The sequence below is a fragment of the Vulpes lagopus genome, chromosome 8 (genome assembly GCF_018345385.1).
Source record: "Vulpes lagopus strain Blue_001 chromosome 8, ASM1834538v1, whole genome shotgun sequence".
NCBI lineage: Eukaryota > Metazoa > Chordata > Mammalia > Carnivora > Canidae > Vulpes > Vulpes lagopus.
The window spans coordinates 123,833,829-123,973,589 of NC_054831.1; the positions used below are offsets into that span (position 1 = coordinate 123,833,829).

The 139,761-nt window shown below is 54.4% G+C and overlaps 1 protein-coding gene across 1 annotated transcript; it reads left to right on the forward strand.

Moving 5' to 3' along the window:
- The first annotated feature begins 59,417 nt into the window (after nt 1–59,417).
- RUNX3 (RUNX family transcription factor 3) lies at nt 59,418–119,016 on the forward strand. Its single transcript, XM_041768322.1, has 6 exons — nt 59,418–59,522; nt 90,049–90,317; nt 92,067–92,223; nt 100,247–100,351; nt 111,303–111,461; nt 116,082–119,016. The coding sequence occupies exons 1-6, from the start codon at nt 59,465–59,467 to the stop codon at nt 116,606–116,608; spliced, it is 1,275 nt and encodes a 424-aa protein (XP_041624256.1). The 5' UTR covers nt 59,418–59,464; the 3' UTR covers nt 116,609–119,016.
- Nucleotides 119,017–139,761: the final 20,745 nt, after the last annotated feature.

Sequence of the window (139,761 nt, forward strand, 5' to 3'; positions counted from 1 at the left end):
CTTTCTTTCTTTCTTTCTTTCTTTCTTTCTTTCTTTTTCTTTCTTTCTCCCTTTCTCTTCCTTTTTTCTTCTTTTCCTATCTCCTTCTCCTCCCCCCCTTCCTCCCTCCCTCCCTTCCTGCCTTCCTGCCTCCTTTCCTTCCTCCTCTCTTTCCTTCTTATAGCAAATTTGGAGAATACGGATACACACAGAAGACAAAACGAAAAGTCCTTCCTTATCCTCTCTACTAGAATATTAACATTTGGTATATTTTATTCCAGTCCTATTTCATCCACTTGTGACCCCGGTTTGTTTTTACAAAAGCAGGATTGTGTGTCAACAGACATTTCCTGAGCAGGGGCTGCGCCTGGGCCTCCTGGTCCACAGGGTCCTCTTCTTGGCGCCTCACCAGGTGCTGCCCGGCCATGCGGTGCTCCTGAGGCACTGCAGGTGTGGAATGAGGTAGGCACCAGGAGCATGGGGGTGTAGGGCCTGGCAATTCAGAAACTGTGTCACTTGACATCTCCAAGCCTCGGCTCCCGCATCTGGTAAGTGAGAATCCCACCTGTCATGGGACAGGTTTGAGAACTAAATGGGCAAACGCATGGAAAGTGTTTGGCACAGAGTCAGTGCTTGACAAATGTTCTGTTGTGCTCTCTGTAGGTGACGGGGCCTCTGTGTTGAGGGTTTCTCTCTTCCTGGTGTTCTTAGGTTGTAAAGCCAGATCCAGGTCATGGGAGACACCGAAAGACCGTTCAGTGATTAAAATCTTGCCTGTTTGGCTTGAGGTTAGGGCCTGGAAAACCTTTCACCGCCCTGTGGTGTTTCCAGAAAACACAGAATCTGGCCCCAATCACCTTCCTTCCCGCAGGTTGCGAGTGTGGGTGTGATTCTCAACCGAAAAACCAAAGCCGACTTCACAGCTGAAGACCACCAGCCAGTCTCCCTCTTGGTGACAACCGCGACCCCTCTGAGTTCCACCCCAGCTTCCCCACCCCCTGGACCCATGAGGGTGAGATGGGAGAGTCGAGAGAGGGGGAAGAGCAGGGGACACACATGGGCCATGCTCACCTGGGTGACATGCCAACATCAGGTGGGCTCACGGGTGCCAACAGCCAGCGGGTAGGTGCTCAAAAAATAACTGGTGCCTCAACGAGCAAATGGACACGTAAACGAGCCAGCCGAGGGAGCGGGTAATGGGAAGAATCTGGGAAAAAAACCTTCCTTGTCTCTGTCGAAATTTCAAACCCCAGCACTCGCCATAGAGCTGAGGGATACCTAAAGCACCCAGCAGATAGGTGAGGTGCAAACCCACCTGGCTGGTGGCTGCACTCATCCTCAGGCCCCCCTCTGCACCCTGCCCTGGACTCTGCCTCATTCCCCACACCCACTTAAGGATCTAGCCCATCCCCAGATGTACTTGACCCCAGAGGATGGCCGGCTAATGCTGGACTTTCTGGCACCGAGGGTAGATGTCCCAGAGAATCTGGGGTGCAGAATCTCGTATGCAACCAACGGCTCCACTTGCAAACAAAGCCCATCTCAGGTGTCAAAGCAGTGAGTCTCCCCAGCAGTCCCCAGTACCCCCAACTACCCAGTATTGGGAGGCAGCCCATGTGTAGTAGGAATGGGGTTGGGGGCTCCTCATGCTGAGAGCCACCATGGGGTCTGGGGCAGGTGGCCTGTCCTCCAACAGGCCCTCCCGGCCCCCCCACCCCCCAGCGAGGGGCATGGCCCCAGGGGCTGGAGGGCGGAGAGGCCAGGGGGACTTCCCTAGACCCAGGGCGGGTGGGCACTCCACAGAGAAGCAATGGAAGGTCACCTGATCTTAGGAAGTGGGGCCAGCATGTACCAGGGAGAGCGGAGCGAGATGAAGAACAGTAATAATTATCCGACAGTAACTTCCAGTGCTAAGCACAGTGAGCGAGGAACTTTGCTCCGAAGATCTCATTTAATCTTCACGATGGCCCCTCTTGTACAGCAGGTGCTAAGGACCATGCATTTGGAGTCAGGCCGTCGGGGTTCAGATCCCAGGCCACCAAGATTCATTCAATCCCTCGTCTCCCACAGGGGGTAGTTGGAGCCCCTACCCCACCGGTGGTTGGGCGTGTCTTGTGAGGAATCGCTTGGAGCAGTGGCAGAGAGGAAGGGGTTAAATCATGTGATTATTAGTGTGACTAGTACAGAGATGGGGGTTCGGAGAGGCCAAGTCACTTGCCCAAGGCCACACAGCAAGTAACTGGCAGAGCCAGAATTTGATCTCAGATCTTATGGCTCAAAGCCCCACTCCTTCTCAACTCCTGCAGCCTCAGTTTCCCTTGTGTCCCTTCTACTCCCTTAGGAGAGTATTCAAGATGCCCTGACAAGAAGAGCCGTGAGGCAACATTCTTTCTAGAGGAGTAGACGGGAGAGGAATTTGCTGGAAGTCACACAGTGAGTCCATGGTCCCACCAGGGTGGACCCTCGATGGGTAGACTCTTGTGCCAATGCCCCTCCCCCTGCACTCATGTCTCCGTGAGCCCGACAGTGGGGTCACCCTCTTTTCTAGTCTTTTGCCTGACCCTCACCTCCCCTGGGGCCCAGGAAGTGATGGCCATGGTCCATTCCAAACCACAGTGGAAATTTTTTTGTCTGGGCTGGACTAGAATCCGGCCAGGGCCCCAGGTCAGACGTTTCCAGTCATGTGCAAAGGGCAGGGGGTATGTAAGTGGGGTGAGGAGGGGGGCCCTTCATTTCCACAACTGTCTGGGCTTTAGGATTTCCCTCACATGGTGGGGGCGCTGTGAAGCGGGTGGCTTCCAAGCTGTGGAGGGGGGCTCCCTGCCTTGCCTGCCCAGACCACGCTGGGAGCATGCACGAGCCCGGCCTCGCTCAGCTCAGCTGTCTGATGAGAGCCAGGTGCTGGGGCGGGGCTGGCAGACGGACTTCCCCTGCCAGCTCTGCCCAAACTCACTGTGTGACCCTGGTGGGGTGTCTCATCCCCTGACCCCCAGCTCCCCACTGCCTCAGAATCCTTTGCAAACTTCCCTTCTGGGATTCACAGGGAACTTTCTCAGAAGCGTTTCTGCCTCTAAGGGACCCAGCCTCCTGAACTCAGCACCAAAGAGGAAAAGAGCTGAGGATGAGAGTGGGGTTTTAGCCAAGCAGGTACCCCCGGCTTCCCATCTGTCCATGGGCTGGTGTGAGGCAGGGAGCTCGGGGAGGAGAAATCCTGGCTCTGCAAACTGTCAAGGGCTGGGTAAACTGCAGAGGACTCCTCCTTAGGTTGATCCCGCTAAGGCCTAGCAGAGCTTTGGTGCTCAGCTCGGGCCTGTCCTCTCCAGGGCTCTCCTGGACGCTGCTTGGGTGGCAGGGCAGCAGGTAGGACCTGGGACCTGGGGCTGGCAGGGCTGAGCTCAAAGGCGAGGCTGGGGTTGCCACAGGAATCAGACCTGGCTGGGCACATATCTGGGCAGTCCCTGACAGACCAGGATTAATTTCTGGGGCCCTTGATAAATCTTTAGTTTCGGTGGTGGTGGTTGGGGGACACAGGGCAGGAACCACCAGTTAGGACACTGAGGGTCTGGACCCTGCTCTGACATGGCCTCCTGGGGGGCCTCAGACAAGTCCTTTGCTCTTGCTGGCCTCAGCCTCCCCCTCCGTATAATGGGGAGACGCCTATAACTCCGAGGCCAGCACAGGGAGTTGGAAATGGGCAGAGCAGGGTCTGGGTTTTCAGTGAATCTGTGGCTTTCCGAGTGAGGTAGGCAGCTGCGGCCAGGGTGAAGACTGCTCTTCCTGTGTCGGGGCGTTTCGGCAAGAGGAGAGGCTGGGGTGGCGGGGGCGGGGGGGGGGGGCTCAATTGCACAGCTTTTGTTCATCTCCACGTGCCTGAACCCCCAGGACTTGTTCCCCCCACCCCCGCCCCTGGTCAAGTGACGTTCCCCTCCCCTGCCCTCCTGAGTTGCTGTGCGACCTTGGCCAAGTCGCTCTACATCTCTGGCCGCCGTCTTTGGGGTAGTGGGGGTGCAAAGGTCCCAGCGAGGAGCAGCCTGCCCTGGCCACCCACTCCCCTTCCTTCGGCCACATGCCATCCCCCCTGTTGTAGAGCCGCCAGCCGGGAGAGCCCTTGGGGATGGCAAGGCCGAGTGGTTTTCCAGATGGCAGGCACTGAGACCCCCAGAGAGGAGAGGTCTGCTCAGGGCCCCCGTCTCCAACTCCTCGTGCTCTGCTTCTCTTTGCAGCCGTCCTTCTTGCTGTCCATGCTCCCTTCTTCCTTCCTCTTCCAGGAGCTTCTGAGCGATGAAGTGGATCTCACCCATGTGACAGGCCGGCGGCTGGGGCTTCGGGGTCCTGGCTCCCCAACTTTCAAATTTGCCGACTTGCCAAGCCCGTGTGTTCTCATCTGTGCATCAGGGGGTGTTTCGGGCAGGGGGAGGACCCAAGGCAGGAGGGACTGCAAGAAGCACTTGGGGGGCTGGGAAGGACCCCGCCAACACCTGAGCCTCCCCCTACCCCAGGGCCTGACCTGTGGTCTGGGCCTCTCTGCTGCCACCTCCAGGGTCCTGCCCACAGTTTCCCCTCGTGTCCACCGTCCTCAGCTCCACGGGCCTGCACTGCCTCTTGCAGGGCCTGCAAGGCAGCCAGGGCCCCAGGAAGGAGGGAACGGCCGTGGCCAAAGCCCCCGATCTGCTCACAACACCGAGCCTTTGGTGTCAAAGGGGAACATCTGCTTCTGCGGTCGGCTGTGCTACTCTTGCTCATGTGGCTACTCGGTCCTCTGCAGGGCTCCCACTTGCAGGGCCGCTGGTGCGGCTGCGGCCCCTGACCGCCGCATTGCCCCCGTCAGTGTGGCTGCTGTGGCTACGGCCCCTTCTGTGGCCAGAAAGGGTGGCCCCTTCGCTGGCACAGCTGCTCCCGTGGCAGGCAGGCTGCCCCCTGCCCGACTCGTACAGCTACTGTGCAGCCTGTACCCCCATCCACGTGTAGGGCCACAACTTTCTGTATTCCTGGCACTTCTTGAGGCACCCACCAGACATCCCCAGACAGTAGCTACTGCTCCTGCCGGCGGGGCCACCCAGCCTCACTCCCACCCCCATCACTCAGGGCGTCCGGCTCCCCTCAGACCCTGGAGACCCAAAGCTGTGTGCTCACCTCTTCCCTGCAACTTTTCTCTGACCCCAAGCCTACCCTGTGGTGAGTACCCAACTGGCCTGACCCTGGTGACCTCTGAACCCCCAAGGACAGAGCTGAGCGCTCCTTGGGGTGGCAGAGAGTGGTGGGGGCGCAGGACACGCTCCCTCCATCTTACTCCCACGATGTTCCAGGGCCATAAGCCTCTGGGGGGATGCCCACGTCTGTGGAGGGGTGGCTACCTGCTGTCCTGAAAAACCGGGTTTTCTGCAAAACCCTCTGGGACCGTCCTGTCTCCCCTAAAACCAGGCCTAAGGGCTTGCTTCTCCCAAAGGTTACCAAAGGGATTTCTGTATTATGAGAGAGAAATTCCTGGAAAACTTTCCTGGTGAATGCTTCTCCGTGCTTTGCTCAGTCACTGGACACCCTGGGGGCACTTACTCAGTCCACAACCTTGAGAACCCATCGTGTGGCAGGAAGTGTGCTTGCCCCGGGGATGCGGCAATGAGGGGCCAGACCCACCCCTGCACTGAGGACACTCACAGCCTGGGTAGGAACCCAGCAGACAACTGCACTGGTCATGATCCAAAGGCAATTAGAGTAAGTAGGCAGAGAGGGGCCTTGTGCCGTGAGGGCACCTAACCGGCAATCTTGGAAGGTTCCAGGAGTAAGTGACCTTTCAGTTGAGGTCTCAAGCTTGAGGAGGATATGGTCAGGCAAGCGGAATGGAGTCAGTCTCCAAGCAGAGGGAACAGCATGTACAAGGCTCTGGGCAGAAGGAGCACGCTCTTCATGGCTCTCAGAATCCAAACTTTTCTCAGCTACCGTGTGCCAAGCTCCTGGGACACGCTGGCACAGTGGTTAATGGCTCAGGCTCTGCAGCCTCATCGCCTGGGTTTGAATCTTGCTTTGCACTTACTAGTTACGAGACAACACATACGTTACTTGCCTCCCTGTGCCTCAGTTTCCTCATCTGTAAAATGGGAGTGCTACTAACAAGCACTTCCTAGAGCTGTTAGAAGCCAATGGGATCATTCATGCAAAGGGTTTGACACAAAATAAGTGCTCAAGAAATGCTGGCAACTCTCATTGGTGAGAAGCCACACCCACTGGGCACCTACTGTGTGTCAGACACCATGGGGACATTCCTGTCAGTTCGGACTCACTGCCCCCCTCTACAGATGAGAAGACTAAGGGCAGAGGACCGAGTTGCTCAGGTGGAGATGAATTGAGGTTCTGGAAGAATCGGGGGCACCCTCTTGAAGAAGATGGTGGCTGTGGCAAGGTTTGAAGATGGGCCCCCTCCCAGCAGAGCGTTTCAACCCCTGGCCTCCCCGGGTCTGGTGACAGGACCAAGGGGCCGCTCCGGGCGCTTCCAAGGCCTTCCAGGAGTCCCAGCGAGGGAAGGCCCCATCAGGCCAGGTTCTCAGACCACAGAGCCTCGAGCGAGCGTCAAGCAACAAAAAGGCTTTTCTCACTCTGGATGAGTCACCAGACCGAGAGAGAGCAGACGCCTAGTCCCTGTGCTGAAGAAGACGAAACCACACATCTGAAGAAGTTTCCCACGGCCACCACTTGCTTTAAATAGCTGCAGAGAAGTGGAGGAGGGAGAGAGAGGGAGGGCTGGGGGAGGCAGGGCTCTCCTCACCAGGCCCTGGCTGGGGTCTACACCCCGCCCCACGCAGGACTCTGACCCGAAGGCCCCTGGAGGCTGGCAGCCGATGGGAACCCAGGCCTCACAGGCACCAGGGGGACCCAGCAGAGGTCCTGAGCCTATGGTGGACCAGAGGCCAGAGGCCAGACAGACAGACAGCTGAAGAGACATCCAGTCGGGCAGCTGGGTGTAGGGGCACAAGCCCAGGAAGGGGGAAGTTGACCTCACTCTGCACCCCGGCACAGCCTCCAGGCCCCCAGCCAAGCTTCCTCGCAGGTCACCTGACTCCCCTCAATGCTCTGGCTCCCCCCCTGCCCGCCTGGGTTCGTGACTGAGCCCTGGGCGGCGTTTCCGGAGGCAGGCGGGACTCGGGGCTGCTGACGCACTTGCTGCCCCCCGAGGAGGGCCAGGTGAGAAGAGCGAGCCCCCATCCCCCTTTCCCGTAAATGAGCTCACCCACCCAGGCCTCACAGGGATTCTAAGAAGTAGAAGCCCAAGCACCTGCTCTTCGCCCACCAACTCGGCCTCCCCACAGTGGGGTGAGGCCCGGAGGGGGGCTGGGGAAGGGGTGGGGGGTCCTCACTTCTCTCAAGTTCAGACCTCCCGCCCAGGCTGGGGTTCAGGGACTGGCCAAGGTTGCTTCCCCTTAGGTGTGGAATAACATCCTCTATATCCAGGCTGTGCCCAGTTTAGTTCGGGGTGACTCGATGTCCTGGGCCCATTTTTCAGAGGGTAACCTGGGGAACCCCCAGAGACACCTCGGAAAGCAGTCTATTTCCTTCCCAGGCTGGGACTAAGCAGCCTTTAGGGGCCAGCAGCGGCTCACTGTCAGCCCTTAGAAACTGAGCCAAGGCCCAGAGAGGGCAGTGGCTCGCCCACGGTCACACAGCAGGCCAATGGCAATCCAGCACCTCTCTGCTGCACAACCCTGGCCAGCCCACCAGTATCTCTAGTAAACATTTCTTGAGCATCTACTAGATCCTTTGAGGAGTGGCCCAGCATTAAACAAGCCTAACAATTTTGACTAAGAAGTCAGGAGACTGTAGTCAGTCAGGGCCCTGGGCCAGGGGCCCTTGGTGCTGGCTTCTCCAAGTCTCTAGATCTCTGGGCTTTGAAAAAATACAGATTCTGAGACTCCAGCCCTGAGACCACAATTCAGGAGATTGGAAAGGGGCCCAGGAATGTGCATTTTATAAAGCACCTCATTTTGCCCAGGTGACAAAGCTTTGGGACAGACTGTGAGTGGTTTGTGAGCCGGTGCTGCCCCCAGGAGAGGGTGATTGCCAAGACACTCCCCAGAAATGATGAGCACTTAGGGAAGGGTGGAATGAGTGAGGCCCCCCACGCCTCCCGGCTGCAGGGAAAGTGGGAGCAGTGCCTGCAGCACCAAATGTTTGTTCCCTCTTGCCCTGGCACTCACAGAACATGGTTCCCTTAGCCTGCAGTGCTTGGTGGTGACTCTCCGGGTAACCTGGGAAGCAATGTGGAGCCCGCAGGCTGGGCCGGCTGGATTTTAGGGGTTGATCCTGGAGCAAATGGGGCTGGCCCCTGGGACAGGCTGAGCTCTGCCACTTAACCTGGCCTTGTGCCCAGCACGGTGTCCAGCTGAAACCAGGGTCAGGGAGACCTTGACTGATTGATCGGGGGCGGGGGTGGGGGTGCTGGAGCCGGGTCTCTCTGACCCTACGGCCGAGGAGGCCCTTGGTCCTGCATGTGGTGTCCACTTCATAAGGCCACCAGTCCTCTCAGAGACGCTGTGTCCTCCTCTGTATGATGGACGGAATGATTTCTTCCAGTAGATGCGACCACGTGGAAGGACAGTGGCTGGTCTAGAGTCACAGGTGAGCTCACGGCAGCACCCGACCCCTCTGCAGGCCCAGACCAGCCTCCAGGTCGGGTACGTCCCCAGAGCCTCTCTGGCCTGCGTGGTGGTCGCTGCAGGGAAGCAAAGTCCTGTCCCAATGGCTCTGAGTGGGGCCGCCGCCTGTCGGCTCTGGGGCCCCCATTTCCAGGGCCCCGTTTCCTAGTCTGTCACACAGATACCCCGAACTCCAGAAGGTCCTTGTGAGGATTAAAGGAACAAAATCATGTGATTATGTGAAAAAGAAGAATGATGTCAACAAGCTATATCGATTTTTATTTCTCACTAGAACGTTCAGTTCCAGGAGTGGGAACTGTGTCTGTTTTGTGTCCGGGGCCTGACACAGGGCCTGATGACACTTGGGAGGGGCCGTTTGTGTTCGTGGAGAGGAGAAGGAGAAGAAAGGCTGTCCTCTCCGAGCCCGTGCTGTCGGAGGCCGCCTACTCTTGCTGTACACGAGTGTGTTTCCACGCATGCACACTCCCGTAGCGGGGTCTGACCCCGTGTGGAAACGTGGCTCTGGGCATGGGCCTGTCTGGATCTGTATTTTGCATATGAGTCTAGTGTGTGTGAATTTGCATGTGTGTCTCAGTTTGTGTGCCTGGACGCAGGGACTTATGTGTATGAGTGTGCTCACCCCACAGGTGTCCAGGCCTTCTGTAGACATATGCCTGGGGGCAGGTGGTTGACTCTTTGGGGGGGGTGGGGGGGTGAGGTTGCCCCTGCTCTCCTGACCTCACCCTTCCCCAGGGGCTCCAAGTTATGGGCACACCTGGGGGTGCTAGACTATGCAAAGCAGACACCAGGCCTGGGGAAGCCCCTGGAGAGCCCTCCCTGAGGATTGGCCAGGGCTCCTCCCCCCTCCCCCCACTCGCCCCACCCCCAGCTCCCTCTACCTCCACTCCCTGCAGTAGGGCAGCCTGACCCCTTCGGGGCCCTGTGGTCCTCCACTCCAGGGCTCTCATGTGTCCACATGCCCCTGCCCCTCCTGCTCTCCATCTTCCCTCCTGGTACTGTGCCTGGCACCTCCCTCCTTCCTCTCCAAGACCCTCCTCACTTCTGCATCTTCCTAAAAGCTGCTCGTGTGAGCCGCACTGTGTGCAGCAAGTGTTTAGTGCTTCAGCTACTTCATGCTGACCATCTGCCCACATCCTCTCCCCACGGCCCCAAGAGAGAGGTCTGGCAAGAGCTTCCCATTTTACCGAGGAGGAAACTGAAGCTCGAAGAAGTTAAGGAATTTGCCCAGACACACAGCAAGTGAGAGTCAGAGGCAAACCAGGGACTGCGTTGCTGCCAGGCCTCAAGTCACCTGAATGGCCAAGCCTTGTGGGCTGACCTTATGAACCCATCCACCCCTAGATGGAGCTCAGAGGTCTGGGCACCATCCCATGTGCCCCTGGCTTATGAGATGGAGACCCTAGGCTCAGGAAAGGGGCTCTTGCCCGAGCCATGGAGGAATCGTGGCCCATCCTCTGCTCCTGGCCTGAGTCACATTAGGGCCTAGGAACTTCTGAGCCCACAGCCGTCAAGCCAACTCAAAGCCACCCAAATCTTCCCAATGCCTGGTGATCCCCACAAAGAGATCAGAGTCCCCTCCAACAGGGTCGTTATTTTTCCCCCAGAACACACTTCCATTTGGCAAGGGTGTGTGTGTGTGTTGGGGGAACCATGTGGCTTTGATTTAAATTTCACCCTGGAAAAACAATGGTTTGGATTAAGGGAAGAAACAGTTGGTGAAAAGTCATGAAAAGAAAGGAGGGGAGAAGAGGGGACCGTTGTAGCAAAAACGGGCCCCAAACTTTCAGACCCACATTCCAGAGGTTTCTCAAGGCCTGCCATCCAGCCATAACCTCCTACCCCGGCACGCTCCTGTCCTCTTCAGTAGCCGAGCCAGAGAAGCTCTGGGAGCTGGAGGGGGAGGTCCCACTGGTCCCACACTCTTCTCTCACAGGGAAGGACACTGAGTCTCAGAGAGGGGCAGCAACCTGCTCAGGGCTGCGACAGCTTCCATGGTGTGCAGAGGAAGAGGGGTAGGGGCCGGGCCATGGGACCTGCTGGTCCCACTCTGTCAGCACAGAGCTTGACCTCTCTAGAACTCAGATTCCCCACTGAGAAAGGGAAGGAAAAGGTGTTATGGCATCTTAAATCACCACTGGAGCCGCATAAAGCCCAGGAACCTCACGCAAGGGTGGTATGTTCGGCTCTGACATATTGATCCTTTGCTCATGCCAGGCTCTGTGCCAAAAGTCTGCATCTTTTGGTCTCATCACCTGCATGAGACTTCCCAATGTTTAAAATCCCCACTTCACAGATGAGCAGACTGAGGCTCTGAGAGGCTAAGAAGCCTGCTGAGATCCACCCTGGGTCTTGAGGCCAGGTCTCTGTGGTGCCAAGAACTGTTTCTAACCACTGGGTTGTGAGCCTGAGGCCAGGAGAGCAGAGTGGAGGGGATTCAGACGAGGGAAGTCAGAGCCAGGAAAAGTCTGGAAACACGCTCACAAGAGCATTGCACGTCTCCTGAATCACCAACACTCAGAACTGGTAAGGTCCTCAAAGGTCATCCATTCATCCTTCAGAGGCCAGAAGGGGTACTGAAGCCAAAGAGGGTGGGACGTGTCAAGGTCACAAGGGGGTGGTGCAGGGCCCGTGTCTCCCAAGGGTCAGCCAAGGGTTTGTAGTGGATGTTCCAGATTGTCCAGATAGGGCTGTGCGGATGGCTTTCCCATTTGGGGGTGATACCGTTGGCCCAGCAGGCCAGCCTCAGGGAGTGCAAGGCCTGGGCTCTTCCAGAAGCCATATCTACATCTCTGACATGGCTGCTTAAGGTCAGGACACCGTGGCTATTGTTATGGGTCCATGTCAGAGCAGGGTCAGGGCTCAGTGCGGCCAGGGCAATGTTCCAGGATGAATCAGGACTTGGTCTGTGGCTGGGGTCAAGGCCAGGGACTCCGAGGCAATGATCGGACTATGGAGGACCAAAGAGACTTCAAGCCTTGAGACTGGGGTTGCAGTGGTGTGGCTGTGGGAGCTCGGGCAGGCTAGGACAGGGGTAGGGCTGCAAGTCTCCAGAACGGGGCTCTGGAGTCTCTGGAGGCAGGAGATGGGGGTTCTCCACACCATGCAGCCCTCCTTCACCCCCCAAGGCCTGGCTCTAGTGTGGCTGGACAGTGGCCACCCCCGGCTAGCCTCCCCTTCCCCCAGGACGACCATACCCCTCTCCTCTGGGGAGAAGCAGCTGGCAGCCAGGCCCTGCCTCTCCCTGACTTGCCTCTTGTGGGACCAGAAGAGCCATCTGCCCCCTGGTTCTAGGTCCACCTGTGCTCAGAGCCCAATCTTGCCCCACATGAGTAGGAGAGGAACCATCTGGAGGCCAGGAGAAAGGCCGTTCTGCAGGGCTGGGTATGAGGGTGCCGAGCAATGGTCTGTCATGGGCATCATTTCAACTCAGGGCACTCTTTGAAATGCTAAACCCATCCCTGCGCCCCATCCGGAACTATTCCTATTACTGAGCACTTACCCCGAGCCAGGCCATAAGAGGTTGAGGCCAATTCCCGCACTTTATGAGAGAGGAAATGGAAGCTCAGACCAGCACCTTCATGTGCTCCAGGTCACCAGCCAGTGGGGATTGGGTTCACCCCAGGCTCGCCAGCCTGAGACTGGAGCCATACCCACACCTTGCACGGCCTCTATCCCAGGGGACTTTACACGGGCTGACCGCCACAGGGTAGGCGAGAAAATCCAGCCGTGGGAAACATCAGAATTGTGGGAGAAATGGTTTCCCTGCAGTGGGGAGAGAACCTTGGCTGCCACCACGTGACCTGCTGACCCACCAGCCCCCCGGCGTGTGCACGGGGTGGCCCACCCTAACTCAATGATACCAATGATGGCAAACCGTCCTCAAGTGCCTACTATGTACCAGATTCTGTTCAAAGCAATTTCCATGCATTTCCTCAACTTACCCTTCCAACTACCCTATGCGGGACTCATTATTCCCTTTTAAAATTAAAAAAAAAAAAAGATAGCACAGAGTTCTCATACACCCCACACATACCCAGGTTCCCCTATTATTAATATCTGACCTTTGTATGGAGTATTTGTTATAATTGATGAGTTGAGGTTAACTAACATCCATACCTTATTCAAATGTCTGTAGTTTTTACCTGATGTCCTTTTTCTGGTCCAGGATCCCACCCAGGATACCACACTGCACTTAGCTGTCATGTCTCCTTAGGCTCCTCTTGGCTCTGACAGATTCTTTGACTTTTCTTTTTTTTTAAATGACCTTGACAGTTTGGGGAAGTGCTGGTCAAATGTGTGGAGAATCTCCTTCTGTTGGAATTTCTCTAGTGTTTTCCCCATGATATTCCCCCTGGTGTTATAGGATTTAAGGAGGAAGATCACAGAGGTAAAGTGCCTTTTCATCACGTCATGTAAAAGACACATACTATCCCCATGGCCCATCATTGTTGACCCTGACCTAGACCACTAGCTGACAGTAGCATTTGTCGGGTCTCTCAACTGTCAAGCGGAGTTCCCCGCTCTCCGACTCCTCCCTTTCTACACTGTTCTCCTTGGAAGGAAGTCAGTAACTTATTTTACAGGTGTAAAATCTGAGGCACAGAGAGGTTAAGTAATTTGCTCCAGGTCACACAGCAAAGGATCCAGGATTTGAATGATGGCAGTTTGGCTTCTGGGGCCATGCTTCTAACCAAATGCCATAAACCCCTAGGAGCATAACAAGACAATTATAAAAAGTGGCATTAGGGGCACTTGGGTGGCTCAGTTAGTTGTCTGCTTTAGGCTCAGGTCATGATCCCAGAGTCCCAGGATCAAGACCCACACTGGGCTCCCTGCTTAGTGGGGAGCCTGCTGCTCCCTCTGTGCCTCTCCTCACGTATGCTCTCTCTCTCTCACTTTCTCTCTCTCTCTCTCTCACACTCTCTCAAATAAAGAAATAAATAAAATCTTAAAAAATAAAAGGAAAAAATAGCATTAGCACTATTTTAGCAAAAAAGGGCAGTGTAGGACAAAGCTCAGAAACTCAGAGCCTGGGCAGCCCAGGTGGCTCAGCGGTTTAGCACCACCTTCAGCGCAGGGCCTGATCCTGGAGACCTGGGATTGAGTCCTGCGTTCGGCTCCCTGCATGGAGCCTGCTTCTCTCTGTGCCTCTCTCTTTCTCTCTCTATCTCATGAATAAATAAATAAAAATCTTTAAAAAAAAAAAAAAAGAAAGAAAGAAAGAAACTCAGAGCCACACAGGCCTCATTGTCAGGCTCATTCTTGCCACCGAGACTTTGAGCAAGTCACATCACATCACAGGGCCTGACACATAGCAAGCGGTCAACAAACAGGAACTTCAGAAGGTGTGGACAAATGGTAGGTCTTTAGAACCACACTCCAGGCCAAGAAGACACTGCACAGCTGGGGCAGGAGAACCAACCTGGGCCTCCGGGTTCTGTCCTAAGGGACAGTGCCCCCTCCAGCCCATCCTGCTTGGAGGATAGTCAGCACTGCCTGCCTTGACTCTACTGAAAGGATCAGGGTCAGATGCAGGTGTTGCGCTTGACCTTGTCCTCTCCAAATGTGTGACTACCACATGCTCTGAAAGCAGTAAAAACTCAACTCTGAACAGCTGGGCAGGAAGGGACCCCAGAAATCACCCTCCTCCTATTTTACAGAAGAGACAACTGAAGCTTCCGGGTAAGAAGGGACTTAGCCAGGGCCGGACAGTGAGGTACAAGCTCATGCCCGGCCTCAGGAGGGGTGCCTTGTGATAGCAACAGGCGCTATGCTTGCCTGTGGGAAGCCTCCGACTCGTCTAATCTCATCTCTCATCTAATCTTGCCAGGGCCATGCAACAACTGGCCCCATCTTGCTGAGGGGTGTCCCCTTGGGGGCAGTTAAGGCTATATTCACCTATCAGCAAATGGAAGGGGTGAGAGGAGCCTGGCTCCTGGGCACTGAGCCGTGGGTCCTCACTGCGCTGTCTGCCTCACTTACAGTAGCGCAGCTCAAGGGGACCCCCTGAGTGGTCCCCCTCATGTCCAGCCCCGTAACCCCAGCATCTTTGCAGAAGTATGGCCCCTCTTCATTCCACAAGGAACACTGCTCTGTTTGCCTTCAAGCCCATCTCATAAGAGGTAAGAGGAAGACAAACCCACAGACACAGGCAAAAGGACCCCCATGCCTGCCACTGTTTCCCCTGGTGGATTTTCCCTCTGCTTCTAAATGCAGAGGGGCCAGCCAATCTGGAGTAGAAATCAGGCTGGGGGGCTGGGCAGCCATGGCCAGGGGTGGGTATGGACAGGGTGGAGGGGGGGTGGGCAGTATGTTGACCAACCAAATGCAATTATTTAGCATCAACCTTGAAAAGCGTCAGAGTCCTGCTGGGTTGAGGGGCCCCAAGACCCAGTTCTAGCATTGCTATGTGACCCTGCACAAGTGACTTGGCCCCTCTGGGCCTTTGTTGCCTCAATGAGGGGCTTGGGGCCATCAGTGATTCCTCACTCTGGCTACCCTGGGGATCTTTTTAAACCCATAGTTAAGGTCTGGGGTGGGCAGGTGATTCAGCTGAGCAGCCAGATGAAGGTCCCTGAACAGAAGCTGTGTCAGGGGCTTTCTGGCTCTAACATCTTACCAGAGCGGAGGGACGGTGGCCGGCTCTGCCACTTACTGCCCGGTGCGCTCTGCGCCGCCGTCCGTGGCCAGTCCCAGCCTTCCCTGCAGGAGGTGACTGGGAGGATTAACTAACCTGGTTGCGTGAGGTTCCGCCACACCCAGAGGAAGGACTGGAAGAGCTGGCGTGGAGGAAGTGGGGTCGACAGGCCCGGGAAGGGGCCTCGGTGGGTCACATGGCCCCGAGTAGGGAGGAGGCCGCAGTGAGCTTTGTCCCCGGCCTGCCCTCCTCCGAGTGTGCTCCCCAGAGCCAGGCAGCCGGCTCCCCACGGTGGGGGTGCAAGCCGAGGCCGGTGGACGGCTGGGCAGACGGGGCAAGCTGCTTCGGCCAGACACGGGGCCCGACATCCCGAGACTGTGCTGCTCTCGTGCCAGACCCGGCTCTCGGCCTCTCCCTCTGGCAGCTGCAGCCTCTGGCCGCCCCCCTCGTGTCCACCGCCCCCCCAGCCTGTGCCCGTGGGCCAGCGATGTGACAGCTGCGGCCGGGCGCCACGGGAGCAGGAGGGCCGGGTGCAGGGGAGGCTGCTGGTGCCCCGGCGCCCGCTGGTCGCGTCAGGGCCCACGGAGCTCATTTACACCCAGAAGTGTGGCTCCGGACAAGCCGCTGCCTCCCTCACCTGCGGCCGCTCAGGTCTAACTGTGACGCAGCAGAGATGAGCCGTGATGTCACGCCCATGACGGCCGCCTCCCAGGGCAGGAGGTGCGCTTGCGTCATGTCATCATTTGGTCATTTCTGCCTCTGCTCTCCAGGCCCTCTCTGGGCGCCTGCTCTGTGCCCACCTCGAGGCCGAGTGGCCAAGCCGCTGGCGCACAGCGCAGTGCCAGGGGAGAGACTTGAACTCAGGACCGGCAGGCTCCCAGGGCTCCCAGGGCTCCCGGCTGGCAGCGGGTGGCACACCGTGGCAGGCAGCTGTTGTGTGGCTCGGTAACGTCTGCTAGAATTCAGAAAGCCCGGGCTCCGGCGTCATTGCGGGCCCTGGATGAGGCTCGCTGCTGGGGAGCGAGGAGTGTGCATCCCAGGGCCCGGAGGACAGCTCGCCCCTGGTGTGGGGACGGTGACACCTGCAGCATAGCCTGAGCACCGTACTGCTGCCTGGCCAGGTGGGCTCCGGCTGCTTTCCATCCACGCCAGTCGCCAGCATCCAAGAGTGGAACTGCCCTGCTCTCTGTTTCACGGATCAAGAAGCTGAGGCACCGAGACGTTTAGTAAGTGGCCCGAGGTCACAGAGCTGGGAAGAAGCGGTCCTCCCGGGCTCCATCCTTGAACAACTGTGCTCTGAGATGTTAAGCGTAGACAGCTGCATAAAAGAGGTCTCTAAATGAAGCATCTGGACGCGCCAGACTGTTCCCTGGAAGCCCCTCCCAGCTCTGCCCCTTACTGGCTTTGTGACTTTGGGCAACTTGTTCAATCTCTCTGCACATTTCAGTTTCTCCATCAATGAAATGGGAATGAAAATCAAGTATCCACCTCCTGGGCTCTCATGATGCTTCATCTGTAAAGTAGCCTGGCTGAGACCAAGCCCCCGTGTAAAAGTCAGCTGTGATCATTGCTATGGTTATTTTACAGTGTCGATGGTACAGTGGTTACTTCTGGGAGTGCGATGGCAGGAGGCCTTCCACTTTGTTCTCACCACACTTGGGTAGCATTTTGCATTTTTTTCAATGAGCATTTACCTCTATTGTGATATACTTTTTTTTTTTTTTTTAAATAAAGAAAACCCTCTGGCTGAGCTGAGAGGTGTGAGTAGGCGTCAAGAGGTCTCTTGCGGCTAGTAAGCTGCTGTCTTTAGAGAAAAAAAAGAGGGTGCATTTGATTGTACTTCATACAGCCTGAGTCACAGCTTGTGGGTATGTGAAAGGCCAAGGCGTTTCCATCCAGTTTAATGAGAAACGAATTTGCCGCTGCTGCACATGTGGCCACAGAGGGAGCACTGAACCTCGAGCCCAGCAAGTTGGCTGCTAGCCTCCCGTTCTGCCAGTTCTTGCCATGAAACCTTCATTTATTTGCTCAGCAAACTCAGCCGGATGCCTCTTCACTGCTAGGCCCTGCACCCCCCGGGCTCTGAGTATCCACTGCTCACCAGGCCCAGTGTGAGCCTTGGGGGACAGGACAGGACAGAGGTGGCTCCCATCCTTCTATGACCTGTAGTCCAGCAGCGCAGATTAGCACTATCAAATCATTCACAAAGAAATATTAAATTGCCACCTAATGAGTGCGGGGGGGGAGGGCAGGGTACAGGTGCTCTGAGTCTCTATAAAGGCAGGAAGTGGTCAAGGCGAGGATGCATCACAGGGAGAGAGGACAGCATGAGCAAAGGCCAGGTGGTGCAAGGGATCATAGTGAGCCTAAGTGAGTGAAAGTGTGCCTGGAATGAAGGGGGCAAGAGGGGAGCCTGGCATGAGACGAGGGAAAATTGGGTTCAGGGGTGGGCCATACAGAGAGGGTTGTGGTGGAGATCTGGCCTTCATCCCCAAAGCCACAAGGCCAGAAAGGAAGCCAGTGAGATCTTACCTAGTGAGATCTCTCCAAAGCCTAGAGAGATTAGGTAGAGGGTCCGAGTGGACCCCTGCCAGTCTCCAGTCCCTTGAACTGCACAGGCCTGGGCACAGAGAAGCATCAATAAATAGCTCTTTCCCACCCCCACCCCCCACCATATCCATTCTCCATCCACTCACAGACACAAAATTTAGATAGCATTCCTTTTTGTTTGTTTAATAACTTATTTTTCTGGTTACAAACCGTGTACGCTATAGTGAAAAGCTCTTGATGCTGGGATGTAAGCCTGGGAAAGGCTTTTTGCAGAAAGCTGACTGGCCCTGTGGAAGCCTCTTCGTTTCTCCGCAGCCAGTAATAGTGCTCTGAGTGATGAGTTGATGCCATGGGAATTAGGGATTCAGCTTACTTCCTGAGGTTCTCCTTCAGTGAAGAACAAGAGCTAGAGGGTGTAGCTAGAAGGATAAGGAAGAGCTCCTAAGCCTATTCTAGGAGTCGTCCTAAGACTCCTAGGGTCCTCAATAGGTAGTGAGTTCCCCAGTCCCAGAGGTATGTAGGCTGTCAAAGTATATCCAGATATATTTACATATTTTAAAGTATGACTCCCACTCAAATATAGATTGAACAAATGTTTAAAAATTTGTTTAATTCACGAATGAGAGCAGTGTAAGATGGCAATGCTGTTTCAAAGGAGACTAGAGGAACCGTTACAAAATACTAGAGAAAGAATGTTAGAATAAAATGGCTCAGTTACATACAAAACTGTTAATGTCTTTTTTTTTTTTAATTTATGATAGTCACACACACAGAGAGAGAGAGAGAGAGAGAGAGAGAGAGAGAGAGAGAGAGAGGCAGAGGCACAGGCAGAGGGAGAAGCAGGCTCCATGCAGGGAGCCCGACGTGGGATTTGATCCCAGGTCTTCAGGATCGCACCCTGGGCCAAAGGCAGGCGCCAAGCCGCTGCGCCACCCAGGGATCCCCAAAACTGTTAATGTCTTAAAGGGCCAACAATCCATAACCTTTTGGGGTTTTCTATTAGACAGAAATCTATAAGTGAACATATACCTTCTGAAGTCAGGCCTTTTTGGGGCACCTGCGTAGCTCAGTCGATTGAGCACAAGATTCTTAGTTTCGGCTCAGGTCACGATCTCAGGGTCCTGGGATCGAGCCCTGTATCAGACTCCACGCTCAAGGCAGAGTCTGCTTGTCCCTCTCCCTCCTACTCTGTTCCTACCCCCATTTGCATGTGTACACGTGCTCTCTCTCTCTCTCTCTTTCTCCCCTCCTCCAATAAATAAATGAAATCTTTTAAAAAAATAAAGTCAGGCCTTTTAACAGCATACACTAAGCCAAAGGTACATCCGTCCAGATAATTAAGTACCGGTGGCAGTCCTCTTAAACAGTGCTCCAATATGACAGCGAAGAGACACGTCACCTCTTCGTCTATTTCCAAGTGTTAGATGATTTTCTTAGCAAAGCCAGGCAAACAGCTGCAGTGAGAAACTGCAGGAAGCTCTGCTGACAGAGGGCTGGGCTCATACATTATCTTTTGCTGTGTAAAAGACTATCCCCAAATTTAATAGCTTAAAACAATAAACATTTATTATGTTGCAATTTCCGTGGGTCAGGAATTGGGGAGCACTTGAGTGCCTCCTTCTGGCTCAGGCTCTTTCATGAGGCTGCACTCATGCAGCCTCCCTGGAGCTCAGTCCCATCTGTGGGAGCAGCCACGGCACCATGAAGGTGGAACCAGCTCCGGGAGCTTCCATCAGGGGTTTGGCCGGGTGTGGGGGACAGACGGACCGCCTCCCCCTCCCTCCTTGCTTCCCAGACCTGTCCTCACTCAAAGAGGTGAGCAACCAGGATGGTGGGCAATGACCTCCGGGGACCCCACGCCCAACTGATGCCCAGGATCCAATCTGGGAGGACAATTTCAGGGGGAAGCGTGGGGCAAATCCAGCTGAGAGGGAGTCTGCCAGTTTAGGGGGTAATTATTTTGCAAAGCTTTACAAAGTTTCGGAAAATCTTGTTTCTCCCTCCACTGAAACCATTGTTTTTCAAGGGAAATTGAATTAGAAGGTGGTGGCTGGAGGACCCAGAGAGGGAAGAGTAAGCCACATGTTTTTCTAACTAACTGTGCGTCTGTCCTGTGCCAGCAAAACCAGGAGCTCCTCGCGCTCTGTGTTTAGGACCACCAGGGCTGTGGCCAGGGATGGGAGAGAGCCCCTAGCAGCCCTGGGGACAGTGGCAAGGCCGGAGGTAACCCCTAAGTCAGTCCCCTTTGTCCCAACTGGGAGGACAGTGGGATTTAGCTGAAAGGTGGAGTCAGGCCCTTGGTGCTCAGATGTAAGCCTTTTGCTGAAAGGTTTTGTTGGACCTTTCTATCTCTCTGCAGCCCTGAGTGGTGAGTGGATCAGAAGGCAAGATGGGACAAAAGCCCTTCTGTAAGGTGAGAAGTATTGCTGTCTTCATTGCAATTAGATCACCAACATCACCTTTTTGAGAAATGGCCAATCAGCACCCTCCACCAGGCTGGTTCCATGTGATGGTAGACACTGGCTGGGTGCTGTGCAGCTGAAACAGAGCTGGGTGGGAGAAAGTGCAGGGATCGACTAGTGATGCCTGCTGTGGATGCTGGGGAAGCAGTGACACGTATGCCAGGCACTCACCAGCTCTGATCTAGTCCAATTCCCTCAGCCTGCTGGTAAAGAAGCTGAGCCCTGAAGAAGTAAAGGGGCATTAAACTTTCAAAAGGTGATTCTTCTTGCTTCACATGCTTGTTGACATGTCCTCCCTTGAAACCCTTCAAGGGCCCCTGCTGCCTAAAAGAATAAAGTCCAAAATCTTTTTCCCTGGCTTTTCGAGAACCACCCTGACCTGGTTTCAAGCACACTTTCCAAATGTTATTTCCCTCCCGAGGACTGCATTCACCCTGCATTCCCCACCCCCAAGCTTTTGTCCATGCTATGCCTATGCCTGGGATGCCCTTCCCTCCCATGCCCTCATCAGCTTTCTCTCCCACCACTTCTAGCCCAGACCTCACAGCCCACCCTTTCTATTTTCCCTCCTGCTCCCCACCAAACTGTACAGCATTAACAATATTCCCCTGTATTCTCTCCCCTGCTGAACAGTGAGCTCCTGGGACTAACCGAGTCAGCTGCATTTTCCCCCCTCTCCCCTCTTCCAGCACAGAGCCAGGTGTATGGATCCTTAGCAAATACTCACTGAGTAAATTAAATGGAGGTGGGCACCTGAAGATACTCTGATGATCCTTTATCCCTAAGTATGAATGAGCCCAGTGCAGAGGAAAGAGCCCTGCCCTGGGGGTCTGTCACATGGTCTGACTGCATGACCTTGGACAAGTCTGATATCCTGCCTGGACCTCACCTGCACAGGAAATGAAGGGACCCCTCCAGTTCTAGCAGGTGATGCTCACTCGTGCCTCCCAGGTGAGAAGGAGGCCTAGAACTGTCTCATGAGGGTGGAGAAGGGGCCCCACCACTCTGTGCCCTGAAGGCCTGGCCTCTTGGCCCAGCACTCGAGCCCCCTCCTCCTGGGCCATGTTTTCTCAGGCTGCCAGGGAGACTGTTTCTCATAAACCCAACTGTCATGAAACCCTTCCTGGGCCAAAGTGATCTGTGAGCTGGAAACCAGAAGATGGCTCCATCTTCTCTATACACTTGGCAAACTGAAATACCTTTAAGGGGGGCCAGCTTTGATTAAGGACATTTACCTTGTAAAAAAAAAATTATATGCAGACACATACGTGTGTATGTATTTAGACTCATTTAAAAAAAAAAAAAGCACATTCCTGCAAAGAAAGAGAGGCTCTGGTTGAAAGAAAGAGAAAGAGAGACGGGGAGGAGATGGAGAGAGGAGAAGTGAACTCTAATGATTTGGGCATCTCCGTAAACGACACAACTGTGTGCAGATGTCCTGAGTGGGCTTTCAAAGCCTGCTCCACCAGCTACTTGTCTTCGCCTTCCCCATGCTCCCGGAAGCAGATTCCAGCCTCTAAGCCTTTGCTCCTGCACTTTCCCCACCTGCTATGATCCTGTCGGCTCAGCCTTACTGTGCGTCAGGGAGACAGGACAGATGATGGATTCGGGGTGTGGGCTTGGAAAGGCATGGGTTCCAGCCCTAACTCTGCTTCTTTCTTGCAAGTTACCTCATCTCTCTGAGCTTCCAAATTCCATCTGAAGAAAGAGATAGTAGGAATATCACTCAGTATCACTATTGGCTTCAAATAGATGTAAATATTCTAAAATGCTTAGAATGCTGTGTGGTATATATTAAGTGCATAAGTTTAAATAATGCTAAGGTCCATAAATGCTCCAGCATGCCTTTGCTGACAACTCAGCCCGCGACGCTCCTGTCTCCTTCCCACCTCACTTCCCACAAGACCCTCCATATGGCACTAGGATGCAAGAGCCATGGGGACAGGAACAGGTCTCTCAGCCACGGGACACACAGTGCCCGGCCAGTGTCTGTAAATGAATGAATGAATGAATGAATGAATGAATGAATGAGTATGCAACATAGCCTGCCCTAGGGGTGGGCGGGGGGATGGTTTGTTGCAAGAAACATTGACTGAGGGCAGCCTGGGTGGCTCAGCGGTTTAGCACCGCCTTCAGCCCAGGGTGTGATCCTGGAGACCCAGGATGGAGTCCCACGTCGGGCTCCCTGCATGGAGCCTGCTTCTCCCTCTGCCTGTGTCTCTGCCTCTCTCTGTGTGTCTCATGAATAAATAAATAAATCTTAAAAAAAAAAAAAAAGAAAGAAAGAAAGAAACATTGACTGAGATTTGGTAGCTTCATCTGTGTCCCCTCCTTCAAATTAGGCCTCCCCTCCCCACCTCCACGATGCCTCCATCCTACTCCATAGGATGCACGCCTACTATTGCCCATGAGGCATGGCATGCAGTAGGCACTCGGCAAACGTTTGTTGCTGCTAAGGCTGTGAATGAAGAGCCCCCAGCATCCTATCAACTCAGTCTCCAGGGAGGCCAGCTGATCCCAACCTCTTGGACTGTTTGATTTTCAAACAACACAAATGTGTCACTAATTGTTCCAGTTGCTACTGCTGCATAACAAATTACCCTAAAATGCAACAGCTTAAAAGAATTGTTTGATTTTCTTTGCGATGCTGCGGTCAGGAATTTAGGAGGGGCTTGGTGAGGTGCTTCTTGTTCGGTGCCTTATATGCAGGTGCATTCATCTGAAGGCTTGATGGAGCCGGACATCCAAGCTGGCTCACCCCAAAGCAGCTGATGCCAGCTGGCAGCTGGGAGCTCAGCGGGGCTGACGGCTGGAGTGCTGACACGTGGCTCTCTAGCCCAGTGGCCTCGGGGTCGTCAGAGGTCTCATGTGAAAGCTGGCTTCTCAAGCACAGGTGTCCCAAGAGAACCCAGCAGAAGCTGCATGGTCTTTGATGACCTAACACGAAAGTCACATCCTGTCACTTGCGTCTTACTCTATTGGTGGAAGCAGACACAGTCCCCCCAGCTCTAGATTCAAGGAGAGGGGACATAATATGCCTTTGGACAGTATGTATGTCAAGGGATTTTAATTTGCCACAGTGATTTTAAAAATCGAATTAATTTTTTTTTTAATTTAAGGAAACCTTATATCTCCACCCTAAATAGAAAACAAATATCAAGTAACTGCAAAAGTAAATGTAAGAAAAGCAAAAACCCAGGATTGCTTTCCTATCGCTGCATAACAAATTTATCAGCTTAAATCAACATAAATATATTAACTCACGGCCCCCATAGGTCAGGAGTCCTGGCACGGGTTAGCTGGGTCCTCTGCTCGGTGCCTCACCAGGCTGGAATCAAGGTTTTGGCAGAGCTGAAACCTCCCTGGGGCTGAGGCTCCTCTTCCAAGTTCCCTGGCGCTAACAGAATTCAGCCCGTGGTAGCTGTGTGGCAGCATCTGTTTTCTTGCTAGCTGTCCGCCAGGGACCACCCTCACCTCCCAGCACTCCGAACTGCCCACAGTTCCTTCCTATGTGGACGCCCACAGGCAGTTCACAGGGTGGCTGTTTGGTGTCTTCCAGGCCAGCAGGAATGCGCGTCTTGACACTTCATCTTCTTGTAAAGGCTCCTCTGATTAGTCCAGGCCCACCCAGGATAAACTGCCTTTGATTAACTAAGTCACATTCCCCAGGCTGTGTCCTCACTCAAGAGGACAGATGTGTCCACCAGGGTTGGCAATCCTGGGGCCATCTTAGGATGCCGCCTACTGCAACCGTTCCGAAGCCCCAGCTAGAGACTCTTCTCCTAAATCCTGTGGCTCTGAGACGCTATGTCTGGGTGGGAGGCCAGCAAGTATAGGAGTGGCGTCAGAGACCCTCCAGCACCCAACTGAGGCTCCTGCCCTGGTGGTCACTGAAGCAGGAGAGAAAGGGAAGTGCAGTCTGTCGTTGCTCTGTGAGTCAATGCCCCTTTGACGGCCGCTCGAGCTGCTTCACTGACCGACCTCTGGGAAGTACCAGACCAGACACACTTAGGGCTCTCCAGCAGTAACAGTCTGGGACTTTGACCATCACTCTCAGCTCCATCCTCTCTGATCACGTGACCTTAGGCTGCTCACAGTGAGCCTAGGATTTGGGACTGGGCTCTGCAAACTGTGGAGTGCTGTGCCAGTATATTAGGGTTATTATTATCAGGCCTGCCTCCTGAGCTGAGCCAAGCTGGACTTCAGAACTCCTCCGGCTGCGCCTAGCAGCTGGGCAGAAGGGAGCTCGGCTCCCGTGCAGCTCTCGAGACATTAAATAGCTTCCTGTGTTCTTGTCGCTGGACGTGGCTCAGAGGGCACCAGGCTGTGTCGTCTCAGGGCTCTGAGAAGTGGGCCTGGGGCTCCTCCACAGGAGCAACCTCCTCATTGCACCCCCAATGGCCACGCTCTAGATGGTCCATGGACCAGCAGTTGCTAGTTTCATGGTTATTTTCTGGTTTTTTTTTGGGGGGGGGTGGATCTCTAGTGAATCAAAGCTACGATGCCAGACGTAAGATTTCTGAGGGTGAGGCTAAGTTTATGTAAATGAAAAGAACTCATATGTATAAAATGTGTATTAAATAAGGAATATTCGTGTGATGTGAATTTAGAGCGAGAGAAATTGTGAGGTTGTTACTGGAATGACTGAAGTTTGGGGGGGAAGCGTCTCTGGGAGGCCAGTTCACCACAGAGTGGCCTGCCGCCCAACACTGTGGGGTGTGGCTGGGTTTCTTCCTGAGTCATCAAGCCCAAAGTCAGGGAGTTTAAGACGGGTCCCTGCCTCACCCCCTCTCCGCCCGCCAAGTTCGGGGGGCTCTCCTTCAACAATGGGCAGGGGCAGAGAAGCAGAAAGCGTCTCTGTGGACCCGGGTGCGGGGCTGGACCTGGCAGGACAGCGGCCCTGCGCTGTTCTGGAGCCACCGTGTGGAGTCTGCGGCCGTCGCAGCCGGGCCCGAGGGCGACCTGGCCCGAGCCCACTGCCCGCAGGGCCCAGCTTCCTGCTCAGGGGGACCTGAGGGGACCCGGAGGCTCGTGGGCCTCACTTCCAGTGGCCAGGCCGGGGACTGGAGGGAGAGCTTGTGGCAAGGGCGGAGGGGGCGCGGGTGGGGCGGCTGGAAGACTTGTCCCCCCAGCACCTGGCAGGGAACACCCAGGCAGGAAACATGGGCAACCAGCAAGCCTCACCTCAGGGACAGAAAACCCAGCATCGGCGAAGAGTAAATAAATCCGCCCTTCCCAGCCTGCGCCCTGTCTGTGGTGGGCAGGGTGGGCAGCGGCCGCAGGGCCCTGTGCGGGAGGGGCCGCCTGGGGCAACCAGGGCCGAGGGCTGGGGGTTCCGTGCGGCCTCCCCGAGGTGCCGGCCACCAGCCCGCAGCCCCCCGGCCTGTGCCGGGGCCCGCGGGTGCGCAGAGCTGGGTCTCTGCTGGGACGAGGCTGCGGGAGCTTTGCTGTCTTTGTTGTTGGGGGGGGGGGGGGGTCCTGGGATAAGGGAGCCGGAGGGCAGGACGAGGGGCAGGATGGAAAGGAAAACAGGGGAGTCAGGGCCTCTGAGCATCTCCTCGGGGTTGTAATGACCAGAGCGGTGGCATCGCTGAGACCTCTGCGAGGCGCTCACCGGGCCCTCTCAACTCCCCTGGAAGGGAGGCCCTAACATAATCCCTAGGTTACAGCTCTGGAAACTGAGGCCCAGAGAAGTTAAAAACAAAACAAAACAAAAACTGCCCCAGCTTCCACAGCAGGATAGCGCCCAGGCCCTGCCCATGTCTAGGTGTCACTCTGCCCTCAAGGGTCAAAGTGCATTTTTACTTCCAGAAAATAATGTCCTTTGTATGCATGTAACTTACCGGGATGCGCTCACGCCCACATCCCTATCTATGACCAGCTTTTCACTCTGTGCTCTGTGAGCCTCACACCAGCTCACTGACTTCAAGCCTGACACTAATTGAGGCTGCTGAGACCCAGGTCTGGGCTGAGGCCCGGCTGTGTGCCCTGTCCTGCGACAGGCATGCTGGGGGGGCGGTGGGGGATGGCTGGCAGAGAAGATAGGGTCTCTAGGACTTGCAGACGGCAGCACTGGCACCTGGTGAGGGCTTAGGATGTTGATCCAGTGGATGTTTGCTCTTGTCTCCTCTGTGCCAGGCCCCTGGCTAGGCACTAGGGCACAGACACCTGGCATGGCACCTGCCGCTGGGGAGCTCTCAGTTAAGCTGGGGCATGAACAGGGAGTCAGGTAACTCCAGGACAGTGAGTTGAACTACCTGGAAGAAGAAAGAACCTTAACCCTTAGCCCTCAGAATACCTGAAGCTAACAGGATCTCCAGATGGGACAGACCATGGGGTGGCAGGAAGCCCCAGGAGGGAGAGGTCTCTCTACAGATGGGCCGGTCAAAGACAGCTTCCCGGAGGAGCGCCATCTGGGAGTCTTGGGAGGACCAGGTAGAAAGGAGGGAATATTCGAAGCAAACATGTCAGGAGGGGGAAGTCTAGGAAGCACTGAGCGGTGAATGTGATACCCACTTGGTTCAGGGTGTGCGGAGCCCGGCCTAGCATTGTGCCATGCCCTCGGCACACAGAATCTCAAAAGCTTTATGACAGTGCAGAGGGGGGCAGCTCGTGATGGGCCCATTTTCCGGAGGAGGCGGCTGGTGTGCCCAACCATCCTGGTTTCCTGGGACTGTCCCAGTTTTAGCACAGGAAGTCTCATGTCCCAGGAAACCCATCAGTTTTGGGAAAACTGGGACAGTTGGTCATCATAGAACAGAAGTGCTCAACCTCAGCACTACTGACATTTGGGACCAGCTCATCTTGGTTTCAAGGGGTGGTCCTGTGCTCTGTGGCATGTTTATAAGCCTCTCTGTTCTCTACCCACTCCATGCCAGGGGCATCCCCCATTTGGGACAACCAAAAGCATCTCTAGGTATTTCCAAATGTTCCTCTGATGGGTAAAATTGTCCAGCATAAGAACCATCACCTGAGAGGAAACTGAGGCTGTATGGCACTTATCCAAGCCCACAGAGGCATAAACAGCAAGCCTAGGCTATTTGAATCACAAATACATGCACTTTCCACTCATCCACGTGGCTACTCCTGGCACGGGGATCAAGACATTTTGGATAGAGCTCTTGCTCTACCTCTGCTGCACTGTGTGTCAAAAGCAAGGCACTCCTCAACTCTGGGCCCCCATTTCCTCATCTCTAAAGTGCAAGCGCAATCTGACAATCTATGAGGCCCCTTGGGTTTAGAGGCTCTGCTTTCCCAGGGACCAGTAGGGGCAGCTCAGCTGGCATGGGTGGGGCGGTGGGGTACCCCACAAGTCAGAGGCAGGGAAGCTGGAGGTGGGGCCTGGGTGGTGGTGAGTGCCAAGCCCTGCTACCTGGGCTGGGCCACCATGGTGCCTCTGCACACAGGGCATATCTCATCTGGGCACAGGGGGGCTTGGAGCTGTTCCCAGTGGGTGCCTTCAGAGGAGAACAGAGGGGTCTGAGCAGTAGAAGTGAGAAGACAGGAGCTGGCAGGGTCACACAGCTGTCTTCATAGCCATCATCATCACTCCTCTCTTTGACCCCTGCCAGCCAGCCCCTTGCCCTTGGTGAGTGCTCAAGAAATCCTGTTTTGAATGAACGAATGATGAATGAGTGAGTGAACGAATGTCCAGCCCAGGTCCCACCACAGCTGTGCAGAAACCAAACTCCCTAGGACCCCCAAGCTTTCCCAGGCCTTTCGTTTAGCCATCACCACCACTCTGCTCCTGCCTCCCCATGGTCTCACCCTCCCCTGCTAGGTCCGGTGCATGGGGACCACTGCAGGCTTTGCTCCCTACCACGGGGTCACTGTCTCTTTCTCTGGTAGAGAACACCTGGTGTCTAAGCTAGGGGATGCCTGACAAGGAGGGGCTCAGAGCCCCCATGCTCCCTACCTCTCCCGCCCCCCACCTTGTGGTTTGCTTGCAGAGGAAGCAGCAGCTGGGCTTAGAGATGTGCTTACTGGGGCCGTGTGGAAAGTTACAGCCACCACCACTGAGGTCTTTGAAGACCAAACTGTTTGTGTTCCCCACAGCTATTTGTGGCCAAGGCGCCCACCACCCCCCACCCGCCCTGGCTCAGAGCTGGAGATTGAGCAGAACTCAGAGCACTGTGGCTATCCCCCAGCCAGGCCGGAACCCAGGCCAGACCAAGCCAGCCCGGAACTCAGCCCACCAAGCCAGCTTATCCTAAGCCAGACAAGCCAACCAACCCAACCTATCTAAGCTAGCCCAGTTCTACAAACCCAAGTGACCTATCCCATCCCACTAGCTCTACCCAACTAACCCTGCCCACGCCAACCCAAACCAATCACCCAACCAACTAACCCAACCCCAGTAATGAGCTCAACCCATCTAACCAAGCCTAATTCAACCAACCAGACTGAGTCAAGCAGCCCTACCCCACCTACCTAGTCCAGCCCACTTAGTTAGCCAAACTCAACTGACCCATCCCAAGTCAGCCACCCCAACTTTCTATGGACTGAACATTTGCATCCCTTCTGAATTCATATGTTGAACCCTAAATCATTAATGTGGTGTAATTTGGAGGTGGGGCCTTTGGGACATAATTAGGTCATGAGGGTGGAGCTTTAAGGTGGCATTAGTGCCCTTATAAAGGGATGAAGAGAGCAGAGCTTTCTCTCTTCACCTTGTGAGGCTATAACAAGAAGATGGCCACCTGGGGCACCTGGGTGGCTCAGTGGTTAAGCATCTGCCTTTGGCTCAGGTCAGGATCCTGGGGTCCTGGGATTGAGTCCCACATTGGGTTCCTCACAGGGAGCCTGCTTCTCCCTGTGTCTCTGGCTCTCTCCTGTGTCTCTCATGTATAAATAAAAAGAATCTGGGGGTTGGAGGGGGGAAGAGATGGTCATCTGGGAATCAGGAAGAGGTTCTCCACTAAGAACCTCTCTGTGCCAACACTTTGACCTAGGACTTCCAGCCTCCAGCACTGTGCAAAATAAATGCTTTTTGTTTAAGAACCCAGTCTATGGCATTCTATTATAGCAGCCTAACACTCAACTCAGTAGCCTAACACAACTAACCTAGCTAAAGCTAAATAACCAATCAAATCCATCTAAACCAGCCCAAACCAACCCAACTCACCCAACCTAGCTGAATAAACCCAGCTAAATAAAGCCAGCCAGATATCCTATCTCAACTATCACAATCCAACCTGGTTTACCCAGCTCAAGCCAATCCAGCTCTCTCAATCCAAGTAATCCAGCTCAATTCAACTCAACAAGCCATTTTCCCTAACCAGTCCAATGTAATTAAGCCAATTGTGCTAACTATCCCAATCCAGTTAACTCAGTTTAACTAATCCAACAGAGCCCAGATAACCCAGCTGAATCTGACCTGGGTAGCCAGGACTATCTAACTCAAATCCACCTGAATTAGAATAAACCCTCCTAATCCAGCTCCTTCATGCTTAACCCCACCCCATTCTAAACATATACCCCTGCTCTCGATGGAAGGGCAGTCCAGCACAGCAAAGTAGGTGTTTTTCTTCCTTATTGAGCAAATATCATGAAGAACACCTAGGCCCTGTCCTCAGGGACCCCAGGGTCTCCTGGAATTTGAGAGGAGTCAGAGGCCTCCAGGCTGTGGAGTGATCCTCCTGTTGTGGGGCCTCCTCAAGTCTGACCCAGGCCTGCAGCATGGAGGAGGCTGCAGTCAGGGCCATGGGAACTCTGAACACCAGGAACTCTGGCTGACAAGCCCTGTGTGCGAGTCCTGAAGAAGAAGCAGGGTTAGACAGAAGGAAAAAGCGGGGGAGGCATTATGGGCAGCTGGAAGGGCCAGAGCAAAGGCCAAGGGGCAGGGAAGCCCTGGGCCCTGCTTGACGAATGAGAGCAGCCTGTTGTGACTGGGTTGCTCCAAGCGGGGAGGGTGGAGATGGGAATGGAAGGGTGGGCTGGGAGCAGAGCACAGAGCAGCTCGAGTGCTGCCTGGAGGATTGGATCTCTAGGTCTTGGGCAATAGGGAACCAGGGAGGCTGCTGAGCAGGGTAGGGTCTGATCACACAGGTGCTTTGGAAAGTTCCTTTTTTACTTTTTAAAAAATTTTCAGTAGGCTCCAAACCCAATGTGGGACTGGAACTCACAACCCCAAGACAAGAGTCACATGCTCTACTGAATGAGCCAGCCAGGTACCCCTGAAGGTTCTTCTTAAAGGGTGGAGGGGGACGGGGGAAGGAAGGGCTAGTCTGGGTCAGGAGGCCTAGGATGCTGCAGGTGGAATGGAGGAGGAGATCCGAAGAGGGAACAGCCGCAGAGAGAGGAGAGAGGAGGAGGGGAGGGAGGAAAGTCAAGGAAATGTGGACAGAACTGAGAGAGAGCATACGTGTGAGGACATCAGCCTGGAAGGACTCTTAAAGCTGTCCCAGCTCACCACGCCCCTTTTGCAGATGGGGACACTGAAGGCCAGAAACCAGAGTGTGTCCAGGGCTTGGGACCCAGCTCAGTTCATCAGCCCAGTGTCCTGTGCCCAACAAACACTAGAGCCCAGTTCTGGAGGCATCACAAGGACCTATCTGAAGGTCCAGCTCCTGAGGTCCCCTTTCTGGGGACCAACCTTGTCCCCATAGAAATTGCCAATCACTCAGGGCTCAGTCCCTGACCTTATGGGGAGCTGCAGCCTCCTTAAGAGACAAGAGCAGGCGCCAGGGATGGGGGTTGAGTATTATGAGGCCTTTTGAAGGGAAGTTTCCAGGAGAGGGTAGGAATGTGTAGACAGGGGACAGTAATTGACACTCTGGGATGGCAGGAGCCAGGGTGTGAAACAGACGAGTTATGGATTTCCACAAGGGCTGTGTCCACCCCATGAGCCCTTCCTGGGGAGTGCAACGTGCCCAGACAGGAGGCAATATTGTCACCACCATCACTGAGGGTAAAGCTGGACTGTTGTGACTGATCATTTGTTCAGTGACCTCCTCCTTTGATCCCTGGGGAAACTGAAGCCCAGAGACTTGGCCACACCGCAGGCCAATGTCAGAGGGGGGTAGAACCAGACCGATGACCCCAGCCAAGAACTGTCAGACCTGTGCCCACCAGGCCACTCACCAGAGGGAGACAGCAATGAGTTAAAGCACAAAGTTGTCAAAGCATGAGGGTTGGACCTAAGGCCAGAAGGTGTCCCTTGGCCCAGGCCTCTTCCTCCCCACACACCAGGGCTTCCCAGTGTGCTCTGCAGTCCTGCCATCCCAGCTGACCCTCCAAGCAAAGTGTTTCTGAGACTCAAGGGGAACTTCTTCCTGGCTCTGTATCTTCCACCTGCATCTGCTAGGCTGAGTCCCATCGATTTCAGATTTGGAGGAAAACAGCTGCTTTCCCTGTGCTGACAGCACCGATCAATTAAAACAGCCCCACCCCTGGCCAGGCCAGGCAGGCTAGTGTGGCTGGGGGCCATGGATCCATACCCACCCAGAACCTTTGGATCTCGGCTGCCCCACTGTCTGCCTCCCTCCCACCATTAGGGGAGGGACTCCAGGAGGTGTACAGCCCTCTGCCTCTCAGAGTGAGTCTCCAGAGGAGCGGCCAGGCCTTGGGAGCGAGAGGAATGGACAGCATGGGACAGGGGTAGGGTGTGGAGGGCTCCTAAGAGCCTAGCTGTTCCCAGAAGGTGGGAAGAGCATGGAGCATCTTTGAGAACATACCTCATTGATAGAGGAAAACTGAGTCTCAGAGTGGAGCCCATCCGCCCAGGGCCACACGTCAGTGAGGTCGGAGCTGGGACTCCCAGATCTGGGACAGCCCATTCTGCTTCCTTAAAACCAGAGCCAACCAGGAAACCATAAAGAGGGGCCATGAGCTAAATCCTCACCCCATGAGGACCGGGATGCTCTCCCCTCCGGCTCCACAGAGGTGGTGTAGCTAGTAGTCTACGGGCAAGTGAATCAGACACTTGGGTTCAAATCGCGGCTCTACCACTTATCAGCTGTGTGAACCCTTGGTGACTCCTGTTTTCCTACCTGTCAAGCGGAAATATTAGCATTTCTCTCGATGCCAAGTGTTTACAGTGGCACCGCGCATAATGAGGACTCAGTAAATGTTAGCGAGTATTATTACTTCTCAGCCGTTGACACTAAGTAACTGCTGAGTAAATAAGTCAGAGGACCTCCCCAAGATCACAGAGGGAGTCGGTGGCAGAACCAGGACCAAAACCAGGCTTCTTAACTCCTCGTCTCCTTCTGTAAAAGGAGGAGAAAGATGCTGAGAGGGGTCAAGGAATTCATGCACAAACTTGCTGGGAACAGTGACAAGCCCCCAACAGATGGCAGACGTCATGCTTGCTGGGATCCCTTGGCCCAGCTTGGGTCACATGCCCACCCCCAAACCAATCAGTGAGGTCCTGGGTAGCTAGGTCTGGATGGGGGGACGGACAGGGGGCTGCTGAGGGCGTGGCCAGGTTGACCTGAGCCCCAGGAACTGGACCACCCCAGTCGCCAGGTGGCACAAAGGCAATCGCTTCATGTCCCCAGTGCACGGAATCTGAGCCGCCAGGAAGAGAACGAATGATAATCATTTCACTGAGCACGGCTCAAGGGGTGCTCACACCCAGCCTACCAGGTGGGGGCTGTTAGTACCCCAAGTCTCAGATGACGACGCCAGGGCCACACAGAGAGGTTAAGAGCCTCTTAATGATGATGCCCGGGAGGACACGTATGGAGAGTGTCCCGATCAGGAGCTTCCCTGAATCTAACCGAGAAATGTCCACGCTCTCCTGTTCAATGGCTGTTAGAGCCGTGTCAATTGATAATAACAGCAGACACTGATTAGGCACTTACTGTATGCATCGTTTTAAGCACTTTTTACATATTAACTTATTGAATCCAAGCAAGACCCCCCACACGGTCGGTCCTATCATAAGCCCCACTCTACAGATTAGGAAACTGAGGCACGAATAGGTTAAGCAAGGGGCTTAAAGCCCCACAGCCAGTTATTAGAAGTCTCAGAACTTCAACCATTCACGGTTTTGCCGTATAACAGGGTAGACTACAGCTGGTACTTTCACAGAGCACCTCTCTTCCGCTTCCTCCCCGCTGGACAGTAAGCTGGTGTTACCTCCCCGCCCCCCGCTCGCCAGGCCTTCTGCTGGGCGTGTCACCCACATCCAGTCTCCCCCGTCAGACCCCCAATGGCCACCTCATCACTCTTGCTTTACAGATGAAGACACTGAGGCCCAGAGAGGCAGCCTGACTCGTGCTGGATCCCGCCCACTGTGGGGAGAGGTGGAGCGGCGCCTGGACGGGAGCTGGGGGGGCCCCTCTCGCCCTGTGGCGAGGGCCTGGATGAATGGGGCGCAACTGCGGTATGGGGTGGAATGTTCTGTGCCCGGCCCAGCTCTCTCCCAGCACATGTCCAGAAAACCTGTCCCCAGGGAGGGCGGCGGCGGGGGGGGGCACCCCTTGGGCCGCACCGTCTGAGGCTTGATTCCAGCTGACCTTGGCACGGGCTCCTCTAGGTCCACAGCCTGACCCTTGTTTTGCTCAGAAACCCCACACATCATTTCACACAGGAAATTCAACCTGGCCTTCTCACGTCCTGTTCTCAAGAAGAGGGGAAAAAAACCTGTAAAGTCAGTCACTGTGTTGTTTTTTAAACAGACTTTGAAATGTTTCCTAAGAGGGAGGGAGAGCTTGTACAAAAGGAGAGATAGAAAGCCCTGCAGATAGAGGCGGGAGGGAAACTGTGTCAGAAGGACAGAGAGAGAGAGAGAGAGAGAGAGAGAGAGAGAGAGAGGGATTGAGAAAGAGAGAGGCAGGCAGAGGGGGCTTCTGGGAGGGAGATGGTGTGGGAAGCTTCGAGAGCCCAAGCGGCCACAGAGCAGGCGAGGGGAGCCAGCTAGGCCCAGAGAAGCGTGGGGGAGACCTGCAGCTGGCGGGGTCCCCTCACCCCCACCTCAGGCCCAGGCTGGGGCGTCCAGACAGACCTTTGCCGGCTCGTGCTGGGCTCACTCCGGAGGCACCCGGGATACTTGGGACCCGTTTGGGGATTTCGCAGGCCCCGGTGTTGGCAGCTCGCCCTTGCCCTCAGTGGGAGCATTTCCACCCCAGAAACTGGCCAACACTACAAGTCGGGACATCTTTGTCTTCTCTCCCCTTTCCTTTCCTTGTTCCTTCTTTCTTTTCTGAAGTGCCAGGTGGCCACCAGCATGCCACTGCCCTGGGGGTGAACCAGCTGCCTCTCTTAATAGCCCTGTGACCATATGACTGTGGCCTTGTGGCACTCCATGACCTCAGTTTCCCCGCCTATTAGAAGGCGGGTACCCCTCCCACAGGGCCGTCGGGGAGCTGAGCTGGGGCATGATGCACGCAGCTGGACGTGGACACCGGCGCGCAGCCCCTCTGCCCGTGGACAGCTCAGAAGCCTGCCCCCTTCGCCCCTTCACCTCCCCTTTGGGGCTGAGGCTTCCCTGCCGAGAGCAGTGGATTTAAGCACCCCCCTCCCATTCCGTGGGAAAGCACTGAGCCTCCTGGCCTGACGCTGCTGTGTTTCTAAGGCCCTTGTCGTTAGAATTCAGTGTGCGGCTGTTGAGTTCTCCGTGAGCGCAGCATGTCAGGGGCGGCCCGGGAAGGGGATGGGGAGGCAGGAGGAAAAGATAGAGATGATTAAGCCATATTTTCTGGAGTCACAGGAAAGAGAGATGAGGTGGCATGTCCAGAGATGACTGGCACTAAGAAATGAATGACACGTGGCTTTGAAACATGGAAACCAGGGGAGGCTCCCAAGAAAGGCCCATTTGAACTGGGTGGTCCTTCCTTCCTTCCCTCCCTCCCTCTCTTCCTCCTTCTTTCCTTCCTTTCTTCCTTCCTTCCTTCCTTCCTTCCTTCCTTCCTTCCTTCCTTCCATCTCCTCTCTATCCTTCACCCTTCCCTTTCATCATTCAATTATAATTTATTCATCCATCATTCATTATTCAGCCAATATCCTGCCCCGCCCCACCCAGGCTAGGTGGGGAGGACAGCATGCCCTCCCCCACCTTGCAGGAGCCCCCACGCAAGTGGGGAAGACAAGCCCACCAGCAGCCCCTTGCAGTGTGGTGTGGTCGCCTTTATAGGCTGGTCGGATCGCAGCCATGGGGATGCTGAGGAGGACGGTCCAGTGAGCAAAGGCCTGGAGATTAGACGAGGCAGAGGGTATTCATAGGTAGTGAGGAGGCTGAGTGGCTGCAGGGGGTGCAGGAGCTGCAAAGGGAGTGCTCGAGGAAGGACACCTTTGTGTCGTCCAGCAGGAGCGGCTCCACAGACTGACGGATGGATGGATGGATGGATGGATGGATGGATGGATGGATGGGCAGGACAAGGAGAGGAAGTGGGGGTAGGAGAATCACCAGAGGCCAGGCTCCCCCACACCAGACTGCCTTGTGGACAGCGCCTTGTCCTACGTGCCAGCCGTCCTCTGCAAAGCTGGGGAGCTGCCCTCCCTCTGCAGTGGATACCCGGAGCATGGGTGTCCTCGGCATCTGTCCTCCCTTCCTTTGAAAACAACATCTGGGCTTTCTTGCAGGGAACGACCCTTCCTCTGTGCTCCCTCCGGATGGTTCTGCATCACCTTATCATGAGTCAGACCAGGTCACTCCTCTGCTCCCAAATCCCTCCAGTGGCTCCCAGCACCCTGGCAAGAGAGGGCCAGCTCCCCACAATGAGCTTCAGGCCCGCCGTGGTCTAGCCTGTGTTACTGCCCACCTGCCCCTTACGTACTCGCTGCCCCCAGTCACCAGCTTGTCACACTGGTCTTCTTGCTGTTCCTGGATCGTGCCAGCCTGCTCCCACCCCAGGGTCTTTGCATGTGCTGTCCCTCTGCCTGAAAAGTGATAAGGGCACAGCTTACTGTGCAATTTCCATCCCGATGAGAGTCCTGTAAGGCAGGTGTTACTTCCTTCTCTGGGAGGTGAGAAACACAGGGGCCCAGAGGGGTCACGTAACTCACCCAAGATCACATATCCAGGGAGTGCAGAGTGGAGACCAGAACCCACACAGGAGGACAAGGCTGGAGCCCTATCCCAAGGAGCAGCCGGTAATAACCATGACAAACACGTACTGAGCCTTCATCATGCGTCAAGCATCCTACTAAGGGTTTTCCGTGTATCGTCCCATTGCATTTAGTCTTTACAGCAACTCTGCAGGGTGCAGGCACTTGTATCCCATTTAACTGGTGAGGAAGCTGAGGTGAAGGGAGGTTAAGTGACATGTCCAAGGTCACACACTAGTAAGTGGCTGAGCTGGGATCTGAAGGTATGATTGTTGCTGAGTTCTTCACGGCCACCTCCCTGGGCAGTGTCCCAGGTCCCAGCTGGCCCCCATCTGATGACTCTGTCAGGCACTGGTCATCCAGCCGAATAGAATAGATGAAGATCCCTGGCCTCCCAGACAACACTCTAGTGGAGGCATCAGAGACAAATAATAAACCACAAAGCAAAAAGAAAGATGAGACGTGTCACCCCTCTGAGCCCCTGTGTCCCTCACCTGCCAGAGAAGAAAGTAACTAACCCCTGCCTCACAGGGCTCATCAGGATGGAAGGTCAAGTGAGATGGTGGACATGAAGCAGGTGGGCCATGCCCAGCACGTAATAGGTGCCCACGGTCAACTGGGATGCACGATCCAACAGGGAGGGCCCAGGCTTACAGATGCCCCAGGTGGCTGGATTAGGGGTGTTATGGTGTCTCGGCAGGCTGGAGCCATGGCTGCTCTTACACATTCATTCAACAAACAGTCACCGAGTATCTCTTTGGGCTGGGTTCTGGCACTGTTCTGGGTGCTGGGGACACAACAGAAAACAAGACAGGCAAAGACCCCCGCCTCTGCAGAGCTCTCATTTGCGTGTAACAAGAAAAAATGTCAGAGGGATGCATGTGAAAGTGCTGGACTTGGGTCCAAAGTCCTGCAGGAAGAGGCTGGTCTGAGCTGCGGTGCACAGGGCAGGGACCCAGCCCTCGGAGATGCATTGACTGGGTGACATGGCTGCTAAAACTGACACTGAGATTCTTAGCTGTGTTACTAAAGGTAGGGCGCCCAGAAGAAGGAGGTGAGAGTCACCTTCTCCAGTATAAGGCTCATACACACCCCAGTCCGCAGCAATAGGAAAGGTCTGGCTCATGAGTAGACCTCTGTGTCTGCCACCCGCTCTTGTTTCTTCTGTAAACACCGCCTTTGTTCTCTTTTGAGAATTCCCCAACATCCTCTCCCCCCAACAAATACATACATACTTTCAGTCCATGTGATTTGGGTGACACCATTCCCCAGCTCTAGATGTGAGAGTGTGACCCAAGTCAGAGCCCTGGATCCTGCAACTAGCCATTGGCTTAAGGGAGAGCACATTACCCACGCCAAGCCAATGAGAATCAGTCCTGGGACTTTGCCTAGAACTCTCAAGTTGAGAACTTGAGAATGTGGGAGTTCTCCAGGCAGCTGGAAGTCTTTCCCCTGGGGTTACTACGTTTAGTAAAACTAAAGTAAATTTTAAAGTAAATTTTACAGAATGTAAAACTTTGGTTGTGGAAGGCCACTAAGGGAAAAGGCCCGCCTGAAAATGAGGCCAAGACGGAGAATAGCATTATGGAGAGCTGCAGAAGGAGAATAAGCGAGCCTGAGTCCTGATAATATTGCTTGACCTTCTAGATCCAGCCGTGCCCGAAGCCATAACAGCCATAAACCCCTGGAATTTTTCAGTTATATGAGCCCATAATTAAGCCAGTTTGAGAGGGAGTTCCATAATATGGAACTACAAGAGCCTTTACCAGTACAATTCAGTCCCAGACAACCTACTTGGAGAACTAGATCACAACCCAACCAAACCAAACCAAACCAAACAAAACAAAAACCCAAGGACAGTAGGGGATTCTTCTCGAAACCATGTCATTTGAGGAACAGTTGAAGGTAAGGTAACCTGGTAGCAAAGAACGTGGATTTTGAGGTCAGTGCAGGTCTACTTGGCTCATATTGCTCAGGCAGCCCTAAGCAAGCCCCTTCACATCTCTGAGGCTCAGTCTCCTCCTCGGTAAACTGGGAACAATAACAGTGTCCACCTCAAAGAGGCAAACATAAGATAACATGAGTAATGTGCTCGACTCGGCGTCTAGAGAACAGGTGATAGGAGAGCTGACTTAGAGGCCTGAAGGGCCTCAGAGTGGATGAAGGATTAGCATAGAGCTGGATTGGGGCAGAAAGGGGTGGGGGTGGCTAGAGGGCAGAATGGGGGTGGATGAATGGAAGTATAGAGGAGACTTCAGCTCAACATGATGAAGAACTTTCCCTAGTCAGAGGTAGCCAAAAATGGCATGGGCTGCCCTGATAGGTAATGAGCTCCCTGTCACTACAGGTATACAACCACTTGGAAATGCTATAGAAGGGATTCAAGCATTGGGCAGAGGACTCCTGAGCTCCATGAGGGGAGAGGAGGAGTCATGAGCCAGGCTTCAGTTTTAGCCAAACTGCCCTCCAAGGAAATGTTTAAAGTTTGGTTCCACCTCCAGCCCTCTGCAAATGAATCCCTAGGCTCCATCACGCTAGCTTGCCTTTTCTTCAGATCTGCAGTTCCAATTTCAGGCTGATTCAGTTCCTTGGATCTGCCTCAAGGCAGGGAGCAAACAAATATGTAGGAACCATATTTCTGTCAGGCCACAGTAAGGAGGGACACCTGGCCCAGTCAGAGCCTCCGCAGTTGACTCAGGGTGGTCACATCACCTGAGCCAAGCCAATGAACGTCAGCCCCAGAACTTTTGCTGGAATTGTTCAAAAAGAAGCCCCGCCTTTCTGTGGTTTGCTAAGCTCAGACAACGTTAGAATGGCTGGCATCTTTCTTTGCATCTTCTGAGGCAAGCCTGCTGGTGGATGAAGCCAACACAGCGGAAAGCAGAGCAGAGAGAGAGAGAGAGAGAGAGAGAGATGCCAAGGAACCGGCTCACTCTATTGTGAAGGCTGGCAAGTCCCAGATCTGCAGGATGGGCCAGCAGGCTGAGACCCAGGGACGAGTTGACGTTGCTGCTCCAAGTTCAAAGGCAGACCGCTGGCAGCATTCTCTCTTCCTCGGGGAAGTTGGTCTCTTTTCTCTTAAGGCCTTCCACTGATTGGATGAGGCCCACCCACATTATGGAAGGTGATCTGCTTTTTTTTTTTTTTTTAAGATTTTATTTATTTATTTAAGAGAATGAGTGAGGGAAAGAGCATGAGCGAGGGGAGAGGCAGAGGGAGAAGCAGACTCCCCGAGGATGATGAGCATGGAGCCTGACGAGGGGCTGGATCTCCGGACTCCCGGATCATGACCTGAGCCAAAGGCTGAGCCTTACCTGACCGAGCCACCCAGGTGCCCCGAAGGTGATCTGCTTTACTCAAAGGCTACTCATTCAAATATTAGTGTCGTCGGGAAACTATCTCCCCAGTGGGGAAACTCTCTCCCCAGCGACATCTAAACTGCTGTTTGCCGCATATCTGGGTCCTGCGGCCCAGCCGTGTGGGCACATTGTATTCACCATCACAGCTGGGTCCTGACTGGAGGCAGGGGGACCAGGTGACCTTTCTGTGCTTCCCTAGCTCAGACACTCCGCCTGGAACAGACGCAATGAATGGAGTGTCTTGGAAAGAGCGCTGCATTGAAGAGCCGGACTGAACACAAATTTCTTTTGTTATAAGAAAAAAAAAATAACGAAGAAGAAAGAGCAAGTTGAAAACAAAGTCAGTGTGGAAACAGCAAACCACTCCTCTCTGCTTCCTCCGACAGCCCTTTGGAAGAGCCATGGGGTGTTCCAGCTGGAAGCGCAAAGCGTGGAGTAGAAACATCGAGATTCTGAACTCAGCAAAGGCTCAGCGTAAGCCCACCCCGATACTTGGTGGCTGTGTGACTGCGGGTTACTCCGTGGTCTCTCTGAGGCCCTGTTTTGGGACATGGAAGATGAAAACACCCCATTATCGTGCAAATATTAAGGAGGCGAGTACGCGAAGCTTAAGGCATATAGCAAGCGCTTAATATATGTGAGCCCAATCTGAACCAGGTAGAAAAGCCACTGGATGCGTTTACTGACACGTGGATGCCACACACCACGGTGCAGCCTAGGGGGCCCCACAGACATGAAAAGCACAGAAGAGTAGAAGGGTGAGGCTGGCAGCTGAGGACCTCCTGGAGGAGCGGCTTTGAAGCGGGGTCACGAAGGAAGGATGAGCAGGAGTCAGGCCGCGCAGAGGAAGAGAGAAAGCTCTAGGAGGAGAAATCCCTGTGAACAATGACCTCAATGGCTGCAGAGCGTATTTCGCCCTGGCCAGTGCACCACGGGTGATGAGAAACAGCAAGAGGGTGACCTGGAAGGCCTGCCTCTACCTCCAGGCTGAGGAGTGTGGAGGCGATGCTGCTGGGCCCGGGGAGATATGGGAGATTGCAGACCAGGAGAGGACCAGGCATCTTGCATCCAATGGGGCTGATGATTCCCCCCACCCCGGCCCTGGCTCCGAGAGGAGAGTGAGTGGCCTCTGCCCACACCCTCCCCAGGCTTCCCGGAGGCCCAGCTGAGCAGTGAGAACCACGGAGGGAAGCAGACAGCAGCCGGCCCGTCTGACACCTCGACCACATACAAGACGAGAAGCTTATCTGATGTGCCTTAATGTTCAGAGTTGACAGGGCAGGCGAGGGAAGTGTCTTGATTTCTCTCTGGCTTCTGGCTCCTCTGCCTTGGACTACTGTTGTAGCCTCACTGGGGGCTGGAGTAAGTAGGGGTGGATGTGAGGCTGTCATTATTCCACCCTGGGGGGGCAGGCCCGAGGATGACGCGGGGCCCAGTCCTCTCACACCGTCAGAGTAGCTGGCCCGGAGATGCTGGGAAGGTCTTGCTCTCTCCTCCGCTCCCCACTGCCTGAAATCCCGCCACCTCAGCGGCCTCCCTGTGGCCTGCTCTGTCCACTCCCCAGAATGTGGGGTGGCGTGCCATGCAGTCGGGGGCGGGCGGGGGTGGGGTGCTGGGAAGGTCGATCTGTGGTTCAGGCCGCAGAGGGGAGTCATTTCTGTTGCTTACTGGATGCAGATTCTGCAGGGGAGAGAATGAGAAAGCATAGGGATTGGAGGGGAGGGGGTCGGGAGAAAGTGGGCAGGGGAAGGGGAAGACTGGGGCCCTGGGACCTAGGAAGCCAATCTCTGCCTTCTTTGGCCCAGAGTCCTCTGCTGGTCACTGGAGCTTCCTGTGCTTACGACCCCTCTCCCTACCAGCCAGACCTTGCCACAGAGCCCCTGGGCCTCCCAGGTCATGGTCCACTGGGTCTCTGAAGATTCAGGATCTTGAATCTGGGAGTCCTGCCTTGAATCTGGGTGTCCCGGAGGACACCACCTCCCTGCAGCCCTCCAGGAGAGCCCACCCGCTTTGAATCTGGGTGTCCCCACCTGCCTTGAATCTGGCTATCCCAGAGGACACCACCTCCCTGCAGCCCTCCAGGAGAGCCTGCCCCTCCATCCACTCCTCACTAGCAAGGCTGCTTCCAGATGCTGCCCCAGACAGCACCCCCTCCCACCCCCCCCCACCCCCCCCACCCCCCCTCCTCTAGGTCATCCCCTCCTCTCGTACCCCGTCCCGGTCCCCTGGTCACACCCTCCAGCCCTTCCAGCCCTTGGCTCCCGGAGGGCCATTTCCCTCTCTGCCCCAAGCCTCAAAGGATGAACGAATCCATGAATGGATGAGTGAATAAGTAAATATGGTCTGGCTTCTGCTGCCTCACCGGCCCTCCTTCCCTGACCCAAAATCCTAGCTGATGTGTCTTCAACATCCCGCCCCCAATCCCCCCGCCCCTGAATCTAACAGTCACATCTCAGATCCTCTCTATAGCGCTTGCCAGCATTGATGACACCTTCCCTCCACACCCTCCCCTGGACCCCCCTCTGTCATCCCAGACACCTTTCTGATCTCCCCTCACTCCCCATTCCCCAGCACCCAGCTTCCTGCCCTCGGTCTGGATCTCTTCACACCCAACATCTCTGTGGCCATGTGCAGGTGGGTGATGACCAAGGTCCTCAGCCTTCTCTTGTGGGTTCCAGAGCTATACATCTACCTGCCTGCTGGACACTCCCGGCCGGAGACCTGCTCAGACATGGTGGCACCAACCCAGACCCTCACAATTCTGGACTCCATGCTCCGCCTCGTGCCCTGACCACCATCCACCCAGGCACCAGGCCACAAACTCAGAGTCATTCTCGGTTCATTCAACCCAGCTTCCTAAATGCCTCTTGACTCCGTCTCCCACCACCCCCTCCCATGTAGCCATTGTTCTGTTTCTGGCCTTGGCTCCCCCTCTTGGAATCTCCCTGCCTCCCTTATCTCTCCAGTCCAAATCTCTCCTCCCACCCAATAACTCTTCTCAAATGCAAATCAGAGCCTGCCCTCCCTGCTCAATACCCTGCAGGGCTCCCCATTGCTCACCCAGGGCTAAGCGCAAAGGGGGGCCCAGGAACACCAGCTGTGCCTTTTTTTTTTTAAGTTTTCTTTATTCATGAGAGACACAGAGAGGGGCAGAGACACAGGCAGAGGGAGAAGTAGGCTCCATGCAGGGAGCCCCATGTGGGACTCCATCCAGGACCCCGGGATCACCACCTGAGCCAAAGGCAGAAGCTCAACCACTCAACTACTGAGCCACCCAGACGTCCCACCAGCTATGCCTTTAGAATTGACCCATGCTAGAGTGCCTGAGTGGCTCAGTCGGCTGCCTTTGGCACAGGTCTCAGAGTCCTGGGATGGAGCCCCACTCTGGGCTCCCTGCTTAGTGGGGAGTCTGCTCCTCCCTCTCCCTCCCCCCTTCCCCCCCCCCTTGTTCCATCACTTGCTCCCTCTCTCTCTCAAATAAAATAAAAATTTAAAAAAGAATTGACCCTTGCTGCTGTGAGGACCACTTGTCCCCAGTCCAGCCCCAGAGAGGATTGCCAGATAAAATACAGGATGCCCAGTTAAATTTGAATTTCAGATAAATGATGAATCATTTTTTTTACTATAGCCCGTGCAATATTATGCACCCTGTATTTTTATTTGCCAAATCTGGCAATCTCGGCTTCAGAGCCAGCTCAAGCTGGGTCCCCTGCCTACCAATGGCCTTGACTGAAGGCTGCCTAGGTTAACCCTCGGGGAGCCAGAGCCAACCTACTACCCGCCAGCCGGCAGGGAGAGGGGTGACTTCCAGCTGTTCCTCTGTACAGCCTCATCCTTGCTGCTGCCTCAGCCCGGAGCACATTTCCCTGTGCCCACGTGCATTTGGCACCCTCCCCATCCTCCCCACCCACCTCCACCCCCGTTTCCACATGTCACCTGCTGAGTGACCTCCCTGACCACCCAGCTAAAGTAGCCCCTCCCTCACTCTCTGTTCCTTTTCCTGCTCTGGTTTCCCAGAAGCAGGACTCCACCTGGCCCAGAGCACACTGACGTTGGCTGCTCTTTACCAGCTGTCTCCCCGATGAGGACCCAGCTCACTGTCCCCCGTGAATCTTAGAACTGAGATTTGTGCCTGGTGCCTCCTAGGTCTAAATAAACATCTGTGAGTGGAAGGAAGCAGTCCATCCTTCCATCTGGCTCACTGTCCCCCAGGAGCCACGCCTCCCCTGGGCTCCACAGAGCTAAAAGGCACCTCAGAGATCAGTGGGCACTTGCCAAACATTTCGTAGCACAGGAGGGGTGGAGCTGGAGGGCTCTTCGGACAGTTGTCACACAAGGATGTGACAAGGATGGGGGGAAACGGGGCTACAAATCTGGGGATCTGTGTTTCCACAAACCCAAGATGCACGTGGGTCCCAGACATCTGCCTAAAAAACCCCCATGTATTGAGACCCTACTGTGTGGGCACCTCCAGCCTATCTGGTACCACGTTCCCGGGGTGATCATACCCCAATTCAGGCCCAAATGGTTAGCTTTTCATAGGACAGCTCCTGGCTGTGACCTGAGCCATCCTCCTCTTAGCCTTTCTTTGGGCCCCAGGCTCCTCTGGGAATTTTATGAGAGTTGGAGCCCCTCTCCATGGAAAAGTCATATTTTCCATGACTCTGAGTGTGGTTTTCAGGGGTCCAGAGACCCCCCCGAAGCTGATGTGTCCAGGGGAAGAAGCCCCGTTGTCAGATAGGATTTATCCAAACGGGAGAAGATTTGTGAATATTTAGGCATAGTGATGGCATTTTGGAACAGAAAGGAGAGAGGAAAAGACACTGACTCAAGAAAAAGATGTGCCCCCAAATCCCGACAGTGTTTAATTCTGGGTACTGGGACTGGGGCAATGATTATTTTCTTGAGTCTTTCCAACTGCTCAGTGTTGAACTCGGATGACTTCTGTCATCGGGGAGGGGAGGGGAGCATAACTAGAGGGAGAAAAGCAGGCGAAAGAGTGACTTAGTCCTGGGTCTGGGCAGGGAGTCAGCTCGGCTGTGGCCTGGCCTGAGCCTCTGTTATTCCATCCATCACATGGGGACAGATGGTGACACCTTGGTCAGCATCTCCAGGGGGCCTGGTCCCTGGGGCATATAGGACCTGCTAAAACTGCCTGTCAGTTAGTTGTCCCAATCCCAACTCCCTGGCACCTTTCTGACCCTCACCTGGTAATAAAAGTTCAGAGAGGTGAAGGCACTGACCCGAGGTGCACAGCGAGCCCGGGGCAGAGCTGCAGGTTAAACCCGGTGCCATGAGATGCCACAGGGCCATCTGACCCCGGCAGCACATGTGGCCCCCTTGGAGCCCAGGGTCTTTTCATCCACTGCCTCACCTGAATCCACGCTGCCCTGGGAGATAGGAGCCATCACCTCCGCTTTACAGGTGTGGGAGTTGTGTCACACGCTGTGGGGCACGCGCTTACCCGGCTTGGCAAGGCCTTGCCTTTCTACTTACGAATTCGCCTTGGTTCGGCTCAACGAACGTGTATTGAGCAGCTGTGGTGTGGCGAGCCCCGTGCCGGGCATTCTGGAAGGGAGCTGTGGGCCCTGGACAGAGCACTGAGTAGCCAGGCCAGGATTCCAGCAAGCGGTCTCCGCTGCATGGCAGCTTTCTGGGGCTACCAAAGTGACCGCAAGCTGGGGACTTAAAACAATGGACATGTATTCCCTCACAGTTCTGGAGGCTGAAAATCCAAGACGAGTGTTGGCAGGGCCATGCCCCTCCAAAGGCTCTAGAGGAGGGGCCTCCTCCTGTGCCTCAGCCAGGTTCTGGGGGCCAACAGCATCCCTTGACTTGGGGCCACGTCCCTCCAGTCTCTGCCTCTTCTTTTCTGCATTACTTGCCCTTGTTTTGTCCTTATAACATCTTATGACAACAGTGAGGGCCACCTGGAGGACCTCAGGTAATTGCCTATCTCAAAATACTTAATGTTTTTAAGGTTTTATTTATTTATTCATGACGGACACAGAGAGAGAGGCAGAGACATAACAGAGGGAGAAGCAGGCTCCATGCAGGGAGCCCGATGTGGGACTTGATCCCAAGACCCCAGGATCATGCCCTGAGCTGAAGAAGGCAGACACTCAATCACAGAGCCACCCAGGCGTCCCTCAAAATCCTGAATTTGATTTATCACATCTGTTAGCACATAAAGTAATATTCATCACTTTGCCATATAGGATAGTAACCCAGGTTCTGGAGATTAGGACGTGGACATATCTTTTGGGGGTATCGCAATCCAATGCACAATAGCCAGGCTGGCCTGGTGGGCCGTTGGGAAGTTGCCTGTTTCTTCAAGGACATGGGACCTCCTGGGATGCCCTTGTGAGGGGTGCTGGGGAGCAGGGGGCAGATTCAGAGGAGATGGGCTTATCTCAAAGATGGTTGGGACAGGAACTCCGGGGCTGACCTTGACAGGAAGCCACCAGCAGAGGCTGGTGAAGGGACTGGAGGTGGGGATCACTGTGCCAGTCTGCCCCTAGTGACAGGGGCTGCAGATTCCCTGCACCTCTGACCCCAGCCCTCCATGCTCCGTTAACTAGTCCTCTAGAGAAAACTTTACAGATGCAGCTCTGATCATGTCACACTCTCGCCCCAAGACTTGTCAACACTCTCCTTACCTGTGGTTACTTTCACACGCAGCCCCCTACCCCAAGCCAGGCCTGGCCGGCCTGTTCAGTCTATCCTCTCCTCCCGTCCAGCACCCTCCATCACCTCCTGAACCAGGCCTGCCTCTTGCTCTCCTCTGTCCTGGGCCCGTGCATTTTCCCCACCAGGCCTACTCAGCCCTGACCTCGTGGGTCCACCACCACCCATGAAGTATAACTCTCACTGCACCCATGAAGCCCTTGTAGCTAAAAGTAAATGACTTTCTGTGAAGTTACTTGTTGAACGTGGGTTTCCTCCATCAAACTCTAAGTCCCACGATGGGGGAGAGATCGTAGCTTTTGTGGTAACTGATGTCTCCTCAGCACCAAGCTTCGACTGTGGCACATAGTAGGTGCACAAGATGTAGCTGTTGAGTAAATGAAATGAGCATCCTGCCCAACTACCCAAGCTCCCTCTTCTTCAGTGTTTTGGAAAAGCAGGGACGTTCATTCAATCACATATTCATTTAACAAACATTCGTGGATGCCTGTGCTGGGAGCCGGGGACGCACTCCCTGTCTTCCAAACCTCAGACTGGTGGAGGGGGCTGGACCCAAGAAGCAGATGCAGCTAGAAGCATGGAGAGGGCGAGGAGTCTGGGTGAGGCACAGTTTCATGGAGGAGCAACGTCTCCGTCTCCGAGGACAAGAAGCTACGGCAGGGAGGGGGTAGGCCTCTCAGGGGAGCTTGGGGCAGGGCAGAGTCTTGGAGATGGGAAGCAGCATGGAGCACTGGAAACACCATGCAAGGTCTGGAAGGCTGGGGCTGGAGTGGGGAAGGCTGGAGTGGAGTCTTCCGCCTGTGGAGCAGAAGACTGGGGTTTCCAGTCGCAAGTGGGAAGTCAGTAAAAGTGTGGGCAGGGCCATCTCTTTTCCTGCAGGATCCTGACTGATGCACTTTTACAGGGGCACTGGTTTCTGGCTTCTTTATTTGGACTCATGGGCTAGTTGTACCATCTCGTGCTGGCCCCTCTCTGACCTCATGGCCATACCATCCTAGATCCTGCGGTTTGTCAGAGCGACCCTCTCCTCCTTGCTCCTCTTTTACAGAACCAACTTAGCTTTCTTGGCCGTTTAGTCTTCTACTTGAACTCTAGAAACAGTTTTTTAAGTTCTGTACAAAAAAAAATCTTTTGATTCCAAAAGATTCGATTTGCTAGTATAATTTATAAGTTAATTTGGGGAGTTTTTTTAAAAAACATTTTATTTATTTATTTGACAGAGAAAGAGGGCACAAGCAGGGGGAGCAGCAGGCAGAGGGAGAGGGAGAAGCAGACCCCTTGCTAAGCAGGGAGCTTGGGTAGTGGGGCTCAATCTCAGGACCCTGAGATCATGACTTGAGCCAAAGGCAGACATTCAACCGACTGAGCCACCCAGGCGCCCCTAATTAGGGGAGTATTTGCAGCTTTTAAAAATTGTGTCTTCCTAAACACAAACAAGATATTCCAAACAAAATCCTCCCCACAACTTAGAAAACAGAAAGGAGTGGATTAAAAGCATTCATTTACCTCTGCTTCCTATCTATAAAGTGTCATTGTTAGTTGGTTGGTGGTAGTGTGTTTTTTGGTTTTGAAGGGTTTTTAGGCCTGAGCCTACTGGGTCAAAGAGAATAAGAAAAAAGATAACAGCAAAAGAGTGTAGGAACCTAGAGAGCATCTGTGTGAGGAGTCACTGACTTGGCAGACCCAGGAGAGCTGAATTCCCTCCCCATAGACAGAGCTGCAGCTGAGTCTCTTACATGGCAAAACAGCCAAAGAACAAGAGATTGGGCACGAAGCATGTGTCTGGAAACAGGGGGTAAAGGAGGGACTGTGAGCAAGAGGAATATTTGAAAATCTGTAGGAAGTAGTTAGTCCTTCAGATCCTCTCCCTCACCCCAGTGGAATATTTGAGGCTTATTTTTTGGAGAGAGAAAAAACAGAGGGTCTCTGGACAGGAGGGAACCAGCCACATAAAAGGCAAAAGCTACCACACTGAAAATGAAGGATCAAGTGAACATAACATATACGTGTTTAGAGCCCTCTTGCCCCAGAACACTGGCGGCCACTCCAGTATCCTACAAACACATTAGGAATCTCAGCAGACTAAATGGAAAGATCCAAAGATACTAAACAAGGAATTGACCCAGCCGGACTCCCTTTATATGAAATCCAGAGTCAGGCAGTCCCACACAATTATACAGAGCTGCTCACCAGAGTTTCCCCACTGTTAAACAGAGCATATAGACAAGGATCATCAGCCATATGAAGAAGGCCTCTACTAGGAAAGACAAGGCAAAATAAAATGAAAAAAAAAAAAAAAAAAGGAAAGGTAACTTAAAGGAGGCACACTAGGCAGGGAGATTGAATCTTTTTTTAAAAAATTCTATCATTAGTATCCTGAGAGAATTAAAAGAAGGTGCTACATCTATGCAGTAAGAATAGACAATTGTGAAATGTAATCATTAGAATCCAAAAAGTACAAATTCAAATTACTATAACAGCAATGAGAAATTCAGTAGAAACACCAAAAGAAACAGATAGAGATATCTTCCCCCCAAAGACTAAAAAAACAAAACCCAAAGAAGTAGAGAATTAGAGAATAAGAATTTTAAAAGGTATTAGAATCTTAAATAATTTAGAATTTTAGAAAGCTCAACAAAAAGAACAGTGAAAGAGAAAGTGAGAAAATGATCAAAGAAATAATCCATGCAAAACTATCTGGGAATGATCACTGTGAATGTTCAGAACACAGGGCTAACTGAATGTCCAGAACAATGGGTGAAAATAGAACCACACAAAGGCCCCTTATTGGGCAATTTCAGAACACCTGGGACAAAGAGAATATCTGCAAAGCTTTCAGAGAGAAAAAATTGGCTCTTTTCAGAGATTAGAATGTCATCAGACTTATGGATAGCAGCACAAAAAGCAAAAAGGCAATGGAAAAATGTCTCTGAAAAGGAAAAGTTATTTTGAACATGATTTCAAACTACCCATAAAGTATGACTGAAATTATCATCAAATGTAACAAGCTCACAAATAAATCTACCTCCCATGTACCCTTTCTCAGGAAGCTACCAGAAGATGTTCTCCATCAAAGGGAATAAACCAAGAAAGAGAAAGAATCCAGAAAACAAAGGCTCCAGTGTAAGAGGGTCAAAGAGAATGAAAGTGAAAGATGAGATGAGAGTAAAAAAAGATCCCAGGTTGATAGCTGAGCAGAAGACTAGAGATTAACCAGTCCAGACTGGAGCAAGTAGGGGGTTCCAGAAAAGAGCACCTCAAAAATTAAAATAAATAAAATACCTTTTGTTACTGAATTTCCCAATAGGAGATTTGGACAACTCATGGAGAGTTTGGGGATGATTTGGTGTAAGTACACAGAAAATTATGCAAATGAAAAGCTAAACAAACTACAACTCCGGGGAAAACAAAAAGCTGTACAAACAAGGAAATGTAGTCAAAACATATGGATGACTCAGCTGTGAAAAAAGCATTTACCAGTTGTAAAAAAAGGCGAATAGTAACAATTAATCTAACTAAAATAACTATCCTGGGAAGATGGAAAGGGTGCATGATAAGGAGAGGGCCAGGTAGAAGGGAGCCAAATCCTCTTCCATATTGGAAGGTCAAAGGTAATTCCTAGAACTGAAAGATCACAATGAGCTTGGTAAGCATGTTTGTTTGGTTTTTGTTGTTGTTGTTGTTGTTGTTTTCTGGGTTTTTTTTTTTTTTTTTTGGAGAAATAGACTAAATATTAAAACAAACAGTTAAAGGAGTTGGAAGTGGTTTCTCCAAAGGAGTGGGTAGGAAAGTCTTTTAGAAACATTTGACTGTTTAAACATTTATAACTTTGAAGAGAAAAATAAAAGCTATAATAAATAATAAAATGACAGATAAGGCAGGCTTCTCTGGTGGACATGATGGAGAGAGCAGAGTCCCCCTCCCCACATTCAGCTTAATCTTTGGCACATCCCTCCTCAGGGACACCCCGAGGTATTGCCTACCAGGGGTTCCACCAGACACTTTAAAAATTAATGGCTAGGGATCCCTGGGTGGCGCAGCGGTTTGGCGCCTGCCTTTGGCCCAGGGCGCGATCCTGGAGACCCGGGATCGAATCCCACGTCAGGCTCCCGGTGCATGGAGCCTGCTTCTCCCTCTGCCTGTGTCTCTGCCTCTCTCTCTCTCTCTGTGACTATCATTAAAAAAAAAAAAATTAATGGCTAACAGCTGGAGTATGGATAAAGGAATCTCCGGCCCTGGGACAAGTGGTGAGAGAGTGATTTTGAACCCCACCAACGGTGCTAACACATCGTTTCCCTGATGTCATGGTGGTTTAGAAGGGTTGAGAGTGGATACGGATGAAGGTACAGCATGTGAAGCAGTGAATCCTTGCCTATGAGCACCCTAGAAATCATCTATCCAGTCTGAGTGGATAGTTCCCCTACAGGACAGGTTATCCTGAGGACGTTTTCTGGCCTTGAGTGAACTTTGCCCAGGAGGAGAAGCAAGAATTGTTGGAGAGTCCTCATTCCTACAACAACCCTCAACCAATGAGAGATGAGAGTTGGTGGATTCATGCCCCAGCTCCCCCGTGCCTGCGTAGGAGTTCTGCATGGTGTTCCCGCCAGGTCTACAGAGGATCCCGGGGGGCAGGGGGGGGGGCGGCTCCAGGTGCCCAGCTTGGCTGTTTGCTGTATGGATGGGCTGCCTTCCCTTCCCCGTGTCACCTCCCCCGCCCCCAATCCCTGCTTCCTGGGATCACTTCCCAGATACACTGCTTACACTTATTCCTGAGACTCAAGGTCTGTCTTTAGGGAACTGAAACGAAGACGATGACCTCACCCCCTCCTTCCATGGATGAGGAGAAATGACCCAGAGAAGGAAAAGAACTTGTCTGATTTCATACAGTAAGTTACTTGCAGAGTCTGACATCATAGCATCAGGCTGTGAGTCACTTGATGTAGATCTTGGCCTTAGCCGTGTGGCCTAAGGCAAGTTCCTGCCTGTCTCTGAGCCCGGGTCCACCAAGTGTCAGCCTCGGCCTATAGCCTCATCGGCTAGAGGGGCTTTCTCCTTACCTCAGAAGCCCCCTCCTCCTGCAACGCCGCCCCGTATGTGCAAATGCTCAAAGCGCCCTAGTTTAAAGTCAAGAAAATGCACACACACAGCGACAAGGAAGCCACAGCCCTGGATGGTAGCTAATTCTCTAATTTCCTTGAGGGTTGCTGAAATTCCTGGGATGCTAGATCGGTGGCATACGAAATGCCCCACCATTTCCCAACCACATAATGACAACCCCCCCTTCCTTTTGCCTGGGTCAGCAAATTTGCTGGCCGGCACACCCCTGCAAACGGGGTCATTATGATCGAGAGAGGGAGAGAAGAAGGGAGCGAGATGTGGGGGGCTGGAGGAGGGAAATAGCATTAAGACCAAATCAGTTTTTAAGCATTATGACCCAATCCTGGCTTCCCTGGGGGTCCAACTTCCTCTAGGAAAGCAGCAGCCGGGGCTGGGGGTTGGGGGACAGGAAGGGGAGGAGGGTAGGGTGGGAGGAGGGTGCAGGGGAGGCAAGCACAGAGGGGTCCCTTCACCCCTGGGTCTCAGTTTCTTTCTCAGTACAAAGGGAGTACCCCCCCAACACACCCCATTTATTGGAGGAGTAACTGAGGTTCCAGGTGCCCAGAGGCAGGGGCCCTGGGGAAGGAGAGCCTGGTCATGAACTCTGACCTTACCATTTGGTGTCCAGGTTATTTGGAGCAAGTTCATCAGTTTCTCTGACCCTCTCCTCTTCAGCTGCAAAAGGAGACTAAATCATGGCGAAATGGATTGTCGGGTTCATTTCTGGTTCCACCCCTCTGAGCTGAACTTGAACAAGTCAACCAACCACTCGGAGTCTCAGGATCCTTATCTGCTCAATGGTCAGATTACCATGAGGATTAAGTGAATTAATTTACAGAAGCTTCTTGGAAGAATGCCTGGCACATGGTAAGCACGCTAGTTTATGATTATCGCTATGGTTGTTATTATCAGGTTTGTGGGGGAGAATGTGCGAGAAGGAATGGGGACTGGGGGGTGGGGGACACAGGACTGGCCCAGACAAGGTCCCTGAATGGGAAGGGAGGAGCCCCGGACGGCAGGAGCGCCCAACCTGTACCCCCCAGGCCCTCTCTGCCAGCCCTGCGGGTGGGGGTACCCTTCCCGCCCCCCCTCCCCACCCCACCCATAGAGGAGTGCCCCCGCCTCCCGCCCCTTTGTGGGCACACAAAGCTGTCCCTCAGCAGGTCTAGGCCCCTGGCAGAGCTCTTTGATGCTAAAAATAGATTATTCCACCAAAAGACTCAGAGAAAGATGGTTTTATGAGCCAAAAGGGGCTGCAGTTTGGGGTTTTCTTTCTTCCTCTGAGGGGCCCGGGACGCTGAGGGAGGGCAATGTCTTATGGGCAAGATTTTCCAGGTCTCAAAGGAATACCAGGATCTCGGGGAGGACGTGCTGTGGCCAGAGTGACCTCTCCTGTGTGCCCCATCCTGCAGCCTGGGCCCCAGGTTCAGGCGTCCCTCTGCTGGGGATCGACTCCAGCAACCGGGAGGGTCAGGGGCTCTCCCAGCAGGGCCTCGGTGGGACGGGGTGGTGGGAATCTGCTGGGGGCACCAGGGACCAGGGAAAGCTGTGAATCAGCCACAGGCCCCCTCCGGCCGCAAGCCTCCCAGGCCCCCGTGGCTGCGCTGGGGCTCCCAGGCTGTTAGCAGCTTAGCCTGCCAAGTCCTGTCACGGGCCCACCCCAGGGGTATCCCCTTCACCTGCACACCTTGGGAAAGGGGCTTTTTCCCCATTTTACAGGTGGGGTGCTGATAGAGCCAACCGACAGCCCACCTGAGGACTTGGAAGTGCCAAAGCTGGGATCTGAACTTGGCTCTTCTGACTCTGAGGCCCCAGCACCTGGACCTCCCCAGAGGAGACCTGGGGGAGAGCAGGGGGCTCAAGGGGCGGGGTGGGGGGGACAGGGCAGCAGCACACCTGCGGGCGAGTCCCCTTCTCATCTCATGACTGTGTGTAAGTCTGGGTGTCCTTCCTTTGGCGAGCCTGGGTGTCCCCGCCTGTAAAACGGGGTGAACCATGTCTGCTTGGTTGGCTTTGTGTGTAGGTGGTGGCGGGAGGGGGGAGTGGCGGACATCCTCTAGTGGAGGCCGGGGATGCTCTCAGCCTGCACCGTTCTTCCTCACCGCCCCCCCGGTCCCCCCCCATGGCCAACCCCTCTGCGAGGCTCCACTGCTTCTGCACCCAGTCGCATTGACCTTTGTAACACAGAGCTTATGAGTGAAATGTATCCCCACCCAAAGGTGCACTAATGGTGGGGTTGCAGGCAGGAGGAAGAGCTTTGAGTGGAGCTGCTGGGGTCCCTGGTGAAGCAGATGCTGTGGCTGAAGACAGCCATAAAGTCCTCAGTGCCCACTGAACCTGGTGCAGGGAGGGGCCCAGCAGACCTAGAGGGGGGCCCTGGAGGAGGGGGCTGGTGCAGGAAGGGGGAGGAGGACAGGGAGGGGTTCGGTTCTGAAGGGGGCACCGAGAGCAGTTTTTTTTTTTTTTTTAAACAAACAACAGGAAAGAGAGAGGCTGAGCGTGGGGAGGAGAGAAGGAGCCCAGAAAGCAGGCAGAGGGCATGCTGGGTTTGACTCCTGCCTCCTCCACCTGCAAAGTGGGTGACCTTGGGCAGGTCCTCTCTGACTGCCCCCTGGAAACTGGGCATGGGTGGCCGTTCTGAGAGCCCGCCATTGGAAACACTGCGCATAAAGCTCTCAGCATGTGCATCCTGAATGGTTGGTCCTCAGCTATGGATCCTTTGGCTTGGCCTGGGTCTCCTGGCTCCTGGGTGGGCTGTGTGGCCTGCAGGCCTCATCCTCTACCCTGAACATGGGCCTAATGCTAGAGAAGGATGTGAACCTGGCTGGGGTTGGAGGGAATGGAGTGTCGGGGGAGGGGAGGTGAGGGGAGAGGAGAGGAAGCGTATCTCGATGTCTCTGGGTGGGTGCTGAACGTGGAGAGCCCTGGGCAGCCTGCAGTAGGTATCACCCCAGAACCTTCCTTGAGCCCAGCACTGTGATTTGCTGGTGCAAAGCCAGGATTCAAACTCTAAGGCCAGTGCCTGCCTCCATTCTGCCGCCCATTTCATCCAAGCTGATTCCTAGGGGCTAGAATTTGGGGTGAATCCTTGGGATTCATCTTTTCCTTATCTGAAAGGTGAAGAGAGCCACCCCTGCCCTGTAGGAGGTTGGGAGGGCCCCGTGGGTGCAGGGGTACACCACCTTTGTACAGTTCCTAGAGAGGCCCCGCAACCAGCGCTCATGATCGGTGGCATAGCTCCCCAGTCACCGGAGCCCAAGGTGAAAGTATCAATTATGCACACAGGTTGAGAAAACAGATTTTATCACCATTCACAGTAGGTGCTTTCTTAACTAATCTCCATGTAACCAGCTCATGGGGTTCACTGGCATTTCTGGTGTTGTACATCATGTGTTATACGTCATTCGATCCCCTTGGCTAGCAGATCCCTTGCTGGAATCCACACCCTCTGCTCCTATCAACCCATTGAGCCGTCAACTTGCCAAACATCGGTTGGGTTTGTTCTCAAACCCATTGATGCCAGTTGAGTTTTTATGGTTACAAAACTTCATTGGATATTATGCCAGTCTAGGGCCATTTTGCCCTCAGGTCTATTCTATCCCCTTCCCTCATTAGGCTCTGTAATTCAGGGCTCTGATTCCATTAAGTCAGCTGGTTTCAGCTCCACTCTACTGATGGGAGGCACTGGGAGGAGGTTAAAGAATGGGAGGAAGAGAGACCCCTTTGTTATTTGTCTCGGAGGCATTGCCTTGGTGGCTGAGTCTCCTTTGTGGCTCCAGCAAATGCGACTCTGTTCTAGCACGCTTCTGCTGCCGCAGGTGGGGCAGGGTGTGCTGGCAACACCGCCTCTCCCTGCGTCTCTCTTGCCAAAGGATGGCAGTGGCTTCCTGCTGTGGCCAATCTCAGGGCTCCTCACCACCATTTGGCTTCTCAGCTCTTCCAAAGCCTGCGTTGCCAATAATCCCCCAATTACTCAATTTCCAACTTCCAATTTTCAATACTCAAAGCGGCTTCTGTTTTCCTGATTGGACCCTAACTGAAAGGGAGGCAGTGTTATCAACACTATGATGCAAAACAGGAAGGCCTCTTTCTAGGAAACAAGGTTGAACACCTTGGAAAGATGTGATGAAGGCAAGTTGCTAAGAATAAAATGAATCCAGTATGGGCGGGACATGGTAAAAAAATTTGGGGGAAATAGTAAAATCTAGATACTGGATGCGGATTGCTTCAGAGGCATCTTTACACTCACTTTCCACTTTAAAGGAATCCAAACTAGGGGTGCCTGGGTGGCTCAGTCGGTCAAGTGTCTGCCTTTGGCTCAGGTCATGATCCCAGAGTCCTGGGATGGAGCCCTGCATCAGGATCCCTGCTCAGTGGGAAGCCTGCTTCTCCCTCTCTCTCTGCTGCTCCCCCAGCTTGTGCTCTCTTGCTCTCTCTGTCAAATAAATAAAATCTTCAAAAAAGAAAGAAAGAAAGAAGAAAGAAGAACGAAAGAAAAAAGAAAAAGAAAGAAAGAGAGAGAAAGAAAGAAAGAAAGAAAGAAAGAAAGAAAGAAAGGAAGGAAGGAAGGAAGGAAGGAAGGAAGGAAGGAAGGAAGGAAGGAAGGAAGAAAATCCAAATTGGAAATTGTAGGAGATGCCTTCTGGGCTGGCTTAAGCCAGAAGAACAAGAGGAAGACCATTTCATGTACATTTATAAGTTTAAAGTTAAAATAAAGTGTTTATAGAACATAAATATTGTTTTTTAATAATTCCTTTCCTCAAAAAAATGTTTGATCTGATCAGTTCAGAGGCCACTATGGTATCAGATATTCTTTTCGGTAAAGAAAAGGAAACCCGGCTGTCCGCTGCATGCCGCGAGACCGCACAGTCTGAGCTAAAGGCAGGGAATTCCAGGAACTGGGCAGCTCCTACGTGCCAGGCGCACTCACAATATTTTCTCATTTAATCATCTTTGCCATTGTGAGAAGCGGGTGCTGCAACTGGCCCATCTTACAGGCAAGGAAGTGGGCTCAGAAAAATAAAGCCTCTGGCCCACAGTCTCATAGCTTCACGAATATTCCAAAGCCAGGCCTCAGGAATGTTCTTTCTGCTTCTGCAGCCACCTCCAGAGGGTCCTTCAGGCTGACACACACCTTGGAGGGGGCAAGCGGAGATTATAAGCCTCTTGAGGGAAGGACCAAACCTGGTGCCCATGCCCCGGGGAACACATTAAGCCACCTGCAGTGCAAATGTGCCCCCCAGGGGCCCAACACAGCCTTCTGGGCCTCCTCCAGTTCCTGGGCCAGGACTCAGCTTTCGGGGGAGGGGAAGTCCCTTGGGGTGACCAAGTCACAGGTTAGTTTAGGGGGGACACAATTTACCCATGGAAAAAACAGCGAAGCGTGTAGTAGGGGGGATATTAGAAACTGGAGGTGGTGTTGCTAGATCGGAAACAGCTCCTGGGCTGGGAAGCAGGGGGCCAGGCTTCCACTGACTCACAGGATGAGCTTGGTGGAGTCTCTGCCCTTTGGGGGACCTCAGTTTCCATTTCTCTTAAAGAGGGTCTTTCTTACTGTGCCTGTCTCTGATCTGTTTTGCAACGTGGCCACCTCCAAAATGCTCCAAATGTAACCAGGAGGCCAGGGCCCCTTGGCAGATTCCATCTGTGCCACAGACCCAAACAGCCCTGCCGGGGCCAGGCCAGCCGGTTGGCTCACAATGGGGGCCGTCTGTCCTCCCATGTGACGGATGCTTCTTTACCTGTGCCTACTCATAACAGACCCCAAATTGCGTCACGGAGACTGGCAAGGAAACCATGCTTCCCGTGCCCTCACCCGCTTGCCTGTCCCTCTGAGAAATGTGTTATCCCCATTTGACAGGGAAGGAAACTGAGGCCCAGAGAAGGGAAGTGTCTTGCCCCAGGTCTTGCAACTGGGATTCAGCAGAGCTGAGAGTGGGACTCAAATCTGCCTCTAGAACCCTGTGGCTTTCACCATAAACCTGCTTCCTCCCTGGACAAATTACAACCCACCACCACTACCACCACCCACTCGCCATTGAGGAACAAAAAGACTGAACCTTCATGGGGTTCCAAAGGAGGCACAAGCAGCTGAGTTTCCAAGGGCCGTACTGCTCCCTGGTGACCAGTGTGGCTGTGGGTGGGAACAAGTCTCTGTGGGGCCTCGGACAGGCCCCTCCTCCTCCTCCTGGATGCCCCCCCTGCTCCACGTTGGCCTACAGAGACCACCGCGTGTGCGAGGATGGTTCCTGGGGCCGGCTCCACGCTGAGGCCTCCTGGGAGAGGCCAGGGGCAGTGCCCAGGAAGCAGAGGGCTTCCTGAAGTCTCCGGACTGAGCTCAAGGGCACTGCAGGGTGCTGTGGTATTACAGCTGAAGCCAGGCTGGTCAATCAGAGGCTGGCGTGCTAATCCCACTCACAATACTCTGTGGCCTTGCACAAGCTGACTTCAACATCCTGGCCTCAGTGTCTGACCTATGAGATGGGCGAGTAGAGCTTACAAGGGAAACGGTGAAACCACCACCCTCCCTCGCCCCCGACCTGCCTGGGCTTCTGGGGACAGAGTATAGGATTGAATCACTTTCCATGTCTTTTCTGCTTCTAAGTCTCTCTGAGCCTTGAACCCTCTGGGACACAAAGGATTCCAAAAGTGCCTTGATAAAGGATAAGGCAGGGGGGTGTTCAGGGAGGTGGGGGGACAGCCGTGAAGGCAAGGGAAGCCCAGGCCCACTAAGCTAAAACGAAAAACCCCAACAAGATGAAAGTGGCCCAAATGAGCAAAGGGCCTTGAATGCCAAGCTCAGGGCTCAGAACCCGAGCTCTGCAGAGGGCTCCTTGGCACAGACGGCCCGGCTGCCAGCCTTCACGGGGGAGGCCTCGGTGGGCAGGCTGCACTGGGGCGTGAGCGCGGGTGATGCCACTCCATGTGTTTCCCTTTGTACTTGATCCCAGCTGCCATAAAATCCCCCTGAAGTGCCACACATGTGGACGCTTCTCCCTGGCAGCAGCGGTGGTGGACCACGGCAGGGTGTCAGCCGCAGCCCGGGGGCGGGGGGGCGTGGAGGGGAGCCCCACCACCCGCTGGTGGGTCTGGCCAGGGCCCTCGGGGCTCCCAGCCCGCCCAGGCCAACACTGGCCTTAATTAAAAATGAGTCTCCTACAGGATCCAAACCACCGCCCGGCCACCCCCTCCAACTCTCTCAGTTCTGCTCCCGGGCCGCGTGCTGAGGCCAGCCCCACAAATAAAAGCCACCACTTTTCCCCCCCCTCTCTTTCTCTTTCTTTCTCTCTCTCTCTCTCTCTCTCTCTCTCTCTTTTTTCTCTTTTCCAAAAAGAGAGAGGCAGCCACAAAATCTTCTAAGAGGCCGTGACGTCACCGCCCAGGTGACCACAGCCCAGCCAATGGGCCAAGGCCGCGAGCTGCCTTCTTGCATCCTGTGAGCTGAGGTTGGGTTGACACTGTGAAGGCCTGGTCCCTCAACCACAGAACCACAAGGCCAGGCCCTCAGCCGCCTTCAGGGCCCTGCGCGGGAGCTGGTTGGCTCTTGGTCCTCCCCACCCCCGGGCCGCCCTCGCACCCACTGGAGCCCGGGCTCTGTTGGGGGTGAGGCTCATTCATTCATTCCCCGTGGCGCTGATGTTGGGCCTGGCTCTGCTCTCGCTGCCCTGCGAGCTCCTCCGCCCTGGCTGCTGAAGGCCCCTTCCCGCCATCTAATGATACACTCTGCATACGCTTCTGTTGAAAATTTGTGGCTAGACATTCCTGTGGGACTGGGAATCCAAATTCTTGGGTACAAACAGAAACTTACTTTCCTTGGGGATTTTTTTTTTCTCTCTCTCGCTCACACACACACACTCTCGCGTTCTTTCCTTTTTTCTTTTTCGTAGCAATAGGGGAAAAAAAAGAGACAAAACAAAAAAACAAAAAGCGACACCACTACCCACCCCCCACTTTTATTTTCAAAAGTAGCTAGGAAAAAATAAAACAACAGCCAACCAAGTCAATCCCAAGCCAACCCCCTGAAGGTCTGATTTCTCGCCTTCCTCAGAGAGGGGCATGGCATCGAACAGCATCTTCGATTCCTTCCCGACCTACTCGCCAACCTTCATCCGCGGTGAGTAATGACTGCCCAGGGCCCTGGGCTGATCCTTTTGGGTGGGGAGCTGTGGCCAGGCCCCGGACCGCGTCCCTCCACCGACCACCCTGGCTGCCTTCAAGTGCGTGGCCTGCCTACCTAAATCTGCTGACTCCTGAAAGCTTGAGGTGGGAAGAGGGGTTGGTGGCCTCCGTGGTCTCCTGGGGTGGACTTTTGTGGGACTTTTACCCTCAGGTGGTGGAGACAGTAAGTGGTTGGGGGGGAATGGATGCCCTAAGACCTCAGAGGCCGACCTGGAAGGCTCCTGGGGTGGAGAGGACATGGAGAGTCTTCCTGTGACCTGAGGCTTCCTGCCTAACTGACGGGGCCCTCGGGCCCTCGGGCCCTGCAGCCCCAGCCCCTGGCCCACCCGGAGAGCTCAGACCCTCCACCTGAGCTCAGGCAGACGGGGGCTCTGGGACATGCTCAGTTCTCCCAGAGCCAGGCCAGCTTCTGTCAAGAGCCACGGATCTGCAGATCTTTCTGAGGACTTCTCCCAGACTTTCCAAAGTCCTCCTGGGCTGAGGGAGGCAGAGGGAGGAGAAGGTGGCTACAGGCTTTTGTCGACAACTTGCATAGCTCTGGGGTGCTCTGAAACTGGGTAAGCATCGGGGGCGGGGGGAGCAGGCCTGCAGAAGGTTTACAGACTTGGCCACAGGTTTTGGGTGGGGGGAAGAAAGTGTTTCTGCGTGGCTTTTGCCTCTATTCATGGCCTAGAGTGACCCAGATGTTTGGGCTACATCCCTCAACAAGGATAGGGTTCCAGGATCCCCCACTTGGAACCTCTGATGGAGGCTGGAACCCAGGGGGAGAATTTTCCTGCCTCTGCCTGGCTTTTAGGGCTGATGCGCCCTGGCCTCAGACAACCCCCTGCTGCCTTCCTTCCCCCCCCCCCAACCCCTGCACCCACTCTGCTCACCAGCAGGAGTCCAGATGGGGCTGTGGCACCTGAAATTGGGAGTCAGGAGGCCCTGAGCTTGAGTCCCAAGTCAGTGGCTACCTTGCCAGCCACCTTAGGCAAGTAATGTCACCTCTCTGTGCTCCAAACGGAGGCCCCCCAGGCTGTGACATTTGGGTTGTCTGAGGCTGGGGATAGGCTGTGTATGAGGGCAGTGCCACTGCGTTATACACGGAGACAGGGTCTCTTCCAGAATAGAGGGGCCGGATGGGATCTAAAACCCCAAGGGTTAGGGGGCTGGTGTCGCCTTGTCTCAGCTGAAGTGCGCAGCTGAGACACAGAAGTTGGTCCGATTGTCTGCCTTTCTGTCCATCGGCCAGTCCCACCGCTGACCAACCGAGTGACTCCGAGCCAGTCCTTGGGCGGCCAGCTCTGGGCAGGGACCGGAGCACGTTTAGGCGCTTGTTGTTTAAAGGTTTCTGCGAGGGCTTCTCTGAGGTGGGGCGCCTTCCTCCTCCCTGGAGGGAAGCTGAGGCAGGCTGTCTGGGGGCAGATGGGAACTGAGTGGGGGAGGAAGGGGGGCTGCCGTCCCCGAGGCGGATGCACTCCCGCCAAACCTGGTTGTGGCTGGTGACAGGCAGCAGCCTCGGGTCTGGGAGCTGACAGCCGTGGCTCCTTCCTTCAAGCTGCTCCTATTATAACTCTATTCCCTTTGTAGTCCCCGGAGCTAATTAAAGGCAGTCTGTGGCAAGAAAATAAGAGTTTATAAAAACCATTTGCTGGGTCTTTGTAATCTGTATTTCTCCCTCCGTGAGCAAGATGGGGAAATGTAGTGTTTAAAACAAAGGAATTTGGGGAGACGGGCCTAAGGAGCTGCCACCTAAGATGGGTTCCTGAGGCCACAGGGCCGGAGAGATGGCAGACGGAGCAACAGGGGGAGCGAGAGGAGAGCGGGTGGCTTTGGGCTCAGTGTGTGCCCAGGAGGCTGATTCCTGGCCAATAGGGACACAGATATGCTTTGTGAGCCAGGGTCCTCGGGGATGGCTCCATGTCCGGGGGCTGAGGCGTCTGTCCATACCCTGTCTGACTGACCCCTTCTCTCCGGCCCCGCTCTGTCCACCGTGTCTGCTCGCAGCATACTTGCTTTGGGGGATCTGTCTCCCAAACCTGTCCCCCGAGATTTGCAGGGCCGCAGCTGCCGATTCTATCCCCAAAGAGGTCCAGCCTCTGGGTTGGATAAAATACTGGGATCCCCACTGCCCCACGCGGGGTTTTTAACCTGTTCTGAACCACAGATCTTTCTAGAGCCTCAGGAAGTCCCTAGACTTCTTTTCAGAATCACATTCAGATGCATAAACCCAAATCCAGAGGCCGATGCAGGCAACCAAATCTATGGCAATGCGGGAATCCAACTATAAAAAAAAAAGCAAGCGGTGAGGTTGTGGCCACGTGCCTCTGTCATGACATACGGAGCGCAGAGACCTTGGGTGATCGGTATCGGCCACCACACAGTGGTGAGGAGCGTAAATGGCTTTTCCAGATACTCTGTGACAGCCCTAACGACACCGAAGAACACCTGCGACTTGTGGGAACAATGTCATGTGTTCCCACCCCAGGCCACAGATGTCCTGAATTCAGTGCAAGTGGGAACTCCAGGCCGACTGCCCCAGTCCCTCTGCAGGGGGGCTCAGGATGTTGCCACCCCCACCCCTGGAGCTTTCAAGCACAGGGATTCCCAAATCCAAAACGCACCTCAGTTCACTCTGGAGAAGAGGTCTGGGCAGAGGGTGGAGAGCCATTCCATTCCCACTGTGAAGTAGAGGGTGAGGAGGAAAGAGGACAAAAGGGACCCCCCCTGGGCCCCCAGCAATTCTCCATTCTTCTTCTTCCTCCTCCTCCTCCTCTCCCTCCTCCTCCTCCTCCCCTCCTCCTCTGCCGGGGACCAGCCCCCGGACAAAGGGTATTTATTCCTCTCTTTGACAAATGGAGACTCTGAGGCCTCATGGCTCTGACTCAGACATACGGCATGACCATGGGCAAGGCTCTTCCTCTCTTTGGGCCTCGGTCTCCCCATCTGGCGAGCACAGGCAACGGCCTTGAGGACATCCAAGGGCCCATCCACAGCTCCATGGAAGGCCAGCACCCTTGTCCTAAACTGCCCGTGAGGCCCTTCTCTGGGGCACCCCCCTCGTAGCACATCCCTTGACCTACCCACGCAGGCAAAAGCACTCCCCTTGGGGACACTGAGGAAGCGTTCCCTTCTGGGGAAGAGACTGAGGAAATGGGCCTGAACTGTAACATGTGGGATTTAGGAGACCCTGGGGAGGCAAAGGTTTCCATTCATCCAGTAATTCCACAAACGCTTATCAAGGAGTAGAGGTGGAGATTCAAGCTGGGGCTCTGGAATCGGACGTTGGCCCTCTGTAGCCTCAGGCAAGTCCTTTCGCTTCTCTGTGCCCGTTTTCTCATCAGTAAAGCGGGGATGATGATTCCACCAAACTCACGGGGCTCTGGAGAGAATGAAACGAGCAGGGAGCCCGGCACAGAGTCCACGCCCCATAAATGTCCTCATTCTTAGAAGTTCCACGAGCCTGGTCTTGGCTGGGATCTCGGATACAAGAGAGAGACTGGGTCAGGCTCTCGGCCCTTGAAGAGCTCAAGGTCAAGGTGTGGAAAGAGATAAGTAAACTGGAAATTGTACTGGGGTGTGATCAATGTTTTAAGGGGGTGGGGGGATGAGGGGTCTAGCCCACCCCCGGGGGAAGGAAGCACAATTCTCCCGGAGAAGTGGCACTCAGGCTGGGTCTTGCTGGGTGAAGAAACAACAAAGGGGGAGAAGACATCCCAGGAGGGAGAACAGCCTGGGCCAAAGGTGGAGACAGGAATGAGATGACCCTGGGCACCCCCACCCACCCACCCACCCACCCAATGGCCAGAGCGAGCGGAAGTGCTGAAGTGGACGGACAACCTGTCTGTCGGGCCTCCAGTCTGTCGGGCCTCCAGTCTGGCCACGATTCTCTTAGCAATGGTTGGGTAGTCGGAGGGTAGCTCCTCCCCTGAAGACGCCTGGGAGAAACGGAAAATGGCCTCTCGGGCAGGAGGAGGCCCATGTGGAGGCAGGGGGCGGACAAAATGGCGCCGGGCAGACCTAGCCCGGATGGTCTGACTCAGAGGTCACCGGACAGGGAGGAAGCTGCCCAGACCAGGGAGGTCAGTCGCCGTCCTTTCCTAAGCTCTGGGCAGGAGCCAACAACAGGGGATTCTCCTGGTTTTTGCACTGAAAGCCCCAAACCCCAGGCACCGCAGGACAGTTGGTCACCCTGAGTGCTGCGCCCATGGCAGCCGCCCCCACCTGCCCCCCCAAGCCTGGGAGATGAACAGGGTAACCAGACGGACCGCCAGCCATCCCGCGCCCACTAGGGTGCTTACCTGGCGCCACGTCTGCTAGGCCCCTTTGACGGTGGCTCCTGAGGCCGCCCTGCACACACCCGTCTCCCCAGACCACCCTGGCTGTCCAAAGTGCCCCCCAGGGAGACATTCCTGGGAGCCCCCCACCGGCCGCAGGGTCTGGGCTGGCATGAGCCGGCCCCACACAGTGGGACTGTGTGTCCAGGCCTTACCCACGCCCACTACGGCAGCGGGCGGCCCCCAGCGGCCCCACCGGTCACATAGAGGGCCCATTGACGCCTGGGCCTTGAGGCTTGAAGTGGCCGCATCAAAGCTGAGGCTTGCTTGGTTACCTGAGGGAGTGGGGGGAGTGTATGGAGAGGAGGGGAGCAGGGGGAAGGATGCCCCTGGACAACAGGCCCTGAAAACCTGACCTTCCAGAAGGCTCTGAGAGGCAGAAGAGAGCAGCAAACTCTGACCCCAACCTGGCCCCTGAGCCAGCTCAGACTACTCAATAGGTGGGGAAACTGAGGCCTGGGCTCAGAGTTTGCCTGGGCGCTGGAGCAGGGCAGCAGCTGATACATGAGTCCCTATGCCCGTCTCCATCTCCCGGAGATGCCTCGTCTGCAGGCCCTCTCCTCAATCTACCTTTCAGAGTGTGCCCCGCCCCCGGGTACTGGGGAGTCTCACCCCATCTTCGAAACTGAGCTCAAACACCCCCTCTGCCAGGAGTCTCGCCTGGGACCACCTGCAACCACCAAGGAGCCCTGGCCTCCTCCAAGCTCTCAGCCCCAGGGTCAGCCTTGGTGCCCAGCATCCTGCCCTCCTTGGTGGAAGTAAGGGGAAGGCAAGAGGGAGGGAGGGAGGAATAGCTTTAGCCCCCAGCAGAACTCAGGCCCTCTGACATTGGCCTTGAGCACCGCCCCAGAGCAGCCCCCAGCCCACCCTGTGCGAGGGAGGACGCTGGGTATAGGAGGCCCGGGGTGGGAGCAAGTCCCATTGGTACCTGGAGAAGTCACAAGAGCCAGAAACAGGAGCCAGTGCAGGCAGATTTTGGAGCTGGCAGACAGAGAGTGCCACGTCCTCATTTTATAGATGGGGGAACTGAGGTCCAAAGGGGCGTCTGGTCTTGTGGAAGGTCGGATTCAGCAGCAAGAAGCCAAGTTTTCTTGTCCACCCAGTGACAAACCTTCCGCCTGGCACGTAGCTGAGGAGTCCGACTGACCAGGTGTGAGCTGTTCTGTAGGGAACACGTTAACGCACCTCTCTGAGCCCAGGTTCCTCCTCTGTGGGCTGGGGCTGGGAGCACTGACCTCCAGGGGGGCTTCCACAGAGTGAATGGGACGGGCCCTGGAGCCCTGCGTGCGGCTGGTGGGCAGCAGGGCTCACTTAGAGTCTGTCTCCGGCTGGGCTTGGCCACTCGCTGCGCCTCCACGGTAGATGTTCTGACGTCTGGTTTTCTCAGTGCTGGAGAGGGGTAAGGAGGAGGAGACCATAGAGGGACTATGAGGCCCCTTGTCAAGGGCTCTCTGGGAAGGTGGTGGGAAGGGGACGTTCTTTCAGGACAGGGCAACATGACATGTGGTGACCAGCCCAGGCCGCAGCCAGGCAGTGCCACTTCCTCACTGTGTGGCCTTAGATGAAGTGCTTCACCCCTCTAAGCTCAGTTTCCTCATCTTTAAAATGGGGAGAGCAAGCAGTAGCCAATTCAAAGCTTGCTGGGTGGATTCAATGAGAACATATGTTATGTGCTTAACGCGGGGTCTGGTGCAGAATCAAGCCGTCCATAAATGCTAGAAATTATTGCTCTTCAATCCCCCACTCCCCACCCCTATCCATCCTCGGCGAGAGCCTGTCTGACTCTAAGCAGAATAGGGAAAGTGAGACAGCTGCTTGTCTCCTCTCAAGGCTCAGCTTCCTGGCTGCCCACTCTGGGTCCTTCCCCTGTCCCCTCCAGGCCTTGGGAGTGCCCTGCTCCACCCTCACTCACCCCCCACTTGTGGAGAAGGACCACCCAGCGTTTCTTGCTAAATGGGTGGAGGAAAGGGAGGATGAATGGGCAAGTGATTGAATGAACCAGGACTGACCAGCATGGGAGGTTTCCAAGGGGCCTCCTCACTTCCCCCTTTGCCGTCTGGCTCATTCTTTGAAACGCTTGCTTGGTGGGAGCCTGAGCACTCCTGTCCAATCGCACACCAGCGTGAAGTTTTAGGTTCCTCTTTGGGGTTTTCTTTTGCGTCTGGGAAGTGTTTTTGGCAAAAGGTTCAGACTTACGTGTGGGCGGAAAGGGTGGATGCCCATAACTTACAATTTGCAGGGTGACCAAAGTCGGTCCCCCTCAAAACATCCTTCACTGTGTGACCTGGTGACTAAAATTCCACCTTGGGCACTCAGCCCGGGGTGCCCATCTGGGTCCCTATAGTCACCATACTTTAGCAGCAGTGAGTCCACCTGGTCTGCTCACCTTTGTTTATTGTGCTTTATTTTTTATGTTTTTATTTATTTAGAAAGTCTCTGCACCCAATGTGGGGCTCGAACTCACAACCCAGACATCAAGAGTGTTATGCTCCACTGCCTGAGCCAGCCAGGTACTCACTTTTGCTTAGAGGAGAGAGGTGGCAGGTGCAGAGCGAGTGGAGAGTATTAAGGGAACGCAAATGGAAAACAGGGTGAAATGTTAGGGGGTGGGGAGAAGAAAGGTCCATTTTGGTGGCCTGAAACTCAACTTGCTTGGGTGCTCTGTGGCTCAGCACCAATATCCCACAGCCCCAGGAAGGCCCCGCCACCCTGAGGATTTCCCTCAGTGGACCTGAGTCCTGTCCCTGCCCATGGAGGGGAGGCCTCCAAAGCCCCTCCCATGGTTCTGCACACCCTCATATCTTAGGAAGCTGTGTCAGGTCCAGGAAATTCAAGAGAGGAGCCCCACGTTAGGGGCAGTAGGGGGCCCCAGGGAGAGCCTGTTTCCTCCTATAGAGCAGCCAAATTCCTTCCAAAGAGGAAAGGAAGCCACCTCTGAGAACCAGGCAGCTTTTAGAAAAAAAGACTGGAAGTAAACCACTAAAATGTCATAGTTAATGCTACATGGCACAATTATGGCAGGGAGGCTTTGTCACTAATCATTTGGTGATTGCCTGTTTTCTAAACCTTTAAACACTGACCTGGGCTTCCTGCTAGCCGAGGCCTCACTAGCCACCCCCCTTCTCTTCCTCTCGAAAATCACAGTGTCTGTCATCTTACTCCAGGGTCCTACCTCTATAGGGTATAGAGGAAGGGTCTGCCCTGGGCTGAGCAGAGCTGTGCATACAGCAGGTGCTCAGGAAATGCTTGTGGCCTTTGTTGTGGTCCCAATCTGCAGTTTTCCCGGAATGCCCAGGACTTGGGATGGGATGTGGACCAGTTGGTGGTGTTGATCTCCCAACGGACATTTACTGAGTATCGATTGCATGCATGTCACACACCGTTCTAGGAACTGAGGATATAGGAGCCAATAAGAGGCAAAGATACCCATCCTCCTGCACCCAGTGTCCCAGTGATGAGGGCAAAGAGTTTGCCTCTGCAAAATGCCCCAGTGAGATAAGCCAGCACCCCTCTGGCCTATGCCCTTCCTATCAATGTCAGCCCCCTAGGATTTCCATAAATGCTCCCATGACACCATTAAATCTTCATCAAAGCTATCCCCACCTCTGTTGCAGAAATGAGTAAATGAACAGACTCAGCGATGGCCTGATGAAAGTAGTATTTAGGAGGAGAAGGCAATGAGGAAGGGATACGGGAGCCACATTTGTTGATGACTTACTGTGTGCCAGGCGCTGTGGCGGTTCCTTTGCAAGGGTGTCTCATTTCACTTCATCTCTACAATAATCCATGTGGTAGGGGTATTATTATAAATGGGAAAACTAGGCCCAGGAAAGGGACGGGACTCACCCAAGGACCTGTAGCTGGTAGCTGGTGAAGCTCAAACGCATGTAGATTCCGTCTGACGTCAAAGCCAGCCCAACAAAGCTCTTCCTTCTACCTGGCAGGCATCTATTCTTCCTCAAGGCCTGGACTCACCATCTCCATGGAGCCCTCCTTGACACCCCAGGCAAAGTGATTCATATCCTCTTCTATGCAGCCAACGCACCTCTAGGTCCTTCTCAAATACTTCTAGAAGACTTCGCAGTATGGGTGGAGTCTGAGATGAGCAGGTCTGGGAAGGAAGGAATATTGGTGGTCCAGGCAGACTTAATGGTGTAGGCTAAGGAATGGAAGAAGGACCACATAGAAAGGGTTTCTTAGAGATGGGAGTGCTTAGGGTCTTGAGGAGAGGTTGTAGGACAAGAGACTAGAGGGGAGGTAGGCTGGGCCCAAAGGTCGGGTATGGCATTTGGCGTGCAAGGACTCTAGGCAGGATCCAAGCTAGGCAGTGATGTGGGATAGGACATCCCATGATGCACTGGGCCGCCTCTGAAATAGGCCAGTGTTGACGTGCTCCTTGAGCCCATGTACGTGTGTGAACAGAGACCACAGGGGCCCTCCCGCACCCACTCATAAGCCCTATTTTTTGTCACTCTCTAGACACACATCTGAGAGACCAAATCATACTTGTTCTCAGGCACGTAACGTGAGTGCTCCATGGAAGGGCATGTCTGTGGTCTGCTGAGGACAAGGGCCATGGTTCAGAGTAGTCAAAATGCGACCCATCTAGGGGAGAATCCCAGCACTCATGCCGGCGACACAATTTGCAGGGCACAGCCCAAAAGGAAAACGCAGGGCCCCTTGCAAAATTCATTAGGGATTTCAGGATGGCAATCACAGAACATTAAACCCAGCGTGGGGTTCTCCTAAGCAAGGCTCGATGACTGCATGGCTTATGGGCCCAAGAAGCCAGCCCCGCCTACAACAGTCCTAGGCTGGGAGGGCCCTGGGCCTAAGAATAAACCTCTGTCTGCCTTTCCTTCTTTTGTCTTTTATTCCTTGAACTTGTGCAGCCTTCCACTCTTCATGAGTCTACAATATAAGAAATAACAATAATAAATTAAGCCTAGGGTAAGATCATACCTTAAAGATTTTATTTTTTTTTAAAGATTATATTTGTCATAAGAGACACAGAAAGAGAGGCAGAGACACAGGCAGAGGGAGAAGCAGGCTCCCTGAGGGGAGCCTGATGTGGGACTCGATCCCAGGACCCCAGGATCACGACCTGAGCCAAAGGCAGACACTCAACCACTGAGCCACCCAGGTGCCCCCATACCTTAAAGATTTTAAAAGCAGCAAGAGCATTAGGGAAAACATGAATTCATCAACATCCCCACCCCACCTGCCTCTTATGTTGTATATCTCCTAGGAAATTTAAAAAAAAAAAAAAAACCACTATGATGTCAACACCCAAAGAAAACCACTCTCATTTGATCTACTTCCTTCCAGACTATTTTTCCCTGTGTCTGGTTTTTGCCTCTTCCCTCCATGGGTTGAGGCCATGCAGACCCATGCCACATAATCAGGAACCTCATCAGGAATGTTAATAATCAGTATGCGTGTACATCAGGCTCTGTCTAGGAGGAGTCTAGAGTAGCTCTGTCCAACAGAACTTTCTCTGATGTTGGAAATGTTCTATGTGTGTGCCGCTCATTGCGGCATGAATGCCTGCACAGGCCGAACTGAGAATGTGCTCGCCTAGTTCACAAGTAGCACAACTGAGGGACTGAATTTTTTATCTTATTTCATTTTAATCATTTTAGTTTAAATAGCCCCGTGGGGACCGCAGCTATCCTGTTGGACCACGCAGATGTAGAGGAGCGGATGCCCGACTGCTAACCCAGCTTATCTCTTGGAATGAGATTATGGACTTTTTCTTTTCCCAACATGTTTGAACAATCTTATTATACTCCATTCGCATGGATTGCTTTTGTCATCAGAAAAAAGCTACTAAAGATTTTTAAGTTTGTAATACATTCAATGTATGGGGGGGAAACACTTTAGATTTTTAAAAGCAAATCACTGGGGAAGATTGATTCTGGCAGAATGAGATCTATTTTTACTTTTCCTATCAATGTTCAGAAAAAGAACGTGGGGTTTAGAATCAGAAGCTGTGGGCTTATCTCCGGGATCCGCCACTTATTGGCCACTTAACCTCCCTGAGCCTCAATTTCCTCGTCTGTAAGATGGGGATATTGATGCTTCTGACTTCCCCTGGCTGCTGTGGGGACTGAATCGGGCAGTGAAGGTGAGGGCACAGGGGACCAGTGGATCAGGGAAGAGCTTTAGTGCAGATCATTTCTGCAGGGGTGTAACCACGCGTCTCTGTGAGGGGCATTACTCACAGTTCTCGCTCGGCTCTGCCTGCCATTTCCTAGAAACCAGGAAATGAGGGGGGCATCTCCCACCGTGTGTTCAGCAGATGTTGTCAGGTGTTGAGCAGAAATAAAGGGGCTCTGTGACCAAACAAGACTGGGGAGGGCTGTATCAAACAATGTTCAACAGAGGATTTTGCAGGACTTTTCAGAGCCTTTAATATGCTAATGAACACAGGCTCCTCCTCAGTCTGGTGTGCTGAGGAGCCCACTTTGGGGTAAACTACTCCAAGGGAGATTTTGCATCTACCCTGGCTACAGGCCCCATGGGGGGGGGGGGGGCAGGGATTATTTTTACAAGGACAGAAGAAATTGTTTAAGACTTGAAAGAGAAATTAGCTGGGTCCTCAATGCAAAAAAGAAAAGTACAAAATTGGGATTAATAAATGCAAAATTGTCTAGAAAATGGAATTATACCAATTCTCAACTCCTAAATAGTTAGAATATTAGCAGCAAACACTTACACACAGCTCTTCCTGATGCCAGGCACGACATGCTTTACATATCTCTGTTCATTAAATCCTCACAACCCTATGAGATAAATGCTATAATTAAGTCAGCTTTATAGATGAAGAAACTGAAGGCCAGAGAGGTTAAACCACCTGCCCAGATTCACCCAGCTGGGGTTCCACCCGCAGGCATCTAGAGCCAGTGCACCTCACCACAGCACCATAGCTATGAGCTCACCAAGGTTTCCTCCATCGAGGAACATTCCTTTGTTTCCATTGGTCCCCTTCCTGGGAAGGGCTGGTGGCACTTCCACAAGCCCCACCCATCAGAACCAGCTCTGCCACATTCTTGCTGGGTGAGTCAAAACTGGGCTTCAGTTTTCTCATCTGAGAAATGGGCCAGTTGTCATACGAGGACCAAAGAGGGGAGGTTCGTAAAGCACAGTTGCAGAGTCCACTCAGAAAGCACTTGATGTACGGTGGCCCTGGCTCCCACCAGTGCATAGATGGGGAACTGAGGCCCAGAGGGAGCCTGGACTCTGGCTCCCCACAGATGGCCGAAGCTGAGCTTGGAAAGCTCTCCAACAAGCCAGGCCCAAGTCACGTGGCTAGCCCAGTCCCCACGTGGCCCAAGCAAATGGCTTCTTTCTCATCTGGCCGGGCTTTGGGTTATCCTTCCCATAATGGCATTACGAGCACTTTGGTGGGGGCCTCTCCCTCTGGGTTCCTCTCCCTGGGCCCCTAGCCTTCCTAGGGGTCCCTCCCACCCAGTGCAGCATCACTCGATCCAGCATCATGTCCAAGCCTACTGGCCTGGGCATCTTGCAGAAGTCCCCTGGAATTCCCCTCTCAGGTGCCCCATGCGGGGTGGGGTGGGGGCACAGGCACACAGACAGGCCTCTTCCCCTGTTTACAGACCCCCACGCTTGCCTGGTGGTACATTCCTCTGCCCTGAGTCACCTCTGAAATTGACTGTGCCAGAACAGGGCTCGACACTTTACATACGTCCCTGCAAACGTTCACAACCCTATGGACTCAGAGTGTTCGTCTGTGTTTTGTGGAGGAGGACGGCGAGGCCTAGAGAAGTGAAGGCACTTGTCTAAATTCACGTAGCTTATACGCGGTATAGCTCAGGTTCAAACCCAGGCTCTGCCCAGCCCTTCCACAGGCACAGCCTGGGGCAGAAAAGGCAGTTCCTGAATACATGTGATGTGCTACACACCCCACACTTCCTCTGCACCCCTGCAGGCAGGGGCTTTGTTGCTGGTGAGTGGCTAACCCTCATGTCTGAGCTGGGTCCCTCCCGCAAGCAGGGCCAGCTTCTCAGGCTCCAACCCAAGACGGGGACATAGGGCTCCGAGATCAGAAGGGGACCCCACACTTGGGTTAATGCTCTGCAGCTGCCATCTTGAAGTTCTTAATAATTTTATCTTCGGATTTGTGCTTTGTAAGTGAAGTTGGATGAGACAGAGGTGCATGTGGGGACTTGGCACCTAGGCTCAGTGCTGCCCACCCTGTGGGCAGTGATGTGGGTATGGGGAGGGCAGGTGCACATGACCCATACATACATCAAGGTTTGGGGGAACCCGATGTCTGTGAGGGTCCCCATGTCCAAGGGACTGCAACAATAAATAGAAAATACAGGCATCATGACAAGTCAGAGATATCATGGAAGAAAGCCAAGAGGTTTTTTTTTTTTCTGCTTTTTCAACAGGGGCCCTATATTTTCATTTTCCACTGAATGCCATAGAATAGGTAGCTGGCCCTGCCTGAGGATTGGGGGGACATGTGGGGCCCCCAAAAATAGAGCACACGTGGCAAGGGAGCCCAGACTAGACCTACCACGTTGCTTTTGTCCTCGTGAGAGGAGGAATGATAGTGTCTCCTGGGGCGTCCTGGGCTTTATCAGGAAGAGAAGACCCAGTTCAAGGGCCTGGGGACACACAAGCCCTTCCAGTGGCTGACCTGAGTTGGGAAATGCCGCGTGGGGCTGCTCAGAGGTACACACCAGCTCAGACTCCCAGGGTGGCCCCATAGCCTGAGCAGAGACTTGCCTCCTAGCTAAGGCAAGAGGAGACCTGGGCTTCTATGCCCTCCCTGGTTGGGTCAGGCCCCAGGACAACACTCAGCCCGAGGCCCCAGGAGACACTCGAGCCCAAGCCCTTGGCCCAGAATAGTGGACAGTGGGCTGGTCATACAGGCACCTCACCTGGGCATTTAGACACATGGTGGCTGATAAAAGCTCATAGGGCCCCTACTGACTTGGGGGAGGCAGGACTCTGGCTTAGTCAGTGACCACCTGAACTTGTGATCAAGCTCTGGTCATGGTTGGGGCTCGGTTTGGGACCATTTAGGAGGTTCAGATTAGGGCGTTGTCTATCTTGTTCACAACCGAGCCCCCCATGCTAGGCCTAGATCTAACTCATAGGATGGGCTCAGGAAATAGAGCTGAAGGAATGAATGAGCAAACACAGTCTGCTCAGGGAGCCGAACCATGGACACTAAGAGGACCTGCACTTTCCAATCAGCCAGATCTGGCATCTTTGCTCCGCCGCTCACTCCCCTACCCTATGGCTAGTTACTCTCCCTCTTGCTCAGTTTCTTCATCTGCTCAATGGGGAGAATGACAGGACAGAGAATTTACTAAGACAGTATTTCAAGTGCTCAGCTCTGCTCGCAGCCCATGTGAAACGCTCAGCGTGTGAGAATTAATACTATATTAAGAAGCCCGCAGACCTCTACCTCCTCAAAGATGCTCAAAGTATTCCCTCTGGCTCTCAGATTTCAGGCTTCAACGTTTTTTGGGTATTTTTCTATATTTCCTAATTGTTTCCAGGGTGGCCATGTCATAGCTGACCCTTGAACAACATAGGTTGGAACTTCGAGGATCCACCTATATATGGATTTTTTTTCTCCCATAGACACAATACAGCACTGTAAAAATATTTTCCCTTCCTTATGATTTTCTGGATAACATTTTCTTTCCTCCAGCTTATTTTATTGTATAGAATACACGTGACATACAAAAAGTTAATTGACAGTTTATGCTATCAGTAAGGCTTCCGGTCGATAGTAACTGAATTTCGGGGGAGTCAAAATTTATATGTAGATTTTTATGTACTGCACAGGGGTCAACACCCCCACCCCTCACCATTGTTCAAGGGTCAAACCAGCTGTATCACGGGGGTAGAGGTGTGTTGCGTGAGGGATCCAATCAATGCTGTGTGTGAACAGCGCTGTTTTAAAGACAATAAATGAATGGAGGCAAGTCAGAGTCAGCTTCTGGCAAATATTCCCTGGGGTCCCAGCCTACAGAGGCCCTAAGAGCATTTGGGCCCTGTGCCCTCCAGGGCATGCACCCCTGCCCTGGGCCCCTCCCCCTCCCCCACAGGCATTCAGCCTTCAGGTCAGACCAGCACCGGTATGGGTTCCTGGTCGGACGCCTGGGTGTGGTGGGGCCCCTGTCACAGCTCAGCAAAGCCCCACCTCCACCTTAGGCACCCACGCCTGTGTGCGCATGACCCCCACCCCACACTCACTTACCCCCACTGTGCACACAGGAACATGCACATGCTCACACAGGCAGACATACAAGAGGGGCCACACCCACTACAACAGACACCCCGACTTTTCAGGAACCCTTGCCCATGGGGACCAAGGGACACCTGGTAATGTGGTCTGAGGGAGGCCGCAGGGGGAAGCTGCTTCACCCCTACCCAGACTGGTCTTGCTTCTCTGGCCAGGAAGTCCCTCCTCTTCCTGGGAGTCCCCAGACACCTGCCAATGGCCCCAGTCCCCTGGGCTGGTGCTTGAGGGATGAGGCCTCACGGAACCTGGGACCGATGGGACAGGGTACAGGCTCTGGCCCGGAACAAGGTTTCCCGGCTAGGAGAGGCCTCAGAGATGCCAACAGGGGACCCATCAATTGACAGGTGGGGAAACTGAAGCTGAGAGAGAGAGGTGCTGCCCAGGGTCCCCAGGAAGGTGGCAGTGGAGGAGGTGGCCCAGCTCTGTGGAAGCGCACAGCAGAGGTAGCAACAAGGAGGGCTGGCTCTGGGCGTTTCAGCTTCCCATGCATCTCACTAGGGCCATGTGGGGATCTTCCAGCTCCAGCACTCTGATCTTCTGGGAGCTCTGGAAGGTTTCAGGGAGCTCCAGGTGAAGTCCACACAGCTCCCTGGGTGGTAGGGGAAAGAGGATGCAAATAGGAAGGGGCCCTAGGGACCTGGGTTAACCCCCTGAACTCATTTCTGGCCTCTTCTTCCTGTGGGGTCAGTTAAAAAATAGCCTCCCATCTGCCAGGGCTGGGGCGGGGGGGAGTTAGGGGGGCAGGCTCCATCTGGGCCTGTCAGGTCCCCCTAGCCCAGCCTAGTACTCAGACCTGCTCACTCCAACACCACCCCCCACTCCCAAGACTAGGCTTTGCTGTCTGGTGAGGTGGCCCATCTGCCCAGTTCTTTCTCCCTTTGACTCAGCACTGAGCATCACCACCACTCTGCTGAAGCAGCCTCAAGCCCAGGGGGCTGTCATATGAGTCTTTGCTCGCCCATCTTACAGATGGAGACCAGGCACAGTGGAGTCAGGACATAGGACAGGATCTGGCCACCAGCTTTTAGGCCACAGCTTGCTTCCCAGTGATGCTGGACTGTGCCACCCTCGGGGAGCAAGCAGCAGAAATAGTGGTGCAGGGTCTTCACATCCCCAGATTACAAAGCCCACAGTTCCCTGGAGCAGAATCTGCGGTCTACATGAGTGTGGCTCCTGGCGGGTGGGGCAGTCAGGCTCACCTCAGGCGGATCCCAGGTGCCCTGTTTCCCTGCTCTGTGACCTCAGCCAAGCCACTTAGCTCTCAGACCCTCAGGATCCTCATCTGTAAGAGGAGACACAGCCATCCTCTGCCCTCGAGAGTGATTGTGAGGACACACTGAGATGCACAGACCTGGTACATGGTGAGCTCAGGTAGCGAATTATTAACAAGCATGAGGTCTACACACGCCCGAGGTCACAAGCACCCTCAGATCGTGGTCATCTGTGAGGCTATTCTGGTTGGAACTGATTATCTGGGATGGAAACCATAAGCCTTAGACCATAATGTAGACAAATGGCTGAATAAATGGGTATTTCAGCCCAGTGGAACAGGCTGGCTCAGAACTGGTCCTCAGGGAGGAAGCTAGGATGGGGCTAAGCAGTGGATACCGGGGTGTTCCCAGCAGTGTCTTCATAACAAATGCAGAAACACCCGAAAAGGCTGGCCAGGAGGGAACACTACGGTGGTCCAGCTGGGGGAGTGGGGGTGTCTTCACACTCCCCCCACCTCTCGTGCCACCCCATGCCGGACAGCACAGACACATGCCCTGCCGATGGGGAGAGGATTCAACAAGCGGGGCAGGAAACGCACACAACGTGTTGGTGCGCTTCAAAAGCAGGTTGAAAGCAGCATGTATTATGTGTTTCCAATGTTAGAAAAGAAAAGAAGGAGGTGGGGGGAGGTGAGAAAAAATTAAATCTGTACATACAGTAGGAGTACCAGAGGGCCAAAAACCAAAATGTTAACAATTGTTCTGGGTGGCAGGATTATGGGTGGTTTTAATTTTCTTCTTCATAATTGTATTATTTTCCAATTTTTCTTTAATGAATGTGTATTATTCTTATAATCAAAAAAAAATGTGTTTTTAAGAGATGGGGCAGGGGGATTAGAAATTGCTCTTGTCCTTTCATAGACTTTAAAACTGAGGCCCAGTGTGAAAAAGATGGATATTCATTCATTCACTCATCCATCCATTCATTCCCTCACTCACTCATTCACTCATTCATCCATCCATCTATGTATCCATCCACCCATTCATCCATCCACCCATCCATGCATCCGTGTATCCATGCATCCATTCATTCTCAAATGCTTCTAGACACCTCCCTAGAGCCAGGCTCCAAGCCTCACAGCCAGAGCTGAAAGTGATCTGTCTCTGACCTCAGGGACATCACAGTCTGGGGGAGAAAAGGGCATGATGGTAAGTCTTTATGATGCCTTCAGACGAGGGGCCACAGGAATAGTGAAGAGAGAGGGGCCGAGGCCTCCCAGGAGCATCATGTCTGATCATCACTCCCTTCACGATGAGGGGAAATTAGGACAGGGCTTCAGAGCACAAGGAGGAGTTCTGGAGCCCCAGAATGGAGGCAGGTACCACTTGCAAAGGTATCACGGGCTGTTAGAGAGGATCTACTGTGTGTGGGGAAGTGTGTCAGGAAATAAAACTAGAATGTTCTGTGAGCCAGGTTCTTCAAGGGCTTTGAGTAGCCTGGCTGTGCCACTCAATGGTCATGGGACTCTGAGCAAGCTGCAAAACCTCCTGGGCCTCAGTTTCCTGGAAAATGAGCTAATGACCTCATCGGGTCATTGCAAGAACCCAGCAAGGCAACAACTGCAATGTACTCAGAGCAGCACCAGGTGTGTAGGCAGGGCCATAACATACTTTGCTTTGATTATTTGCTAGTATTTACACTTTACCCAGGAGGCATTCTGGAAACCCAAAGTATTCTTAAGCTAGAAATTAATATTAATTCATTCTTTTATGCATTTCATTCATTCGACAGATGCTTATTGAGACCCTCGTATGTACCCAACCACGTTTTTAGGCACTGGGGATAGAGTTGCCAGACCAAATAGGGGACACCCAGATTATCTGAATTTCAGACATATAAATAATTGCAATATTTGGGATACCTTTATGCCAAAAAAAATTGTCTGTCGTTGGTCTGAACTCCAACTTAACTGGATGCTCTGTATTTTTATTTGCTAAATCTGGCAACTCTAACTGGGAGTGCTGCATCAAGTAAAAAAAAAACAAAAACCCTACCCTCCCGAAGTCGACATTCCACAGGGGAAAAGAGACAGTTCATAAGTAGAGGCATAATTTATCAGGCAATGATGAAGGTGCCGAAGACGTATAAATCAAGGAACAGGGATATATTGATTCCCTCGTGCTGCTAAACCAAATTACCACAAATTTCATGGCTTAACACAACGCGCATGTATTATCTTACAGTTCTGGGGGTCACAAGTCCTGTGGCCATCTCACCGGGCTAAGATCAGATGCAGGCAGGGCCGCGTTTCTTTCTGGAGGCCGTGGGACAACCCATCTCCTCGCCTTGTTTGGCTTCCAAAGGTCACCCGCTTTCCTCTGCCAGTTTTCCATATCACATCATCCACTGACCATCGTCTCCTGCCTCCTCCTTCCACTTTCACGAAGACCCTTGTGAAAAACTAGGCCCACCCTGCTAACCCAGAGTAAGCTCCCCATCTCGAAGTCCTTAACCCTCATCGCATCTGCAAAGTCCACTTTACCGTGTAAGGTCGAATATTCATAGATTATGGGGCTTGGGATGTGGACATTTTGCAGGACCGTTATTGACCTACAGGGGCTCCTAGGAGGCCTTTCACAGGGTGGCAGGGACCTGAATGAAGTGGTGAGTGGAGCCAGGCAGACAGAATGTGAGTTGCTCTCCGAGGAGAGGGAACTGTATGTGCAAATGCCCTGCAGTGTGGGTACGATTGGTATTTAAGGACCAGCAAGGAAGCTAGTGTGGCTGGAGGGGCAAGTGGAAGGGGATGAGGATGGGGAGATAGAAGGGGTGCTGGTCATGCAGAATCCCAAAGGGCTGATTGATGACCCACCTCATGGCCCTCAATTCCCCAAGCCCTGTCCCTAATGCCATCTGTTCTGCTAAGCTGACAGTTGCTCCTGCATCGGAGAGCAGACTTCCTCCCAGAAGTCCTACAAGATTAGAAGGAAAGTTTCCCTGCAATATGAGGGATTCGAGTAACTATTTAAAATAACCTCCTGTGGGCTACCAGGAAACTGTTGGTTACCTACCAGAAAGGTTGAAAACAGGAGAGAAGAGGTCTTAACTGAGGGTCAAAGGGCCCAAGTGGCCTCGACCCTGCATTCGAGGACCAGCCAAGCTCTTGAGGGGAGTGGTGAGTCCTGACCTCAGCCACTGGCCATGCTGTGACCTCAGGAAGCCACGTCCCCTCCCCAGACCTGTTTCCCCCACATAAGGGAGTTGGACTCGAGGATCTTCAAGGTCCTCCCGGTGTTGACCAGCTGTGATCCCCGTACCCTAAGGCCCTCTGATTCTAGGGATCGTATATTCTAGGACAAAGCCCTCATAACTGTGTGGCCACAGACAGGTTACTTTCCCCTGCCGAGCCTCAGTCTGGGCAACTGGAGGTGGGGACGACTGTAAAACGTACCTCTGCGGGCAGGGTGATGGTGACAGTGACCGTGCCGAGCACACAGGGAGCACCCAATTAACATGAGCTCCAGTGACAAGGATTCTAACGTTGTCAGTCTTGGAGCCTCAAGTCTGTGACCCTGTCGCCAGGAGCCTGACATTTGCCGGCTGTGGGATTTCAAGTCTCCAGGACACCCCACCCCCGCCCCGACGGCCAGCGTGCCCCCAACGCCCTGGCCTCCCCCACGTGCTGGGTGGCATGCCTACCCCAGGACCACATGAAAAGCCATTCCCCCAGGGTGTCCCCACACCTGGGAAAACCGGCAGCCTGCCCGGCGCTGGCCCCGCCTGGTGGCTGGAACACCGGGCAAGATCAATGAACCAGGCTGGGCTCCCAGTGCAGCCACCTTGTTCCAATCAGGGCTGGGCGCCTTCCGCTCTGGACCCCCCACTCCCCCCCAACCCCCCGCCCAGCCCCGAGCTGCTGCCCCTCCCCGGCCCTGCCCAGCAGCCCACGTTTCCAGCCCCGTGACCCCTGAGAAACGGTGCCCACTGCCTGACTCCCCCTGGCTGCAGCCTGCCCAGACCTGGGCATTGGAAGGACAAGCTGGACTACGGGGCGGCCAGAGGAACACCAGGCCCAGGGCGGGGGCCAGCTCTGCTCCTGGCATTCGGGCATCAAGCCGTATGAGCCCCTCCCCCCCAGCCTCAGTTTCCTCAGCTGCACCTGGGGCTACCTCAATTCACCCCTCCTGGTTTTCAGGGCCCATTGTGAGCAAAGCAGAAGAGACAGAGGCAGGAAATGTTTTAAAAACTGTGGACATGCCCAGTACGGAGGAGGAGGGAGAAAGCAGGTAGGAGAAGCCAGTTCTCCCTTCATCTGTCTGGGTCCCTCTCTGCCTCCAGCTCTCGGCTCAGATGTCACCTCCTCTGACAGACCTTCACTAAGCACCTGCTCTAAAGTGCTGGTGACCACCCCCTCGCCCTACCCACCAACCCAGTCATCTTCTGCACCTTGGCCTTCGTCTGTTTTCTCCAACATCCCAAGACACTCTCAAATATTGGTGCGTTTATTTGTTTACCTCCTTGTTCATCTCCTGCCTTTCCTGCTGGAATCAGAGCTGCGTGGACCTCCATGCTGGTCTTGTCCAAACAGCCACTAGCACATAGGCTGTAGGTGCTCAATGAGTGTTTGCTGAGCTAACGAATCTATGCCTCCTCCCCGTCTGCTGCTCATTCCTCCTCTTCCTTTCCATCCCAGCTCCCCCCATAGAGCACAGGGCTCCCTGGGCATAGGACCTGGAACATCGTCCCCTGCACTCCTGGGGATGGGCCCAGGCCTCTGTGAGCTAAAGGAGTTTCACATCATCAGGCCCATCCCTGATTTAACTGCGGCCTGAAGATGGGGCAGTAAGAGGGCCCAGCCCTGACCCTAGATCTCTGTACTGTCTACAATCCCCTTGTAGAAGCCCCCTCAGGTGCAGCCAGAGACACACAGGTGACAAATGCCACATTCTTGCCAATGACAAACTCAGGCCAACAGCAAATGACAAAGAATGCCCAGTGTCTGAGCCTGTGGCCTAGACATGCCAGTAGGGGTTTATAAGCCTGTGCAAGTCTCTATTTGGCTCTGCCCACATCCTCAGCACCTCCCCGAGGGCCATGGGCCTGGTAGACCAGGAGGCTGATCTCCCAGGCCACACCCCCCAGCCCCAGCCATCCAGCCCTGCTGGCCTCTGGTCTCTCGGGGTCACCTGTGGTCCCAAGGCTGCTGCTCTGTCTTGCTTCCATGGTGTCTGCTTTCCACGCATCCAGGCCAGGCAGCACCAGGTGCTGGGTGCCAAGTTCAGCTCCCATGTTTACCCTCAGTGTGAACTGGAGTGAGTTACTAACCGTCCTGTGCCTCAGTTGTTCTAGTGTTATAATGGGGATGATGATGGGGGCCGAACACATAAGGTGGCCATGAGAATTAAATGATATAATGCACGCAAAGCATAGATAGCTTTAGTTATTATAATTGAGGGGCCCAAGGCCCTGGGATGAAGCTCCTGGGGTGAGCAAAGCACAATTTCAGAGTCAACGGATCTTGATTCAAATCCCAGCTCTGCTGCTTCCTGGCTCGGTCCAGGCGGCTTCCTCAGGGAAGTCTAGTTCCTCGCCCATAAAGTAGGCCCACTGACACGCATCTGGAGGACTACTGGTAAGATTTAAGTAGCTTAGTAGGGAGCGTGCTCAGCAGGGTCTGGGTACCCAGAAATGCCCCATTTGGGGTATTGCCATGAGGAGGATGGCTTCTAGGGCCAGCAGATCATTCGGCTGAGATTGAACTGATAGATGGGACAATCTGGTTGAAACCGTGATCTGGCTGAGAATAAACACTCCTCAGTTTTGACACACCATGGGCAGTTTTGCAACTGTATACAAATGTAGACATTTTTGTCCGTTTCTTTTTTAGAGAAACTTTGGGTGAGCAGAGCTTTTTCTATTTTTTACCTTTTGCCTTTCTTTTAGGATGTTTATTGTAAAATATAGTAAAGGAAGAGGCTATAAAACATAGATATTGTTTAAAGAATAATAATAAACAGACGTCCAGAATAAATAATAGAACAGAAGCCCCCGTAGCTGTGGCTTCCAGACCAGGACACCCAGGGTACCTGACAGGCTAAGGTGGACTAGGGAGTGAGAACAGGGGTACAAAACCAAGACTTGTATAGGGGAGAGCTGGGCTGGCAGGCAGGGACCTCAGAGTCAAATCCAGCTGCCAGGGAGCCTCCTGTGTGACCCTGAGCAAGTCTCTGATCTCTCCTGGATGTCAGTAGCCCCAGAACTGTCATATATTAACATGGAATTCTAAGGCAGCCCGAGTGGCTCAGCGGTTTAGCGCCGCCTTCAGTCCAGGGCGTGATCCTGGAGACCTGGGATCGAGTCCCACGTCAGGCTCCCTGCATGGAGCCTACTTCTCCCTCTGCCTATGTCTCTGCCTCTCTCTCTGTATCTCTCATAAATAAATAAAATCTTTTAAAAAAATAACATGGAATTCTAGAACACTGATGATGGACCATCCTCCTGAGGATCAAGTGTGGCCCAATGCACTTATCTCCCTGATGAGGTGTCTGATGCCCAGATAGGGAAGGGACTTATCCAGGGTCACCCATCAAGAAATAAGGGGACGGCTCCTCTGGAGCCAGCAGCCAGGTCCATGAGCCTTGGGCCTTACCCAGGTTATAGGTCGTGACAGTCTTTAGGCTCTTTTCAGCCCCAATTTTCTAGGATTCACTGAGGACTGGGACTCCTTTGAGTTGATCAAGTTACAAGGTGCAACTGTTTCCCCAACCAGTAAGGGTGGCAGAGGAAGGACTGGAGCATAAACGAGTAGAGGCAGCCGGGACTCCTGCTACATCCCAGGCCAGACTCGAGGCAGTGACCCACTGAGAGCTAATATATTTATATTTACGAGTGGAAGAAATAACCATAAAACCGGGGCACCGCCCCCTGCCCCCCGGCCCTGGCCCTCTGGGTGGATCCAGGCCCCTGTCACTACCGTACAGCCTGGTACTGAGTGTTCTACTAGCCACTGGGCACGCCTGTGAGCACCCTCACTTCTCTGGCCTCTGTTTTTCCTTCTGTTATATGAAAATTAAAAAAAAAAAAAAGCTTAACCACTTGTACTGCCACCTCCATGGACCATGTGAAGATGAAATATTGCAGAATATGGAGTGGTTAAGCCATTTGCTTTGGAGTAAGAGGGACCTGACTCTCAATCTAGGCTTCCTTGCCACGTGAAAGATTCTCTGAGCCCCAGCTTCCACATCTGTGCAATTCACGGGATTGTTTTGAAGTCTATCTCAGATAATGTGGGCAAAATAGGTGCTCGGAAAAACACTCCTCCCCAGGCCAGGGGAGGTGTTGCAATTGGCTGATGTGGTGGCTTGTGGGCAGGACCAGTTACATAATTGGGGGGGGGTGGGTGCCCAGCGCAAAATGAAAATGCAGGCCCTTTGTTCGAAAAGTCAGGATAATTTTGTGGCAGTGAGGGCAGAGCATGAGAGTGAGCAGGGGGCGCTTCTGCAAGCGGGACGCTGTACAACCGCACGGGTCACGGGCCCGGGAAGCCAGCCCTGCCAATGGGACAGGCTAGGGCAGCTCAAACCCAGCTCAGGTGGAGGGGCTGAGGGCCACCGCCTCTCCCCAGGGCCGCAGCTGGGATCAGGACTGCTGAGCCCTGCCACTCGGTGGCCACTGGAAGCAGCATAAAAGACCAACTGTTCTCCACCTCGTTATGCCCCGTTTTTATCTCATGCCATGCATACAGCACATAGTTGATTTCTTTCCGCAAAGGGCTGCGCTTTTTTTCTTTTCCAAGGGCGACGCTGGAAAGCCATGTGGCTTTTATTGCTGGCAGGAATGTCTGAGGCGTTCCTTTACCACCACATGAAATGGAGCCGTAATCTTCATCTGCGTAAGGCCAAAGCCCCCGGTCTCCTCCGAGCCATCAGCCTCTGAGATTAATTAGGGCTTCACAAGGACTGACTGTCATTAGGATCTTTTTGGGGAGGTGGAAAATCCCTAATGGGACTGGCTGGGCTGGGGAGCCACTGGGTGGGCGGTGGGGTGAGCAGGGCCCGCCACGGAGAGGAAGGCACCTTGGACCAGAGTCAAGGGTAAGTGGTGGGAGGGGGTTCCAGACTCTGCCCCTGGCCTAGGCTGTGACTCTGAACTAGACCCTTTCCTTCCCTGGGCCTCAGCTCTGCCGCCTGACAAATGGGAGATTTGGAAATGAAATCGCAGAGTCCAGTTGAGGGGCATCATCTGACATTATAAAATTCTGAATCCTGCCCACAATTCTCATGCCAGGATTCTAATTCTTTTCCACGACCATAACTTCAAGCATCGGACTCTGGTCGATGAGAACAGAGTGTGGGGCCAGGCTGCCTGGTTGGAATCCCAGCTCCTAGCTGCCCAGCTGAGTGACCTTGGGCAGGTTTACGTCTTCCCTTCTCTCATCTATAAAATGTGGATGATGACTGGATGTCCCCGATAAGAGTACTGGGAGGCGCAAATGAGCAGAAAGTGTGGGATCATGCCCGGCATGCCGGAAGAGCTTAACTGTTGTTGTCAGTAATGGTTAGCAGAGCTCAAGATTCTAATCCCGTGGTTCCAATTCAATTCCAAAATTTGGTTTCTGACTGGCTCCCATTCTTGCCATCTGATTAAGGTTTGGAGACATTTTGAACCTGAAAATCCTCCCGTCTTTCCTCCGTCATAGGGAGTACAAGAGATGACAGCCACTCAGAGGAGCTCTTTCCCTGCCTGACTGCCAGAGCTGAAGCCCCATCCTGGGCTGGGTAAAGAGTATGCCCTTCCCAGAACACTCCTGGGCTCTGAGTTACCCAGGTCAACCTCTTACCAGGCTCTGTTCCCCACCCCACCCCCACCCCGCACCCCATGGAGAATCCTCTGGTTTGATGACTCTGCCAGCAGGGAGCTCTGCACCCACTCATTGACATGGATCGAGAGTCTAAGGCGCTCTGACCAGCCAGCTGAGCAGAGATAGAGTCTGGACCAAGAAGCGCTGTTGAAAGAAGGGCCCTCTGGCTCTGGGGCCCAGGGTGGGCAGCTCTTCACTCCCTGAGCCTCAACTTCCCCATCTGTAAAATGGAGACTATAAAATACCCTGCAGAGGCATCGTGAGGGTTAGCAATAATCAAGGTAAAACTCCCAGCACGCAGGATTCCAACTAAGTAGGGCAATTATTAGTCATACACCCAAGGGCTTTACCAGAATTATTTCCCTGTTTCACAGATGACCAAAGCGAGGGCAGTAGGAAGACCAGACCCCTTGACGGGAGCCAACACCAGAGCCCACGTCCCCTGCTACTGATGAGGCCTCCCTCCCCTCACCTGGACAGGCTCATGCTGAGACCATCTCTCTCCATCTTTCCCTCTTGTCTCTCTAATTCCCCACGCTGAGTGCCCTCTCAGGAGGACCTACAGGGGAGTTGGGGTTGGAAGGGCCTGCTGGTTCCACACCTATGGCTGTTTCCCTAAGGCTATTCCAACACCACGGTGATAGTTAACGCTTATCAAGTGCTTCCAATATCTATATGCCGGCTCTTCCCAGTATTTTATTCAACCAGCGAGGGGGTACATAATCAGGTGGTGCCTCTGATCCCCAAATTCTGAGTCAGAGCAGACTTTTCACCCCACTCTGGTTCTCCCTAACCCAGAAAATATTGCGCAATGTTTCTCTTTGTTTAAATGGGCATGACACCTACCCCACACCATTACTGGAGTGGAATGAAAGCAAGTACTTGCAGCCCAAACACAGGGGCCTGGGCACGGTAATCCCTCAGCCATCCACGCTATTGCCTTTTCCCCTCTTCCCCGCCCCTGCCAGGGGACCATGGCTCAGGGGGGTGCCAAAGTGACACAGGCAGTCAGTGGCAGAGCCAGTAGCTTCGTCCTAACCACAGGGCTCTCTCCAGCTCCCTCTCCCTCCCCTCACAGTCTGGCCCTTTCCAAAAAAAAAAAAAAAAAAAAAGCCACCCTGTAATTTGAGAAGCACACTTGTCCTTCTGCACATTAGGGAGCCTTCCAGAGAGCCTGCCCAGAAAGAATTCTCTGGGGTAAGGACCCCCAACCCTGCCAGCAACAATCCGTTGACCATATTATTGTTGTTTTTCATGACCCTTTCTCACTGGTTTTTATGTGTGTGTATAATAATATATATGCATAAACATACATATTTGAAATTGGGATGCAGGCAAGTCTTGGTTTAACTAGCAGTATTTTCTTTCTTTTTCTTTCACATGGAACAGTGATGGCATTTTAGATGTGGTGAAATGCAATGCTCCTCCCCTCCTAGAGGGAGTCTTTAATCCTCTGGATTGTGAAATGGAGCGATGAGAACCACCTCCATTCACTGAAGGGGAAACCAAGGCTCGCTGAGGGACAGAAGTGTCCTACCTTAAGTTCCAGGCCACCAGGAAGGAGGGCTTCACCAGAGCGGGAATGTCGACGCCAGGCTGGGAGAATTCATTCCTCTGCTAGTAACGGGACTGGGGCTCCTATGAGACTTGGGAACGCAAGCCTCCTTGGGGACAGGGAGGTGGCTAGCAGTGTCAGCTGAGACCCAGTTCCTAGTCAAGAGAATGTCTGCCTACAGGGGGATAGGGAGTAGGGGCCAGTGAGTTTCCAGAGTGAGGGTCTAAGAGCTCAGGGGAAAGAAGGTGAGTCTTAACTCAGGCAGCCCTGTGAAGGTTGTTGGAAAAACCCTCCTGCAAGTCTCCTCTGCCTGGAAGCAGGTCAGAGACATTCCTTACCTCCCCCAGGCAGCCCCTTAGGCGAACCAAGGTGTGGGGGAGCAAGGGACAGGATAGTCATGGACTAGGCTCTGAGTCCTGACAAGCTCTGAACATAAGAACTGGATATTTCACCAATGGGAAATGTGAGGCCCCCAAAGAGGAAGAGACTTGCCAAAGGCCCCCAATAAGGGGCAATCAGGCCTTATTTTTTCAGTGTGATAAGTGACAGCTTGCATGGATGGAGCACCCCCTATGTGCCAGGCCTGTGCTAAGCACCTTACACACGTTTCTGTAAGGAGGCCACTATCAGCCCTGCTTTACAGATGAAATAGATAAGGGTCAGAGAACGTTTAGGCAATTTTACCTAGATCACGGTAGGTGGCGGGAGAAGACAAACTGAAGCCGCGGGACTGCAGGTCCAGGCCCCTTCCACAGCCCCTTCTGAACATCTTAGAAGATTTTCCATATCACGTCTGTCTAGCGTTGTGGCACCCTTGGGGGATCCTCACCCTCCCCTGCTACTAGACTCTCGAGAAATCAGACCTGCCCTTGTAAGCTCTCTGGCTTGTGGGGAGACACATGCAGGCACCTCGTTACCACCAACGCCTTTAGAGTGCACTCCTAGACACTCTCAGGTGGCCGGAGGAGGGTGCCCTGACACAGGGTCATTTTGATGCCATGAATCCCACTCCCAAGGTCAAAGGATGCTGGTGGGAGGAGTGGCCCCCAGATCCTGAGTTCTGTGGGCTTCAGGTTTGCCACCCCCCCAACTCTGGGTCAAGGTAGGCCCAGACCTCCTGGCTTCCTCACCCTGCTGCAGACAATCTGGGGTGCTCCTATGTGGAGTCCTTCAAGAGAAAGCAGGAGACTTGTACACCAGTCCACTCACTGGAAGAGGGAAAGGAGGTGGCTAGCCATACAAAATGGGGAAGGGGGAGGGTATCCACTTGTCCCATGTGCGGGAGTGGGAGCTGTCCAACTGTCTCTGGAAACAGCACAAAGAAAAACAGAGAGAGGGGCGACTGTAGATCTCTGTTGGTCAGGGATGGGGAGGAGGTAGATTAGCCACAGGGAAAAACTGGGAATGAGCCGGCCCCTTCTTCTGCGTGTCCTCCTCACCTTCTGGCCCCTCAGAGTGGGACAGGAGAGGTCTCATTTCAGGCAGGGAGAATGTTCTGCAGGTGGGAGGGCACAGGGACTGTGGGGTCCCAGATAGGCCCAGTCAGTAGGCATCTGTGCCCATCAGAGGCAGGCAGGGCGCAGGGAAGCCTCCGGTCGGACACAGAGCCTGGCCGCAAAGATGGTGAGGAATCGTAGGGACATCTGTCCAGAAAGGGCAGCTCACAGGAGGCGGGCCGCTGGGCCGGGCCGGCGCAGCTGGCTCACATCTGTGGGCAGGGCGGGCCGGGCAACCCCGCGGCGGGCAGGGTGCAGGCGCCAACTAGCGGTGGCTCCCGGAACTGCTCCCGGGCCGGCGGGCCCCCGGCGACCTCAGGCTGGAGACCCAAGCGTCCCCGGGTTCCCGCGCCCACGCGCAGCGAGCACCCTCCCGAGGGCTGCAGGCAGCCGGGTCCTGGGCCGGGTGCTGAGACCCACAGAACCGCCTTTTCAGGATGTCCGTTTGCGAAGCCGCCGTAAAATGAGGGAGAAATCAGGCGGAGGGACAAGTAAGGGCACGGGTGCAAACCGAAACCACTAGACGCAACGAATTTACAAACCCCAGACGCAGCGGGTCCTGGCCCCGCGGCCGCTCCCGGGCCACACGCGTCGCCCGCCCGCCCGCCCCGGCCCGGCCCTGGGCCCTAACTGGCCACGACTTGCAAGGCCTTTCGACGGGAAGCTCCCAGAGGTTGGGGGCGCCTAAGCTCGGTCCCTCGCTTTCTTCTGGTTCTGCCGCTACTGCCCGCGCTCCCGGGAGCGCGAGGCCCTTGGCCCAGGGGCCCTGCAGCTCCGAGACGCGCGCTCGCCAAGATCCCGGGAGGGTCCCTCGCGGTCCCCGCCAACGAAGGGCCCCAGGGGCTGACGTGAGGCTGCGGCAGAGGCAGGGACCAGCTCTCCAGGTGGCCGAGGCTGGGCCTGGAGCGCACGCGGGGCTTGACTTCGTTCCGCAACGACTTAAGCGGCGCGCCCGGGCCGGGGTCAGATCCGGGGCGCGATCCTGCGGCCCCCTCGGATCCTGTGCTCCTTCGCGTCCGAGCCCTGGAATTCGTGGGGTTGCACCTGCCGAGCCGGGAACAGCGGGTACTCGGCTCAGCCTCCACGGCGGCGGCGGGAGAGCCGGCGCGCGTCCCGTTGGTTCGTTCGCTCCCCAGGCTCCAGGGAGCCCGCGTGGGGCGACGAGTCCGAGGGCCTGGGGGCTCGATCTTTGCAGTTCCCCTCCGCGCCGTGGCCTTTCCCTAGGCCTGACCCTGTGGCCTGCGGGCGGGAGAGGCCGGGACTGTTCGCCGGGAAGCCCTGGGAGGCGCTGGGCCGCGCGGGCGCGGGGGAGCGTTGGCGCCTCCGCAGAGCAGCCGCGCGCCCGCGGCCGGAGCACAGCGCCCGGGAGGGCGGGGCGCAGGCCCTCGTGGGGCGCGTCTGCACCAGGCGGTGGACGAGAGCCGCCTCCTCCCGACGCCCGGCCCGTGGCTGCGCGGCCCGACCCGCGTTCTCCGCACGCCTGTCCTCCTGCCTGGGCCGCGTCCCCTTGCTCGACGCAGGGCCGTGGCTCCGCGCGCCGGGCCACGATCGGGGGCAAACACGCCCGTTTGCAGGCCCCGCCGTGTGTCAGGCTCACGGGCCGCCGCCGCCGCAACGAAGTACGACGAAGCGAGGCCTGCCCGGTCCTGAGAGCCGTTTTGCGGGGAGAGCGGAGAGGCACCGCGCTTGTCTCCCCCGAGGCAGATCCCGGGGGCCCGGGGACACCCGTCGGTGCCGGGTTGGCCCCGGGGCCCCGGAGGCCGGGCCCAAAGCCGCCGTGGGCCGGAGCGGGAAGCGGCTGGTGGTCGTGGAGTCTCGTGTGCGGCGGGAGCGCTTGGGCCAAAATAATTCGTGGGACCGCGCAGGGCGGGGGGCGCGGGGGAGGGTGGAAAACGTCCACGGGGCCGCTCCCCGCTCCGTGCCACCGGCCTTGGAGGCTCCCCGCGGGGTCCCCGAGCTCAGGGCGCGGGCAGCAGAGGCCGAGGCAGCTGCCGGCGGGGAAGGCCGGGCTGGGCTGCAGGGAAGGGGCGCGACGAGGGGAGCGGCGGCCCCCGCGTGGGGGAGCCCCCCGCAGGCCTGGGCGGCTCAGCCGAGTCGTTAGCGTCGGCCCGCGCCCCCGAACTTTCGAGGAGCCCCGGGCTCACGCGCAGGGCCCCGCTCGGCGTCCTCCCGGGGCGGGGCCTGCCGCCCCACCCCTCTGGGCGGCCCCGGCGGTCCCCGTTCCTCCCCCCGAGCGCGGCCGAGGTGCCGGCGAGGGGGGCTCCGATTGGCTGCGCGACGCGTCGCTCGGGCCGGCCCCGCCCCCCGGGCCCCGGGGTACTAACCCCGCGCGGCGCGGCGCGGCGCCGCCACTTGATCCTCGAGGGTTCGCCGTGGGGCTGCGGCCGCGCGGTCTGCGGGGCGGCTGCGCGCGGGCTGCGGGGGCGGCGGCGGCGGCGGCGGCGGCACAGCGCGCACGGGCCCCGCCGCGGCCGAGACCCTCGTCCCTCCGCGCGGGCCGCGGGCGCAGGATGCGGGGCTAGCGGGCCGGGCTGCGCGCGGCGTCGGGGCGGCGAGGCCTCGCTGCGGGCGGGCCCCGGCGGGGCGTCCCCGGGCGCCGCCCCCTCGCCGCGAGGCCCGGGCCCGGCCGCTTCTGCTTTCCCGCCGCGCCGGCCGCCCCGGGAGCCGCCCGCCGCCGCCGCCCGCCCGCCCGGCGCGCTGACGGCCGCTGGTATGCGTATTCCCGTAGACCCGAGCACCAGCCGCCGCTTCACACCTCCCTCCACGGCCTTCCCCTGCGGCGGCGGCGGCGGCGGCAAGATGGGCGAGAACAGCGGCGCGCTGAGCGCGCAGGCGGCCGTGGGGCCGGGAGGGCGCGCCCGGCCGGAGGTGCGCTCGATGGTGGACGTGCTGGCGGACCACGCGGGCGAGCTCGTGCGCACCGACAGCCCCAACTTCCTCTGCTCCGTGCTGCCCTCGCACTGGCGCTGCAACAAGACGCTGCCCGTCGCCTTCAAGGTGAGTGCGGGCCCCGGGGTCGGCGGGCCCCGGCGCGGGGAGGGAGGGGGCGACCCTGGCGTCCCTCCCGCTGCCCCGGGCGCGCGGCGCTCCCAGGGGCTCGCCCCTCCGCTGCCGGGAGCCCTGCCGAGGCACGTTGATGGCGAGGCGGGCGGCCCGGGCTCCGCATCCCCCGACACAGCCCGGCGGGCAGAGGGGCGGGCGGAAGAGCCGGGGCGCAGGGCGAGGGCGCGGGCGGCGGGCGCGCAGGGTGCACGGCCCCCCCGCCGGCACCCCTCCTCCGCACCGCTTCGGAGACACTTCCTGCTCACGCCCGCAGCCGCTGGCTTCTGAAATTTTACACCGGGCGAGTCTAGGGCTGGGGGGGGGGGGGGGGGTGCACCGGACCCTGAACGTTTGCAGCGGGAATCCCGAACGTCGGGCACAAGTGGGGGGCGCTCCCACCCCTGGCAGCCCCCAGCCATTCAGAGGATCTTTTTCTCTCTGCTGGGGAGTAGGCGACTGTTTCATTTTCATTTTTTTAAGGGGGCAGCGAGATGAAACGAAAACGCCTTGGTTTTCCCCTAAACCTCTCACAGCTGCCGTGAGAAAGGGCAGGGCAGGAAGGGCCAGCGGCTGGGGGTGGCGGGTGCCCGAGGTGGCTGGAAACAGCGGCTTCTGGCAGCTGAGGCCATCCTTGCTCCCCCATTAAGATGACTCCCAAATTGGAAAAGAAAAAAAAAGAAAAAAAAAAGGATGAGTGGCTCTTGGAGGTCTCCGGGGTGACATCTTAAAATGCCAGTGGGGAAAATCTCCCCGGGAGGGGGGGAGGGGGAGGCCCGTGTGACTTTAATCCTCAGATCGGAGGTTTTACTGTCACTTGGAGCTTAAAAGGAATCTTTGAAATTAAAAGAAGACAGGATGTTGACAGGAAATCTGGCCTTTTTAATCAGACCCCAAACATTTTCTCCTTGAAATTTTTACCATCTGGATCCCTAGTCCCTGCACGCGGTGGCCACGTTTAAATGGCTGTGACTACATTTGCAGTGTGATTCCTTTTCAAAAGGCATCTGCTTCTGCGCGCTGCTTGGGGTGAGGGGTGGGGGAGACCGTATTGGGGGGGGCATCTCCACCGCCATCCAGCAGTTCCCAGCAGGTGCATCCTCCTGCTATCGAAAGCCCCTCTCTCACTTTAAAGGGGGTTTTCTGTACAACGCCTCTCAAAACACTGGTTTGTTTTGCATTTTTGCATTTTCCCTGCATAACGAATTCAGGCTCTGCAGAGGCCAGCAGACTGGGCCCGCGCTGCATTTCAGGGCCAAATTTCATACCCCAAACGGCTCTTGCATTAATCGAGCGTGGGGAGCAGTCCCGTTATTATTGTTGTTGATATTATTTTTACTTAGAGACTTGGTTGCTAGGAGCACGTTGATTCCTCTTTTGCTCGGCCGAAGGAAAAGAGGAAAACTGCACCCCGCACCACACTGATGAAGCTCGTTCACAGCTCCCGCTTAGATTCCCTGAAAGGATAGTTTCTCAGGACATGGCTTCACCAGCTAATCTAGGATTTGGGAGTGGAAGGCAACGATTTTGGCTTCTTGTGTTTGTTCTCTGGGGGGAAGGTGTCCATTGCCCTTAAGCCTCTTCTCCGCTCTGCCTTTGAGAAATCCTGCAGTGCGCCTGGGACCTAGGGGAGCTGCGCGGCCCCTCCCTGCCTCTCCCTGGCCTCCCCTGCCGTTCTAAGCGGTTCCCCTGCCCCTGTGCCCTCAGGTGGTGGCGCTGGGAGATGTGCCCGATGGAACGGTGGTGACTGTGATGGCCGGCAATGATGAGAATTACTCTGCAGAACTGCGGAATGCCTCGGCAGTCATGAAGAACCAGGTGGCCAGGTTCAATGACCTCCGCTTCGTGGGCCGCAGTGGGCGAGGTGAGCGGCAGGGAGTCTGCGAACCCTAACGCCAGCAAAGGTCGAGGAAGGAAGCTGAGAGCAAGCCTGGGGGGGTCCCAGTGGGAGCCCCAGAAACAGGTCCCTAGGCCTGGCTTGGTCTCAAACAGCCATTTGGAGCCCCATGGGGGAGTTACAGAGCTCTTTGAGGATATGCGTCCTTGGCCAGTAAAAGACAGCAGTTTGCTCCCAGTTTCTGGGGTTTACTGACTCTCGAAGCTGCCCATGTCACCCCTCTTTCCTGATGGAGTATTCTGGCCTCATAAAAGATGCTGGGGGGAGATCATGGATTAAGGAGCTCTAAAGGGGACCTCATAGGTCTTTTGTGGCAAGCGGGTTTAGTGGCTAGGCTGGCTTAGACAAATGGCTGGTCTGCGGGTGGGGGGGGGTGGCGGTTGGCACCCCAGCCACTCTCCTCCGCAGGGGGCTGGGATCTCCCGGAGCTTGAGCTTCAAGCTTCCAGGCCGCCTCTCCCCAGTTGCGGTCTCCCCGAGCCTGTTTCCCCGGCACCCTGAGCCTTAAGGTGGTTTAGAAGAGACAAGAATGCGGCGCAGGATGCCGAATGCTGGAAAGCACAGCCTGAAGGCTGCCATCCCCCGCCCCAGAACCAAGGCCAGTGCACCCCCTGCCTGTGTGTGAGCGGCCTCTGGCAGCACGAAGGAAGGCAGGACCAGCCGCCGCCGCTGTGGCTGCCGGCCCCGGGGCTCTTGAGTGGGAGGCTGCTGGGACCTGAAACCCATCATCACTTCTGGGTGGAGAAGTCCTAGAAAACCCTGCCCCAGCGAAATGGAGGTTTGAGGACTCACTGGCCCTTTAAGACTAGCCTGCTAAAAAGTGGGGAGTGCCCTTGCCCAGACCCAGCCTGCCCCTCCAGCTTTGTCAAGAAAGTAAGCTAGGTTCCCTCTGCCCCCAGTCTCCACAGAGGCGGAGGCAGCATTGTGCTTTTCATCACCAATAAACAAGACCTTCTCAAGGTTTTAGATTCCTCTGAGCCGCCAGCCCTGCTCAGAAACGGGCATCTGGGCACCATTTTTTCCTCTCCAACCGTTCAATGTATACATACAAATGTCAAACATATTTTGACTTTTCAGCATTAATTAAAACCAGGGCATTATTTGCATGTAATAACTGTTTACTTGTTACTTTTTATGAAACCGAAATAGTTTACATTCTTTCAAACATTTCCTGTTCCTGTTGGCTCCCTTCCCCACGCACAGATTTCTTTTCAAACGTTGCCCTTAACTGGTTGCAGGTTGATGGATGGAAAATGTTTGCTTTTATGAATTAAGCTTTCATTGCTGCTCCTAATTAGTCTCCAAGCCCCTTTTGTCATCCCCAATCTCTCAAGCCTTTTGCAGCTTAATCCCAGCTGCAGCCCTGAGTGGAGAACCACTGGCCACTGGTCCGGTGGCGGCTCACTGGGATTGCAGCTTGCCTTTGGGGCGGTGGCCAGGTGTGCAGGGCCTGGTGGCATGAGGATGCGAGGATGCGCAGGGGAGGCACAGGGAGGTTCCGCTGTAGCCAAAGCCCTGGTGAGGCAGGCAGAAGGGGGAGGCCCATGCCGGGAGCCCAGCAAGGTGTCAGGAGCGTGGCACCTTACTCCTTGTCCTAGCAGGTGAGACCGAGAAAGAGAAGACACGGTGATTCCCTGAGTTACCAAGAGCATGGCTGGCCGGCTGGCCATTCTGCCTCAGAAAGTGATTTCTTTGTGGCATTTAGGCCCAGGGACCTGTACTCACCCTGCGGGGCCTGGGGGGAGACAGGTGGGTTTGCGGAACATCATTTAGCCGGTGCTCTTGAAGCAGGCGAGGCCGAGGCTGGGGTTGTGGCTCTGAGAGATGCAGGAGGCTGAGTTTACAAACCATTCTCACCACCCTTCTCCCATCAGTCTCACTGGTCTCCTGGGCGGGGGGTGGGGGGGTGGGGGGGGACAGGAAGGGGCCCGAGTGGGAGTTCCAGTACCTGGGGAATTGACAAGACTTTCAGACCTCAGAGGCTCATGATATCCAACCGCCTGGGTGCCACAATCACCCCACCTGGATTTCAGCCCCAGCTCTGCCGCTGACTGGCTTGATGACATGGGGCAAATGGCTTGACCACTCTGTGCCTCAGTTTCCCCGTCTGTATACTAGAGACGATAATGACACCTCTCTGGTGAGATTTTATAAGGATTAAGGAAATTGGCACAGTGTATCACTTGGCCCATATCGAGGGTTGGATACACGTTACAGATTTTGTTACTTCAAATGCTTGCGAGTGGAAGAGATCTTTGAAGTCCCTTTGAGTGGTATAGTCACTGATTCTGTGATTATGGTGTGGTTTGGGCGGGGGTGGGGGAAACCCAGAAGGTGTGAATTGTTGAGTGGGAGAAGTGGAGGCGGGTAGCAGTGAGAAGGAGGGCTCCGGGGTCCTGTGGCATGCAGCAGCGCATCTGCTGTGCCCATGCTGCCCATCGGGAAAGTCCCACTGAGAGGACCCATCAGTGATTGACACAGACCACAGGGCATTTGAGGAGTTGGGACAGGTTGGAATTTGGGACCCAGAGCCTTTCCCTGGCCCTCCGACTTCTGCCAAGACTGAGAAGCCAAGTAGGAACTCCTCTGTTTGTTTTCCTGACCTTTTAGTCCTTGATTCTGTCTTAGTTCTAGGAAGATAGGTTTCCATGGATGCATAGACACACCACCACCCCAGAGCCCTCATGATAAACCTGAAGGTGGACCCAAGAAAAGGGAGAGAAAGAAACCAAGTCACTGATGCCTCCTGCAGTGATTAGGGCTGAGGATCCCAGCCCACCAGACGCAGTGACCTTCTTCCAACAAATATTACATAACACACCCTTCATTGTCCTACAGTGAAACGTGTAGCTGATGGAACCTACCTACTTACCTGCAGTTTCAGAATCTATATAAGTCCATAGCTATAACGGAGAAAAAATGGGCAAGTGATTTATGATAAAATATCCATTTGAATGTGTAAATGTCGGACAAGGCTATGCTGAGGTGAGTGGGTGCTTGCAGAAGCCCTGGGACCACCACGGCAGACCGCCAGCCCACGGCACACGCAGCCCCAGGACTCCAAGTCCTCTGCTGTCAATGACATGGTTTTCTGAGGTTGCGAACAATTCTGAACAAAATTTAAGAAAGAAAGGAAAGAAGAGGGAGGGAGGAAGGAAAGAAGGAAGGAAAGGAAAGGAGAAAGGAAAGGAAAGGAAAGGAAAGGGAAAGGAAAGGAAAGGAAAGGAAAGGGAAAGATGGATTATCTTCTGGAAAATTCAGTTGTTATGAAGTGTGCAAAAAACTTTGCTTTATTTCGTGTAAAACTGAGTTAGGTTCATGGCTCGGAGAATCTTTGTAACAAGTGTCGCACACACAGGAAGAATGACTACCTCAGTACCCTGTGCAGTGCCCTGATGGAGGAACGGATGGATGTAAGTGTCCTTCCCCACCACCCCGCCACGTCCCCTCTCCAGGACCACATACCACAAATTCCCAAAATGTCCTCTAGGAGGCGGCCACAGGCCTAGGGGAAAATGAAAAAAGCCTGAGTTCCTGAACTGTCATTAGCTTGTTTAAAAGAAATGAGAGTAGGTGGAGAGAGATTTGGGATGAGACGTGTGGGTGCAGCTTACAAGCTTCTAGGTGGATGTTTAGAAAACCCAGAGGCCCGTGAAGCCCCTGTGATGGGGGTTTATGACACAAGAGCCCAGGCTGAGAGGGACAGGGACTTGCCCAAAGCCACACCACCACCAGACCTGGCTGGACGTGTTGATTGGTCCAGAGCCCCGGGTCCCCCAAGATTGCCTGGGGTCGCTCAGGGCCCTGAGGGGAAGCCATTTCCAGACTAGGACTTCTGCCCTCCAGCCGAGGCCAGCCCTTGGACTAATGACTGGTTGCAAGTTTGCCTGAGGTTCCTGCGCAAAATCGTCCACCTTCTCGGTCATCTCTGCTTCCTGTGCTGAGACGGGGAGAGATGGAAAGATGGGTTTGCCACGAGGCAGAGAGAGAGAAGTGAGGGGCACTTGGGGAGACGGCTTTCCCGACCCCTTGTTGACCGGGGCCCCTGCCTCCCATGGCACCTGACACATGCCCCTCCCTTCCACTCCTGCTGCCAGGTCCCACCCTCTCCCATTTGTCCTCCTTCCTCCCTTCTCTCTTTGGGTACCTGGGAGGGGTGGTCCCTGGCTTGGAAAGTGAGAGGAAGCTGTTGAGGAGGGCTGATGACCTACCTCAGGGGTAGCCTGTGGTTTGCTGCCTGGTGAGAGTGGGGGATTCTCACTCCCCAGGAGCAGATCTTTAATATGGGGTGGGGGTTTGGGCAGGCTCCAGCACATTCTAACCTTTCTAGCCCTACCTAGATAACTGTTGACCTGAATGACTCATTCATTGCCCCTCTATGAGTCTCAGTTTTCTCATCTGTAAAATGGAAACAGTCATCTCTCCCTTAATACATTTAACAAACATTTCTTGAGCACCTGCCATGTGCTGGATGCTGTTCTGGGGGCTGGAGACATAGCAGTGAACAAGACAAAAGTTCTAGTGCCCAGGGAGGTTACCACCTAGTAGAAGGAGACAAGAGAAAATAAATAGATGAATTGCCAAAAGTAGTAAGCATCATGGGGAAGTTTGAGCAGGTAAGGTGGGAGCAGGAGGGTCTAACGCTTCAAATAGAGTTTCTTAACCTTTTTTTACCCCATGGGCCACTTGACAGTTTGAGAATAATGTGTTTTAAAGAATAAAATACAAAGGATTATAATGGAAACCAATTATAATAAAACATAGTTAGCAAAATGTCTAAAAAATTGGGATAAATGTGCTGCTTTATTAGGATATTAAATAATAAGATGTGGCAATGGGTCTGATGACGACCATGATTTTGAAGTTGTGACGAGCATAGAAGATATTTAGAGAAGTTTGCAACGTCTGTAATATGATATGTAAATATCTGTGACGTCTATTGGTGACAAGGTCACAGGGACTTCTGTAATACCTCTGTGGTTTGTTGCCCATGGTCATACTTGAGGGAGATGCTAAATTGCAGCTAGAGGTTAGACACAATACAGTCCTCTTTTTTTTTCCTGTCCTTGTTCATGGGCCCACTTAATCCTAAAAAGGAGAGTCCGCCAGATGCCAAGTTTAAAATGCTTGCTTTATTTTTTATTTATTATTTTTTATTTAAGTTCAATTTCCCAAATATAGTATAACACCCAGGGCTCATCCAATCAAGTGCCCTCCTTAGTGCCTATCACCCAGTTTTAGGTAAAGGGACCAGAGGGGGCCTCAGTAAGGTGGTGACTTTTCAGTGGAGACCTGAGGGAAATGAGGGAGACACAGGAGCACTTCAGTAATTGAGACCCATCTGGCCCAGCACCCTGCAGTGTCCAGGAGGTGATGGAAGCAGCAAAGGCCCAGGGACAGCCCACACACACACACCCCTTGGGAAAATGCCCAGCTGGCAGGGGAGGGAGGAATCCAGGACAAAAATGACCAGAGAGGGATGGGAAAGCAGATCCCAGGAAGGGGGATAGGTGGGCAGGGAGCCTGAGGCCATCTGCCTGGCATTTCCCTAGACCTTCTGCACTTTCGGTTTCCAGAAACCGTGGAAAGTGCCCCTGTGGTCTGGGTAAGGGGTTCGATTTCCTCTGACCCAGGACTCCAAGGACAGGTGCTGTGTGCATTTCCATCCCGGCCACCAGTGGGCTGGCTCAGGAAAATCCTTCCAGAGAGGCCCCACTCTGCCCCAGTTTGAGTCACACCTCAATTTAAAACCACCCACTGGTGTCTCAAACGCCCTAGGGTTTCTTGGTGTGGCCCTGGGAGCCTGAGCTGGTTTACTTTGGTTCTGGACTCTCCTGTTTCTGAGACTCAAGTTTTCATTTGATCACAGTGGACCCGGCTGTGCAAAGAGGACCTCAAGCTACCGTCCCCCACTCTTGAGTTTTCATCTCCTACTTGTGAAAGGGGGATGTCAAGACCACCCCGGCTGCCTTGGAGAGATGCCGGGAGCACAGGGCAGCACAGTGGTCCACACAGGTGGTCTCTCTCAATTGCCCACTCTGGGCCAGCCCTGGCAGACACAGGTGCACCAGGCCATGGGCCCTGCCCTTAGGGAGCCCCTGGATCCTAACTGGGTCCCACAGATAGGGATGCTCGGAGGCAGAGAAGGAGGAGGCCAAGCTTAGGATATCAGCGAAGCTCCTCCCACAGCCTCCCCAGTCTCACAGCCGGGGGGCTTTGATGCGAACAGAGGGGAGGGCAGGAGAGGGAGGACGCCTACTTCAGTGAAGGTGATGGGAAAATTGGGTTGCCCTTTGAGGAGAAACTCTACCTTTCACCGCACCCACCAGTTAAACCCCCAGAAGAATCAAAGAATTGAAGGTAGGAGGTAGAGAGGACCCTGTTCACCGAAGGTCAGCTTTACCTGCTTGTCACATGGGGAAACGTGCCTAAACATAAAACACTAGGAGAAATCACCCAACAGGAGGAAGAACTGAAAATGCAAAGCAGCTCGGTGTCAGAAGGCAAAACGTAAAGGCCACTGAACTGAGAAACTGGTCGCCACAAAGAGGTTAGGGAAAGTGTTAGCAGGTTATCACTGGGTGATTTCTAAAAGGCAAGAAGATGCTAATAAGGACCACGAAGCAATCATTTGTGTTGGGTTAGGACAGACAATAAGCCTATGAAAGTTCCAGTCTCCGCAGGCGCTGGCAGGGCGCGGATGGAGGCAGGAGCCAGTAGCGTCTCCCACCTCGATAGGCAGCCCTGCGCCGGGTGGGGGAGCCTCGCAGCGGTCACGGTGACTCTCCGGAGCATCCTCTCACTCGAGATCAATGTCCCTGAATACATCCCAACCCTCTGATGCGATGAAATCACTCACCGCTTCTTGGAACCCGTTCTAAGGCAATAAGCAGAGACGGAGACAAAGATTTTTTATAAACAAAAGGTCATTTTCGTTTTATTTTAAATGGTAAAAAAAAAAATTATTATTTTAAAAGTTTTTCCTCTCTTAGGAATTTTGAATGGAGACTTTGGAGCCAAACGTCTATCTAAAAATAGAACAGAGTTCTGGAAATAACAGTTGCGTCTACAAATGAAATGTCGGCAGCTCCCCAGTCAGCCCTCTCTCAGCGCCCCCTCCGCAGGGGGGCAGCCCCCCAGAGTAAGGGGGCAGAGAAGGAAAAGACGAGGCTTCTGTGCGTTGAAGCATTCTGCAGCCTTTAAAAATGAAGTTTATGAAGGATTTTTAATGACATCAGAAAGTGGTTATGATGTGAGGGTAAATGAAGAAAAACAAAATCTGAAGATGCGTATTTTGGTATCCTTGCCACTCTGTAAACACACATACCCACACAAAAGGGATTAGGGAAGGCAACTCCCGAACTTTCTCTGGCTAGTGGGACTGCGGGTGATTTTTCTGTGTTCCCCAAATTTTCTACAAAGGTCATAATTACTTTCAGGAAAAAAATAACGTATTTTTGGAAAGATTTTATTTATTTATTTGAGACAGAGAGAGCACAAGTTGGGGGGAGGGGCAGAGGGCGAGGGAGAAGCAGGCTCCCTGCTGAACAGGGAGCCCAATGCAGGGCTCAATCCCAGGACCCCGGGCTCATGACCAGAGCCAAAGGCAGATGCTTCACCCACTGAGCCACCCAGGTGGCCCCAAAATATGTATTTTTATACATATTTTAAAGATATACTTGAGATGCTCCACACCCCAAAATCATGAGGGTCTCTGGTTAGAAGGAATGGCACAAAGGTTGCGGGGAGTAGGAGGAAATAGCAGGGTGCCCAGAGCATGGGGTGGGGTTAGATGATAAAATTGGTGCAAGATCTCCTGAGACCTTGAATGCCAAGGCCAGCTATTAGAACTTCACCCTAGAATTAGAGCCCCCTTTGCCCAGGTTCAAAGGAGAGAGATCTGTGCCTTCGGGAAGGGAGAACAGGGTGAAGTTAATTATGTTAATAGCTCCAGGTGCCAACCTTCTGCCTTTATCCTCCACTCCCCCCAGGGAAGAGTTTTACACTGACCATCACCGTGTTCACCAACCCCACCCAAGTGGCCACCTACCACCGAGCCATCAAGGTGACTGTGGATGGACCCCGGGAACCCAGACGTAAGTGCCAGAGTCCCTGATCCCCTGGGTGTGGGGGAGAAGAGTCCATCGGGGGGCGGGAGGGGCAGCAGCCAGGGTCAGATAGATGGCACCGGGTCCCTGGAGTGCCCCTGTGGAGGATCCCAGTCCTGGGCTCTACCTCCCAACACACTGTGTGCCTGCCCGCAAACCCTAAACCCTGGGTGCTTAGCCCTGGCCTGACCTCCTTACCTGTGGGATGACTGCCCACGAAGGGGCGGGGCGCAGCTAAAGGAGTATGGATTTGCAATTTGCATCTGTTAAGGAAAGGAATAGGATGGAAAAAGCTTCAGATAGGGTATTTGTGAGGGGGGCGGGGTGGAGCCAGGTTTGCTCTGCTCCACCCCAGCTTCCTCTGCCAGTGGCTGAGGGAGGGAGCCATCAAAAACAGGAGCTGGTCTGGCTACGAGGCCAGATCCCCTCCTTGGAAACTTTCTTTGGATCTCAGTATATGACTTAAGTCACACAGAGCCCAGGCCATCTGACCCCAAAACCCATACTCAAGAATGCAGACTGGATTCTGCAAATGTTTACTGAGCACCTACTATGTGCAGGGAGTCCTGATGTGTGCAGTTTAGCATCAGAGAGAATTTGTGTTTAATTGCTTCTGTCTGCCAAAGGACCCAGAGTTTGCAGATTTAGATTAGGGGGGTGGGAGGGGCAGCTGCCACAGGGTGGGCCAGAGGCCTGTGTTCACCAAATGAATGAATGACTGTGCTTTCATGAATAAATGGAACTGAGAACCAGCTGGCCACCTTTGGACTGGCTGCTTTCTGGACCCTGCCCAGAGTCCTTGTCTGGAGCCCCCCACCCCTACTTGCAGCATGCTCAGTGTGGGGTACAGAGAGCTGCCCTGTCTTTCTCTTTGTGATAGTGGCCCTTTGCATTTAGAAACCCTCTTGTGTTTATTATCTCATGGGATCCTTGTGACAGTGGAGCCAAAGGGTCACCCCAGTGCCAGTGAGAAGAGAATCCAGGCCAGGGGATGTTGAGAACCTGCCAGGGCCTCCCACGGTCTGTTGGGAGCTGCCTTGCCATCCAGAGACTGTTCTTCAATTTCCATTCCAAGCTGGGTGGACTTGGGGCAGGAAGACAGAATGGAGACTTGAGCCTGGGAGGCTCAGAACAAGGCTTGGCTATGGCAGGGTGTCATTAGTGAGGGCCACCCAGACCAGGTTCTGGGCTGGCCCCTTCCTTCTTGGGAATCAGGCCAGCCTGGCTCCCCATCTGTCCAGTTCCTGGGCCCACTCAGTGTCTGGCCACATGGGAAGTCCACCCTGCAGGCTCTCAGGGCCTCCTCCTCCAGCCCCCCTGAGCTCCCACGCATAGCCATCAGGCCCACAGGTGGGCATCTGCTCTGGCCAGATTCCTGTTGGGATTGGACTTGGATAGGTCCATGCCCCTGGCTTTGGGCTTCCCAGCCCCGGATAGGTTGTATCTTCTTTTTAGCCTCCATTTGTCATCTGTGAACTGGGTCAGTGATCCCAAGAGTCTCAAGGTGGTGATGGTTGGGAAGCCCTTGTGAACCATAGGCCCCCATGGTGCAGAGAACAGATTCTGAGCCAGCCTGCCTGGTAGAGGGACCTTGGGCAAATTGCTAGCCTCTCTGGGCCTCAGCCCCTCCTCCCGGAAGTGGGGTGATACCACCCACACTGCAGGCCTAGAGATCAGTGACAGCATGTGGATAGCATCTGGCTGTGGCAGAGGGAGGGTCCTGCTGAGTCACTGGATCCGTGGTGTTCTGTTATCCCCAGTACCTGGCCACTGCCATGCATTCCCACTGCCACCACCACCATTAGGGAATGGTGACCCTCTTTTGGTGACCCTCTCTGGTGACCCACGCAGATGCTGACAAACCCATGCTATGGCCATAGAGGTATAAAGGAGGTGATGTGCCACTCTGTTCTCCAGGGGCAGGATGGGGATGGACAGAAGCTACAGTCAGGCTCAGTGTGATGAGACAGCACTTAGGAACCAGTCCACAAAGCACCCAGTCCATGGAGGCATGTGAGCAGGGGGTCCTGGAGCTTGCTAGGAACGTTCCGAGGGCCCAGTAATGCCTGGAATCCCTCAGGGCCCTTTCTGTCCAGCCCTGCTCCTCCCAGAGCTGCCCACCTTCACCTTCCCCCTGGAGTCCCTTGGGTGACAGTAGAGGCTCAGCCCTGGCTTTGGGCGCCCCCAGTTAGAATCCCTTGGCTGCTCTTCTCTCCTAGGGTCCCACGGACCTGAGATAGCCCTTCTGGGAGGGAAGCTGACAGAGGAAGGGGTGGCACAGGACAAGGCAACAGAGGCCAGAGGGAGACAAGGCAGCAAGAGGAAGGAGAAGGAGCTGGAGGCCAGGAAATAGGCTGGAGTCAGAGGCCGGGCTAGCCCTGGGACCTGAGGCAGACAGCACCCCTCTCTGGGCCTTGGCATGGGCCAGACCTGTGGCTTTAAAGCGACTTGTTCAAACATAATCTTAACAGCAGCTTATTTATAGAGAAGAGCAGCTGTGGGAGGGGGCAGTTCTCCAGCCTCCCATCCTGAGGACCTGCGTGTTCCTGCCCCTGCCCACCCAGCCCTCAGGTCAGGTCTGACCAGCATCCGGGCTTCTGACCTCAACCTGGCCTTCAGTCTGTGAGCTTGGTCAAATCGTCTTCCTTTCTTGGCCTCTGTTTCCCCTCCTAGAAGAGAGAAGGGACCAGCTCAGTGCTGTTGGTCACCGGGTGTCTCCTACATACCTGGTGCAGAGTCCCCGTTAACGGGTCCTCAGCCAGCCCAGGAGGAGACAGGCCAGGAAGCAGAGCCACTTGCCTGAGGGTGAGCTTCAGTGCATCCCATGGGCTCTGGTCTGGGACTCAGGGAAGTGGAGGCCACTTAGAAGGGCCTTTCCTCCCTCACTGTGCTCATCTGTAAAATGGGGATGATATTAGCTAATAATTAGCCTCTGCTCTGGGGAGTTGTCTGAGCATTAAAGGAGCTTGCAGCTGCCCAGCCCACAGGAAGTACCCAAACCCTCATGGATTATCACAGGATTTCCTTTCTGGGCTCTTCTCCTGCTTTGTGACTCCCAGCCCCATGTGAGGGCTGAGCCTTCTGTGGGGTTGGGTGGGGTGGGAGTAGGGGCTGGTCCTGGGAGCCAAGGAGTGGGAGTCTGCAGATCCCTAAGGCCCAGCTGTGGGTTCTGTGGCTGGGTCGTTCCCCTCTGGTGCCCTGCAGAGCATGCCCGATCTGCAGCCAGGTGGCTGGCTGGGTTTGAAGGCTGGCTTGGTGGCTTCCTGCCTGTGTGGCCTTGGTTTCTGAGGTTCTCAATGCTGGTGTCCCTCATAGTCACCGGGGGCTGGTTAAAAAAGCAGGTGGCTGAGCAGAATCCAGGATTCAGGCAGGAGGCAGTCCAGTGCCTGGCAATTCTGGCATGAACCGTGGTTTAAGAACCGCTCGTCCCATCTTCCAAGCTTAGCAGGTGCTGGTACCTGAAAGCGTAGGACCCAAGTTCTTAATCCTGCCTGGGGCAGAGAGGGGTGGTTCTGGCATCTTGCCTATGGGCCCTTTCTTCCCAAAAATGCACACGGAATGATTTCAACAAATATTTTCCTGGGCACCTTTCAGGTGTCTGGCACTGTTCTAGAAGCTGAGGATGCCACAGTGAATCCAATAGACAGGCTCCATCCCTTTCAGGTCTTACACACTAGCAGTGGGGAAAGATGGTAAATAGTTCTCTTGTCACCGTGGCCCACACTGCCCTCCCTGATCTGTGCTCCTTAGCCCTGCCTTCTTCTCTGACATCTTCCTCCTCACTCACCCCACTCTGGCCACACCGGCCTCCTGGCTGGTCCTCAAACTGGGCGGCCACATCCCTGCCGCGGGGCCTTTGCACTGCTATTCTCTCTCTCTGGAACACTCCTCCCCAGACACCCCTAGAATCACGGCTGACTCTTTTCCGAATGAAGTCTTTACCCTAACTTCTCAGTGAGCCGCCTCCCCTGACATGCTGCTTCAGATCACACACTCACCCACCGCCACCCATACTTACCTGCCTGGATTTTGCTTGGAGCCCTGGTTACTTTCCAAGATGCTATAGAGTTCATGCATTTATTTCATTTATTTCTCATCTCTCCTCACCAGTGTCTGTGCTCCATGGGGCAGAGGTTCTCTCCTCTGCTTTGCTAGGCACTGGCCTAGAGCCCGAAATGCAGATGTGAGCACTTAGGAGGCGCTCAGTAAATGTTTGTTGAGTAAATGAAGTAAACAAATGATTAGCTGATTTAATTTCAGGTACTGAGAAGTCTTTTTTTTTTTTTAAGATTTTATTTATTTATTCATGAGAGACACAGAGAGAGGGGCAGAGACACAGGCAGAGCGAGAAGCAAGCTCCCTGCAGGGAGCCCAATGCGGGACTCGATTCTAGAACCCTAGATCACGACCTGAGCCAAAGCCAGACGCTCAATCCCTGAGTCACCCAAGTGCCCCGGTAGCGAGAAGTCTTAATGAAGAAAAACAGAGCTGGGTGAAGGGGTAGGGAGTACAGGGATAGCACGTGGGCAGGGAGTGGATCCAGGGGGGCCGGTTGAAGAGGTGACATTTGGCCAGAGAGGTCTGAAGGAAGTAAGCACAGAGCCACTGTGGCTGCTGGGGGCCCCCAGACAGCATGGGCAGGAGAAGTGACCCTAAGCCTGTCTCTGGACCTTCAAGGGTCCTCAAGGTGCCACAGTTTCGCTCTCAGCTCCAGGTACGGGGAGGCAGAGGGGTGCCTGGGTTGAGGAGAGGCAACTGCTCCTGGCCCCTGGCTCCCAGGATCCCCTAGATCCCCAGGGGAGTGCACCCAGCAGGAGGGAAGGGGTTAACCTCAGACCTCCCGGCTTCCCCTAATCAACCCCAGGCCGCTGGAAGCCCCACTTGCAGCCCTGGGAGGGAGCAGCTTGCCTCCCTGCCCGCTGGCCCCCCGCCAGCCCATTTCCCTGCCCAGCCACCGACCAGCTTTCATCTGCTCACAGGGGGCCGATTCAAGGCAGACCACCCGGGGCCCAGCACCCGCCTGCGATTCCGCGCGCGGTTGTTAAGAGTCGGGTGTAAATCTCCTGACAGGCCACAGAGCGGGCCTTGGGCCCGGGTGCCCCACCCCGCGGCTGGGCGGACAGTGGCGGCTGTGTCTGGGTTGTGACCGCACCAGGGCTGGGCCAGGCAGCCGAGGAGGCAGCCGAGTGGCTTCAGATGGGTGAAGGCCCCGTCACTGGGGCCCACATTGTTCCCGGCAGCCGATGCTGTTCCTGAGCCCTGCCCAGCTCGGCTTCTCCCTGGCCCCTGGCCCCTGGCCCCCGGCCCCCGTGGCCTCCTGTCTCCCACCAGCTGAGGCAGAATGATGAGCTGGCCTCTGGCCAGTGGAGCCTCACCGCCCGTCAACACAGCACTCCCCTCTCGGAGGTCTCAGGAGGCCAAGACCTTAGCTGTCACGCTTCATGCAAGGTGCTGACCATTTCCAGGTGTGACCTTGACCCTGTGCCTCCACTTTGCCGTCTGTAAAATGGGGACAACAGTAGCAGCCTCACAGAGGGCTGTGGCCCTTGTAGGTGACATGCGTGGCCCACCTAGCACAGTGCGTGGCCCATCGTCGGTGCCCACAGAAGTGGTCGCACTCTCATCACGGGGGCCTGCGTTGGGCCAGCGTGAAGGCAGGGCGATGGCTCCGACGGTTTCCCCAGAAGTACCAGGTGCCTGGTAGGTGCGGGGGCCCCATGCTGGCCCAGCTGGTGGTGATGAAGGATGCCCTGGGACTGCGGATAAGGGAGCCCCCAGCCCAGAACCCAGCCCTGTCCTCTGCCACCAGCACTGCGTGACCCTGGGTGAATCAGCGGTCTGGCTGGGCCCAGTGTTCATTCCCCTCCTTCTGACCCTTCTCCTACATCTGCGAGGCTGGGCACCCCCACTTTGTAGACACGTTAAGGAAGAACTGCGAAGCCCAGGAGGCCTTCCCTGAGGCTCCAGGCCAGACTGCTGGTTTCATTCCTGCAGCCTGTTCCCGCCCTTGGGAGTTAGATTGTGATCTCCATTTTACAGATGAGACAGCTGAAGCCCCAGGGGAGAAAGGGACCTGCCCCCGATCACCAATCAGGGAGAGCTGTCTCCTACAGGCCTGGGCCACTGGGACCTGCCCTCCCACAAATGGGGGGCGCAGCTCTAAGGAAGACAGTGTTGCAGGGGCTGTCAGTGACCCGAGCCCAGCTACTGGAGGCTGACAGGTCGCCTGAGCCAGGTGTGGCAGGCCGAGGGGGGGCCTTACCCAGGTGGCCCCCATCCTCCCAGCAAAGTGCCTTACCTTTAGACCCTTGGGGGGTCTGTCCTGCAGCTCATCTTCACCTCGGGGGGCTAGACCGTGTAAAAACCACATTACAGGAGTAGCAGCTGAGGCCCAGAGGGGGAGAGGGACTTGTAGGTTAGAGCAAAGTGAGGCTCTAGCTTCGGAGCAGGGCAGAGCTTCTGGTGGATCCACCGAGACCCTCTCCTCCCCAGGCCCACCCTCCTGGGCCCACAGAGAGCCAGTCTGGGCCCTGAGCCTGGGCCGGGCCCTAACACCCTTGTCTGAGGCCCCCTGATGATCAAAACCCAGGCCCCTTTCTTGCAGGAAGGCCTCCAGGAAGAGAAGGTGGCCTCAAGCTGTCTGTGTGACCTCAAGCATGTCATTGATCCATAGCCAGCCTCTGTTTCTTCACCTGTAAAATAGGGACAGTGGGGACGATGCAGGGTGAAGCCAGGCAGGCATGTCAGTGACGACACAGACGCTGGAGCGGAGGAAGCTTTCAGCGAGCTAAGCTTTGGCTGCAGCTCTTATTCTGTGCTCCGCTCATGCTCCTACTGCTCTGAGCCTGCAGGGTGCTGCCGGGTGGGCTGGGCACGGAGACAGGGGGTCCGCCTGAAGGGGAGGGGCTCTGGGCTGAGCCCGAAAGGACCGGGAAGCCTCCTGGCAGGGGCTGCGCTGGAGCTGAGCTGGGGCCTGAAGGGTGAGAGACGGAGAGTGCTTGAGAAAGGCCGAGAACAGCAGCAGCAAGAGGAGGCGGGTGGTAGGGGGTGAACCCTGCGTGAGCAGCCCTGCCTTCTTTCCTTCTGGAGGCCCTCCTACGGCCAGAGGCTGAGCTTTGTAATCTTATGCCAGAGACTTTCAAAGCTAGAGGGGCCTCAGGGATCAAGCGGCGCAGCGGGGAAACTGAGGCACAACGTGACAGGGCCGGGCCCCAGGTGACCGAGTAAGCGAGGCCAGCGCGCCCCACCCAGCTCCCATGGTGGGTGGCCAAATGAAAGAGGTCTATTCTGTAGGCCCATCTATCCTCAGGCACAGGAAGTTCCGTTCTGCTCCAAATGTGACGGCCGGGGCCCTGTGGCTCCAAGACTCTCTGGCGCCCGGGCCGCGCGGAGCCACCTCAGCCTCCCCTCGCCCCTCCCTGGCAGCGGCTCTGGAGTCCCGCGGCAGCAAGGAGGCGACTCCCCAAGTACTGTTAGAACTGCCCTGCTCCAGTGTGGCCCTGGCGAAGGCAGAGAGCAGCAGATGGTGGAGCGCGTGCTCTCGGGCCTGACCGCCTGGTGTCCGTCCCAGGCCAAGCACGTAGCGTCGGTCCCCTCTAGAAGCCTCAGTAGTCCCACCTGTACAGTGGGAGCAAAACGGAAAGTGTCAGGAGAGAGAACACGCACCGGACTTGGCCTCAGGGGTCTGCCTGCCAGTGCAGGCTCCCCCCCCAACCCCCCCCACCACCCTGGCTCTGTGTCCCAGACTCAACCATTGTGGCCTCGGCTTCGGGGTGAGGATGCTAATCCTGCCCTCCTCCTTGTGAGCCTGCGTAGAAGTGACAGTCAAGATAGCAGCGACCCATGTAGATGGAGCGCATTCCTAGACCTTGTTTGGCCAGGACAGGGATGCTGCGGCTTGGCGGGGGCAGGGGGGTGGAGGGGAGTGTGACTCGAGTGAGGCCACCAGGCTGCACAAGTGGCAGGCCCATCCTTGAGCCCAGGCTGCTGTGAACTCTGCCCTCCTTCCGCTGGGCTGCAGGAGTAACCGTAAACACCTCGTACACAGTGTGACTCAGAAACAGGACTTCGTTCCGCGGTGACGATAATTACAAGGCCTGACGTTCTGCACCAGTTTTTGTGTGGGCCCCATTGGCTCACTTCAAACTTGTGGTTGACCGAGGCACCCAGAATCTTTGCACCCAGCTGTTGTCAGGTCAGGCTGCAGCCCCGCGTCTACGCGGCCGACTTCCTCCCTGTTGGGATCGTCCTGAATTCATGTGTCGTCCAGCTTGGCCACATGTCACCCTGCCACCCTCGGTGGCTGCAACAGCTGCGTCGACGGTGTTTCTCCCCAGGTCCTTGAGGGCTGCGCTGCGACACTCCCCTAGAGACCACCTCCTGAGGGTCTCCGCTAAGCAGGCCTCAGTGGCTAAGGTTACCCAACCAACCAGAAAATGAAATCTCGAACTCTGAGGTTGCCAACTGGCAGCGGGTAGGCAGGACACATCCTACAGGTTGGTTTGGGGTTTTTAGAGGGTTTTGTTTTCTTTTTGTTTTTGTTTTCGTTTTCAGTATTAGAATTAATGGCCGGCATATAAAGAGTTCACATAGAAGCGGGGTTCTCCTGGTAACCTGGAGGCTCTGGCAACCCTGGGCCCACCCTCATCAGGGCACCGGCCAGCTGGACTGGGTGGCAACTGGCCCTTCTGCAAAGCACACCCCCTCCACTCTGCCCCACTCCCCACCCATCCCATGTGCCTCATGGACGTGACTTGCCTGGTGCCCACAGGTGTCAGAGTCTGTAGCCCCAGCTCCAGCTCAAGTCACCCCCAGCCTTCATTTTCCCCCTTACCAACGGTCCTAGGAGGCGGCACAGTGGCCTGGCTGGAAGCTGAGTGGTCTCATCTTGGCTGACGGTATCCCCTGGCCTCCAGGACTGGGGCCTCCTCCGAGGAGAAAGTGGGTTCCCTGCTTCTTGCTGACTTGCTGAGCCTGCTGTGGCTCCCAGGACTCCCTGTTCATCTCTAAGAACCCCCAGGTGCCCATCTGAGGCAAGGATGTGCAGGGAGCCTGGGTGCATCTATGGTGCCAGGATCCACTGCATCCCCAGTTTGAAAATCAGAAATCAAACCCATTCTGAGGCCTCTACCTCTGTTTCCTCATTCCCAGGGACCCTCACTAGTCATTTCACACTTTTCTAGGCCTCCAGCACATGTCGGGGCCTCGGAAAGAACCGCGAGGGGTTCTGTTTTACCTCCCATCTACTTCTCTCTTCTCTCCTCGCCAGTCTAGAAAACTCGGCAGGTCAGCAGATCCGAGGACTCAGGCAAGGCCCTTAGCCGCTCCCCTTGCTTCTTCTCCGAGGACATCCTTCTCTTCCTCGCTGTGTGACTGAGGGCAAGCCTGTTCACCTCTCTGAGCTGTAATTCTCTTTGTAAAAAGAGAACCCGGCCACCCTGCCTGCCTGGCCTCCTGCCTCTGTCGGGATCGGGATTGGGGTGGGGTCCAGTGGAGTGGAACGGACCAGCCACCAGCCTCGGGTGTTAGGCTCGTGGCTGGTGTCTGCACTGGAGAGATCCCCAGACACAATGAGGTGTGAACAGCGTTGCTCCTGGGTGTACTGCCCGTGAATAGCAGAGGAAATGTGAAAACAACCTAATCATCCATCCCAGAGGGCCGGCTGAGTGAGCTGCGGCCTCCAGGGGCCGTGCCAGGGCAGGAGGAGGGACAGCTGCTGGCCAGTGCTGAGCCCTGCCTGTGCCACCCGGGAGGGCTCCCCAGGTGTAGCGGGAGCTCTTTTGTTTCTATGGTGCTGGGTTCCTCCCCCCATTTTACAGATCAGGAGACTGAGGTGGTACTCTGGGATGGGCTACTGGAAAAGCGAGCTAGAGAATGATAAACCTGAGACCATTCAAGAAGTTCCGTGAGAAACTGGTTCTGTGTTTTCCATGCATGTGACACCAAAAAAGGCTGGAAAGAGAGACCACCCAACTGACCACGTGGGGGCTTCTGGGGAGGGGTTTAGAGCGGGTCAGAGGAACCATTGGCCTTACCTATAGTTCGGCAATGCTTTTATTTTTATAGAGGTTCGTGTGCTGCTTGTGAAATGTAAAATGAATAATTGAAAAAGTGGGAGGTGGGGGGTGGTCCCCACAAGTTGATGTCATTCCAGAAGCTGTGAGGGTAGCCTCAGCTAGCTGCACAGAGGCCGGGGCATGACCACCCCGCCCCTGCCCGTCTCCCCGGGGACCAGGAGACAAAGCTGGGGCCCTCCTGTGTGGGCCATGGCTTGGAAGTAATAGGAAATGCTAACAGTTTCTCCAGGTGTGACACCCCAGGCCAGGGCACTGGCCCTCTGTCCCCAGCTTCCAGTCAGAGGTGCGAGTTCGGCCCCTCCCTGAAGTGCCCCATGCGTCTTGTGCACGTCTCGGTGAATCTTCCCCCCCTGTCTGAGGCCAGGAGAGAAGCAGCATGTGCTGGGGGTTCCCAGGCTGGCCCAGGGCTGGAGCAGCCACTTGTCCCACTCCGGCACCACCTATTATTTTTGTAGATGTGGGGAGTGTGACGTCTGGGACACCAGGAGGCAGAGGGTGGCAGCACTCCTGGGTTCTCTCCCTCGCTACCACGGGAGCCCCCATGAACCACCTTCACAGGCCCGCTGCCTCAGTTTCCCCTTCTGCACAGTGGGTTGTAGAAGTTCAGGTAGAAGGACGTCTGTTCCCACTCAGGCAGGCAGGGCTGAGATGGGCCATCACGCAGCCCCAAGGCAGCACGTCATGGCCATCCTCTGTCCAGAAAGTCTTTGGGGAACTCAGGAAGGAGGTTGGGAGTAAGCTGAGGATTGCCCTGGAGAGGTCTCGGGCTGGACCTCCAGGAGAACCTCCCAGCAGAGTGAGGCATTTCTGTCCCCCTGAGACTCTCGGGAACCGGCTGCTGACGGGCTCCCCGTGCTCTGCAGGACACCGGCAGAAGCTGGAGGACCAGACCAAGGCGTTCCCCGACCGCTTCGGGGAGCTGGAACGGCTGCGCATGCGGGTGACGCCGAGCACGCCCAGCCCCCGCGGCTCCATCAGCACCACCAGCCACTATAGCAGCCAGGCCCAGACCCCCATCCAAGGTACGGCCCAGCGGGAGCGGGCGGGGACGGGGACGGGGCCCCGGACGAGGGCGCACTTGGAGGAGCAGGAACTGCACCGCCTTGTGAAGGAGGATGCTCCTGCCCACTGGCTCCTACGGATGTGTCCTTAGGGATGCTCCGTGCCCAGACCTGGGCCAGGCCCTCCATTCATTCACTCAGCAAACACTCACCGACACCCACCATGTGCCACGCGCAAGGTGCCTGGCCCCAGGGGTCAGCATGACACAGTCCCTGCGTCCAGGAACCCGCCGTCTCCTGAGGGATATGGGCATTCATCCCATAGCGTACCCGTTAAAATTGGGGCGTGACTTGTCTAAGGAGCCCGTGACAGACCTCCCCCTGCCAGAGATACCATGTGCCCCACGCCTGAGCCTCAGCTGTGGTTTCCGAAAGAGGGGCAGGGGTGGATGCCTCTGCCCAACCCTGGGGCGACATTCAGATGCCATAACTGCCCTCAGGTGACCCTCGTAAACAGCAAAGTGATGTCACGGCCCTGGAGATACACAGCGGCGCCTGGGAAAAGTCCCCCCTTGGCCCAGAGACTTCTTACAAACAGAAAAGACAAGGGAGGCCTCTAGGTGTCCTTGTCCCTCCTGCTTGGATGGACACGACAGGCACAGCGAGGCCGGGCTGCGGAGACACGCCTGGCACAGGGCAGGCCCGTGAATGGCCGGGTGAGGAGTATCTGCCCTGTTCCCCGGGCCCTCTCAGCCGGTGGGTTGGGGCGCAGGAGCCGGGGTGAGGCGGGCCCTGGGGCACAGAGCTCTCGTCCAGAGTGCTGGACAGAGGCAGCAGGGCCGGCTGCCGCCATGGACGGTGGGTGGCCCCTCTCTCCCGGTCCTGCAGGGCCTGCTTACAACGCATCTGGCAGATGAGTGAATTGAGGCTTAAGAGATTAAGAACCACTCTTGGGTCGCAGAGCCCATCGATGACCAGGTCCAATGTCCCCCCAGCCCCTAGTCCCTGCACTTCTGAGAATGCAGATGAGGGCATCACAAACAGGAAGAGCCCAGGGTGAGGGTGCAAGCTGACTCCCTTCTCCCCTTCACACTCCAGGCTGAGCTCGGGGCTCACTGGGGCTCTCCGCTACGGGAGGCCTTGCTGCTAGCCCTTGCCATGTGTGCCAGGCACGATCCAGTAGCGGGGGGACTTGTTACAGACCCTCAGTACGAAGAGGGGGTCCCTTCTTATCTGGTGTGGGAAGCTTCCATTCTTGGCCTTGCTGAGCCCCCAGGGTCGGGAGAGACCCATGGGCTAGTGAGTTTGAGACATTCGGTGGTTCTTGAGCCCCGGGGCCTGCAGCATAGGGTCTGACCCCCAGAGACAGTGGGAGGTACTCTGCTCCCGGGGGTCCTGCCCACCCCTGCCCAAAAGCTGTCTATGCTTTAGTCTCTCGCAGGCCAGCACTTGTCAAGGGACAGTAGTCTAACACTCCAGGCCTTTTCCCTGCCGTGGGCAGAGCTGGGGCCCAGTGGGTATCGGGGCCCAGCCAGGGAGCCCCAAAACCTAGAAGGTGAAAGTAAACAGTGGCTTCCCGCCCCACAGCTCCCATGGAAGCACAGTTGCATGAACTTGGCTTAGAAATCAGGGCCCGCAGGAGCCTGAGGCAAGCCTCCCCCTGTCCAGCCCTGAAGGGCCAGAGCCCCTCCTTCCACTCTGGGGCAGCCAGGAGGGGAGGTTGGATCTGTATGGGGCGTGGCTGACCCAGTCCTTCCCCTTCAGCTGTGATCTCAGGCAGATTACTCCACCTCTCTGAACCTCAGTCTTCTCATCTGTAATGTGGGAAGAAGGTGCCTGCTGCAGGGGGGTGTGGGCAGGGCCGGGTTTGGGCCCCTTTCCTTGGCCTTCCCACCATGGTAGGATGAGCCTCTGCCCTCAGGCTCTATCCTGGGGATCCCCTCGGGGCATCCCACTGTCACTTCTCTTGATGCCCCTTCATAGTTTTGGTCACTAGTAAGCAGTGATGAGGCCCCGACCCCTCCAGCCCCCAGCCCCCGGCCCCCTCAGCTGTGGCTGCCCACAGTGGGGGCTTCTGACCGTTCAAAGGGCTCATTCAGCCACCATGCAGCAGCTGAGGCAATTTCAAGAAGAAAATAAACATTTCCTTCCAGTGTTGGGATTGGCTGCTCCTCAGCCGACCAGCTCGGGTTTCCTGGGGCTACTGGGCTAGGGGTGGGGGGCAGAAGGGGGCGGGCAGCTGCCACAGGGGTGCTCAGGGCAGACGCTTCCCCCCCCCCACCCTGGCCGCGAGGCAGGAGAGGACAGTGGCTGTCCGGGCCAGCCCAGCTCAGAGCCCACAGCCCGTGGGAACTCCAAGGGCCATACACCCCAGGCCCAGGCCCACCATGCATGGCCTGTGCTTCATGGGCTGCAGCCCTGCTGTCACATCCTGGGGGCCCAGTTTGGGTTTCCTTTGTTTGGAGCATGGGGCTCAATTTGCTTCGCTCAGAGCGGAGGTGTCAGCCTCATGCCTGGCTCTGCTCGGGGTGCCAGGCACTGCCAACAAGACCTTCTGCCCTGGTGTCCTGAGATGATGGTGGGGAGCCGGGCACCTCTGATCCCTTATGCTTCAGGGCAGCACTGACCAGCCAAGGGACCTGTTAGAGAGAAGGCTGCGTGTCCCAGAAGGCCCCAGTCGTCCAGCCCCTTGTCCTCACATCCACCCACCTTGAGCCTGGGAGCGTTGTTCCATTCTGATTCACGGCCAGGACCAGAACCAGAGCCCACTGCTAAGCAACCCCCCACCCCCACCCCGGGGGAATCAGGAAGATCCCAAAGCCCTGAGAAGTCACAGGTCTCCCCTGAGATCACACAGCACCGCAGGCACATCTGGGGAAACGAGGCCTGAGGGTACCTGCCCCGCATCCTCAGCCCAGCCTCAGTCCGAGTAGGTCGTGCCCGCCTAGAGCTGGCCATGTGACAGACGGGTCTCCCTCTGCGTCCTGTTCGGTGGGGTGGCACAGAGGGCTTGGGGCCCGGCAGCCTTGCCCTCGGGACCACTGCTGAGGGTTTCCCCACCTCTCTACTGCTGCCCAGAGTCAGCTCCTTGGCCAGGGTACAAGGAAGGGCCCAGGTCAGGGACTCATCTTTGCCGGGCCCTGAATGAGCCAGTGCTCCTGGGTGCTCAGAGCAAGAGGTGTCAGAGCCAGGGCAGCTTGCAAATCCTCAGCAGCCTCCAGTCTATCGTCTAAGGACTTCACATGTATTAACTAATATAATTCCTAGGAACTGTTACTGTGTCTATTTTTCATGTGGGAAGACGGATGCACAGAGAGGTTAGGTGACTTGCCCAAGGACACACAGCCAGTAAGTGCAGACCTAGGATTAGTGCTGCGCTGGGCTGCCTCAGAGATGGGACAGCTACCTATCAGGCACAGGTCAGGGCTCAGAACCTGAACCCTAGGATTTTGTGCCAGGTCCAGGGTGCTGTGTGACCCTTAGCCAAGTGCCTCATCCTCTCTGGGCCTGAGTTTTCCTGCTGAAGGGGTTAGACTCAATCCTGAAGCCCCTTTAAATGCTGAGGTTTCGGGGGTCTGTGACTACAGGAGTAGGGGGCAGAGGCTGAGATGCTCTTGTCTCGGAGTCCAGTGAGGAGCCATACTCGAGGGAGCCAGGGCAGGGCCTGGGCTGGACACTGGGCCCCTCTGGGTGACGGCAGGGTCTGGGCCACTGAACCCCTCCAGCTGCCATCTCACTTTGCTGCTGAGACAAGTGAAGGTGGCATCTCATGGCTGTCTGGCCACCAATGGGCTCCAGCCCACAGGACAGCCCTGGGTGAGGGATGGGAGGCTGGGGGACAGACGGGGCTGCTATGAACCAGCCCTCACGGCACCGGCAGGAGCTCATATGAGCTACCTGAGCCCCACCTGGGCAGGAGAGGTGCACACACCCAGCATCAGGGAGCAGACGGCAGGGGCCTGGCGAGAGCTCCAGCCCTTCCTGTGCCACATCAGGAAAAATGGATCTCTCGCTGCGCCTCAGTTTCCTTACCTGTAAAAGCCAGCACCGGCTCCGAAGCTCGGAGCACCATCAGAGACTCTCTTCCTCCCCAGGGTCTTACACGCTGTGAATGGGGAGGCGGGAAGGCAGAAGCTGCTCCTCGTACCCCCAGCAGCCCAGGTGGGCCCACCTTGGTGCCCTGGACAGGCCTCTGCACTGCCAGGCTGTGAAGAGGACTCCAGGAGGAGAAAGACAAGTCCCCCCCCTTGTCCACCGGCCCAGGGACGTCCCATGGCCCCCTGTGGCCCAGGCGCTTGCTCTCACCTGCCTCCCAGGTGGGGCCCGATTCTGAGCCCGGCAGTCTCCAGCCTCAAGCAGCCCCGGGGCAGCAAGAGCAGAGGCAGATAGAGAAGCGGGGACTCCCGCAAACGGCCTGTGAACCGGAGCCCTGGGCGCTTTTTTATTACTATTTATTTATTTATTTTATTTGAGAGGGTCCCAGGCAGACTCCCCCTGAACGCGGAGCCCCACGCGGGGCGCGATCTCACGACCCCAGACCTGAGCCACCCCGAGGGGGGCGCCCCTGCCAAGGCGGTCCTTGGAGAAGCCCCCGGAGGCGGGGTCGGGCCGCGCCTGACTGTGCCCCTTGCCGTCCCCCAGGCACCTCGGACCTGAACCCCTTCTCCGACCCCCGCCAGTTTGACCGCTCCTTCCCGGCGCTGCAGACGTTCACCGAGAGCCGCTTCCCGGACCCCAGGATGCACTACCCCGGGGCCATGCCGGCCGCCTTCCCCTACAGCGCCTCGCCGTCGGGCGGCCTCAGCGTGGCCAGCATGCCCGCCACCGGCCGCTTCCACCACACCTACCTCCCGCCGCCCTACCCGGGGGCCCCGCAGAACCAGAGCGGCCCCTTCCAGGCCAACCCGTCCCCCTACCACCTGTACTACGGCGCGTCGTCGGGCTCCTACCAGTTCTCCATGGTGGCCGGCGGCGGCAGCGGAGGCGAGCGCTCCCCCCCGCGCATGCTGGCCTCCTGCACCAGCAGCGCCGCGGCCGCCGGCAACCTCATGAACCCCGGCCTGGGCGGCCAGAGCGACAGCGTGGAGGCGGACGGCAGCCACAGCAACTCGCCCACTGCCCTGAGCACGCCGGGCCGCATGGACGAGGCCGTGTGGCGGCCCTACTGACCGCCCGGGGCGCAGCGGACCTTCCCGGCAAGCGAGGCCCAGGCAGCAGTGGGACTTAGCTCCGGGCCGGTCATGTGCCCAGGGGCCCCGAGTCCTGGGGCCCGGAGCTGGTGGGGGGCTCTGAGAGCGTCTAGTCCAGCCACGTCGTTGTACAGATAGGTAGGGACCTCCCTCAGGACACTGCCCCAGCCCAGATCCTCGTCATCTCATCCCACGTTCCCGTGGGAAAGCATCCTCCTGCCGCCTCCCCTGGAATGACCTGGCTGTCCCCAGCCGTGCCCGGTGCTATCACAGGGCCCAGGGCCCCTGGGGCAGAGACCATCTCCATTCCAGAGAGAGGTGGCACTTGCCCACGTGGCTTGGCCTCCTCCCCCCGGGGCCCTGGCAAGACCTCCCCGGCCCCTCACCTTCCCCGGAGACCCTGTATCCCATGGGCCCAGCCCTCCCTCAGCATTTATACAAATTGGGTCAGAACTGGAAGGTCTCCCCACCCCTGAGAGGGTGTCCCCTCGTTGTACAGATGGGGACAGGACCCATCCAGAGGCCCCAGAGATGGGATGAGAACACCCGCACGCCAGTCCCCGCCCCAGCTCTGCTTCCCCATAGTTCCTAACAGCTCAAAGCTCCCACCCCGTCCCAGCTGTCTGTGGGTCCCAGGCCCCAGAGGAGACTAGCCAACGGCAGCAGGGCCCTAAAACCAGGAAAGACACCCGCAGACCGGTCCTCCGTGCACTTTACCAGCCCAAGGCGTTCACCCTCTGTTCTCGGGGTGGAGGGCCAGGGAATCCCCTGCCCCCTAGGCTGGTCTCAGAATTGCCATTTTTGGAGAGAGCCCCAGGGACCAGATAGGCCCTAGCAGAAGGCATTGGGATGAGAGGCCGTGGGGGGAGATTTCGGCACCCCTGTCCCAGCTGGGTCCAGCCAAGCCGTGCCCACCCCCGCCCCCAGCCTTGCGGGCAGGCCCAGCGGCTCTTCGGGCCTCAGACAGCTCTGTCTTTAACCAGTCTGTGCTCCGAAAGCAGTCTTGAGCAAAAACCAGGTCTTAAAGCTGATTTTAGAATAAGGAGCGGGAAACAGTTTCAAACACACAGTCTCTTAGAGGTAAAGCCCTACAGTAGCGAACAGCAGCCCCTCTGCCTCCTGAGGAGGTGGCGTCCTCAGGCCCTCCGGCGCCCCACCGTCTCCCACCGGAGGCGCGGGCTGGTGGGGACTCAGGGAACCCCAGGCGACGCCGGGACTCACATCTGTGGCTCTCAGCCCGCCGCCCCGGAGGAAGTGCAGAGGCAGAGGGCCGGGCGGTGGTACAGAAGAGCTGCGAAGGGCTCACCAGCCTCCCCTCGGCTGTACCCCTGTACTCGGGTGAGCAGCCCCCACTTTGGTCTGCAGATGGGAAAGCGGGACTTGCCCAGGGGTTCGGGCGACATGGGTTCTCGTGTCTGAATTTAGTCCTAAAAAGGCATAAGTGGAAAAGGACCAGAAAACCTGTAAGGGCTAGACGGCGTGTGGTTTTCAGTCATCGTTTCAGCCACATCCTCTGTGGATGTGACAATCTGCCCTCGCTCATCGTCGTGGTCGTCGTCGCCTCTGTGCTAGCTCCGGGCCTGCTGCGCCACCCCCAGCCTGCAGCAGCGGCCAGATGATGCACCCCCGATCCCCACCCCGAGTTCGGAAGCCCTGCTGGTGATCTTACCCAAACCCCTCCTGCTGCAGTCTCTCTGGTCCTGTCCTCACTGGAAAAAGCAGTCTCCCATCTCGTCAAGATAGCTGCTGGGGTGTCCTGCTGAGCCCCCGCGCCGGGGGGGCTCTCCACCCCTTCTCAGGAAGCAGCTACAGATCCACTGCCGTCCTCCCTTCTCCGCTCCTGTCCTCTGTGCCCGCCGCCCGGCCCCAGGCCTGCGTGGGAGGCGCCCCGGGGTTCCCAGGGCCCAGCACTTTGTAGCTCCAGTCGGCTCGCCCTGCCCGATAGCCGAGCCCTGGTAGGGGCAGAGTCAGGAGAGAAATGCCCCCCTCCACCACCCCCCAACTAGAAGTGACGACAGCCACACCACGTCTGTTGTTAAGGCCCACAGTGGGTACAGACGACCTGGGCTGCTGGGAAGTGGGTCCTTATTTACAAGGCTGCTTTAAGGTCGTCCTAGGCGACCACACTGATCTAGAAAGCACAAGGAAACAACCATTTTACTGTAAGCCTGTTGGTGGCGGGTTCGGATCCTCTGTGACATATTGTCACGCCGAGGTGTTAATACCTGCCACGCACACATCTTTCAGTAAAACCGGCCCAGAGCTGGCAAGAGGGAGGGGGTGGGGTGGAAACTGCTTTGCACTATAATTTGCTTGGTGTGTTTGTTTTCAATGCACAACTTGCTGTACAGTAAACTGTCTGTCTTCTGTAATATTTAACTGTAAAATGGAATTTTGACTGATTTGTTACAATAATATAACTGAGATGTGTTGAAGGATCCCAATGCCAGACTTCTAGGGCTGTGTGCAGGGGTGGGGGGCGGAAGGGAGCGGGGGGGGCGGTGGAGGGGACCTCCCACCGTGGCCCAGAAGGAACAGGGCAGGGCCTGGGGACAGGAATAGGACTAAACCCACTGCTTCGGAGACTGCAGCCCCTTGGCCTCCCTGCATCCAGCTCCATCAGTAGTGACCACAGAGGCCACTCTGGGCAAGTGCAGCCCGCAGAGCCTCCTCCTGGTGTGGCCGAAACCCCAGACAAACAGACAGATCTCTGAGGTGCCGCCACCCCTCCCGAGCGGCCTGTGACTCTTTACACGTACACAGGGAGCGATGTACGCCACCCAGCTCTGGTGCTCGAGGCTGGGAGTGGGGCAGGGGCAGGGGTGGGTAGGGGTGGGTAGGGGTGGACCGGCCCCCGGCGGAGCCCCTCTGGGGCCTGTGCTTGCTGGAACAGGGGTAGTTTAGCAGCTACATCAGCTCCCCCAGTTTGCAGAGGCAGCGAAGGTGCAAAGTGGGGGTGTTATCTGGCCCCACATCGCCCCAGAGTTGTTTGTGGCTGGCGACAGGGGCTATGCGTGTGACTTGGTGGGGAACTGCCAGCCACGAGGCCTGGCCCCACCCACCCCTCCCTGCCTGTCCAGGTGGGACTTGAGGAGGGGAATTTTCACAGAACAACCTTATTCTCTAATGAAAATACTTCAAAACTAATCCCAAGACTTTGCCCCTTTCCGTTAGGCTGGTCTGCCTGAAACCCAACACCCGACAGGAAGTTTCCATTTCCTCGGCCTAAACCCTTGATCCAGGCCCCCGCCCCGGCAGCACCCCGAGGGTCCCCGGCGGGCAGGTTGTCTCCCAGCGAAACCCCCAGACACAGCTGCAGAACTCCCCGAGTGTGCCCTGGGTGGCGTCCGCCGGGGTGAGCAGGGCTGGTCCTCACCAGGCCAACACTCTGCTTCCATAGATGCGTCGGGGTCACTTTGTAGGCAATCGTGGAGACTGGGAGGGGACCACAGGACGCTTCGGTGCCACATGGAAGAGGAGCTGCGGCCGAGAGCCTCCACCCAGCAGGCACAGAGGGGCGCGCCCAGCGCAGCCGAGGGGACAGGCCAGGTGGGAAGCAGTCCCTGACTTGGCCCCGTCTCCATCCAGGGTCACGGAGCTTCCGGGCGTGGGGACAGCGCTGCCGTAACCACGGAGGCCTGCAGGTGGCAGCAGATGGGGCGCGTGCGCGAGCCCCTCAAGGTGGTCGTGCAGAGGAACTTCAAGCGCCTTGGTTGGAAGAAGGCTTTGCTTTCCCCTGTAGCTGTGTGGCAGTGGGTGGTCCCTGTCCCTCTCCGAGCTTCCTTTTTTATTCAAGTAGTACCTGAGCACACACTGTGCCCAGCCCCGTGTGCGAGTGTGCACAGTGGAATCACAGGTCCCGTGACCCCTGAAGGCCCCGCTTTGGGACAGCCGTGTATGGGGCTTGAAGGCTAGGATGACCTCCCCAGTTCAGCAACCCCAGAGTCCTGGAGCCCTGGCCAGGCGCCCCCACCTCCCCGAGCCACCATCAGGAGCTGAGGATGAAGCAGCCCATCCAGGATACAGGAGCCATTTTGTCGCAGAGTCTGGGAGCCCCTTGGCCTCCAGAATTCTGTTTTGGAGGCTCCAGGGGTTGCTCTGGGCTGGGCGGTGCCCACAGCCTCACCAGCCCCATGCCTGCCCCACAGTCTCTGTGTGGCTGGCCAGGCCATAGGCTGAGAGCGGCAGTGCAGGCCTTGGGGTTCCCAGAGGTGGCCTCCTGGGCACGGGGCTGTGCTTGGCACCTCCTGAGAGGTGACATGGTCCCCAAACGGAGCACCACCCACCTCAGAGCAGCCCTGCAATGGCTTCAGGCCATGGGGATGGCTCTGGCCTTTATTCTGAGATGGACATCCTGGCAGGGTTTCATGGCCTGAGATAGTGACACGTGCCCAAGGGGAAGATTGTGAGGCTCTTAGAAGACTCCTGGGGGCCACCTGGGGGTATTCTGGGGAGGGGGCAGGGCTGGATGCAGACCCCATAAACGTAGGCACCTACATCCCCTTGGCATGGTCCGGGGGCGGCTCTCAGCCACACCAGACACCCGCTTGGCCATGTGAGCAGGGAATGGCACCTCAGTGGGTCGGTTCATTTTGGGGTCGTAAATGAAATGAGCTGTCAAACATATGGGGGTGGGGGCAGCCAGAGTGAAAGAATGAACTGTTCCTTGCGGAAACCCAGAGTGCCCCCCATTCCTCCCCACAAGGGCCGGGGAGCTGCAAGGGGGAGGGGCCGCACCCCCCAATATCCGCATCCATACCTGTGTGGTCCAGCGGCTAGAGGAGCCTGGGGGGCCGGATTCCAGGCTTCCTATTTTTAGTTTTGCAGCTAAACTCTTGCTGTTTTATATATTTATATTCACCCGCAGAGAAAGCCTTCCCTGAGCCCAGCCAGGAGGAAGCCTTCAGGGGAAGGGGAGTGGAACAGCCCCAGAGCCAGCTTTCTGGAGCCACCCGGCCTTTGTGCCCACGCCGACTGCTGGAAACGGTTGTGGCCTCGTTGGTGTCCTAATGGGTGGCAGCTGTTTGGGCCACACCACCCCACTCTGCTCTTTCGGCCTGATGTCAGCAAGGCCTTGGCCAGGCTTTGTTCACCATTCGCCAAACAGAGCCCCAAGCCCCAAGCCCACCAGCTGCCAGACAGCAAGAAGAAAAGACAAATAAGGGGCTCCTGGGTGTCTCAGGCGGTTAAGCTTCTGCCTTTGGCTCAGGTCACAATCCCAGAGTCCCGGGATCAAGCCCCACATCCATCAGGCTCCTCGCACAGGGGAAGTCTGCTTTTCCCTCTCCCTCTGCCCCTCCCCCAGCTCGTGCTCTCTTTCTCTAATGAATAAATACAATCTTTAAAAAAAAAAAGAAAGAGAAAGAAAGAAAGAGAAAGGAAAGAAAGAAAGAAAGAGAAAAGAAAAGAAAAAAGAGAAAAGAAAAGAAAGAAAAGAAAAGAAAGAAAAGAAAAGAAAAGGAAAAGGAAAAGAAAAGAAAAAAGAAAAGAAAGAAAAGAAAAGAAAAGAAAAGAAAAGAAAAGAAAAGAAAAGAAAAGAAAAGAAAAGAAAAGAAAAGAAAAGAAAAAGAGAAATAAGTCACAGCCATGCTCTGGAGGAGTGCATAGGGCTGGCAGGAAAACAGGTGTGCTGACCCATGGGCTACATGGTTTGGATGAGACAAGATGGCAAGATCAGGTATTCAGCAGAGATGTGGCAGCTATGCTCCCGAAGCAGAGGGCACCGCATGTGCCCAGGCCTGAAGGACAGGAGAGTGGCAGTGGGGAAGGAAGGATGACAGCGACAGGATGGGGAGAGAGGTGGGCCCGGGTCATAGGGGCCAGAGGCCAACTGGAGGGGATTTGGTTCTGCGGACACTGGGGAGCCAAGCTGAGGTGCGGCAAAGCATTCACACAGGTGTGTGTTGGAGGGGATATCGCTGTGGCGTTGTGAAATGTGGGCTGCGTGCAGGTGCACAGACCTGTTCCCAGGCCACTGCAATAGTCCGGGCAAAGGAGGGCAAAGCCTGTGCGAAATGGTGGGAGGAGGAGCGAAGCATTCCTAAGGCAGCTCTAGCACTGAAGTCACAGGAGGGACCCCACACCCCAAACCTCAGCTTTGTTCTTCTCCATTTCTCAGGATTTGCAGCATCTGATGGAACCACCGGACAAACAGTTGCAAATAAGAGTTCGCAAGAATAGTTTTTGTTATTGCCAGCTGTGCAGAAACAACCGCCCTGCCGTCTCCCTGAGCCCCCACCCCACAGGGTGTCCTGCCTCATGACAACCCCCTGACCGCCACACCCAAGGCCACACACAGCCTCTCAGACTACAGCATTCAGGCTTCAGAGTCTGGTCCAGCCACCTCGTTCTCCGCCATGGCCCAAAGATGTAATAATGAGAAGACCCTGAGTTTGAAGTTCCCAAGTTGTATTAAATTGTAAAATCACATTTTAAAATTACACTAAATAATGGGGCACCTGAGTGGCTCAGTCGGTTAAGCGTATGACTCTTGATTTCAGCTCAGGTTATGACCGCAGGGTCGTGAGATCGAGCCCTGTGTTGGACTCTGCCCTGGGCATGGAGCCTGCTGAAGATGTTGATTCTTGAAATAATAATAATAATAATAAAGTAAAATAAAAAATTACACAAAATAATACATAGTCGTGGGAGAAAAAGAAGATAATACAGACCACCAAAAAAGAACACAAGAAGAAGCGTCTATAATCCCACCCCTCCAAAGATAACCACTGTTAGTATTTTCAGTGCTTTTTTTCCCATTTAGAACTCTATTTTCTATAAACACATAAATACTTTTCTAGAAATAAACATTTTTCTGGCCAAGTATACATTGTTTAACAGTATATCAATTAATGCATTTTAAAGATAGAAATAAAAGTAATCTAGAAAGAAATCACTGGAAGTTGGGGTTATAGCTGTTTTCCATGTTCTTTATATTTTTTAGTGTTTTCTGAAGTTCTCCAAAATGAGCACATTTGTCAAGGGGATCATATATTAAACTTCTAGACCTTGATAAATATACAAGCAGAGGAGTTTGGATCTGGACCAATTTTTTAATTTAAATTCAATTAATTAATATACAAAGTATTATTGGTTTCAGAGGTAGAGATCAGTGATTCATCAATCTTATATAACAGCCACTGCTCATTATATCACGTGCCCTCCTGAATGCCCATCCCTCAGTTACCCCCGACCCACCCCCACCCCTCCCCTCCAGCACCCCTCAGTTTGTTTGCTATGGTTAAGAGTCTCTTGGGACACCTGGGTGGCTCAGCGGTTGAGTGTCTGCGTTCGGCTCAGGGCGTGGTCCCGGGGTCCTGGGATCGAATCCTGCATCAGGCTCCCTGCAGGGAGCCTGCTTCTCTCTCTACCTGTGCCTCTGCCTCTCTCTCTCTCTGTCTCTCATGAATAAATAAATAAAACCTTTAAAAAAAAAGTCTCTCATGGTTTGTCTCCCTCTCTGATTTCATCTTGTTTTATTTTTCCCTCTCTTCCCCTATGGTCCTCTGTTTGAATTCTTAAATTCCACCTATGAGTGAGATCATATAAATGTCTTTCTCTGATTGATTTCATTCAGCACAACATCGTCTGCTTGGATGTTTTTTGACATTAGAGGCATCACCTCTTCCAGGAAACCTTCCTTGATAACCCCGTGCTAGGTTTGGTGGCCTCTCTGTGCATCTACCTTTGACATAATAATAGCAACAACAACAATAGCTAATACTGCCTGCCAGACAGTATTGTAAATATTTTGCCATTTTTAACTCAGCTCGTTGAGATGTGTCCTGTCACTATTCCCATTTTACAGATGAGGAAACTGAGGACCAAGAACAGAAATCCCTCCCAATCCTAATGAGGGCAGAGCCACACCTGAAAAGGTTGTTTGCTTCTCATCAGCTGAAGGTATTGGAGACTCAAAGTCAGAACTGGCTTCAGGGAAAACATGCTACGTCCTGCACACCTGAGTTTGTCCCCATGGCTTATACTGGCATCAAGACTGCTCATCAGAGGGGGGAAAAGAAAGGAAAAAGAAATCATTTTTTAATTTTCGGTCTTTTCTTTTAAAAAGCAGCAGCAGAACGGACACAAAGCTTTATGGCCCTTTCTCTGCTTCTGAGAGTGATGTGTCTGCCTCTCTGGGTCCATTGAAAGGGTCTTTCCATCGAAAGACAGAAATCCATGTCCCTGCACCCTCTGGTGACCACCCTCAGCCCATCCTTCCCCATTCGAGAGGACATCCCATGAATAAGGTCTCCCTGGGGGTGGGTCCCGGGGCCTCTTTATGGGGGGGCCCACTCACCCTGGATTCGCACACAGGGCGAGTATCTGCCGAGGTGGCAGTCTCGCCCTGCCTCAAACAAGTCCTATTTCTTTTTCCATGAAAACAACTCAGTCCTAAATCACCAACGCCTGAAATTAGAAAAATACGAGGCCCATATTATCATAAAACTATTTTAACACGGTGGGGCCCTGCCGGTGGCGGGAGGGGTGGCCAAGAGCTCCGCGGCGGCCCCTTCCAGTTGCAGCCCCTGGAAATGCTCAGAGGGACGAGAAATTTGGTTTTCATTAGCAGCGAATGTGAGGAGTTCTGTCGCTCTGAATGGACCTTTGATTCTGGCTGGCGGTGGAATCTTTCCAGGGCCCAGTGAGTTTTGTTTTGTTTTGGGTTTTTTTTGCAGAAAATGGGCCAGGCCCTCCTAGCTTATATCTCCCTGGACTACGCGGGGATTGGCCAACACCCCAACCTCTTGACTTCTAAAGTCAACAGCTGGGGCCAGCAAGAGAGGCACCCGAGACCCTTCGGCTTTATTGACTCTGGGGTTTTATTAAAAATGTTATGTTTCCTTGAGGTCTGCGCCAGACCCAACAAGAAGACGGGCCGGCGAGGGGCTGGCCGGGGCCAAGGGGATTTCAGCACCTGGAGGACGGCCTACTGTGACCTGCTCTCTTCAACCCTCGTGACCTCCCAGGGATGGCCTTCTCTTTCGAATCTCCACAGAAAACCCAGATTCTTCCCTTCTGTCCACTTCAGGGGAAAGAGCATTGGCCTGTTCTTTCAATTGTTCGTTGCGTGTTGGTCCAGCACCTATGGGAGAGTTGGGTGTCTGTGAGGCAGGCCCAGCGCAGCGAGGCCCCAGGTGGAGGGGAAGGCACGGTCAAAGCTGCCACATGATTTCAGAGAGTGATAAAGGCTGTAAAAAATAAAACAGGAGAGTGAGTTGGAGGAAGACTGGTTGCTGGGGGGCGACATGAGGTCAGGGAGGGTCCCTCTGAGGAAGTGACTGCACAGGAGGACAGTGAGCCAGGCCGCGTCCCACCCCGCCTCCCCTGTGGTCTCTCCAGCGGGCAGCCCGGCACGGCGGCTGGAATTTGGTACGTGGCCACTGATTTAGCAAAGACTTTCTTCATGACATCTGGCAGCAGAGAGGAGCCAAAGCAGTTTGCCCTTACAAGGCAGGGACAACTTGGTGGCCCTGCCTGAGGGCTATGTTGATGCTCTGTTCCCCATCAGATCATTGCCTGGGAGATGATCTTAGCTCAGGTTCCTAGAAGGATCCAGAAGTAGGGATCTGTGTGTGTGGGGGGGGGGGGGGGTGGCTTTCAGGAGGGGAATGAGGGAAGGGAGACAGAGCAAGGGAAGAGAGCTAATCCGTGGTGTCTTTGGGCTGGAGACTGGCCTCACTCTGGCCTCACAGGGGCCTCTCTGAGGTGCCCCTTCCCCACCAAGAGCCAGCCTTTTGTATTCCCATGTCAGTCAGCCAGACTGTGGCTTGTCGATCCCGGAAGAGACCCAACCTCCCTGGTAAGATCCCTACTATCGGGCAGAGAGCAGTTCTCCACAGAAAGGGGCAGATGTGCGCTGTTAGCAGCCAACGCTCATGTGACGTCAACATGATGGCCCCAGGTGATGTCTGTGGAATGTCAAGATTATCAAGGACATTGTAGTGGGAGGTCCCAGAAGGTTACCCACATGTCCTTCATGGGCCACCCCCCCTTCGCCTGCTGCTGTGAATCTAGGGAGCAAGGGAGTGGCAAGAACAAGTGTGTCATGAAGATTCGGGGGTCTATTGTGTTGATGAAGATACCAAGGGACCAGCAGGCTGAGGCATGCCAAGCTGTCACTTTTGAGACAAAACACATGTTGATGTGCCTTTCACCTTCTATCATGTGGTAGGCAAAAAAAAAAAAAAAAGGCCCCCCAGAAGATATGTCCAGGGCCTAATCCCTGAAACCTGTTTGGAAAATGGGTCCTTATTTGGAAAAATGGGTCTTTAAGGATCTCAAGATGAGGATATCATCTTGGGTTATCCGAGCATGTCCTAACTCCAATGACAAATGTCCTTATAAGAGATACACAGAGAAGAGGAGGAAGCCGTGTCACCACGGAGGCAGCGATTAGAGTAATGAAGCCACAGGCCAATGAATATCAGGGGCCACCAGGGACTGGAGAAGGCAAAGGATGGATTCTCCCCTGGGGCCTTCAGAGGAAACACAGCCCTGCCAACCCCTTGATTTCAGGCTTCCGCCTTGAAATCTGTTGGAGGGAATCTATTGTTTAAAGGCACCCTCTTTGGCCTCTGAGTTTTGAAGCAGCAACTACCACACTCGGGAATACTACTCTGACCTATTTATCAGGTGATCCGAAAGCTAGCAGGTGTTTTTAATTGTTTTAAAATACACATACAAGTGACCATCTTAACCGCTTTAAATCTACGCCAGCCATCCTGAGTGATATGAAATATATTCACATTGTTGAGTGATCCTCGCACCATTCATTTCCAGAACTCTATGTCTTATCAAAACGAAACTCTATTCCCATTAAAAGATAACCCCCAGACTCCTGGCAACCACCATTCTACTTCCGGACTCTATGATCTTGACTACTCTAAGTGCCTCATGTAAGGGGAATCACTTAGCATAATCTCAAGGTTCTTCCGCACTGTAGCATATGACAGGATTTCCTTCTTTTTTTAAGGGTGAATGTTATTCTGTTGTATGGATACATCACAGTTTGCTCATTCACTCACCCTTCGATGGACACTTGGGTGGCTTCCACGTTTCTAGCTACGGTGACTAACGCTGCTGTGAATGTGAGTGCGCAGATATCTCTTCAAACCCTGCATCTCAGTCTTTGGGGGGTACATGCCCAGAAGTGAAATTGCTGGATTATATGGTGGTTCTATTTTTAATTTTTTGAGGAGCTGCCACACTGTTCTCCACAGTGGTTGCATCACTTGACATCCCCACCAAGAGTGCACGAGGGTTCCAATTTCTCCACATCCTCACTGATGCTTGTTATAGGAAGCTATCGGCGTTGAGGCAAAGAGAGAGAGGACTCTGCTGAGGCCCAAGCTTTGAAGCCCTGCTCTTCAAGCCACATGACTAAGCAGATTCCACAGAGGTGGACAAGGATAGTGGGCAGAGTCATTGGCAAACCTCTCCTTTTGAAAAACAGTGTTTGGCCTGCTACTGGATCCTAAGTGAGACGGAGCGCCTGGGACACGAAGCAACCCTACTAGCTGAGCTTCCATCGTGAGCCTGGGTGTTAGCAGATCCACCGAGTCATAATAGACATGGTATGCTGTTTGGAATTGGGACTGGGCAGATCCAGGGGATCCAAGCAGGTGAAGAGATGTGTCAGATTTCCCCTCCCCATGTCACCTGCTTCTGTCACTTCCATCCCTAACACTAGACACACACCTGTGGCCTCATGGTCACAGTTCCCTACAGTCAGCTGTCAGAGAAGCAAAGCTGTCATGCTGGGCTCATGGGCCGCACACAGGACCGTGAGCAGTACGTCTGGGCAGCCCCTTCACGTGGAGGAAGAAGCGCTATATGGCAGGGCTACCTCCCAGGCTTAGATGCAGGCTGTCAGAAGCGGAGCCGCACAGGAGGCTCTCAGAAATGGAGTGTCAGGGGCGCCTGGGTGGCTCAGTGGTTGAGCGTCTACCTTTGGCTCAGGTTGTGATGCCGGGGTCTAGGGATCGAGTCCCACACTGGGCCCTCCCCGTGGGGAGCCTGCTTCTCCCTCTGCCTATGTCTCTGCCTCTCTCTCTCTCTCTCTCTCATGAATAAATAAATAAAATCTTTTAAAAACAAAGAAAGAAAGGGGATCCCTGGGTGGCGCAGCGGTTTAGCGCCTGCCTTTGGCCCAGGGCGCAATCCTGGAGACCTGGGATCGAATCCCACGTCGGGCTCACGGTGCATGGAGCCTGCTTCTCCCTCTGCCTGTGTCTCTGCCTCTCTCTCTCTCTGTGACTATCATAAATAAATAAAAATTAAAAAAAAAAAAAGAATTAAAAACAAAGAAAGAAATGGAGAGTCAGCTGCAGCCTTTTCTCAGCTGTGCCCTTGGTATTGCATGGTGCTGTGGGTTGCATAGTCTCCCTCCAAAATTCATAGCCTTCCTAGAACCTCAGAATGTGATCTTATCTGGAAATGGGATCTCTATAGATGAAATAAGATTAAGTCATCCTGGTGCCAGGTTGGCTTTTAATCCACCCCGTGTCCTTATAAACGGAGAAGAGACAGGGAGAAGGCCAGGGACTGGTGTTCTACAAGTCAAGGGGCACCAAGGATTGCCAGCTGCCATCAGAAGCCAAAAAAGAAGCATGGAACATACTTTCCCGCGGAGCGTCCAGAAGGAACCAACTCCTCAGACACTTTAATCTTGGCCTTCCAGTCTTCAAACTGTGAGAGAACACATTTCTGTTATTTTGTGCCACCCAGCGTGTGGCACTTTGTTATGATAGTCCTAGGAAATGAATACACCTGGGACCATGTGGGTGGTGGTAAGGCAGGCGGCACATGGAGCCACTTGGCTTTGACAGGGAGGCCAAAAGGCTCGCACTTGTCATCTTCTGGCCAAAGTGACTTGGAAAGATACTTATGTTCCAAAAGCAAAATGGAAAAAAAATAAATAAACGAAAAAAAAAAAAAGCAAAATGAGAAAAGGAAAAACCACACACTTCCACCAACTTTCAGGAGGTGAGGATTGCAGTCCCACCCAACAAGAGCTTGGGTCCAGGATGTGGACAGAAGTGTCATTAGTCCAGGCTGGAAAACACACCCAAATGCTCTTGAGGTTGTTTTGGAATTGCATCGGGCCAGATGGGAGAGGTGCCAGGCCTGGCAGCTGGACCAAGATCCAGTTACGGGAAGAAGAGGGAGCAGCTGAGCACTAGGTGAGCAAGTGAGGGAATCACTCGCCTTTGTTCCCAGAGACCATTTGTTCATTGACGTGCGTCTAGAAAAAGCAGAGAAGGAGAAACCTGGCTCTGGTCTTGACAAATTGCCCCTCTGGGTAGGAGACTAATGGCTATAGTCACCTCAGTCCTGGCATCTTCTGGTGAACAGAGCATGTCCCCAGGACAGAGGAAAGTCTTAAGGAGCAATAATCCACTAGAAACAGCATCTCCCAAACTCACTCAAGTACCACCTTCCCACTTTTTATCATATATGGCACGTATCAGCTACTCTAGTATTTTACTTAACATTTTTCGTTAAAGCATTGTCTCCTTCTAGTCTCTTCAACAAATAGTGCTGGGACAATTGGACAGCCATATGCAAAAAAATGAGGTTCAACCTCTACCTCACACCATATACAAAAATCGACTCAAAATGGATCAGAGACCTAAATGTAAGCCCTGAAACGATAAAACTCTCAGAAGAAAGCAAGAGTTGGGGCACTTGAGTGACTAGTTGATTGAGCATTCGACTCTTAATTTCAGCTCAGGTCATGATCTCAAAGTCGTGGGATTAAGCCCCGTATTGGGCTCCATGCTCAGCACAGAATCTGCTTGTCCCTCTCCCTCTGCTCCTCCCCCTACTCACACTCTCTCTCTCTCAAATAAACAAAATCTTTAAAAAAAGAAAAAAGGGAAACAGAGGGGTTAAATCTTCATGACCTTGAATTCTTAAATATGACACCAAAGCACAAACAACAAAAGAAAAAACAGATGAATTGGACTTCATCAAAATGAAAGAAAGAATCATGCAGCAAAAGACACTACTGATAGAGTCCAAAAGCAACCCACAGACTGGGAGAAAATAGCTGCAACTCGTATATCTTATAAGGGATTAATATCCAGAATATATAAAGAGCTCCTAAAATTCAATAACTAAAAGACAATTCAATTAAAAACAAACGAAGGATTTAAATAGACATATCCCCAAAGAAGATATGCAAATGGCCCTCAAGCACATGAAGATGCTCAACATCACTAATAATTAAGGAAATGCAAATTAAAAGTGGAATGAGATACCACTTCATATCTACCAGAAAGGCTATCACTAATGGGGAAAAATAAGGAAATAGCAAGTGTTAACAAGGATGAGAAGGAATCAGAATCTTCATACACTGCTGGTGGGAATATAAAATGGCGCAGCCACTTTGGAAAACAGTCCTCAAACTGTTCCTCGAAAAGTAGTACGCAGAGTTACCATATGACCCAGCAATTCTGATCCTAGATATATACCCAACAGAATTGAAAATAGGTGTTCAAACAAGTGCTCGTACACAGATATTCCTAGTAATGCTTTTCACAACAGCCACAAGGTGGAAACAACCCAAATGCCCACCATTGGGTGAATGCGTAAACAAAATGTGGTACATCCATACAATGGAGTATTAAGTTAGCCGCAAAAAAAAAAAAAAAATTAATTTAAAAAAATGGAGTACTGACACATGCTACCACGTGGCTAAACCTTGTGCTAAGTGAAACAAAATACCACATACTATATGATTCCATGTGTATGAAATGTCCAGAATAGGCAAATCCACAGAAACGGAAAGTAGATGAGAGATTGCCAGAGGCTGGGGGAAGGAGAGTGCGCAGGGACTGCTGAGAGACACAACGTTTCTTTGGGGACAATGAACATAACGTGGAAATCGTGGTAATGGTGGCATGACTTCATGACTATACTAAAAACCACTGAATTGTACACTTTATGAAAGGGTGAATTGTACAGTGTATGAATGAGATCTTAAAAAAAAAAAAAACAACTTTCTTCCAGCCTGGACAAACTGGGGACCAGCTGGCATGACTGGGCCTTTTGCTCTTTATGACAACGGTACCTACCTCACAGGATTGTTGGACAGGCTCACGAGCTCATGCTGTGATTTGCAAATTTTAGGCTTCAGCAAAATCTTCGGGAGAACTTGTTAAAATACAGACTGATGGCCACATCTCGGGGTTTCAGATTCAGCAGGAGCCCAGGAATTTGCATTTCTAGCAAGTTCCCGAGTGATGCTGACACTGCTGGTCTGTGGACCACACTTTGAGAAGCACCGAATTGATCCATGCAAAGTGCTCTGTGTCCAGCCCCAGAGCAAGGACCCAAATAGCACGTGAGCCCATTTTAATTATTCCCACGACTACAACTGTGACGTTTGCAGGACCAGGCTTATGATTTTGGTTTTCCCGGTGGGGAAACAGAGGCCCAGAGAAGGCAGTGGCTACCTGGAGTGGTGAAGACGGGCGGGGCTTGAGCCCAGGGATTCAGGTCTAGGTTGAAGGCTCTTCCTTGGGCAGGAGCAGCCACACTTCCTTCTGAATCCTGCCCACCCTCGCCAGCCCCTGACACACACACACACACACACAAGGTCCGTTCCAGACACCCGACACCCCCGCCCTCCCCTTCCATCCCCAGTGAACTCATTGCAATCTCCCTGCCCATTTGGAGATTTTATCTAAACCTGCTGCTCCAGATCCACCTCCCGGTGGATGTGGCTTCCTGCCACCCCCTGCCCAGCCCCCAGAGCAGGTCGGGGCCTGGGACCTCCCTGCCATGCCCTGCCCCACCCCTGCCCCAAGCCTTGGCCCTGGCAGCAGGGTTAAGGCAGGGAGGCAGCCCAGGCAGTCCTGATGACTCTAAAAGGGACATGTTCTCAACCCCCGCCTGAGTCGTGCAAAGCCATTTTGCACGGTCATCTCAAGTGCTCCCATGGATTTTACAGAGAGGTGGCCTCCTCGGGCCATGAGATGGGCCGGCTTCAGAACGAAGTCTCTCCATTCCTGGTCTGTCACCTGCTTGTTCATCCACATATACCCTGGGCACTTGCTCTGTTTCTGGGCCGGGCTGGGCTCTGAGGGACTGCAGGGCGTGATTAAAGTCCATTGCAGAAGGTCATGTCCGGGTTGAGAAGATGACACTGACCCTGAAACAGTCATCACAGGGGTGTGTCCGAGGTGCAACCCCGTAAGGGACACTTGGAGCAATCCCCAGAGCCGTCCAGAAACAGGCTGGTGGCAGAGCTGAGATTTCCTGCAGGGTTCTGGTTCTCTTTCCAGCTTGGGGCCAGAGGGGGGAACAGAATCAGACAGACCCTGCTCATCCAGAGGTTGGGGTGCCCTCGACATCACCAGCAGAGAGGGAACGCAGGCATGTCGTTATAGGCTCAGTCACCAAAACAAGCTGCCTCTCAAAGGAAAACGTAAAGGAAGACATTCAAAAGGGTAATTATAGTGCACTGCATTTCAGCGATCCTAAGAGATGCCACTTTTTTTTTCACATTTTAATGTCTCTGAAAATTGGGGTGTGTCTTACCATAGCTGTTGGCTAAGGGCCGTTTGGATGGAGTTCTCGTCGCCTGCTCAAGCCAAGCATCTCTCTAGTGTGGGTTTCTGTGGCTTGGAAAAAAAAAATCCTGGAGACAATACAGGAGTATTCTTTTTGGCCTCTAGGAACCAGATGGTTGTGGGTACAGGGCAAGGGAGGTGGGCAAGCAGACGTGTTTAGCAGCATTCTTCGTGTGGGAGTCCAAAGTGGGGAGCACAGCACAATGCATAGCTGGTAGAAGGCCAGCGCCAGTGGCTGTCAGTCCACCTGTGGATTTTTTTTGAAGAAATGCTGCTTCAGAATGGTTTCCTTGTTGCAGAGGGGCTAGGGAGGGCATAAAGTTAGCTTTCTAGGGGTGCTGGAAATCTCTCCCCTAAACCCAGTGGTGGCTTCACTCAATACTGTGCTGGTAAACTGGTCCCCGATAGGGAGAAGAAGCCCTGAATTGTAGCATTTGCCAGTATCCATGGTGTAAATACTCCCATGATGGCTGATTTTGAATAAGCAGTTTAAAAGCTGGTTTGCAAAATTCCTAAATATTTAACCATTGACCCACCACTGATCACAGATGTATACTTACATAGATGAAAACTCATCAGCTATACCTATGATTCGTGCGCTTCATTATATGTAAGCTTTTGCTGAATAAAATGGGTTTAAAAACAAAGAGAGAGAGAAATCACCAACACTTGCTGACACAGAGGACAGCAATATTGTTTGAAAAAGTACAAGCATTGGTCACTCGGACTCAAAGTCAGATTTTGAATGTGAAGTTGATTTTCGCGTACATTTCATTTCATATCATTTCATTTTCATATAAATGTCCCTTTTATGTATGTACAAGAGTGATATATGTATGTTATGCTCCTAAGTCTAAAAGAGCTCTCTTATTAAGTGTGAAATAAAAACAAATCCTGGGCCGCCTGGGTGGCTCAGGGGTTGAGCGCCTCCCTTCGGCTCAGGGCATGATCCTGGAGACCTGAGATCGAATCCCACATCAGGCTCCCTGCATGGAGCCTGCTTCTCCCTCTGCCTGTGTCTCTGCCTCTTTCTGTGTCTCTTACGAATAAATAAATAAATAAATAAATAAATAAATAAAATTCTAAGCGATAAGAAAGTACTGTCTTAGTTTCACTGACTTTTTATTTCCTATGGCATATAAAGTAGCGGCGTGTCTGGATGCAGTGATGTCGTAGATTTGTTGGGATGCGGCAATACATTTCTGTTCAGTTTTACAGCAGTTCTCAAGTGTTGGTTAGAACACTGGACCGGGAATTAAGAGGTGGGTTCTAGGTCTGAAGCTGCTGCTGTGTGACCTTGGGCAAGTCAGTTATCTTCCCTGAGTTTCAAGTTCCCTACTTCTAAAATAGGAACAATAACGCTACCTACCTCCTGCAGCTGCATAGCATGGTTGAGCACCGTGCTTCAGGGAGGCATGCTAAGAGCTCAGCCAAGGGCTGCAAACTGTTGCCACTGTCATTTCTTAGACTCTCTGAACCCTCCTCTGTCACATGAGCCCAGTCCTAGTTTTACTGGGAAGATCCAATGAGCTAATATGGATAAGCAGGCTCTGCAAACCAGAACAGGCTGTGCTCGAAAAAAGGATTATTAAAAGGACACCCTAAAGACGGTGAGCAATAGACATGGGAAACACATCAGGGCAACAAAACCATGATGGGGCTCATCACCCAAGGAAAAGGGCCAAAAAGGGAACCACGAAAACAGTACATCAAGGCTCAAACCCCACTTCCACACATGGAAACATCTGTCAATCTGCGGTTAGACCCGCCGTCCCAGCCCGGCCGCTTGGTCATTTCAGAATGGAGAAGTGGCCATGGGAACGGCATCCTCGTCTGTAAGGGGCTGACGTCGGGGCTGGGACGGAGGGTGGGGGACAAGGTCCCAGAAGCTGAACCGAAAACGTCCCAGTGAGGCAGTCACGCCCGCTGCCCAGCTGTGCCGTGACAAGGCCCCGGGGCCCACGGTTAAGGAGCATGGCCTTCTCAGCCGGAAGATGCGGAGTTCAAATCCCAGCTCTGTGCAGATCCTCCGGGTGAAAAATGAGGATTAATCCTAGCTGCTTTCAGAGTTGCTGCGAGGATTACTTTAGGTGGTGTATGCAAAGTACTGACAGGCCTGGCATATCGTTGGCGTCTCTGCAATGTGATGTTCCACGGGTCCATCAATCTCTGTGCCCCCGATGAGTCAGGGAGGCCAAACAGGGAAATCCATGTTTACTGTGACGTGGTTAGTGCTGAACAGAGACCAAAGTCAGAAGGGCATGGGGTGTGCTGGAAAGTTCCTGGAAGAGCTGAATCTCATCAGATGGGTAAATTAGCCAAGCAGCGGAGGGTGGGAAGGGCATTCCTGGCAGATATGACAGTGTGAGCAAAGCCAGGAGGCCCGGGGCAGCCAACGGTCCACAAAGGAGACAGATCCCTCGGTTTGGGTGGGGAGTCACCGGGAAACCATTTCTTCCTTATACTGAGCCAACACTCATACTCAACTGGCAATGAAGTGGGCTGTTGCTGCTACTTCCAGAGTTAGAGAGTGAGCTCCCCAGCACCGGAAGCATTTAAGTACAAGTCATCACGGGGCCAGTTCTGGGCCTCTGGCCTCAAACACGTGCCTCCCTGTGTTGCCGGGGCCTGATGTCTGTGCCTCAAGCTCCCTTGCCGGTGGGTTTCCAGCTGGGTTCTGGCCAGGTGAGACACAGCCTGGGGAGACGGAAGAAGGAGGGTACGGAGAGAAGCTGGGATCTTTCTCTTCGAGTGAGATGGTCAGCAGCAGCTGCATCCCCGCCGCGTCCCGGCTCCCACCCCACAAGGCTCCAGCTGGCCCAGGCAGCCCGGGGTTCCGGGCTCTGCTAACCCCACCACCTGCCCGTTCCCTCCATCCCCAGGGCAGTGGCAGTTTTCCACACCAGCTAATCTCCGGGTGGACTCATCATCCCCTCTCCGGCTCTCCGCGCTCCCATAACCTGTGTGACTAACTCCCTGCATGAAGTCTCTCTGTCTGAAATACCTAGGGTGTTTCTGTTTCTCGGTTGGACCCTAAACGACAGAAGACCCTCCTGCCATCATGTGATGGGACTTCAAGTCAGATGGGAGGCTGATCCGGAAGGTCCTTTGTGAGATCCTTTGAGGCTGTCACTCGGGCACCTGCAGGCCCCTCTCATCTCAGGGCCACTTCTCTCTGAGGAGGGCCAGCCCCACCCACACAGATCCTGGAACAGAAGCTGAACCCCCAACCCCAATCCCAAACACCAGGAAAGCCCCCATAGACCTTCCCTGGGGACCTGGGGCAGAGAGTCGGGTCCAGATTGCACAGAAGCATTGTACAGAAAACTCACTGGGTCCCGCGTGCCAGGCAGGCAAGGCCTTGGGCACCCTCTGGCCAGCATCCCCGTTTGAGGGTGAGGAGACAGGCTCAGGGAGGGAAGGTGACTTTTTGGGCCTTCCCAGCAGGGGAGCAGCAGAGCCGGGGCTGGAACGCAGGTGGCCCAGGGCCTGGCCCTGCACTGCTCTTTCCCCTCCTGCGTTATCCTACCTCTGCCTGCCTCCCAGGACACTGGGGCCCTCATATCCACTGTTGAGGCTGTGCCTCAGCTCGATTACAGTTGGGTGCTGCCCCACCTGATGCCAGCCAGCCCACTTCCGGGGCCCCACCGTCTAGCAATGTTTCCTATGTGGGCCTCAGGGCATCTGTGCCACGGGATGGCCACACCTTGTCTAAGCATCAAAAGCTAAAGATAAGCCAAGGGTCATCAGGTGGAGGTGGGTCCCAAGTGTAGCATGCCCACCCCTTGTGCTCCTCGGCACCCAGGAGACCTCTGCCCGCGGCGTTTCCACGATGGAGCCCATGTTCAGGTGCACGTGGAGGACTGTGAGCAGGGCCTCAGTGTTGGGGTGGGACGGGGCTCTGCCCTGGGAAGTAGCTTGCCTTTTGCTTTATACCCTTTCCACTGCTTGTGTGGCTGCCATGGGCACACCATTGTTCTAAGAAGAGTCAATAAAGTTGTTTTTAGTATTTCATTTAAAAAATAAGAAAAAAAATGGGTTGGACTCGATGTGCTAACGTGGAAACATGGCCCTGATACATGAGCTATCCCTGTATGTAGTGTGCTCTTTGGAAGGAAAAAAACATTTATTTACAGGGGGGTGGGGGGATGCCTGGAAGGGGCCACACTAAACTGTTGACACAGGTTAAGATTTGGGGAGGAGGAGAGGCAAAGAAGGACTTTTCTTTTTACTTTACACACTTCTGAATTGTTTCACGTCTTTTTCAATGAACTTGTTTTATTTTTGTAATTAAAAGAAAAGAGGGGGGAAAAAACATATTTTCAGTTACAAATCCCTCTGGTTGGCTGGGGTCTCCTTTGGTCTCTTGGCACAGGGCAGACTCAGCCTGGCCCTCCTCTGGCTAAGGGAGGAAAGGGGACAGGCGAGAAGCCCCACCTTTATGTTGCAGAAAGCTAGGACTTTTAGGAGACCAGAGAAAGATAAGAATGAGGAGGATGCTGGTGAAGGCTGTGGCATCAGTTAAGTCCACCCCATAAAAGGAAACTGCTGAAGGCCCCTATGTCTTATCTGCATTCTACAGCCATGGGTCTGGGTACAGGCCTGCTGGGTGGAAAGATCTGGGCAAATAAGAAGGTGGGGAGGGGGGAGGGAAGAAGAGTCGGGGGTCTGGAGCATCATGATGAAGGTTGGGGGACCAGAGAGAAGACCCAGGTCACTGGAACTTGTCAGTAGATTAGATATGCAATGTGCTCCAGGTGGTCCCAAGAGAAAGGACTGGACCCCATGGGAGGAGACCCCTGGTACATAAAGCTGGTCTCTGTCTCAGAAAGAACTGGCAGTTGAAAAAGTACAATGAAGCTGGAAGCATCACATGTTCTGATTTCAAAGCTATAGTAATCAAAAGAGTGTGGTGTTGACATAAAAACAGACACACAGATCAATGGAACATGCTGGAGAGCCCAGAAATAAACCCACACATATACAGTCCATAGATCTATGACAAGCAGCCAAGAACACATTCCCAAGAAAGGACAAACTCTTCAACAAATGGTGCTGGGAAACTAGAGAGCCACACGCAAAAGAATGAAACTGGACCCCTCTCTTATACCACCCACAAAAATTAACTCAAAGGGATTAAAGTCTTGAATGTAAGACCTGAAACCATAAAACTCATGGGAAAAAAAACACATCGGTGGTAAACTCCTTGACATTGGTCTTAGTGATAATATTTTGGACTTGACACCATAACTGAAAAAAAAAACAAAAGCAAAAATAAACAAGCGGCCCACATAAAACTAAAAAGCTTCTGTAAAGCAAAAGAAACCACCAACAAAATGAAAAGACCAGCTACTGAGTGGCAGAAGATACTTGCAAATTTTATATCTGAAAAGAGGTTAATATTCCAAAATATATAAGAACTCATACAACTCAATAGCAAAACCCCAAACAATCCAATTAAAAAAAAAATGGGCAGAAGAACCAAATAGACATTTTCCCAAAGAAGATACCCAGATGGCCAAAAGACTCATGAAAGATGCTCAAGATCACTCATCATCAGGTTTGTGCAAATCAAGACCACGGTGAAATACCACTTTACACCTGTCAGGATGGTTATTATCAAAAAGACAGGAAATAACAAGTGTGGGGGAGGACGTGGAGAAAAGGGAACCTTCGTGCACTGTTGGTGGGAATGTAAAGCGGTGCAGCTACCGTGGAAAACAGTATGGAGCTTCCTCAAAAAATTAAAAATACAACTACCACATGATCCAGTAATTCCACTTCTGGGTATTTATCTGAAGAAAATGAAAACACTAGTTTAAAAACGTATCTGCACTCCATGTTCATTGCAGCACAATTCACAAGAGCCAAGATGTGGAAAACAAGCTGAGCGTCCATCGACGCATGAATGGATAAAGAAGATGTGATCGATCTATACAAGGGAATATTATTCAGCCGTAACAAGGAGGGAAAGCTTGCCATTTGCAACAACATGGATGGACTTTGAGGGCATTAGGTTAAGGGAAGTAAACCAGTCAGAAAAAGACAAATGCTGTGTGATCTCTCTTATATGTAGAATTAAAAATAAAAAGAAAGAAAGAAAGAAGAAAGAAAAGAAAGAAAGAAGGAAAGAAAGAAAGAGAAAGAAGAAAGAAAGAAAGAAAGAAAGAAAGAAAGAAAGAAAGAAAGAAAGAAAGAAAGGCAAAAAAAAAAAAAAAAAAAAAAAACCTCCCAAAACAACCACCAAACTCAAACATACGGAGAACAGATTGGCGATGCCAGAGGTGGAGGTAGGAGTGGGTGAAGTGGGTGAAAGGGGGCCAAAAGGTACAAACTTCCAGTTATAAAATAAACAAGTCATGGGGCTGTAGTGTACGGCCTGGCGACTGTCGTTACTACTACTGTACTGCATATTTGAAAGTTGCCAAGAGACTAGATCTTGAAAGTTCTCCTTCCAGGAAGAAAATCATAGCCATGTGTGGTGACAGATGTTAATGACACTCACTAAGGAAATCATCTGCAATCTCTACAAATTTGGAATCATTGTGTTGT

What these genes read in the sequence shown, in the direction of transcription:
- RUNX3 (XM_041768322.1), top strand. Translation starts at nt 59,465, where the DNA reads ATGGCATCGAACAGCATCTTCGATTCCTTCCCGACCTACTCGCCAACC. An exon ending in CTCGCCAACCTTCATCCGCG is followed by an intron (nt 59,523 to 90,048) that starts GTGAGTAATGAC and finishes GTATTCCCGTAG; the next exon opens with ACCCGAGCACCAGCCGCCGC. An exon ending in GGCCCAGACCCCCATCCAAG is followed by an intron (nt 111,462 to 116,081) that starts GTACGGCCCAGC and finishes GCCGTCCCCCAG; the next exon opens with GCACCTCGGACCTGAACCCC.